Source organism: Rhinoderma darwinii, chromosome 8, assembly GCF_050947455.1.
Source record: "Rhinoderma darwinii isolate aRhiDar2 chromosome 8, aRhiDar2.hap1, whole genome shotgun sequence".
NCBI lineage: Eukaryota > Metazoa > Chordata > Amphibia > Anura > Rhinodermatidae > Rhinoderma > Rhinoderma darwinii.
The window spans coordinates 91,974,015-92,118,193 of record NC_134694.1 but is presented as its reverse complement, the minus strand read 5'-3'; positions in this window follow the sequence as shown (position 1 = coordinate 92,118,193).

Genomic DNA, 144,179 nt, shown 5'->3' with positions numbered 1-144,179 from the left:
AGCTATAGAAATGAAGCTCAGCTCAATTTTTCATTGAGACCGGTGGGGGCCATGGTTCCTAGGGTTATAATCCTCTGGGATAATAATTTTATTACATCACCGCCTCTGATACTGCACTGTATCCTATCACTCCCCCATGCCCTGAATGTTTTTGGGTCACATCCATGATGTATTTTAAAATGTTTAGGGATTGTTTTAAAAAGAGTGGTGTCATCAATTTCTTTAGCAGCAATGATATCTCTTACATGTTCCCTAATTCTGATGCACAATTGTCTCGAGGTTAATCCCACATAGACTTTTGAGCAACCAGAAACTGCATAATATATAACAGATGCGGTACTGCAGGATATGTAGTGCTGAATTTGGAACTGTCGTCCATCTCGCATAGAGTCAAATACCTTTGTGCATATGATGTTCGCACAGGCCATGCTGTCCGCGCGGATAGCAGCCCCAATTTGGGCCTTTGCTTATTGGATGGATTATGCAGTTTGGCGATGTAATGGCTTTTTACCAACATGTCTTTCAAGTTTCTGCCTCTATTGGCTGTCATTGAGGGGGACTGAGGAAGAACAGTACTTAGTGTGGGTTCAGTCTGGAGTATAGGCCAATATTGATTTAACACAGATCTCATGTGTTGCCATTGATTATTAAACGTGAAAATAAAACGTATGTTATTATCTGTGATTTTTTTTATTATTATCCTTGATATTTCCTGGGGTATGTAATAAGGTTTTACGCTCTGTGATTTAAGCGCGTCAATATCCCTGTTTGATACAACACTTACTGTAGCCTCTCTCTAGGAATCTTTCCCTCAAATGCCTAGACTGTTCCTCAAAAGAAGTATCGGATGAGCAAATTTGTCTCATCCTGAGGAACTGACCAACTGGGACAGCCTTAATTGTTGAAAATGTATGTGCCGAATTGGCATGTAGGAGGGAATTAACCAATGTTTTCTTTCAAAAAACATTTGTTTATAAGTATCTCTCCTCATCCACAAAAATAGAAATATCCAAAAAATCAATCTTAGATGTGTCCACCGTATAGGTAAAGTTAATATTTAGGTCGTTGATGTTAAGCTGTCGCATAAATTGTAACAGATCCACCTGACTACCCTGCCAAATAATGAATAAGTCATCAATGTATCTTAGCCAGCACTGCACATGATCGACGGTGCGGGCGCCGTTGCCATGAAGATCCTGTCTCTCCCAAGAACCAAGAAACAGGTTTGCATACAACGGCGTGCACGCCGCCCCCATGGCAGTGCCTTGTTTTTGTAGGTAGAACACATCTTTGAACACAAAAAGGTTATGACTCAGTATATATTGTAATAATTCTAGTATGAGTCCGCATACTTGGCTGTCCCAGTTGCTCATCCCCAGGAAGAGACGAACCGCGTTGATACCATCCTCATGCCTAATACTGGTGTAATGGAATTCAACATCCGCCGTAACGTGAATCATGTCAGGATCAAGAGAGATACCTTCAATTCTTCTTAACACGTCTGTCGTGTCTTTGACAAAAGTAGGGAGGCTTTCCAACATTGGTTTTAAATAAACTTGCAGACTGGGTCACATAATCCTCCAATTCCCGATACTATGGGGCGCCCTGGAGTCTCTACTGGATTTTTGTGGACTTTAGGTAAGAAGTATAATGTTAGAATTTTTGGGTACTTAACCATGAGACCTTCAAGAATTTTTTGGGGGATTAAACCCTTGTCATATGCCAAATTCTGAATTTTACCTAATTCACCTGAAAACGTATTTATGGGATTGTATGACAATTTAGCATATGTTTGTTTATCCCTTAATTGACGGAAGGCTTCTTTTTCGTATTTCTCGATTGGCCAGATCACGACATTCCCACCCTTGTCCGCAGCTTTGTAAACGACATTGTCATACGATTGTAGTTTTCTCAAAGCCACACGTTGGGCTGATATTACATTATCAGAATGTTTATTAGTTGGAATCTGTCTGAAATCATTCACCACCATCTTTGTAAAAATCTCTACCTGTCTGCATATAGACAAGGGGGGAAAGTCGTTGATCTGGGTATTACTGTTGTAGGGAACCTACCTTGCTCAATGGAAACCTGTTCTTGTTGTAAGTCTTCTAAGGCCTTTAACGCTTCTTTTTCGGTCTCACTATTAAGTCCTATATCTATGGCACTCATGTTGTGTAACTTTTTAAAAATCAGTTTACGAGAAAAAAGGTAGAGATCTTTCATTGCTGTAAAAAAGTTGAAGGGGTTACTCAGAGAGAAGGTAATTCCCTTACTCAATAAGTCTCGCTGCATATCAGAGAGGGAAAGTGAGGAAAGATTAATTACCTCTAGATTGTTTTTATTTATTTTTCCTTGTTGATGGGGAGGTGTGATTCTGCGCTTAGCCGATTGTCTCTCCCTGTTTCTACGGGGATAGGCAGATTCTGTATTATTTGAACCACTATCGCCTGAATGACTTCCTCTCCGATTTTCCTCATTGGAAGTAGTAGATGAAACAGAGCTTGAGTTAGAACGAGCTGTCGACTGTGACCGCGGTGTGCGCCATTTGTACACGCGATCTTGCTACAAGTCGTTAATATTTCTCTGAAATTTTGGGTTTTTTGTAGAGCATATTTCTTGTTCCCATTTTTTAAAATCATTATCTAGATCAATATTTAATTTCTCCAGTGTTTCACTAGTTAGTTCTTTTTTAAATCTTGCTCTGTATTTCATCAATCTCACTTTCTATAGTACTCAAACTTATTTGATTAGATTGAGTCAAGAGGTGCATAAATCCCCTTGAACATTCGTTAGATAATTCTTCCCATTTAGTTTTAAAGTTTTCATCTTCAATTAAGAAGCATGGGAAGACCTGAACTCTCAACCCCCTAGGTATTAAGCCATTAGCCAAATATTGATCCAAAAAGACTTCATTCCACCAAATCTTGGTCCTTTTCTTTAGTTCTTTGAGCCTGCTAATCAGTTCTCTACTATCTCTGCCATTCATATTTAAAACCATATGTGAATCTTCCTTAAAGACCAAAATGCAGCAAGCTTGATTGGATATCTCTTCACAGTACAGATGGACAATGACCCAAAACATACTGCAAAAGCAACCCAGGAGTTTTTTTAAGGCAAAGAAGTGTAATATTTTGCAATGGCCAAGTCAATCACCAGATCTCAACCCGATCGAGCATGCATTTCACTTGCTTAAGACAAAACTTAAGGCAGAAAGACCCACAAACAAGCAACAACTGAAGACAGCGGCAGTAAAGGCCTGGCAAAGAATCACAAAGGAGGAAACCCAGCGTTTGGTGATGTCCATGGGTTCCAGAGTTCAGGCAGTCATTGCCTGCAAACGATTCTTTACAAAGTATTAAAAAAAGATATATTATTATTTATGGAAATGTTAATTTGTCCAAATACTTTTGAGCCCCTGAAATGAGGAGGCTGTGTAGAAAAATGGTTGCAATTCCTAAACTTTTTGCAGGATATTTTTGTTCAACCCCTTCAATTAAACCTGAAAGTCTACACTTCAATTGCATCTCAGTTGTTTCATTTCAAATCCAATGTGGTGGCAGCAGAGCCCAAACCATGAAGATTGTGTCACTGTCCAAATCATTCTGGACCTAACTGTATGTGTCATATAGTGTGGAGGTATATTTTACAACTACCTCCCTGTTCCTACTTCATCTCTCCATGAAGGACTGGAGTTTTTACCCAAACCCATTTTCAATACTTGAAACTCAATGACATATTAGCCTTTTAAACAAATATATCTACAGAAACAAAACAAAAACATATATTATACATAATAATAGATTTATGTCTTCACACAGATTTTCTCTAAATGCCCTTTTTCCTTATAAATAATTTACTAATTTTAATTGTTCTCACATAACAATAACAAAGAAACAGATTTATTCCCTAATATATAATTATTGAAGTAATGTTATTACACACATTTAGAAAAAAATAATCATTTGAATATATGAGTCAAAAACTCACTACAGTAATTATTATTTTCCCCTGTAAGACATTTTTATCTCAAGAAATCAAGCTTAATCCTATTTAAACATCTCATGGTAAGGTGCATCTACAGGGTATCTGCATGAGGAGTTCTTTATTTTGTATTTTTATATTAAAACCAACAATTTTTTATTTTACCTTTTACAGAAGATAAAGCGTTTTCTAGTAGAATGGCACATCAGACAACCTGTTTTGATAAAATAATCCCCTAAGCCCTATTTTTTATTGCCATTTTTAAGCCATTATGTTAAATTATTTTTATGTGGCTTTAAAGTCGATTTACCTTAACTTTTCTTTTTAACTTGTGTTACAAAAGCATGCTATTATTATTATCATTATTATTATTATTATGTGCTAAAAGTCTACTTTATAGCTTTGCTAAGTTTAAAATGGAAAAGCTTCACTAACTATAGAAAATACTTGTATTCCTACTGTGTTCACCTCCGCCAGATTGTTGTTTTGTTGGAAGGTATTAATCTTCACTATTAGCTGCACTCAACCTTTGTGAACCCATAATAACTATCCATCTGCTCATCTGTATTTGTTAGCATGATTTTTGTGACATATAGCCTTCAAAAATGGCATTGTCTGGCTGATGATATTGTTTCATGAAGGATGGATAACATATACATAAGATATACCAAAATCTAGAAATATTTAAACTTGTTTATATCTGTAAAACCTACAATGATTAGCAGGTTGTAAAACAAACTTAATCTTTATTATTCATCATATATAACAAAATGTATAATTGAAAAAAAATGTGGACCTATTTATGATAAAAAATATACTGCTACACAAGGTAGAAACTCCAAATTCATAGAATGATGCAATTAAAGGCTATGTATACCTTTGAAATAGTTTTTTTAATGTGATTGGTGCAACTTTAATAATAGTTTTAATTAAAAATTATTTAAAATTTTTGAGATACTGCTGCTTTGTATGCTGTATACAGAGCAGCTGTATCGTGTGCTTAGACCTGAATCCGTCAGGTTAGCGGTATGGACGGGTTCAGTGTCAGCAGGTCCTGTGTCTCTGATACGCAGGATCCACCTGTTATCGATCACATCTAAGTTATAAACTTAGATGTGATTGGTAACAGCTCGATCCTGCTGTTTGAGAGACACAGGACCTGCTGACACTGAACCCGTCAGTCTGACAGATATAGGTTTCAGTGCTAGATACAGCTGCTCTGTATACAGGATACAAAGCAGCTGTATTTCAAAAAGTCAAAATAATTTTTAATAAAAAATATTTTGAAAGTTGCACCAATCACACCCATAAAACATTTTTTTGGGAAGGTTTACATAGGTTTACATAGCCATTAATAACTAGTGAGTAACAAAGTTATATGCAAAGGGAAACAGAACATGCCAGTGCAAATAAATAGTACATATTTATTAAATAGACACCTACATATTCAAGTATGTTGCAAGTGCAGCAATAATGTGTCTAATGCCATTAACTCTTCAGTTAAAGTGCAATTGCAAACAAAGATGAAAATACAGATGTAACTACTAGGAAAACTGCTATAGTAGCAACATACTAAGTTTTTATATTTAACACAGAATGGGGCAGTTTTACTACTCTGTCTAGAATGTGGCAAAAAATGCAACAAGTTTTGATGCAATTTGGCGCAATTTTGATGTATGCACCTCTCTAGACACTTTTTTAAAAGTGTTGTGAAAAGGGGGTGTGGTTTACTGGAAGGGGCATCGCTTAAAATGCACCAAAGTACGTTAAAAATTTGCCAAAATATTGGCATAAAACTCTGCCACAAAAAAGTCAAATCAAAAATGGTATAAGGAAAAGGGTCTAACATGTCTTGCAAGATGTGCCAAATTTATCACAAAACATACAGCACTGTGATAAATTTAGCGCATTTTTTGACTGCCGTGTCTTAGTTTCTTACTGTTAGACAGCATTAGTAAATGAGTATTTAAAGGTTCTTTGGATGGTTGGCACCATATAGGGCATAGGTTTCTTGGTTGGGATTAATACAGTTATAAGGCAGAGTAAAGGCAAGCTGCCTGTTATGGCAGAAAGGAGGTGAAGGGAACAAGTGAGCCCTAATCTACCCACCGCCCTGTCCCTGCCTACTTGCAACGACGCGCCCTAGGCGACGGGGTACAACTTGGCGGCAGTCCCTACGCTGACTAAGTGCAAGGGGATACAAACAGGGAACAAGCAAGGGAAGGGGCAGTATCCCACGGAACACCGTGAGGAAACGGAGTGGTGAACGAGCCAGTCAGGATCAGGATGTAGTGGAGTATACAAACGCAGAGCACGGGGCAGGAAGCAAGCCAGGGGCAGAGCGAAGCTGGATAAGCGGGAACTGAAGCAAGGCAGAAGCACGGCAGAAGCAGGCTGGAGCAAGGCAGCAGTGGGGCCAGGAATCCAAGAAGAATAACAAGCAATGAGGAAGAGAAAACGGCAGGTATAAATGGACAGGGGGCGGAGCTAACTCCGACTGACCAGGCAGCGATAGGCTCTCCCATTCCTGAGCCTGCCACCCTGATTGGTGGGAGCCGGTGTCAGTCTAAGAGGTCTGGCCTCAGGTGTCGACTGATTAATCCTGGGAGTATCCACAGACGTAGTGCCTGGCAGATCCTTTACACTGCCAATATTATCCGATCATCCTCTCTTCATTTTTCACGCACAGCCCTGTGATGTATGATTAGACCTTAGCGATGTTACGTCCAGGTGGCGGGGTGACATTTGACGCAATTGTCGTCAGCCTTTTTTGGTGTCTCTTAATAGTGAAACATGGCGGCCCAGCATTACAGTAAATTCTGGTAGCTGTATGCAAGTATTATCAGTTCATGAATGGTCAGTAAGACTTTCAAAATAATGAGAGAATAAAAAGCTATTACACCTGACGAAGGGATTTGAAATGCGCATCAGGATTTACTGCACGTGGGAGGTATACTTACCCATCTTCTATAACGGTTTTCCTGGTAGTTGCATCTGATTTTATTTTCATCTTAGTTTGCACTTTATTTAAATAGGTAATGGCAATAGACACATCATAACTACTCTTGCACTTTATGTCTATCTGGCAAATTGTAGGTAACATAGATACTTGAATATGCAAGGGTCTATGTAATGAATTGATACTATTTATTTTCACTAGCACATTATGTTTGCCTTGAAATTGAATTGTCTCATTCTATGAATTTAAAGTGTATTTCCTCCCCTGTGTAGCAGCATATTTTATCATGAATTAGTCCACATTTTTTATCAATTGCAAGAGCCATGAGTGGTGGAACAGTCTGGCTCCGTTTTTATAATAAACAGCAGATCAATTAGATATGCAGATGCTTTTTTAGTAACAACATACCATAAAGGGTTACTTATGGTTATAGAAATACAGAGTGATACTTGAATGATGATCTGATCTTTTCAGCACTAAGGATTAGGAGGAATTGCCATCGACTTTGGGGCAAATTGACCCATGCTGTGCAATTTTTTTTTTACTTTTTCAGGATTAATGATGTTTAACTTTAAGTAGTAGTTTCCATCTTTCTTGTGTTTTCAATTGTTTTGTTTTTTTTCTATTTAAACCTTGATTCATTCCATTCTGATACATTTATACAATTATTTGTCTGTGGTGTCGCTGACTGGACCCCAACAAGCTTTTCTATCAGACAGCGTAATAAAACAAATTAATTTAGATTGAACATCTCAATAAAGAGTGTCTGTCATTACAGCTATACAGTACATGTGTATAAAATGTATTGGTGTCAGAAATTTGGGTATTTTTCTTCCCTCGCTATTATTTCTGGTGTGATGTGCTGTTTCATCTGACCAATCTAAATCTCTCCCCTGCTGCTCCCTCTCTCCTCTCACAGCATACATTCACACACAAACACGCACGCACGCACGCACGCACGCACGCACGCACACACACAGGTTGAGGCAGACAGCCTGTATCTGTATTCTACTTCTTATCTTCAAGATAAACTTTTTAGTGAGTAAGAGGGTTTGTGACCATTTACAGAGGTACAGGGAAAAGAGAACTACAGACGTCTTGAAGGTGAGGAAATTTCCCCTTCCCCCTAATAAGAATATATATATTTACATTTATATACTTTTAATTTATAAAACAAAAATATAAAGATAGCTATGCTTTAACATTTATTCCGTGTCCCAGCAAGTGCTACTGATTTATAGAGCTGAAATACAAAGACAGGTACGCTCTAACATTTCTTCAGTGTCCCAGCAAAGTGTTAAAAAGCTTTGCATACGATGAACTAGTTGATTATTGCTAACATTAGAAAAACCTTACTCTGCAGTTTCTCTAGTTATTTAAATACAGGAGAAAGCAAGGAATGCACTTTTTCTATTACAAAACTTACCATATGGGAACATACTTTGCCAAGTTTTATAAGCAGTATTTTGTTATTTCCCAAGTTACAGTCTGCCATTAGTTATCTGACAATCTAATGAAGTAAATTGCCTAGAGTAAGACAACGAATGTGACGGCATTAATTTGTCATACAGCATAAAAACGCCTTTAAAATATGTCTACATAATCAATTTAACTTCTACTTGGTCATTCCCGTAACTTCACGTCAAAACCAAATATTTATTCTGTACAATAATAAAACAAAAAAAACGGCATTAATTCATTATTTTCATGTAACTGTATCATTTATATAATGAAGTAATAAAAAAAAAATTCCATATGTTACTAAAATTGGTCTCAATTATATGAGAAGGTCCATGATCAGCCTCAAGCAACAGACAGACACAATCTTAACAGTTGCATAGAACAGTAAGAAGAGGAACATCCTTTGCAATGGTTATTGTGGCACACAAACAGCTGTTAGATAAAAATGCAATTATATCAGTAAAGAATGAATCAGGCAACTGACAAAACACCGATCCATGAAAACTAAATGAGCGCAGATGAAAGAACTTTCAACATTAGACAGAAGGTCTAGATGCAGTCAGTTCTCAAGTGATAATTACAAGATGAAAATACTAATTACCTACAGGTATCATGGAGCTTTTCAGATAAATATACATTAAAAGGAATATGTAATATTATGCCTGTAGTGCGGTCTCTGAGCAGCTGAGGTCTGGTTGCTGTCTCATGTTTACAGTTACAGACCTTTTAAATTCACCACAAATCAATGGAATGGACTAATCAGTCTATAACATGCTAATATTACAATAAAGGACTCACACGTTGGACAAGGACATTATATTATACTGTCTATCAATCAGCATTTATAAGAAGCTGTAAGACGTATTCAATAGCACAAAGTGTTAGGTATAGACGTTTATGAGTTTTGCAACAGTATGAAAGAGCATTGTAAAGCATTTACATTGAACTCTTGTATTTAAACATTTGACTAATGAAAAAAGTTACTGACAAAACAATGCACTAAGGTTCAGTTCAAACAGGGATGATGAGTGTGACTGTCAAAAACAGTAACCATGTTATCTCCATTTGCATTTTTACCATTTACTGAAAACAATAGTGGTTGAATAAAAATGCAGTGGCAGGCTGTTTTTCCTTATACTTGGGACAGGAGGCTGTGGTCCCCACATCAGTCGTTTTGCTGGAAGCAATAGCGTAGGTCGACTATGTTATTGCTTCCGGCAAAACGACGGGTCCATTGCACAAAAGAGGCAAAGGGAAACCATGGACATCGGCTCCATCACCATTGAAATCAATGGTGATGGAGACGGAAACCTCTGGTTTTCGTCGGTGTCAGTTTGTGTCTGCTCGGGGTCCAGTTCTGACGGAAACCTCCGAGGGAACGCCATAACGGGACCCCAACGCAGATGTGAATGTAGCCTTATTCTTGGAACCAAAATTAAATATATGTCAATGCAGTGTAGACATAAACCTGTGTGTCCATTGCATGAATAGAATACTTGATGTAAGTAAAGACGTATTCTGCTGATGCAGAGTACAGAGAAATCCTGATGAATTTGTAGTTCTCTGCAGTCCCTTAAAGTTATGATTAGAACATTCCTGGTTATTAACCCCTTAGTACCGAATGTATTTTAAGCCTTAATGACTGAGCAATTTTTTACATTTTTCCATCGTCGCATTCAAAGATCTATAACTTTTTTATTTTTGCGTCGACATAGCTGTATAAGGACTTTTTTTTCTGGGACAAGTTGTATTTTATAATAGCACCATTTTGGGGTACATATAATTTATTGATTAACTTTTTAATACGTTTTTTAGTGGGGTACTGCAAAAAAACCTGAAATTTCGGCATTTGTTTTTTTGAGTCTTAATTTTACGCCTTTTACTGTGTGGTATAAATAACATAATAACTTTATTCAGCGGGTCGTTACAATTGCGGCGATACCAAATTTATATGGATTTTTTTATGTTTTCCTAATTTTACACAGTAAAAACAATTTTTTTTCAAAATTATTTGCTTTTGTGTCGCCATATTTTAAGAGCCATAACTTTTTAATTTTTTGACCGATGCAGCTGTATGAGGGCTTTTTTTTTTTTTTGCAGGACGACTTGTAGTTTTTATTGGTACCATTTTGGAGTAGATGCGACGGTTTCATCACTTTTTATCAAATTCTTTTGAAGGCAGGATGAACAGAAAACAGCAATTCTGGCGTTGCTTTTTATTATATTTTTTACGGCGTTCACCGTGCGGGTTAAATAATGTAATCGTTTTATAGTTGGGTTCGTTACGGATACCAAATATGAGTAACTTTTTACTTGTTTTCATAATAAAGAATTTTGTAAGGGGAAAAAGTGGGGGATTTTATTTATTTTTTTACTTGGGACATTTATTTATTTATTTCAAACTTTATTTAACTTTTTTCTTTTTTTTTAAGTCCCACTAGAGGACTTTACTGTGAAAACTTTTGATCGCTATTATAATACACTGCAATACTTCTGTATTTCAGTGTATTATTGCCGGTCAGTGTAAAACTGACAGGCACCTGTTAGGTCATGCCTCTGGCATGGCCTAACAGGCAATTACTAAAGGCAGACCTGGGGGCCTTTGTTAGGCCCCCAGGCTGCCATAGAACCCATCGGCACCCCGCAATGCACCCGGGGATGCCAGTGGGATGAGAGAGGGAACCCCCTCCCTCTAAAATCACTCTATTGAGCACCGCATCTGAGGGGTTAAATATGATCGGAGACAACTGCTAGTGGTCTCCGATCATTGCCCTGAAGCCCGAGGCTGTTACTAACAGTCCGGGCTTCAGCAGCACCCCGCACGACACGGGGAAAGTTCTTCTGAAGTGCCGACGTGAAAAGGTGGCGCTTCAGAAGCACTACCCTGAACGGCTGACGTAAAAACACTATACACCGGTCATTAAGGAGTTAAAGTAATAATTTGAATAATAATATTATTAGATTATAGACCGCACTAAGACAGACTCAATTTTTCTTCTAAGGTTCCCGTAATTGTCTACTGGTATGGGTGTTCACCGGGCTGCTTTTCTGGTGTATTTACTTAGTTGCTCGATGCTGTTTTTTCACTTCTTGCCTTGTTGCATTATGTTGGCCTGCGTGCCGATGTGTGTGTACTTCCTCATGTATGCACTTTATTATCTTGTGCTTAATGATTAAAAGGAAAATAAAATAATTTATGAAAAACAAAGACACTTAATTATTTTCAAACATACCTAATAATACATAACACACGTTTAATGGTTAAAACAAACTAAAAGAAAATATCTTTCAGACTTTATTACCATGATAAATAAAAGTGAATATAAGCCGAAAAAAACCAAGTTCATCAATTTTGCTCAAGGTCCTATCAACTGTCAAAACCAGACCGTACCCTATGACTGGGTGTCAATCCCCACAAATAGGAGCCAGCAACTAAAAAAAAGAGACAGGTTGGTGGATGATTCACTCATGTAGCTAAGGGGAAATCGGCTACTGAATGGCGGACTACTCTTGTGTAACTTGTGCGTGGCTCTGTGTAGTGCCGATGACTGTAGACAGTCGGCATCTCCCTCTTCCCGACGGCCGCGGCACATACCGTCTGTACATACTTACTGCCGGTGTCCCTTCCTCCTTCCCTGGGACGCCGGCGCGCTCTGCCCCCTGCCTCTGGTACTCGTAGGGTGCGCATACTCTGGCCGTTTCGGAGTGAACATCTAGCACTATTTAAGGAACTCCTAATCTCAAAATTCCCAATTCATCCTGAAACCTGTGTTCCTCAACCGTTACAGTGAGTCCCCTAATTTTACTACCGCTCCTAGATCCTGGATTTCTAGAAGGTTGGAGGGAGGACCTTTTATCTTGTTGACTGGAAAGGTTTTGGTCCTGAGGAGAGATCCTGGGAACCTGAAAAGAACATTGATGCTACTGCTCTCATAAAAGAAATCCCTCTTACATTCTGGACCTAAGAAGAGGGGGTGTAAGGGGGGTACTGTAGCGCCGACGGCCGCAGACCGTCGGCATCTACCCCCGCCTGGCAGCCATGGCCAGTAGTCTGTACATAATTGCCGCCGGCGTCCCATTCTCCCTTCCCTGGCATGCCAGTGTACTATGCCTCTGGGACCCATAGGGTGCGCACACTTAGGCTGTTTATTAAAGGGCCAGGGTGCGAACCAGGTATAGTGCCCCAAGCCTATCCCTGAACATCTAGCACTTTTTAAGGAACTATGCCCACTATCCCAGTGCCTGAGCAATTTTGTACTATCCTAGTGTTAGCCTGCGAAGGTCCTGTATCCTGTGTCGTTACCAGTCAGCATCCTGTATCCTGTGTCTTTTATCTAGTGTCCATGACCAGTCGGTATCCTGCATCCTGTGTCCGTGACCAGTCAGAATCCTGTATCCTGTGCCCTGTATCATGTGTCCGTGACACACTTCTTCAAGATTGCATCAGCCATTGAACTTTAAATGTACTTTCAGTCTTTGACACACTGTCAGTATAAGTGGGCAGCCATGGATCATTGAATGGGTGCATGTCATTATATTAGGGATATGCTAGTTAAATAATTCTATAACAAAATCATTACAATGGCACTAGATCAGTTGTGTAGCTTTAGGGGGAGCAGAGATGGCTATGACACATGGTAGATGAAGGACCCTTATATAATTATTGATTTGGGGCCCAATAACTTCAAGTTACATATCTACTAATATGATTTCTGATCTTACAGTAGAATAATACATACCTCCAAGTTCCAGTCCTCCAATTTTCTTTTATATAGCAACAACAAATCTTTAGAACTAAGTCACTAAACAACAGCTTGATGTCAACCATCACATACTTGTAACTAGAGAATGGGAGCCCAACTAAATTTTATCCTTCTCTTCTATGTGGAAGAGCATTTTATATGCTAATACCTCCTCACACACAGCAGAGAGGGAGAGATTGCCTGCCTGAACCAGTGTCCATGCTGCAGTAATAAAAGGTCTTTGTTAGTAGCAGATACATAGATAGCTTGTCGTTCCCTCTTTGGGTAAGATATTCAAGTTATTTTAGATCTCTCCTTATCTCTATTTATCAATCTGTATCCTGCTTCCGACATCACTGAGGAAGTGGAGGGCTTCAATAATTCAAGTCTCTTCCTATTCTTCCTCATATTGAAATAAATGGAGTGTGAAGCAAGTGGATGTAACTAAGATAAAAAAAAAAAAAATTTAATTCTAGAAACTTGAATTTACACACTGAGGTGCAGATATATATTTTTTAGAGCCCAGGAGATTGAAGTTATGCCTTTGTATCAGAATGCATGAGCTTCACTTTAAAACAGTGTTCTAAATTCGAAAACCATGAAACCAACTCACATATTAATTCAGTGGAAATAAATATTTAACCCAAAAAATAAAGTCAGGAAAGCAACATAAAGCGATTAGAGGAGGACACTTAAGATTAACTGCCTCACAAAAATTGTCATTCTAGGTTTTTTCTTTATTAGTTATATTTTAGAAACCGGAGTAAGGAAAATATGTGGACACATAATAATGAGGTTATACATATGCTGATTAAGTTAGTGTTCCAGAGCAGATATTACATAGACTACAAACTCCAGAGGGAACACTACTTTGATAGCAACCTATTTTTCAAACAAAACCAGAAATAAACTATATTCCTATTGAGTTTTTGAAACCGACCCAGTACATTGTGTTTTAATGTCATGCCAAAAATCAAGCCAGAAAAATAAAACATTCAAATGAGTTGCTGACTATTCTTCTCTAATGAATTTACACTACACACTCATCAATCTACATACAGAACTAAAGTTTGAATTAGTATGGGTTTTATGTTCTATGAGTTGAAGCAAAGTCTGATCTACAAATAGAATGGTAATTCACATCATTATTATTCTATTTGTGGATAAGAACTGGTTTCATCCCTGACGTCCAAAGCTCTGTGAAAGTAACATCTCGGATTATGCTGTTCAGTGTGACACATGCATAGTTATTTGGAGTTTTCAGGTTCAGTTAACACAGAACTAACAGTTTCGCAAAGTTTCTTGCTGGAAGTGGGAATTCCATATTTAAGGGCAAATTATTTCTGCTTCAGGGCTTCCGGAATCGTCTGGTGCCAATCAAAGGGAACACTGTGTAAGGATCTGCAGGTGTGAGTTCCTAGATAATTCAGATTCCAGTCTTCATATAAATAAGCATCAGTGTATCAGAGTTTTACTTTGATAAGAATATCATTACTGTAACAATTATATCTTTACAATGATGAGGCAAAACTTCTACAGGAAAATTCAGATAAAAGTTGTTGTGATAACTGTCAGCGTTAGAAAGTTTAACATTTCTAATATTTTCAAGGGGCTCTTAAAGGAACAGTGTCACCACAAAAAAAAATTTCATGTCAGTTTAATGTTAGTGTTTTATTAAAAACGTTTTTATTTATTTGTGTGTTTGTGTGTTACTTTTTTCTATTTTTTCACTTTTTCTTCCCTATGGGGGCTGCCATTTTTTTTTCCATTTCTGTATGTGTCGATTAACGACACATACAGACATGGAATATGGCAGCCACAGTCCCATAGGGACTGCGAACGGGTCCCGTCCCATCCACTTCTGTGTACGCCGTCTGTGTGGGAACTGCGCATGCGCCGCTCCCACACAGTCCAATTTGAAATGCGCGCCGTCCGGCGCCATTTTCCTGTCTACCGGAAGTCGCGGCCGTACAGTAAGATTACTACTTCTGGTCGCGGCTTCCGGACTTGTGCACTTGGACCAGCGGCAGCAGACGGAGTGGACGGGCCGGAGGGAGCCGCGGCGGCAGGAGCAGGTAAGAGATTTCTATGTATGTTCGTGTTTGTGTGTGTTTACTACTGTATGTAAACCTACTACACTGTGTGTTAGCTCAAAAAATGGCGACACACAGTGTAGGAGGTTAGACCGTTCAAACCCCTCGTTTATCCCGGCACTAGCCAGGATAAAGGAGGGGGGGATTCTCAGAGCTCACTAGAGCGAGTGCTTTTTTCCCAATTTTGCAGCAAAAAGCAATGTGGTTGCTTTACCACATGCAATGCTGCAATTTTGGGAATAGCTCCATCTAGTGACCAGCAATGGGAAATATTATAAATTAGAATCTAATTTATAATATTTCCTGACTCGTGAAAAAAATAAAAAAAATTTGAACAATGTTTAATCACCTACACACTAAATGTTTAATTAAAAAAAAAAAAACATGTTTTGCTGGCAACACATTCCCTTTAATAAAATATGTACATTAAGTTAGTATTTAAATAAACGGGGGGAGGAAACCTCCAGCTCACCAGTCCAGCGTCTGACACTCCAGCTTCGCTCGGATCTCCGCGATGGTCCACGGTGAGTAGCAATGGAAAATGAGGACAGTTGATCCAGCGCTGTTGTAGTGTTTAAAAAGGAATCATGTTACTATATTTATTAGGTATGAAAATTTTAAAATGGAACGTACAAACAGACGTGGTAGCAAGGCAGTTTCAGGTAGGTATTCTGTGCCTACGCGTTTCGAACACTTGCGGTGTTCTTAGCCATTTTCCATTAGTATTTAAAGCATGCACTAGGGTATCACAGACAACAGTGTGCCTTAATGTGTCACCTGCTGTCTAATTTCAGCCTGTCTTATAAGGCTCATCTATATTACTATAGCTCAGCAAAAGTTGACCACAAACACATACAAAAATATGATTTTTTTTCTGTAGCCCTGATCACATCACCAACATTTGTTGCAATTGACAATAGCGAAGATACAGAATCCATTTTTGGAATCTTTAAAGCTACACTATATGGACAAAAGTATGTGGGAATCAGACTATCACACCAGTTTGAACTTGTACATCCTAATATATAATTAGCAATTGACGTTTCAATTCATACCAAAGGTGATTCATAGGGTTGAGATCAGAGTTGTGTGCAAACCACTCAAGTTCCTATAGAATTCACTTTGAGCACAGGGACACAGTCATGTAATACGGGGCCTAGTCGAAACTTTGAAAACCAGCTTCAAATCATTATCCCTTCTCAAATTATCATTATCCCTTCTAGGCACTATGAATTTCGGTAGGTAGCATTTCCTTTGCATCTATCCAACCCAGGTTTGTTCACCAGACTGTCAATTATTAAAATGTGATTCATTTCCACTGCTCTAGAGTCCAGTGGCGGAATGCTTTACATCACTCAAGCCAACTCTTCGCATTGAGCATATTGAAGCTTGTGTGCAGCTGCTCGACTATGGAAACCCATTTCATGAAACTCCTAACACACAGTTTTTGTTTTGATATCACTACTTCTAGAGGTATTCTAGAACTAGCAAATGATGCAACAAACAGAGGATAAGCAATTTTTAGGGGGCGGTCTCGTTTTGTAAGTTTGCACGGTCTAGCGCTTCGTGGTTGAACTGTTGTTGCTCCTAGACACTTCCACTTCACAATAATATAACTTACAGTTGAGCAGGAAATATCTAGCAGATCAGACATTTCTCTAACTGACTGACATTCTAAGACAGTACCACTTTTATAGTCAATGAGCTCTTCACTATGATCCCTACTACTGCCAATGTTTTATCTATAGAAACTGCATGCTTGTGTGCTTAAATGTATGCACCTGTTTGCTATGAGTGTTGCTGAAACACTTTAACTACTTTCTTTAAGCTTTTCCCCCTTCTTGACCCGGCCCATTTTCACGTTTTAGCCATGTGCCATTTTAAAAGCTAATGGTTGTTCTGTTACTCGTCTAACCTACATGTATTTGGTCCTTTTGGACTTCCATATTGTGTAAAAAAAGAATACATATATTTTACTTTATTTAAAATATGAAAGGAAAAATGGAAAAAAAAATAAAAGAAAATGAGAATATGTGATTTTAGGTGATGTTTTTTGACATCTGGCGCATGCCACTGGGTAAACACACCTGAATATATATTTGGCAACTTCTCTTCTGCCAACTTCAGCGATACCCTATATGTGTGCATTTCTTACACGCTGGGCGCAAGGTGGAGCTTACAATTAATGGTTTGAAAACTGGCATTTGGAGAGCAACTTCCCAATCTGCTGCAGACTTGACCTGCGCAAATCTGCAAATGAAATCTTGCAATTGTCATGGTGTGGCAGATTGTGCATCGCAACACAACCACATTGGCTTTATTACTTGCAATGTAGGCTATGGAACATAGCGATCTTTGGTTGGGCGACATGTGCCGTGGCCAAAGTCGCCAGGTAGCAGAGAGATAGATGAACAGAGAGATAAATATCTTTATTAAATAAAAAATAACGTGTGTTTTGTTTTTTTTTTTACATTCAATTTTTCTTCTTCCTTTCTGTCAGCCTGCCAGAGAGGTAGAAGATACAACTGGTAATTGCTGTGACAGGCTGTCACAGCAATCACATGACCAGAGACCACACTGAGTGGTCTCTGGATGAAACTCTGTGATACAGCTATCTCTACATAGCTTTATCATGGAGCGACTTACTGTCAGTGCGCAAGCACCACTTGAAGAAGCAATGTGATTACTGTGACAGGGTGATATAGTGATCACATGACCGGAGACCGGTTCTACCGGTAAAAGCTCAGGGATATCAGGTGTCTCTAGACAGCTGCATCATGAAGCTCTTGACAGATGGCATGTAAGCATCGCTGTTAGGAGCAGTGTGATCGTTGTGATAGGTTGTCACAACGATCACTTGACCGTAGAACACGCTAAGTGGTCTCCGGGGGAAAGCCCCATGACACAGCTGTTTCTAGACAGGTAGCAGATAGGACATTCTGTAACGTCCTTGCAGAGTTAATGCAGAGGCAAGAATAGCACAACATTCAGTGCTATTCTTTCTAGTAAGAATTACAGATACCACGATGGAACCCCAAGGGAACACATTGTAAGTTAATGGAGCCAATCTAATGAACAATGTTATACAGTACTCAAATAATACTGCTATAATAATTGTACCATGCAATGGCCATATAAGAGTGCTATACGTCCACCCATGTATAGCCTCTATGTATGTGTACACACAAGTCCACCATCCAGCAGCACCAGTGTTTTAAAATATGTAAGGGTGCACACCTCAGGGATTCAACCAAAGTTACCTATCCAATATCCAAAAACAGCTATGCTGTTTTCTTCTTCATGGCTGGAAATCATATGCTTCAGCCGGATCACAGAGAGGTAGAAAGGGTTTTTAAGGGGCCCCCGTTATAGAGATAGGTGTGGGACCCGCATCTATCTGACATTTATGACATATCCTGTGGATATGGCATAAATGTCCCTGATGGGAATTCCCCTTTAACTAAGAACTGTATGGGGAGAGTGATTGAATAATGTTGTACTTGAAACAGGGGTTACTCGCCTTAGAAACTGAAAAACACTAGCTTATAATTTAAGAAGTTGCTTGGGCTGGGTAAACAAGTTATACTACGTTGAATCATGTGGATAAAACATTTTGGGATTCTCAAAAACACAGAATAGTAAATTTAGAATGTTTAAATTCATGTATTGCAGTTGGGGTATACCTTTTTAGGCAGACTAGAGATCCTGTATTAAATATTTTAATCCCACTGCTGAATGACTACCATAGTGCTGAATACAACCATTAGTCAACCATAAATAAATATAAACAAATGTTATCACATCATGCGTTTGTGGAGGGCTCTATATCAGGAGTTTTCCTTCTATGGGATCAATAAACCACTTTGTATAAAATGGGTAACTGACAGGTATATTAAGTGCCTCGGGTGCATGTACCAAATACACCAATATATACACCAGCTTGTTTCATTGCACATACAGCGTGATCTCACAAGAAAACAGTTTATAGTACAGCGATTTCCAATATAAAATATTTCATAGATAAACTATATAGATTTTAGCAATGTAAAATAATGTTATGTCTGGAATTACTTGAAAACTCTTAAATTATTTATCTATGGCACCAGCATAAGATAAGATTTGCTATATAAAAAGCCCTATAATGCACACTAAAATTTTACTTCTATGAGTTATGATTGCTCACATTTACAGGCCCAAAGCCAAACTACGCACAGATTCTGTTCAGATGTAGTGAATTATGACTAGTCCCTTTACGAGAACTTAAACATAATTGCCGGAAAGGTATTAAAAGGTGTAATCTAATATGCTGCACATTATTTTACTAGTTCGATGTTGCACAGCAGTGTTATAAGATTATTATAGATTAACTAAATTGTATTATTATCTTTGAACTTTATGGTGCTATTCTTTGAGCACTGTATGGAACTATTACTTGGGTCTTACGTCTATATAAGATTCGGATTTGGAATGTCTTTTTACATAGATGAGTTTGGTCATCTCATATTAGTTTCATGATGTACCATATTTAAAATAGACATAAAATGGGGCAGACTTTTTTTACTCACTAACATTACAAATACTGAATCTGAGGTCTATTTTAGTGACAACCATATTTTTCTCCAAAAATCATGAGATTGGTAATAGCTGTTTAAATGAGTCTAAAAATATCATTAAAAGAATGATAGATTCATTGGGAATTTTCTTATTTTATTTTTTCTTAATGACAAATAGATTTGACTTAGCAAACTTGTCCATGCTACACTACTGATGCCCTCAAAGCAATGACCTCGGAGCAACATAGAGAGATCACTGTTTTGCAAACATTTATATTTTTGTGTTTTATCTTTAGTTCACTCCTTCAGTGAAAGTCAGAAAGTGAACCACAAATGACCTTCTTAAGCACCAAGCATTTTACATTCAGCTCTCGTGAGTTTCTTTGTGAATTCTTGTTGAACAGAATATTCTTCTCCAAAGTCACCTATGTTACTAAGATGAATCAGGGAGAATAAAATAGCCTTCCTTGAGTAGGAGTTGTACTTCACAATCTAAGTGTGGATAAGAAAAACATCCACTCTCATCCTGGAAATGGAAAATAAAACCCCTTCTACTTTTAGAAGTGTCTATGAAGAATTTGTACTACAAAATAGCAGCTATGTTGTATAAAAGTGAAAGTGCTGTATCGTGTCTCCTGGCGTCAACAGTTTATTGTATTAAAATATGTTTATTTTTTACTGCTGTTTATATATCTCCAACAATTTTAAAGCTCTGTACAGAGACCGTCATTAATCAAATCAGTCCCTGTCCCCTTTTAGGACAATCTAATTTCCCTATATCTCAGACACACACACTTTGGATGATTGCAAAGAGGCCAGTTACCCAATATGTTTTTGGAGTTTTAATGTACACTGACTCTCTAGACACCACAAATTTTGAAATACAGAATAAGTCAGTCATGACCCTGTGAACAGACCTACTGGTTATCCTCTGGAATGAATAAATGTGCACTAGCGCCTAAACATAATTAACATTATAAGTTTTTCTATATTAGCAAGTATCAAATATCTGGTGTATGCCATCAATGGCCATGCTATACATTTAAGGAATAATCAACATGTGGTAGAAAAACTCTGTAGTATTGCAGTATGTTTTATATACAATAAATGGGGTAAGAACTTTGTCGTAGTTGTGTTTTAACCTACTGGATTGTGATTGTATGATTAGTATTTTTATTGTTTTTAGGCTTATTTTAATTTGCATATTAATTGGCAATACAATGTAATGGTTAGCAAATACATATAGCAATCTAGAGAGCCGGTGTACATTGTTTTCTGCTATATATATATATATATATATATATATATATAGATATATATAGATATATATAGATAGATATATATAGATATATATATACACTACCATTCAAAAGTTTAGGGTCACTTAGAAATTTCCTTATTTTTGCAAGAAAAGCACAGTTTTTTTCAATGAAGATAACATTAAATTAATCAGAAATACACTCTATACATTGTTAATGTGCTAAATGACTATTCTAGCTGCAAACGTCTGGTTTTTAATGCAATATCTACATAGGTGTATAGAGGCCCATTTCCAGCAACCATCACTCCAGTGTTCTAATGGTACATTGTGTTTACTAACTGTGTTAGAAGGCTCATGGATGATTAGAAAACAGTTTTGCTGTTTAGAGGAGCTATAAAACTGACCTTCCTTTGAGCTAGTTGAGAATCTGGAGCATTACATTTGTGGGTTCGATTAAACTCTCAAAATGGCTAGAAAAAGAGAGCTTTCATGTGAAACTCGACAGTCTACTCTTGTTCTTAGAAATTAAGGCTATTCCATGCGGGAAATTGCCAAGAAACTGAAGATTTCCTACAACGGTGTGTACTACTCCCTTCAGAGGAAAGCACACACAGGCTCTAACCAGAGTAGAAAGAGAAGTGGGAGGCCCCGCTGCACAACTGAGCAACAAGACAAGTACATTAGAGTCTCTAGTTTGAGAAATAGATGCCTCACAGGTCCTCAACTGGCAGCTTCATTAAATAGTACCCGCAAAACGCCAGTGTCAACGTCTACAGCAGGGGTCTCAAACTCGGCAGAGTAAGTGGGCCGCATATAGAAAAAATAGGAAGTTGACGGGCCGCATTACTTTGAATTATTGTTAATAAATTACTTATTTGAACTACTATAACACTATATTACTAAAATAATAATAATACTACATTACTATAAAATGAATACTACATTACTATAATAATACCGCTAGGTTTAAAATTTGAGATATTTCTCCACGTGCTTATTTCAACAATCCAGTTTTCCAGTTTAAGTGTCGCTAAATGCAGTCCGGCGGCTCAGTTGGCAGCCTTTGTCAAGATTGGGCAGCCCCTTTTTAGATAGTGTCGCAGTGCCCTCTGAGGATGCTGCCGCAGTGCCCTCTGTGGATGCTGCCGCTGTGCCCTCTGTGGATGCTGCCACTGTGACGTCTGTGGATGCTGCCGCTGTGCCCTTTGGATGCTGCCACTGTGCCCTCTGTGGATGCTTCCGCTGTGCCCTCTGTGGATGCTGCCGCTGTGCCCTCTGTAGATGCTGCCCAGTGCCCTCTGTAGATGCTGCCACAGTGCCCTCTGTAGTTGCTGCCACAGTTCCCTCTGTAGATGCTGCCACAGTGCCCTCTGTAGATGCTGCCACAGTGCCCTCTGTAGATGCTGCCACAGTGCCCTCTGTAGATGCTGCCACAGTGCCCTCTGTAGATGCTGCCACAGTGCCTTCTGTAGATGCTGCCACGGTGCCCTCCGTAGATGCTGCCACATTGCCCTCCGTAGAAGCTGCCACAGTGCCCTCCGTAGAAGCTGCCACAGTGCCCTCCGTAGATGCTGCCACAGTGCCCTCCGCTGATGCTGCCACAATGCCCTCCGCAGATGCTGCCACAGTGATGTCAGGGGCTGGCCCAGAGCTAGAGTCCCGGAGCAGAGCCGCTTCTAGCACTCTGCCTGGGATTCCAGCTCTCCTCCTGACATCTCTGTCCATATATGGACAGAGATATCAGGGGCAACCCCAGAGCTGGAGTCCCGGCAGAGCGCTAGTAGGCTCTTCCTGGGACTCCAGCTGTGGTCCTGACATCACTGGGACTCCTGCTCTGGGGAATTTCACAGAGTCCCGGAGCAGAGCCGATACTAGCACTCTGCTCGGGACTCCACTCTGGGAAAGACCCTGACACACTGTCCATATATGGACAGCGATGTCAGGGAATTCCAAAGAGTCCCGGAGCAGAGCCTGTACTAGCGCTCTGCTCGGGAGTCCGCTCTGGGGAAGACCCTGACACACTGTCCATATATGGACAGCGATGTCACAGAATTCCACAGAGTCCCGGAGCAGAGCCGATACTAGCGCTCTGCACGGGACTCCGCTCTGGGGAAGACCCTGACACACTGTCCATATATGGACAGCGATGTCAGGGCATTCCACAGAGTCCCGGAGCAGAGCCTGTACTAGCACTCTGCTCGGGACTCCGCTCTGGGGAAGACCCTGACACACTATCCATATATGGACAGCGATGTTAGGGAATTCCACAGAGTCCCGGAGCAGAGCCGATACTAGCGCTCTGCACGGGACTCCGGCTCTGGGGAAGCCCCAGACATCACTGTTCATATGTGGACAGTGATGTCAGGGAATTCCAGAGTCTAGTGGCTCTGTGTCCCGCGGGCCGCAGATGACAGCCCCAGGGGCCGCATGCGGCCCGCGGGCCTCATGCTTGGGTACCGTGGTCTACAGTGAAGAGGCGACACCGGGATGCTGGCCTTCAGGGCAGAGTGGCAAAGAAAAAGCCATATCTGAGACTGGCTAATAAAAGGAAAAGATTAATATGGGCAAAAGCACACAGACATTGGACAGAGAAAGATTGGAAATAAGTGTTATGGACAGACGAATCGAAGTTTGAGGTGTTTGGATCACACAGAAGAACATTTGTGAGACACAGAACAACTGAAAAGATGCTGGAAGAGTGCCTGACGCCATCTGTCAAGCATGGTGGAGGTAATGTGATGGTCTGGGGTTGCTTTGGTGCTGGTAAAGTGGGAGATTTGTACAAGGTAAAAGGGATTTTGAATAAGGAAGGCTATCACTCCATTTTGCAACCCCATGCCATACCCTGTGGACAGCGCTTGATTGGAGCCAATTTCATCCTACAACAGGACAATGACCCAAAGCACACCTCCAAATTATGCAAGAACTATTTAGGGAAGAAGCAGGCAGCTGGTATTCTATCTGTAATGGAGTGGCCAGCGCAGTCACCAGATCTCAACCCCGTAGAGCTGTTGTGGGAGCAGCTTGACCGCAAGGTACGCAAGAAGTGCCCATCAAGCCAATCCAACTTGTGGGAGGGCCTTCTGGAAGCATGGGGTGAAATTTCTCCCGACTACCTCAGCAAATGAACAGCTGAATGCCAAAGGTCTGCAATGCTGTAATTGCTGCAAATGGAGCATTCTTTGATGAAAGCAAAGTTTGAAGGAGAAAATTATAATTTGAAATAAAAATCATTATTTCTTTTTTATTTTTTTTAATTTATGTTTATTCAATACAATATAAAATTCCATACAAGTAAGGAATAAAGAAAATACAATTATACACATACATTTAAATTTTCCTCCTACTCCCACCCCCAACCCTCTCAAGACCGATCTTGGTTAAAGAAAAAAAAAAAAAAAAAGGACAAAAATTCTTACCACTCCCCCCAATAGGTTTTACAGTGTTTTTACAGTGTAAAAATCATTATTTCTAACCTTGTCAATGTCTTGAATTTATTTTCTAGTCATTTTGCAACTCATTTCATAAATATAAGTGTGAGTTTTCATGGAAGACACAAAATTGTCTGGGTGACCCAAAACTTTTGAACGATAGTGTATATATTAAGGTTTTGTGGGTATCAGAGGCAAACCAGTGCACTTGGTAATCTTAGTCATTGTGGTCTTCTATTGGTTAGCTATCTAACCCATTGTCAGTACTGTGTTTGGACTGTGTGAGTAAACTCAAGTACCTGGAGGAAGCCCATGCAAACACAGAAAGAACAAACTCCATGCACACAGACAGAACAAACTACATGCAGATTGTGTCCTTTATTAGATTTGATCTCAGGACCCCAGTGTGGCAAGGTAACAGCACTAACCACAGAGCCATGAGCAGCCCTTCTGCTTGTTGTATAATAAAGAAGCTGTAAATGGTGTCAGCATACAGCTTATGGCACCGGCAGTGAAGTCACAAGAAATGTAATTTCCTTATGGAACCTTTAAGAAAATTGATAGTGAAAAGCAATTTACTAAAGGACAAATGGATGACAAAATAATTTCCTAAAATATATCTTTCCTGATCTATTCTTTGGATTTTTGAAGCTACTGTTACCAGTGGTCATAATTTAAAAAAGCTGCCACAGAAAAAGAAACTGTGTGGACAAATCACATGCACATTGTATGGTAGAACCTCAGTAAAATATGTAAAAGAAGGGATTATTTTTTATTTGAACTTTTATGACAGATTTTCGGATGCACTTCTTTTGGTCCATCAGGATATCTATTAAAAAAATATATATATACAGAGAGATACATAAATAAAATACATTCTGTGATCAAAGCCTCATGATTATTGAGTGGTTCATCTCTTCACAAAAAGAGAGGAACAATTCATTCTGGAAAAGCATCAACTATATATATATTGTAACTAATAGGGTAGGACAAGGTGTTTTATATTGTATACTGATCTTGTTTACGCTTTATTAAAATAAACAGATCAAAACGTAAAAAGTTTTCACTATAATAGACATACTTAATTAAGAACATCAGCAGAAACCCTAAGGGTATGTTCACATGGAGAATTTTGGCACTGTTTATGACGCGAAAACCTGGCATTACAATTACATTACACTATACATTATTATACATTAATCATTATATAAATTATTGCATTACAATGACAGGTAATACCTTTATATAGATAACACAGGATCCACCATTGACAATAGGTGATGTACACAGCTCCCTCCTATCCCTTCCTGCACAATGACCTCTGCACAGTTCGCTGAGCATGCCTCGAAAACTCTCCCATACAAGTCAATGGGTCCTCTCCTGTTCTCATGTTCCTGTGGTCCATACGGCTGCTGTGAAACATATCTCTAAGGCTCCATGCACATGATCGTAATTTTCATCAGTAATTACAGACTGTAAGTACGAACCTATTCATTTATATTGGCCACGGACACCTTTCAGTATTTTTACTGATGGTGTTCATACCGAAAAAATCATAGAACCTGTCCTATTCCTGTCAGTAATTACGGCACGGACTATCCCATAGAAGTCTATATGAGCTTCCGTAAATACGGTGCGGCTACAGATTTGCATTTCTTAAGCCGTCCATATTTACGGAAGCGTTGCTAGGCAACATGTTGATGACATCATTTGCAGCCTCCCTCTTCTTTTACAGATCAGTATATACAGATCAAATACGGATGCAATACGGACTGTATTTACGGCCCACTTCCGTAAATACAGATGAATTACGGATCCGTTTACTGAAAATATTTGCTGATAGATGAAAATACGGTCATGTGCATGGAGCCTAAATGCTGTTAACAGCAGCTCAGGCTCCTTTTATAATCATGTACCGAAAATAGAATTAAAAACATCTACAATCAAAAAATGAAAACAGATTAAGTATACACACATCTATTGGAAAATTGCATACCTTTTCCCTATATCACAGCTACGCTTCATTTACATAAAAAAGAAAACCCTTTAAGTAAACACATGAATGTATAGCTTACAGTTTGAGCTTGACAATGAAAATGCATAACGTTGTGCACATATCATAATTGCTTACTGCCTCGTAAGCCTGATCTCATCTAAATGAAAACCATAAATAACACATATATATATAAAAACATAGTCCATACCATTAGTTAAAAAAAAAACGCCTACTAAGCTCAAAATACAATACATCAGTGAAAAAGTGAAAAGGATTGAATATGACCTTTGTTGGTTCTCCTTTTTTGCTGCATTAGAGGGAGCTGGAACATAATTGCAATACCAACTATTACTGATGGGTCACGAATAAGTTCAGATTTGTTGGGCAGCACTGAATACAAAGTATCATTGCGGTAAACATAATACTCGGGTGGAAAAACCTTGTATAGCCTTTCATTTTTCACTCTATAGCTTGTGAAATCAACTGTTACCTTTATAGTGTCTGAGTTGTATGTAGGGAATATATTAGACATTCATCAAGTCAACTGTTACCTTTATAGTGTCTGAGTTTTATATGGGGAATATATTAGACATTCATCATCAAGAAAAATAAATAAATGCCCTCAATGTAAGGGTGAAACGTTGCACTTAGATGTGGTGGTGATATTTTTGGAGTGCTGCTTCCTCGTCCATTTCTTCTTAGACATTTATTAAATACTTTGGCATAAAAGCTTACACTGTATCACAGATGTCTAGTAAGTGTATACTATTACATGTTCAATGCATTTTCAATGTAGTGACAGGTACTTAATTTTGTTTGGCTTTGATACCTGTGGTTTTTCCCAGATCCAGTATATGCTGTTCTCATGTTACTAGAATGCAGTATCTAATTCTTATACAGATTACAACATACAATACTTTTATAGTGTCAGTGGAGTATAGCCATGCACTGCCACCAATGTTTGCAATTGCTTCCTCTAAGTCGAGCACTGTGCCTACTGATGTCACCCATGAGTTGCAGTAAAATTGTGGAATTACCATGACACAACTTCAATGTTTCCATATAGAAAACAAATTTAAAATGACCTTGCAACCGTCTAATTTTTTTTTTACTATATCCCTAACCTAAAGGAAACAATTTAGTATTTATATAGGCTCCTATTATTACTCACATTGGTGTAACTATAGCAATAGCCATCATAGCAGCTGCTATAAGGCCCAGAAGCTAAGGGTGCTAACTATGGAGCAATAATTTTGTTCCTTTTTGTTGAGAAAGATCTGCTATAACGCTACTATCCATTGATGGCTGTCTCAGGTTTGATACAAAGAGGCATACATTATTATGGTTCTCGGCATGTGTGCCAAGGACTCGATCAGACCCTGGGGGGAGGGATTTATTTATTTACCCCTGCTATATTCTATATATAAATGCTTTCTTAGTGTGATAGCGATCACTAGTAGTTATAGTTGGTACTTGTTTCAACTATAAACCATTAAAAAAAAACTATAAAGAAGTTCAGCTTTAACTTGGAATTGCATTGTAACTCTAAACAATCAATACCACAAAAAGTTCAGATTGTGCAGTATCTACTATAAGGGATATCCTGTAGATTCTTATCTACAGCCCAGGCTGTAAAGGGAAGTGTCCCACTTCAATGGAGATGGAGGGGGGTATGTTTAGTATGTGTATATATAATATGTAAATATTGATGTTCCAGGAGCCAGGTCTGTAGAAACACAGACCTGCTCGTGGGAATTTGCTTAAAAGATGACAATTAGTCATTGTCCTGATTTGATTAGCAGAGAGTGAGACAGGAGATACTGCCTTTGATCTCCTGTCTCCATACTCTGCAGGGGACCAGAGAGCTAATTGGGGATGTATCATGCAATGCACTCGTGTACCACAGGACATCCCCACTGATTAACTTACCTCCCTCCCCCCTCGAGATTCTGGGGGGAGCAAAAGATTTCCACTGCTTGCTCTCCCCCCTTCGCCAGGTAATGAGAATCCATGGGGGAGCCATAAACAGTCCCATGTCCCCCCTTGCACGTGCATGTGATGTCACACAGATGTGCACGGACAAGGTATAAGAGGGGGCTATGGGCATGCTGCTCTCTCTCTTGCTCCTGCCTCCTGCCCACCAGACACCTACAGCTCTCTGTTTCTGACTCACCAAACTAGGACCACATGTGCTAAGTATCCTCTTCCTCTCTCTCCCCTCTCCTACCCTTCTCCCCATAACCCTACTTTCCCTGGTAACACTTTTCCTTCCCTGGTCTACAGATTTCCCCTGGTATTTAACCCCTTGAGTGTATAGGGAAAGTTAGTGCCAGGTGGGGGTGGGTCACAGAAGCAAGCATGAGTGAGTGCACTGTAACTTGTATGTTTGTTCGTTAAGTGGGTGTTTTTTAGTATAGTATTGTAATATATTGTACTGGTACTATGGCACGTGTAGTTATTATAAGCATTGAGGTATACTGATGCTATATCGTGAATTATGTAAGGTAAGTGGGTGGTGGTATAGATTAGTGTTTGTAATACCTTGTTTATACTGTACCACGTGTAGTGTCAGTGTATTCAATACATATTAAGTTGTTATGTGTATTGGGATACACTGATACTATACTGTAATTATTTACTGTGTTTTGTGTATTTTATATGTAAGAGGGATTACTGTTTGTATTAATAAATATTACCTTTATTTACTTACAATCTTATTCCCTTACTAAGTAGCAAAGCAAGTAGACTAACGATAATAAAGGAAAAAGGTAGGGGAACTAGGCATAACCTAGATAAAAAAGTAGTGGTGGGCGACACAAGTCGGTGAATCCCGCTATTAAACCAGACGTTTTACTCAGGCTATGGTTGTCTTTTGGTTTTCTGGTCAAAACTATGGCAGCAGCTTTGGGTATAAACTTCGGATGCCTATTTGAATCGTCATCGAGAAAGAAAGGCTACTTCATGAGAAAGTATCACTGAGACAACATCATGAAGTTAACTACAATAGTGATGCTCTCCTTGGACAATGCCCAGTAATGGGGCTACAAGGCAAAATAGTTCTGTTTAGATTTTAGTGCTGCTGGACCTCCTATAGACTCAACCCAAACACGGTCACAACTTGGATCCTTCAGGTCAGAGTAATTTCACAAAAACATTTAAAAAAAGAAAAGAGTGGCTACCTCAATGAGATGTAAGGATCCATACTGTATGTTCACCGTAACTGGTTGTGCTGACCAAACACTGTGAAAATAGTTTACTGAATAGGTGATTTGGATCTCAACGATAAATAAATGTAATTCACAGGTAACAAAAGAGCCGATAGTAAATAAAATATTTATTTTTTGGGGGGAAACATGTTTCAAGACTGTACCTCTATCCCTGACATGAACACATAGATAAAAAGGCTAGAAACAGCAAGTACTAAGCATGTCTGATATCCCTTTATATCACTGTTGACCAGCAAGCGGCGCTGTATCAAAATGACAACGGTGCTTGCTGTATCTGCGCGCTCCCGAGACTGCTATGATACACCATTCATAGCGACTACTTTTTCCACATAGGGCCAGGTATGGCTAAATTGCATTTTTTTCTTCAATGACTGAAATTATCAGTTAAAAACAGCATTTTGTGTTCACTTGGGTTATCTTTGACTAATATTAAAAGTAGTTTGTTGATCTGAAAAATTGTGGCAAATATGCAAAAATAGAAGAAATTCTGAATGCTTTTTCGCAGGACTGTATACATGGATTAAATAGTTCTGTAAATATATGCACACTCACCCCTGTACATTTTTCTTTTTTTGACATATACAATAATGAAGCCTCTAGATCAGTGCTGTTCAAGATTTTATGAGACACTGGAGTCTGCAATACCTTACAATTATAAATTAAACACACGTTCTCATATGACAGGTTATATAAATGATATCATGTAATGAAATCCATAATGTTCTCTGGAAAGCTCAAGAATTCACATTGATTTCAATAGGTGAACAGTCATCTTGATGACCTATTGCATGTGAAAGACAAAGGTAATATTTCAGTTCTTTAATTTTCAAGGATGTTGTTTATTGTCTTAATTATATAGGAGCTTTTGTGCTTTCTGTAAGATAATAAACCAAATGCTGTACATTAACTTATTGTATGTTGCTTGTACATACGCCTGTTTTCTTGCATGTACGTCACCTGCGGCTGTTAGTTTCCGCAGAATCCCGATCACACTGACACAGGAGCTGTACCCGCCAGAGCCCAGCTGTGACTGACAACAGGGCTCCCGCTGTAACAGCCGTGATAAGAGATAACTCTGATGACGGCTCTTTAACCCCCTTAAATATAGCTGTCAATAGCGACCATGGCATGGAATACTTCATTTGAATGGTCAGCAGGGGACATCAGCCAGACCTTCAGCAATCAGATGATCACCAGGCCAGCTGCAATACAACAAGGGGTTGACTTCTTAAGACAACCTATTTAAAATTCAACATATAAACAGTATATAACAAGTTTCTAGTCTTCCACAAGGGATGGCTATAGGTAGCCATAGCAGTTTCTTTTAATCCTATATCAATGCCCCCTGCAGAGTCCTTTATAAAAAAAAATAGAGTTTTGTCGCTATATTAAGAAAATAATCGGAACATAAATTTGAACCTAAAAACTACATAATGGAATTGCAGAATTGAAACCAGATGCACATTTTTGTCTAAGATCTGCTAAGTACCTTTCTGAAGCAGGCTTTCTTTTCACATTTTAAAGCAAAATGCTCACTACTACCAAGGATCGATTCAAGGACAACCCTGCACATACCAGGTCTATCCACAGCCAAGGAAATATTGATAAATACATTAAAAAGGCTAATGCAATGTCATGCTACCCGTAGAGGTAGTGACTGTCAAGGAGCCTACAGACAATGGTGTGGGCCCACTGGGTTGCCAACAGAATTGGTGTGGGGCTAAACTAGGTAGTGGGACAGTTAGGTGTTCACCTTTTAACCTCCGTATGGAGATTTGGAATTGACCGCTAGTTTCCCGAGGTCGCTACCCCTAGAGTAGTCCCTGTTGGCAACAGCTGGTGTAGACAGGTGAGGTACAATAACAGCAGACTAGACGTAGAGTCTGGTATTAGCATAGGTAAGGGCAGGCGGAAAATGTTTACTCACGGTTATCAAACCCAGAGGTCAGGGCTGGCGGCAAACAACCATCACAGCCAACAGGCAAATGGTCAGGGCAGGCAGAGCCAGCAACTGACAGTCTCAGAAGAATACAAATAGCAAACTATAGTATTGGAACCTAATTGCTCAGGCATGGACATATGCGGGATGTACCTTTTTATACCCAGGTAAGTTAGGTAGAAATTGGCACACGCTGGCCTTTCAAGAGGAGATATGCTGGCACACTAGAGACAGCAGTAGGAGAACAGCAGCAGCACCGTATTCCAACAACATGGGAAGAAGAAGAGATGTGATTCTGGCCGGGAGCCATAAGACGCCACGGTCAGGAAAGTACACGGCCCTGAAGGAAGACAAGTTGGCGCCCCAAGAGATCTAAAGATTTTCCCACCATTGATCCTGAGAATTTAGACAGAGAGGGAGATACTGACCTTGAGGATCCAGCGGCGTTCAAAGACTTGCTGGTATTGCAGACTTTTTCTCACTGAAAAATTAGATCCTCTGCTGCAGGATATGTTTGAGATCAAACAACACATGAGACAGATGAGTCCCGAGTAGAGGCACTGAAATCACACCAGGCCATAATAATAGATCATAATACTGCCCACAACCTGGAACATTCACAAGCATATAACTTTGTTCTGTAATAAATCAGGATAATCATAGAAGACGCAATACCTTATGTCTCAAAGGCATACTGGCATTGATAGCCCCTGACACCTTAACTTCAGCCTAAGAGCCAGGGGGGACGCTGAGGTAGCAGTTACACACGGAGCCTGGAACCTGAGGATGTCCAAAAGCCCCTCAGCCGTAAAAAAAAGCCGCTAGTATTATAAATTATATATGGTAGGTGGGGGCTCTGTTATAGATTTTGCATTGTGGCCCAGGAGCTTAAAGTTACACCTCTGCTAAGAGCTTTTTGCATCTATGCTTGGCCCAGATGTGTCAGATAATAGTACCTTAGATCGAGCCCACAGACTTTACCCAGGCCCTCTGAGCTGCCTCAGGATGTAATATGCTGTTTGGCAAACTTCCAAACCTAGTTAGCCAAACAGTAGTCTTAAGATAGCCCCGAGAATCCTCATCTCTTGTTTTTGAAGGTGCAACCAAAAGATTCAAATTTTTTAACTGGTATGATAATGTCGATCACCCTAACCCCCACCTTCCTAATCACTGCAATTTACATTTTTGCAAAAATGGTTACTGCAACAAAACAGAAAAATGACAATATCTCTACAGGTATATCTTTTGATTTTCTATATGGTCATGTTTACATTTGAGGGCTCCACAGCAATATTGGGGACCTGTGAATTTGAAATAAAAAAAATGCAACATTACCATGATTATTGTTTTCCAATGGGGGAAAATGTTTCAAGGAATTATGCAACCATGGTGAGATCTCTTTAGGTCACTTACAACTTTTTCCCATAGGAAAACATTGGAGTTATGAGTAAGTCATGGTAATGGAGACCTAACCCAATAGTGGTATATAAGGATCCCATATTCTTTGATAGTAATGTAAGGCTTTGGTGCACCACAATTTTAAAGTAACACTGATATTGTTACCCAACGGTTTAGTACAGGGCTGTAGGGGCAGAATATGACAGGCAATGACGCTGGTGTTCTTTAAATCCGTGTTATGCACCCCTCCACACTTACACACTAGACATAGCAGGATCAGTTTTGTTTGAAGTATTCCTTTAATGTAATAATGAGCACTATATGAATCAAGTGGTGATGAAGGTTGTTGACAATACCAGATTATATATAAAAAAATGATGATTGGATATTCCCGTCGAAAATCCTTTCCCTTTTGACTTCTGGAATACCTCCTCTGATTTATTTGAAAAAATAAACTGACAGAAATATCCACAGGATATGTCATAAATGTCAGATAGATGCGGGTTCCGCTTCTGGGACCTGCACCTATCTTTCGAACGGAGCCCCCAGATCCCTGCTCTACTGTTCTGTGTTGTGGCTGAATCCTGTGATTTCCAACCATGAATTACAGAAACAGCGTAGCTCGCTGAGCTACGCTGTTTCTGTAAGTCCCATAGTATTGAATGGTAGTTACAGAAACAGCGTAGCTCGCATGCTAAGCTGCTTTGGTAACTGCCATTCGCTACTGTGGGAGTTATGGAAACAGAGTAGCCCAGCGAGCTACGCTGTTTACGTAATTCATGGTCGGGAATCACACGCTTTAGCCACAACATAGAGCAGTAGAACGGATTTTAGGGGGCCCCGTTCTAGAGATAGATGCGGGTACCAGAGGTGAGACCGGCATCTATCTGACATTTATGACATATCCTGTGGATATCCAAAAAAGTAGTAGGACAACAGCACACGTCTTCAAATCATCAAAGTGGTTTTATTGTCGAGACATCCACAAACGACAGGCAACGTTTCGACCCATAGTGAGTGAGGGGTCTTTGTCAAGCTTGACAAAGACCCCTCACTCACTATGGGTCGAAACGTTGCCTGTCGTTTGTGGATGTCTCGACAATAAAACCACTTTGATGATTTGAAGACGTGTGCTGTTGTCCTACTACTTTTTTGAATTTACATCGTGCCGGAGTGGGTTTGCCTGGCTTGACAGCGTGCACCGCATCATACTCGGGATTAGTGCTGCTTCAAAAATCCTTTTTTTCTTGATATCCTGTGGATATGTCATAAATGTCTCTGATGGGAAAACCCCTTTAAGAAGGCCCTTTAGAGTATATTAAAAAGTGCTCAAAGTTACAGGTCCAAAGCATGAGGCTGCACTGCTAAGATTATAACAACACGTCCCCTTCTGATTTCTGAATAGTCAAGGGTAGAGATGAGCGAACCGGGACAACCGAACCCGGTTTCGGTCCGAACTTCCGGTAAAGTTCAGTTCGCAGCGAATCCGAACTTCACCGGGTTCGGCCGAACCCGTTTTGACCGAACCCGGTCAAAAACATTATACAAATCGGCAGCCACTTATCTCTATCAATCACTGATAGAGAAAAGAGGCTGCTGATTAAAAATAAAATAAAAAGCATTTCATACGTACCCGGTCGTTGTCTTAGTGACGAGTCCCTCTTCTTCCTCCAGTCCGACCTTTTCTGACGCGGCAGCCTGTGATTGGCTGCAGAGGCCTCTGCAGCCTGTGATTGGCTGCAGAGGCCGCGGCAGCCTGTGATTGGCTGCAGCGCTCACATGGGCTGCATCGTCATCAAGGAATGTCGGGCCGGATGTCGAGAGGGACGCGTCACCAAGGCAACGGCCAGGAGACCGGACTGGAGGAAGCAGGGAGTTCCCGGTAAGTATGAACGTCTTTTTTTTTACAGGTACTGTGATCGGTAGTCACTGTCCAGGGTACTGAAACAGTTACTGCCGATCAGTTAACTCTTTCAACACCCTGGACAGTGACTGTTTAGGGTATGTGCACACACACTAATTACGTCCGTAAATGACGGACGTATTTCGGCCGCAAGTACCGGACCGAACACAGTGCAGGGAGCCGGGCTCCTAGCATCATAGTTATGTACGATGCTAGGAGTCCCTGCCTCTCTGCAGGACAACTGTCCCGTACTGTAATCATGTTTTCAGTACTGGACAGTAGTTCCACGGAGAGGCAGGGACTCCTAGCATCGTACATAAATATGATGCTAGGAGCCCGGCTCCCTGCAGGGTGTTCGGTCCGGTACTTGCGGCCGAAATACGTCCGTCAATTACGGACGTAATTAGTGTGTGTGCACATACCCTTACTGACGTCGCCTAGCAACGCTGCCGTAATGACGGGTGCACACATGTAGCCACCCGTCATTACGGGGCCTCATGCACACGACCATAAAAACACCCGTTATCACGGGTCGTAATTACGACCCGAAATAGCGGGCCCATAGACTTCTGTTAGCCACGGGTACCTTCCCGTTTTCTCACGGGAAGGTGCCCGTGCCGTTAAAAAGATAGAACATGTTCTATTTTTCTATTTTATGGGCCGTGCTCGTAATTACGACTCGTAACTACGAGCACGGCCGGCCGGCCACGGGCAGCCGGCCGCTTTTGCGAACCGTGCTGTCATTATAATTATAGCAGCACGGCCCGTAAAATAGAAAAATAGAACATGTTCTATTTTTTTAACGGCACGGGCACCTTCCCGTGAGAATACGGAAAGGTACCCGTGGGTAACAGAAGTCTATGAGCCCGTTATTGCGGGTCGTAATTACGACCCGCAATAACGGGTGTTTTTACGGTCGTGTGCATGATGGGAGCACGGCTCGGAAAAACGAACGGCTGCCCGTGCTCATCTCCTGAAATAATCTGTGCTGCCTTAAACTCTGTGGACAGGTCAGGATCCTGTTTCTTTTAAATCCTGCTAGGGAACCCGCTCGATCCACTATATAAGGCTACGCTACAGTGCAGCATTTAAAAGAAACAGGATCCTGACCTGTCCACAGAATTTAAGGCAGCACAGAGTATTTCAGGAGATGAGCGTGCAGATTCAGTGCTGCTGTGAACTCTGCTCTTACCATTACGTAGCTCTCAGTCTGTTATCTCTCCTCCACTCCTGTCCTCAAGAACACCTTCACATGATTGGCAAGTCACCACGTAATGGTAAGAGCAGAGTTCACAGCAGCACAGAGTATTTCAGGAGATGAGCGTGCGGATCTTGTGCGTGGTGGTGACTTGCCAATCATGTGAACGTGTTATAGAGGACAGGAGTGGAGGAGATGTAACAGACTGAGCTACGTAATGGTAAGAACAGAGTTCACAGCAGCACAGAGTATTTCAGGAGAGGAGCGTGCAGATTCAGTGCTGCTGTGAACTCTGCTCTTACCATTACGTAGCTCAGTCTGTTACCTCTCCTCCACTCCTGTCCTCAATAACACCTTCACATGATTGGCAAGTCACCACCCCGCACAAGATCCGCACGCTCATCTCCTGAAATACTCTGTGCTGCTGTGAACTCTGCTCTTACCATTACGTGGTGACTTGCCAATCATGTGAAGGTGTTCTGGAGGACAGGAGTGGAGGAGAGGTAACAGACTGAGAGCTACGTAATGGTAAGAGCAGAGTTCGCAGCAGCACTGAATCTGCACGCTCATCTCCTGAAATACTCTGTGCTGCCTTAAACTCTATGGACAGGTCAGGATCCTGTTTCTTTTAAATGCTGCACTGTAGTGCAGCCTTATATAGTGGATCGAGCGGGTTCCCCAGCAGCATTTAAAAGAAACCGTGTTTGTGTATGTGTGTGTTTGTGTATATATGTGTGTTTGGGTATGTGACTTTGTCTGTTTTTGTTTTTATATGTGTGTTTGTGTATATGTGTGTGTATATATGGGTGTGTTTGTGTATATGTGTTTTGTGTATATGTTTGTGTATATATGGGTGTATTTGTGTATATGTTTGTGTGTAGATGTTTGTGTGTGTTTTTGTATATGTGTGTATATGGGTGTGTGTTTGTGTGTATATATGGGTGTGTTTGTGTATATGTGTTTGTGTATATGTGTGTTTGGGTATGTGTGTTTTTGTTTGTATATGTGTTTGTGTATATGTGTTCGTGTATGTGTGTATAACTGTGTGTGTGTGTGTTTGGATATGTGTGTTTTTGTTTGTATATGTGTGAGTTCGTGTATATGTGTGTTTGTCTGTTTATGTGTGTATATCTTGTTGTGTTTGTGTATATATGTGTGTGTCTGTGTATGGTTGTTTGTTTGTGTGTGCGTGTATATATGTGTGTGTAGGTGAGTAGAAGTATTGTTATTGTTCACATTGATAACTGTTTTTTTATGTTGTTGCAGATTTTGATGTACCGATTGGACTACATCTTCGATTCGTTGGACTACTGCGTAGATCTGCGTTTTTTCAAATTTTAATAAAATGGTTAACGAGGGTTTTGTTGGGGATTTCTTATTTCAATAAAAAAGAATTGTCTTTGTGTTTTTTTTTCAAACTTTATTAGTGCCTAGATAATGGCAGTTGGCTGATTGACAGCGTCCATTATTAAGGCGGTACTTAGTGTTAGCCGGTGCAGAGGCTAGCACTAACCACCCATTATTACCCCGGTACCCACCACCACCAGGGGTGCCGGGAAGAGCTTGGTACGATCCAGTACCCGACCATCTGTTGTGATGGTCGGGTACTGGGGCGGCCGTAGGCTGGTATTATGAGGCTGGGAAGGGCCAAAATCAGTGGACCTTCCCACCCTTGTAATGCTAGGCTGCTGCTGCTGTGTTGTATCGGGCTGGTTATAAAAATGGGGGGGACCCCCACGTCGTTTTTTTTTTTTTGAATTTAACAAATTTAGCAATAGACGGGTCCCCCACATTTTTAATAACCAGCCATATACAAGGCCGCAGCAGTCTGGCATTACATGGGTGGGAAGGGCCACTGGTTTTGTCCATTCCCAGGCTAATAACACTGTGTTGTATGTGGCTGGTTATGATAAATTGGGTGGAACCCCATGTCTTTTTTAAAAAAAAAATGTAAATAAATAAATAATTTAAAAAAATGACGTGGGGTCCCCCCCACTTTTATAACCAGCCAGATACAACACAGCAGCAGCAGCCTAGCATTACAAGGGTGGGAAGGTCCACTGTTTTTGGCCCTTCCCAGCCTCATAATACCAGCCTGCGGCCGCCCCAGGGCCCGACCATCACAACAGATGGTCGGGTACTGGATCGTACCTGGCTCTTCCCGGCACCCCTTGTGGTTTTGGGTACCGGGGTAATAATGGTGGTTAGTGTTAGCCTCTGCACCGGCTAACACTAAGCCTCGCCTTAGTAATGGATGTTGTCACTCAGACAGCGGCCATTACTAAAGTGGTAATAATAAAATTTGAAAAGAAAAAGACAAAGATATAGATAAAATATTTTATTGAAATAAAGCACCCCCAACACAACCCTCATTAACCATTTTATTGTAGAAAAAAAAACGTCATCTAAGTAGTCCTCGAAACCGACGTAGTCCAAACACCAAACCTGTAAAAAAAAAAAAAAATGAAATAAAACATGTCGTAGGCTTAGATTCAGTTTAATGTGTGATACTGACTGTTATACCATGTATAGAAGCCTGCCGTGAAGTTGACTTAGATACAGGGCGCCAGCAGACAGTATCATACATGGCCATACATACATATATACAAATATACATACATACATATATACAAACATACATACATATATACAAGCATGCACATATATACATGCAAATATACATACATGCAAACATACACACATATATACATGCAAACTATCATACATACATGCATACACACACACATGAAAACATACATACAAACAAACATGCAAAGATACATACATACATATATACAAGCATGCACAAATATACATGCAAACATAAATACATGCAAACATAATTACATACATGCACATATATATAAACATACATGCAAACATACATGCAAAAATAAAAACATGCAAACATACATACATGCACATATATACATACATACATGACAACATACATACAAACATACATGACAACATACATACATGCAAACATACATACATGCAAACATACATACACACATGCAAACATATATACATGCAAATATACATACAAACATGCACATGTATACATACATGCCAACATACATGCAAACATACATGCACATATATACATACATACATGACAACATACATACATGCAAATATACATACATACACACATGCACATATATACATACATGCCAACATACATACATACATACATACATACATACATATATATATATATATATACACACATGCAAATATACATACAAACATGCATACATACATGCAAACATACATTCATGCAAACACACATACATGCAAACATACATACATACATACATACATACAAATATACATACACACATGCACATATATACATACATGACAACATACATACATACATGACAACATACATGCAAAAATACATACATGCAAACATACATACATACATGCAAATATATACATGCAAATATACATACAAACATGCACATATATACATACATGCCAACATACATGCACAGATATACATACATACATACATGACAACATACATACATGACAACATACATACATACATACATACATACATACATACATACATGCCAACATACATACATGCCAAAAAATAATAATAATACGTTCATACTTACTTTCCTCCTGTCCGGCCTCCAGCGATGACGTTTCATTCATGTCGCCGCTGCAGCCTGTGATTGGCTGCAGAGGCGGTCACGTGGGATGAAGCGTCATCCTGACGTGCGTGACCGCCACTACAGCCTGTGATTGGCTGCAGCGGCGAAAGGGATGAAACGTCATCGCTGGAGGCCGGACAGGAGGAAAGTAAGTACGAACGTATCATTTTTATTTTTTTATTACATTTAAATAGTGTTTTCCGCGCGCCGAGCATGTACTGTGAAGGTTGCTGAAAGAGTTAGTGCAGCCCATTAACTCTATCAGCACCCTGGACAGTAGCATGATCGGCGCACGTAAGTGACAGGTTCGGTCAGAACTAGTTCGGTCCGAACCGAACTTTTTTGTGAAATTCGGCGAACTAGCCGACCCGAACTTTTGATAAGTTCGCTCATCTCTAGTCAAGGGCAAACACATTATTGTTCTCCATAAACACATAGGCACCAGTATTTAAGCCAAATAGGATGTAGAAAGTGAAATATTTGGAATTACTCAAGGTCTCCATCACACCACTGCAGAATCTGAAGGGGACGTTGTCTCACAATCTCCATAATGCAACATTAGGCTTCGGGCCTGTAGCTGCTCAGACCTCAGCAGTAGTAGAAGTACAGTAGTAAAGTGTTAAAACGTTCTTATTCTAGGTCACTTTTAAGAAATAACTGTAAGTAAAATGCACAATCCACCAGTACCAATAACCCCCATACTTTGCAGAATAATTTGGTAGCCTCTTTACATTAACACAATGTGGCAAATTTTCTTATACTGTCTAAGATTTAGACAGCACAAACTAAGACAAGGCAGTTATAAGATGCACCAAATTTATTATAGTGGTGCATGCTGTATGAAAATGTGTTGCATCTTGCTAGACACGCTAGACACTTTTCTCTTCCTTGGCTTGGTTTAAGGGCCAGATGCGTGCTGCATAACTTCCGACCTAATTTTTTGTGCATAAATTTTGCAGCATTTACAGTAGCACTAAAGTAAATGAGATTTTATCAAATCTCATCCAAATGCTGTGGAAACATTGCGCACAGAATGTTGTAGAAAGCTGTGCCTTTGTTGCGGACCCTCCTCATTAAGTTAAATGGCGAAGTCAAATTCTTCTACAAATTCCAATAGTTGCACAATTTGCTGTAATTACATTGTGTATTTGCAGCAAATGTCGCAAATTGAAAAAAAAAACACTTTACTCACTTTTCCTGGCGCCTCCTTTGATCACATTTCATTACATGTGACCCTTTGCAGCCAATCACAGGTACAGTGATACATGACAATGGACAGAATTTTATTTGCCATAAGTGAAACATTTTCCTACTGAACAACAGCAAGCAGAGATGTATTTGCGGTATATTTCCCGAAACCAGAACGTTCGGCTTTTAAACATTATGTTGTGCCCTGTGGTTTGTGTATTTGCTATGAAGTAAAAAGCTGTTGTATTTGTTTCACTACGACAACCATATTCTACACAGAACATGCAAAAGTCATCAATGTAAAGCAAAGTTTTCATATATCTCAATATAAGACAAGTATCATTGCAATTGTAACAAACTATGGAAGCTTAAACCAACCAAACTGTTAAACCTTAATACTTGATAGAAAATAAAAAAAAGTCATTCCTACTACCTATGTGTCCACATAAAATATGGAAGATCAATATATGTGCAATGTGCGCTGTTAAAACATCAGAGCAGTAATTTGGGCCATAACTTTTTAGAAATGAGGGATGCAGCAAAAATTTGCTTTAGCAGCATTTTGCAAATGGGAAAATTCCCTATAACAGAGCCATATTTCTTTTGTATAAGGAAACTGAGGCTGAAATAGGGAGTTGCATTCACGTATTTCAGCCTCCATTGTCTTATATTGTAATTAATAGCCTCCTAATGCAACAGTAGTACTGGGCTAGGTAATGTCCCAATGGAACAACCTCCCTTGTATAATGCAAAGGTAGCTCTATATTAAATATATACATACAATCAAGAACCCAGAGTCTAAAGCCAGATATATATCAAAATGTATCACAATTGTATTAAATACACAGACTGCCAGGTCACCAGAGATCAGTGATGGGTAAGATTATCTGAATCACTAATGATAGGTTTAGTTCTGTTGTAGTAATTATCTACTATACATTTGATGTTCCTAACTATAATTAGTCTACATACAGATTAACTAATGCTATTTATGATTATATACGTCTCCTTTCAGATGCCCCTAATATAGGGATTATTATATAACCTAAACCTGGTCTACTTGGTTTCCCTGTGTTTACAATATAGAGAGTCTCTCCATCCATGTACCTTTTTAATATGTTTGTTCTATGGGTATTTAATAAAATTGTGATACATTTTGATATATATCTGGCTTTAGACTCTGTGTTCTTGATTGTATATATCCATTGTCTTATATGTAGAAATATAACTCTGAAAGGAAATTGTCTTATGAACAAATTTACAAAGTTTCTCTCATCTAGTGGTTCTCTTAAGGTGTAAGGTTTTATGTTTTTTTTTTTTTTGCAAAGTATGGAAGCATGTCAATAGCAAGCAGTAAGGATAGGGTGATTTTTATTTCCTTAGGCTGGACTCTCACATGTAGTTTTTGCAGCCATTTTTTTTAACCAGCAGTGGATCCAAATAGGAAAGACTGATAGATCTTCTCTTTTGTACACACTCCATTTTTGGCTAAAAAATAACTGCCACATAAATGGTACGTGAGAGTCCATCCTACAGAAAAACAAATCACCCTCTCCTTATAGTTTTCTATTGTCATGCTTCCATACTTTCCTAGGCCCGGATCACGCATGCAGTTTTAGCGGTAGTTTTTGGCTAAATTTTTTGAGCAGAAGCCATTATGCTATTCCTACAAAGGGTAGGAGAAGTATAATGGAAAGACTGATGCATTTCCTTTCTTTTGTGTCCACTTGTGTTTGGCTCAGAAAACTGAGCCAAAAACTGCCACATAGACTGCATCCAAATTGTGTGTGTGATCCTGGCCTTAAAGTGACTGTCCTCTTTTTAACGCAATGCTTGGTAAGGATCAGGTATTAATATTACAGATAAATACAGTACCTAAATGGGTTGGGCCCCCAGCAAGGGAAAATACAATAAATTATATATTATATGCGTAGTATGTCGTTTGCAGAATTCAGCCTTAAAACTAATTTAAAACTTTTATTTATAAGCCTATGTCCACAACTTTTTTTTAAAAATTATTATTGTTGTCCCAAATAATACAAAATGTACGAAAAAAAAGCTATTTCTTCAATAGTTTGTAGTTACAGCGCCTATGCAGACCTATGCATCTCCATGGTAAGTAACTTTACATGTGGTCTGATCCTGCAGTCATTCTCCTATTTTCTCCCTACTTCATGCAAACATACAATTTGGTAGATTTTAAAAAAGCAGGGGATAGTCTGAAAAGTGTATGAATGCAATTCAGACACTTGTATCAATAGTATTTGTTATACATGGAGCATAGTGAAGATCTAACTATGTATATATATATATATATATATATATATATATATATATGTATATATACATATACACATATACTACCGTTCAAAAGTTTGGGGTGACCTGGACAATTTTGTGTTTTCCATGAAAACTCACACTTATATTTATCAAATGAGTTGCAAAGTGACTAGAAAATATAATCAAAACATTGACAAGGTTAGAAATAATGATTTTTATTTGAAATAATAATTTTCTCCTTCAAACTTTGCTTTCGTCAAAGAATGCTCCATTTGCAGCAATTACAGCATTGCAGACCTTTGGCATTCTAGCTGTTAATTTGCTGAGGTAATTGGGGGAAATTTCACCCCATGCTTCCAGAAGGCCCTCTTACAAGTTGGATTGGCTTGATGGACATTTCTTGCGTACCATACGGTCAAGCTGCTCCCACAACAGCTCTATGGGGTTGAGATCTGGTGACTGCGCTGGCCACTCCATTACAGATAGAATACCAGCTGCCTGCTTCTTCCCTAAATAGTTCTTGCATAATTTGGAGGTGTGCTTTGGGTCATTGTCCTGTTGTAGGATGAAATTGGCTCCAATCAAGCGCTGTCCACAGGGTATGGCATGGCGTTGCAAAATGGAGTGATAGCCTTCCTTATTCAAAATCCCTTTTACCTTGTACAAATCTCCCACTTTATCAGCACCAAAGCAACCCCAGACCATCACATTACCTCCACCATGCTTGACAGTTGGCGTCAGGCACTCTTCCAGCATCTTTTCAGTAGTTCTGTGTCTGACAAATGTTCTTCTGTGTGATCCAAACGCCTCAAACTTCGATTCGTTTGTCCATAACACTTTTTTCCAATCTTCCTCTGTCCAATGTCTGTGTGCTTTTCCCCATATTAATCTTTTCCTTTTATTAGCCAGTCTCAGATATGGCTTTTTCTTTGCCACTCTGCCCTGAAGGCTAGCATCCCGGAGTCGCCTCTTCACTGTAGACGTTGACACTGGCGTTTTGCGGGTACTATTTAATGAAGCTGCCAGTTGAGGACCTGTGACCTGTGACCTTCAGTTTCTTTGCAATTTCTCGCAGGTAATAGCCTTCATTTCTAAGAACAAGAATAGACTGTCGAGTTTCACATGAAAGCTCTCTTTTTCTAGCCATTTTGAGAGTTTAATCAAACCCACAAATGTAATGCTCCAGATTCTCAACTAGCTCAAAGGAAGGTCAGTTTTATAGCTCCTCTAAAGAGCAAAACTGTTTACAGCGGTGCTAACATAATTGCACAAGACTTTTCAAGTGTTTTCTAATCATCCATTAGCCTTCTAACACAGTTAGCAAACACAATGTACCATTAGAACACTGGAGTGATGGTTGCTGGAAATGGGCCTCTATACACCTATGTAGATATAAAAACCAGACGTTTGCAGCTAGAATATTCATTTAGCACATTAACAATGTATAGAGTGTATTTCTGATTAATTTAATGTTATCTTCATTGAAAAAAAACTGTGCTTTTCTTGCAAAAATAAGGAAATTTCTAAGTGACCCTAAACTTTTGAATGGTAGTGTATATATATATATATATATATATATATATTTATATATATACACAGTAGATATATATATACAGTCAATATAAAACGTTTACACACCCCTGTTATCATGCCAAGTTTTTGTCAGGTCAAAAAATCTTTACAAGATTAATCATTTCACAACTTTTTCCACCTTTAATGTGACGCATAATCTGTATAATTCCATTGAAAAACAAACTGAAATCATTTAGAGGGGAAAAATAAAAATAACAAATCTACAATAATGTGGTTGCATAAGTGTGAACTCCTCTTATAATTGGGGATGTGGTTGTGTTCAGAATTAGTCAATCACATTTAAATGTATGCTAAATAGCAGTCAGTACACAGCTGCCATTATTTAAAGTGATTTTGAGTAACCCCATATAAAGTTCAGCTGTTCTATTAGGATTTTCCTGCCATTTTCTTTGGTGCATATGACAGCATTAGTCATGGTCCGTAAAGAGCTTACAACACATCAAAGGGATCTGATTGTTGAAAGGCATCAGTCAGGAGAAGGGTACCAAAGAATTCCCAAGGCATTAGATATACCATGGAACACAGTGAAGACGGTCATCAAAAAGTGGATTACATTTGGCACAACAGTGACTTTACCAAGAACTGGACATCCCTCAAAACTTGCTGAAAAGACAAGACGAAAATTGGGACGGGAGGCTACCAAGAGGCCAATAGCAACATTACAGGAGCTGCCGGACTTTCTGGCAGGTTTTGGTTGTGTAGTGCATGTGACAACAATCTCCCGTATTCTACATATGTCTGGGCTGTGGTGTAGTGTGGCAAGATGGAAGCCTTTTCTAACAAAGAAAAACATCCAAGCCTGGTTATGTTTTGCAAAGACCTACGTCAAGTCTGCCCAAGAATGTGGGAAAACATGTTATGGTCTGATGAGACCAAGGTTGAACTTTTTGGCCATAGTTCCAAAAGATATGTTTGGCGCAAAGGCAACACTGCACATCACCAAAATAACTCCATACCCACAGTCAAGCATGGTGGAGGCAGCATTATGCTTTGGGGCTATTTTTCTGCAGCTAGAACTCAGGCTTTAGTCAAGGTGGAGGGAATTCTACACAAAAATAATGAATGCTGTCATAAAGTCAAAGTGTAATACAACAAACTATTTTAATAGTGTGCATATTTATGTGCATATTTATGAAACCACATTATTTTTGTTCTTTATTTCTATTTTTCCACCCTAAAAGATTTCAGTTTGTTTTTCAATACAATTGTACAGATCATTGGTGACATTAAAGGTGGAAAAAGTTCTGAAATGTTTCATTTTAGACTGATTTTGTATCATGACAAAAACCTGGCATTTTAACAGGGGTGCGTAGACTTTTTATATTCACTGTATGTGTATATATGTATATATATATATATATATATATATTTATTCCTGTGCGTGTTTCGCTTAAAATGTAGAAATAGACTTCTACTATATATAGAGATAGATAGATAGGTAGATAGATAGATAGATAGATAGATAGATAGATAGATAGATAGATAGATAGATAGATAAATATATAGATAGATAGATAGATAGATAGATAGATAGATAGATAGATAGATAGATAGATAGATAATATTCAAAAAATAGGCAGCACTCCGCAGTAAATGTGAAAATAGGGTACTTTTATTGCCCCCTGTGCACAGGGGGCAATAAAAGTACCCTATTTTCACATTTACTGCGGAGTGCTGCCTATTTTTTGAATATTATCAAGTTTGGAGCGTGGTCTGTTCCTGAGGATTTGCACCCACCATACACCGGTGCTGCTAGATATATTTGTTTATCCATCTAGATAGATAGATAGATAGATAGATAGATAGATAGATAGATAGATAGATAGATAGATAGATAGATAGATAGATAGATAGATAAATATATAGATAAATATGTTAGGGATGCTTTGGGATGCAAAGGTGAGCATCAAACCAAAGATGACTCTTGGCTGTGTATTATTTTTCAGACCTTTGATGTTGATGTTACAAAGCTTTTTATCCAAAGCTCTTTTCAAACAATCTTTTTAATTGTCACCAAAATATTTCTCTCTAAGAACATCACAGTATGTGACAGATGGACAGCAGGGAAATGAGAATTACATGAGCAGTATATCTTGTTTGAGCATGTAAATGAAACGGCTGATACATAGTGTGATGTTATAAACCTAATGGTCTATTAACTTTAGTACATACTAATGCCAGATTTATAGCACTATTATTTTATACTTTATCATGTTTATAGGTATGCTATCAGAAATAAAAAGCATTGCTATCATTATTAGGTCCATTTAAGAATGTTTGTTGGTCATGTCGTTCTCATCAATGAGAAGAATATATCTTAATATAAATAAAAATATAGGCTGAAATATACTCTTTTATAAAAAAAAAGTATTTCAATTTCTTTACATTATTATGTGGGGAGCCATCTTGCTTCAGTTGCTGTAATAGCAGCTGTAGAGATTTGCTTTAACCCCTTAACGACCAAGGACGAAAATGAACGTCATGGTCGGCTGCTAGTTCCCGCACCATGACGTTCATTTTCGTCCGCATTTCAAACTGTCACTCTGTGTAAACACAGAGTGACAGACGCGCGCTGACAGTTGTCCCCGACAGCTGAGACATCAGTCTTGCCGGACAGCGGACCATCGCCGCTGATTTCGGCAGTTAACCCCTTAAGTGCGGCGACGGATTGCCGTCGCCGCATTTAAGTGGTTTGAAGCACATCAGCAGCCCCCACGAAGTGATCGTGGGGGCTACCGATGCTTGTCACGGCAATCGGAGGTCAGATAATGACCTCCGGGTTGCCATGCACGGAAGCCTCGGAGGAACAGCCTCCGGTCGTTCCTCCTCTGCTTCCTGTCAGTGTTAGGGCGGGTTCACACGTGGCGGAATTTCACTTAAATTCCGCTGCGGACACTCCGCAGCGTTAATCCGCAGCGGTGCCGTTTGTCCATTGACTTACACTTTAATTTAGCAGTGTTCGTTTAGACGAGGCGTAAAATTCCGCTGCGGAGCATAGGCTGCGGAGCGGAATTTGGTGTCCGCAGCATGCTCTGTCTGTTGCGGAGCAGTGGCGGACTCATGGCGGAATTTCTCCATTGACTTCAATGGAGAGTCAAAATTCCGCAATGAAGTCCAAAGATCTTATGTGTGCTGCGGAGCGTATTGTTTTTACTACCATGACATTTCTTCATTCTGGCTGGACCTATGTATTTCTAGGTCTACAGCCAGACTGAGGAAGTCAATGGGGCTCCCGTAATGACGGGAGCGTTGCTAGGAGACGTCTGTAAATAGTCACTGTCCAGGGTGCTGAAAGAGTTAAGCGATCGGCAGTAACTGTTTCTGCACCCGGGACAGTGACTACCGATCTCAATATACATGTATCTGTAAAAAACATATAAGTTCATACTTACCGAGAACTCCCTGCGTCTGTCTCCAGTCCGGCCTCCCAGGATGACGTTTCAGTCTAAGTGACGGCTGCAGCCAATCACAGGCCAAGCACAGGCTGCAGCGGTCACATGGACTGGTGCGTCATCCAGGGAGGTCGGGCTGGATGCCGAAAGAGGGACGCGTCACCAAGACAACGGCCGGTAAGTATGAAATTCTTTTACTTTCCCTAGGGAAAGTGCTGTCCCTTCTCTCTATCCTGCACTGATAGGGAGAAGGGAAGCACTTTTCCCGCAGTCCGCAGCAGCTAGTCCGCATCAATTTTCTGCACATTTTGTGCAGATCCGCAGCAGAATCTGCAACGCAGATTCTGTGCGGCATTGATGCGGACAGTTGCGGAGGAAATCCGCCACGTGTGGTCATGCCCTTACAGTCACGTCACAATGGCAGTTAGAGTACATCACACTACGTGTGTAGTGTAATGTACTCTAGCAGCGATCAAAGCTGCAAGACTAAGTGTCCCCTAGTGGGACAAGTTAAAAAAGTAAAAAAAAGTAATAAAAATGTTTTAAAAAAAGTGTAAAAATAAAAGTTATAAGTTCTATAAACACTAAATGCTTTTTTTCCTATAATAAGACTTTTATTATAGAAAAAAATGAACACGTTAAAAAAGTACAAATATTTGGTATCACCGCGTTCGTAACGAACCCAACTATAAAACTATAATGTTATTTTTCCCGCACGATGAACACCCCAAAAAAAATCAATAAAAAACTACGACAGAATCGCAATTTTTTGGGTCACCACCGCTCCCTAAATAAAGAATAAAAAGTGATCAAAAAGTCGCATGTACCCGAAAATAGTACCAATAAAAACTTCTATCCGTCCCGCAAAAAACAAGCCCTTACACAGCTTTTTTGACTAAAAAATTAAAAAATTATGGCTCTCAGAATATGATGACACAGAATTTTTTTTTTTTATAAATAAGTCATTTTATTGCGCAAACGCTAAAAAAAAGGACCAAACCTATATACATCTGGTATCGCCGTAATCGTACCAACCCGCAGAATAAAGTAAAAATGTCACCTGTAGCGTACGGTGAGCGCCGCAAAAAGAAAACCTAAAAAACGGTGTCAGTATTCCTGTTTTTTGCTCAGGATTGCAAAAAAATTGAATAAAAAGTGATCAAAAAAAATCGCATGTACCCCAAAATGGTACCAATGAAAACGACAGATTGTCCCGCAACAAATAAGCCTTCACACCACTCTATTGATGGAAAAATAAAAAAGTTATGGCTCTTGGAAAGCGGGGAGTGAAAATCTATAATATGAAAGCAAAAAATGGATCAGTCCTGAAAGGGTTAATTCATTTCTAATGAAAAAACGTATGACAACATGTGGGGTATTTCCATACTCGGGACAAATTGCTTTATAAAAAAATGGTTGTTTTTTTCCTCCTTTATCCCTTGTGAAAATGAGAAAATGCAACATTTTAGTGGAAAAAATGTTGATATTAATTTTCGCGCCCTAATTCTAATAAACTCTGCAAAAGACCCGTGGGGGGTAAATGCTCACTATACCCCTAGAAAAATTCCTTGAAGGTTTTTCCAAAATGGGGTCACTTTTGGGGGGTTTCCACTGTTTTGGTCCCTCCAGTGCATTGCAAATGCGACATGGCACCGAAAACCATTCCAGCAAAATCATAAATCCAAATGGCGCTCCTTCCCTTCTGAGCCCTGCTGTGGGACCAAACAGCAGTTTATTACAACATATGGGGTATTGTCGTAATCGGGAGACATTGCTTTACAAATGTTGGGGTGCATTTTTTTCGTTAGTCCTTGTAAATAATAAAAATTTCTATGTTTCAGAAAAAAAGTACATTTTAATTCTTACAGACTAATTTCAATATATTTAGCGAAAAACCTGTGTGGTCAAAATGCTAACTATACCCCTAGATAAATACCTTAAGGGGTCTAGTTTTCGAAATGGGGTCGTTTATGGGGAGTTTCTATCATTCTGGCAGCTCAAAGCTTCTCGAAATGTACATTGGGGCCTAAAACATTTTCAAGCAAAATATGAGTCCTGAAAGCCTCCGGGTGTTCCCTTCCTTTGGGGCCCTGCCGTGTGTCTAAACAACGCATTAGGGCCACAATGTGGGTATTTTTGAAAACAGGAGAAAGAGGGTGATAGATTTTGGGGTGTGTTTCTTCATTCTGATGGTCGCTTTACAAAGAAATCGGTCTTCAAACAAATACTTTTATGAAAAAAGTGAAATTATTATTTTTTTCACCTGCTATGTATTAAATTTAGCAAAGAACTGTGGGGTCAAAATAATAACTATACCCTTAGGTAAATACCTTATGGGGTCTAGTTTTCTAAATGGGGTCGTTTATGGGGAGTTTCTATCGTTCTGGCAGCTCAAAGCCTCTCCAAATGTACAGTGGGGTCTAAAACATTTTCAAGCAAAATATGAGTCCTGAAAGCCTCCGGGTGCTCCCTTCCTTTTGGGTCCTGCCGTGTGTCCAGGCAGCGCATTAGGGCCGAAATGTTGGTATTTTTGAAAACAGGAGAAACAGGGTGATAGATTTTGTGGTGTGTTTCTTCATTCTCATGGTCGCTTTACAAAGAAATTGGTCTTCAAACTGATACTTTTATGAAAAAAAGTGAAATTATTTTTTTTTTCACCTGCTATGTATTAAATTTAGCAAAAAACTGTGGGGTCAAAATACTTACTATACCCTTAGGTAAATACCTTAAGGGGTCTAGTTTTCTAAATGGGGTCATTTGTGGGTGTTTCCACCATTCTGACACCTATGAGCCTCTGAAAACCTGGCTTGGTGCAGGAAAACAAAATGTACTTCAAAATTTATAAAATTATTATTCAATTTGTAAGTCTTCTAAATTGCTGAAAATTTATTTTATTTTTTCAAAAGTGCTGCCAAAATGGAGTAAAGAGATAGAAATATATATTTAATTAAAAAAATTGTACAGTATGTGTGTACATATGTGACATATTGCAGTTAAAAATAGGGGAAAATGGTAATTTTTACAAAATTTCTTCCATTTTTCTATTTTTTTATTAATTTCCGCAAATCGTATCAGTCTACTTTTACCACTAAAATAAAGTACAACATGTGACGAAAAAACAATGTCAGAATTACTTGGATATTCAAAACTTTCACAGAGTTATTCTCTGATAAAGTCACACATACCAGATTTGACAAATCTGGCTTGGTCATTAAGGTACAAACATGCCCGATCATTAAGGGGTTAACTGGTTCCCGACTGCGCACAGTAATTATACAGCAGGTGTTCTGGGTCCTTATAAAGCACTCGCCATAGTTTGTTTATAGCGCAGGCTTTAGCTAGCTGCCCGAGCTAAAAGTTGGGTGCCCGGAAGTCAGTGACTGTTGGGTACACTGGAGAGAAGTGAAACAAATGCAAAACAAACCAACCAAAAATAAGGTGTCAAATTTACTGTAGTCAAAAATTCATATAACAAAACAGGATTCAAAAATGACACACAAGACCACAGCACAACAAATAACAACATCCAGAGGTATACAGGAGTAAACAACAAATGGTAATGGGTAACAGACACAATGGACATAAATAGTTTGAAGAAATGCCTAAATGGGAAGGCAACATGTAAATGGTAAAATACAATGCAGTATATGATCCAGGAAATAAAGTGCCAAGTGCTACAAAGAGGATCAAGATGATAAAGAAAATAAATAGCCACATAAGTGAACAGTTAACAAACCCATGATAGTCTGCACCACGGATGACGTCCACCCCGAAGACAAGATGGAAGCTGTTTTCACCGCTTCTGTCTTCTCTGATCTTTTATACACAGGGCTCAATGGGCACTGTGTATAGAATATGCCTCTATTGGTCCCTGTGATAATGTGACTGGTCACATGATTGCCAGGATGCCGTTAGTGCAAGCCTGCTGCTGCATCTAACTAGACCCAGCACAGCCCTATCAGTAACAATAGTCACTATAAGGCTAAGTTTACATGGGGCTGATAAGCTGCGTAAAGGTACACAACATATCTGTCCCAGGGGGCGTAGGGAACTCCGGGGCGAAAAACCGCACCAAATTGTGTTGCAGTTTTTCGACCAGAATGTTTCTTTCCAGGAAAACACTGCAGCCTATGATTGGCTGCAGCGCCGGTCACACGGGATGAAACTTCATCACAGGATGCCGGCCCTCTGACGTCATCCAGGCTGCCCTCCTGGGATGACGATTCATCCCATGTGACCGCCACTACAGCCTGTGATTGGCTGCAGCGGTTACATGGGATGAAAGGTCATCCCAGGAGGCCTTCCAGCAGATCGTTAGAGGAAAGTAAAGTGTTTTATTTATCACGTACCCAGCGTGTGGATGAGATTTCGTGAAATCTCATCCACTCCTCTGCTACTGTATTATGCTGCAGATTTTCCGCAACAAAATATGTTGCGGAAAATCCGCAGTATTTACGCCATGTGTGGACTAGCCCTAACAGGGCTGATCTCTCCTGTAACTGGGACTGCTTTGCAGTGCCAGTTACAGTAGAAAAACATGGCTTAATTTTTTTTTTTTAAATAAAATGAAAGTCCTCCAAAGAGCTTTTCTGACGTTTTTTTTAATTTATTTTTTTACTTTGGGTTGACATTTTGGAGTCTTCAGAAGCAATTACAAGTTATCCACAGCATTATGGTCTCAAGTTACAATATTTTCAAGCTACAATGGTCGCCCAAGATCTAATTAATATTGTAACTTGAGGGAGCACTGTATTCTGGAAATACACTATCTACATTTTAACAATACAGCATAACATAGAGGTTTTTTTAACATGAATTATTTTAAGCAAAGTTATTTGTCAAGCAAAATGTCTACCACCATTAGGCAAACATTTTAATTTTTAAGCACATTGTTCAGTGGAAATGGTCAGCTGAGGACCAACACATTATTCATAGACAACTAAGATTAATACATTTTTAACTGAATGTCCCTTTTGACTAGTCATATTTTTGCATATGCAAAATGTGGCAATACCATTTAATTAACTTTTTCTAAGTAGTTTCATACACTGGTCCGAAGATAAACAAGTCATTTATATATTTTAGTGAGTTGATAATTTGTTGGCATGCTTTGTTTTATACTAATGACTTAAATATCATTCTTTATTTCCAATGAGTGAATGTATAGTGTCCCAGAGGCTTTCTCCGAATTATGAACATGATAGTTAACATATAGCAGCATAAAAGCAAAGTTTAATTGAAAATGAGTGGCCAAGAAGCAGCAAAGAGCGAGAGGGAAAAAAATATGTGTTTTATATGGAGATTTCATTTGTACTGCAGAACATCCGTCTTCATTTTCTGCTAATTGTATGTCAAAGGATTAATTTACATAGACCAATAAATGACATTTGCCACAAGCAAAGAGATTATTTCAAATGGCATATCCCCTTGCAATTTAAATGACAACCATCTAAATGACAAGTTGTAAACGGTGACACAAAATTCGATATTTCCTCCTCTGCGCCGTGAACTTTTCTCTTTGTTTTTTTGCTTTCTTGTCAAGTCTAGAGAATGAATCTAAAATGAAAAACAAAAAATGACAAATGGCGCCTCAAAGGGGAATATCCTCAGTTTGATTAGATAGGTGGTACATAAATAGGTAAGGGGCTCACCTTAGGTGGTTGTGCTATGACAGGTACAACCGTGATAATGGCATAAGGTAATAGCTGCTGCCCTTCCCTTGGGGCTGCGGGTGAGGACTTGTCACCACCGCTGGATAAATGTTTTTAGGAATGAGATATGGGGGCTGCTGGAATGAAAATCGTTCGGATTTCTGTTCCAGAAGCACCTATATCGTCATTGTTTTTAACACTTAAAGAAAAGAGGCTCTGTCACCAGTTTATAACTTCCCTATCTCCTACCTAATCTAATAGGCACTTATGAACATATTTTGGTTTATGCAAATTTTTGATAAATTCCCAACTGGCCACTTTTTTTTCTATTCACCAAGTGGGCGTCGTATAGAAAAGTGTATTACGCTGACCAATCAGCGTCATACACTTCTCTTCATTCCAGCCCAGCTTGATTCACAGCACAGCGTGCTCTCGCGAGATTACGCTGTGACCTGACTTCCTTCCGCAGGTCCTTCACCGGAGTGACGGAAGACTGGACAGACATCGCCTCCAGCCGCTGCAGATTCGGATAAACATCCTGGCACGGCTGGAGGCGATGTCTGTTCAGTCTTCCGATATCTTAACGAATAGAAAATAGGCTCCTGACTAACAGTTACATTCCAGAGTTTTTGCAGCCTTCAGAGCAGACATCAGGGAATCCTTAAAAATTCTCATCTCCCAAAAATCTGCAAATCTCGAATGTATTGAATCCATTCAACCTCCTCTACTTAAGAGCATTCTGAAATCTGTTGATTAAGTTGCCTTTTCCCAATAGTCAAGATTGACCTGTACTCTATGTGGCATTCTTTCCTTCCTAAATATGTAATTTGATTACACATACTCCCCAGGCCCTATGCTGAAATATTTTGGTAGGTCTTATATCTTACACTTATGAGGAGTAACAAGGCTATAACACACTTCTGCCTGATCCCGTGCTGCGCTGCTCTTCCGTTTGCAGCCAGATAATCCCTACACACAGCCCCCGGTTGCATCGAGTTCCCATGTCACTCAGTCTGCTCTGATGTTGTCAGACCTGGTGGCAAATTTAAGGGGGGTTTCTGCCATGGACCACTACCTGTACATTAAGGTACATTTACTTTACTACTAGCCTGTGTCTGTTTTGCATTTTGACTCTGATCTTGATCTTTAACTCTCCTCTGGATTTTTGCTATCGTCTTGCTCCCTTGTTGGTCCAGTCACATGGTACTTATTTTCACGAGCAAGGAGGAAACAAAAGACACGGCACTCACCAGATCCAGGTTTTCTTCACTTTCTTCATTTTCTTATTTCCATTCAATAAAAATCACATGGGTACAGGGATACAAACACAGTACTCCCAGAAAAGACCAGCACAACAGCCATTTCACATCATATGATGCTTCATCTTGGTGCCTCAGATGGTATGTATAACATGTGTGTTTATAACGATCACATGACCGCAACATAGTATGACATGTGGTGTATAAAAAGCATAACATCAAACAACATACAAAACATACTGAATGTAACAAATATGGGTCCCTGTAACCGCAAAGACACCTAAGAGACGCCTATGAGAATTTTACTGGCAGCGAATCATAAACATTGCAAAATTTTATGGAATTGATGGGTATAGATATTACAGATAAAGTAGTGGAATTTAAGTGTTTTAAAGGAGGGGCTAAACACTCCAATTCCACTACTTTATCTGTAATTTCTCTACCCATCAATTCCACAAAATTTTGCAATGTTTCTGATTCGCTGACAGTAAAATTCTCATTAAGACTAAAACCTAGGTGGCCCAACTATGCAGGTACATTGCCCTTCAGGGATGTTTTGATTTTCATCTTTTCTGGAAAGTGCATTTGGGGTGTAATGTTTAGGTCATGATAGGCAGGAAAAGCTGATGAAATTAGAATCATTGTGGATTGTACGCTTCGATGCGCTGGGACCTATAAGGTTAAATGATCATAATGATTGGAACACAATGCTGACATAACTAAGGGTTAAGATACAAAATATAAGTTATCATTGCCTTTTTAGGCATCTGTGCTGTCACAAGGAACCATATTTGTTACATTCTGTATGTTTTGTATGTTGTACTTATTGCTCGTCCCCATGGTTCTTGATCCCTTAATCATCCCCTTGTTACTTTCCCTCTTCTCCTTCTGCTTTGTTACAGCATTGTCCACTCTCCCGGTTTTACATTTTGGCTCTGTTTCTGACTTAGGTTCTGCTCCACACGTTCCTATAAGCCCAGCTTCCACCAATCAGTGTCTACTCTAGAGACCTTAACCTGGGAATCCAACCTGAAAAAAACAAAACAAGAATGGACAGATTACTTAGACTTTGCTTCTTAGTTTGCGCCAAACTAATTTCAGCAGAAAAATGTACTTCTCTGGTGAGAGTTAAACAGTTGTATACACATTAAAATAACCTGTATATGTGATATACACAATTTGTTTTTGGGATACTTGATAGAAGTGTTGGTATGTGAATACCTTATATTTTAGGGTGGCCATGCCTTCTTTGTTTATTTGCAGGGCATTGGAACACTTGTTGCCATCTTCCTTCACAGATTACAGTTGATCACTGGAGATCCCAACGAAAGTGTGATGCCCGGCTGAATGCCAGCTTTTTCCTCCTACCGACAGCAGCGACCGCAGGACTGTGAATATCTGCCAGCGCTCTCTGCCTCCTCCTCCTTACTGTGCCTGTAGGGCGCACATGCGCTGGTACATGTCCTTAAAGGGCCAGCGCGCACACCAGTAAAAGGACACCCTGGACTATTTAAGGGACCATGTCCACTAGCCCAGTGCCTCAGCAATGTTGTTGCTAACCCAGTGTCTGCAAAGGTTCCATAACCTGCTCCTGAAACCTGTGTCTGTATCAAGTCCAGTGTCTGTGACAAGTCAAGTATCTGCGTCCAGTGTCCGTGTCAAGTCCAGTGTCCGTGACAAGTTCTTTATCTGTGTCCAGTGTCTGTGACAAGTCCATTATCTGCGTCCAGTATCTGTGTCAAGTTCAGTGTCTGTGACAAGTCCTGTATCTGCGTTCAATGTCTGTGACAAGTCCAGTATCTGTGTTCAGTGTCCGTGTCAAGTCCAGTGTCCATGACGACTTCAGTATGCGTGTCCATGATGACTTCAGTATCTGTGTCCAGTGTCCAGTGTCTGTGACAACTTCAGTATCCGTTTCCAGTTGTCTGAGACCAGTACAGCTTCCGATAGTCTTGCACAAGCCAGCTTCTGATAATCCAGCACAAGCCAGCTTTCAGCTATCCAGCACCAGCCTGCATCCAGGTACCATCGACCAGTGACTGTTCTATATTTGTTTGGCCAGCTGCTACTCCATTACAGCGCAGTGGCCCAGTGGGTCCACAACTCCGGTGGACATTACGGTTTTCTCAGGCCATGGATCCCGCTTGCAAATTCTGTCTCAGCCTATCTGGACTCTGGAGCGGCCGGGAACTTCATACACAAGGCCTTAGTAGGCCGCCTCCACTTAACCACGACTCCCATAAAGATACCTCTAGCGGTGGCTACCGTGAATGGTCATCCGTTGGCTGACTCATTTCTGTTCATCACTGAGCCATTGAAGTTACAAGTGGGTGCCCTACAGTCTTAACAAATAACCTTCTACATTTTACCCGCGGCTATTAATCCAATTCTGTTCGGACTACCCTGGCTTCGCAAGCAAGCTCCAGTGCTTGATTGGAATTCTGGAGATATTTTTCAGTGGGGACCTCGCTGTCACCTGAACTGTCTGCCTGTGGTTCGTCCTGCCCAACCTCCAGTTCCTCGATTGCTCCTTGGTCTTCCTCCGCAATATGCCTGCTATACAGACGTGTTCAACAAGAAGGAGACAAGGACTCTGTCAGGAGAGGGGGCCTATGAGAGTCAATGGCCATTGCAAGGAGAGGGGGCAATCTAACAGGGTCCAAGGGCTTTGTGGGGAGAAGGGCAAAGAAAAAACTGTACATAAAAATACTTATTGACAGATGCTGCTGGTACAATTTCTTACCAGACAAGCAGCTTCAGAAGCTCCACTCCCCTTTACTTATCTTCCGCACCGCAGGTAAATTTCTGAGCTTTTCTTCCGCTTATCATTTATGCATATGTGGATGAGATTTGTTCAAATCTCATCCACTCTGCTGCTACTGTATTATGCTGCATACTTTCTGTAAGGAAATACATTGCGGAAAATCCGCAGTATTTACTCTACCCCCAAAAATTAACGAATTTCCCAAAATTTGTTTCGGGTCTGGTTCGATTTAATCGGCCATCATATTGGATCCATATAAATGCGTTGCTAATTGAGTGACATGATTGCCCAGAAAAGTCATGTATGGCACTCTGAGGTCTTCTAAAACTGTATCCAACCCCTTTCAATGTCTTTTACTGACCACCATGATAACTTCTCCCTGACCACCATGACGACTTCTCCTGCCCGCAAATCATCACTGCAGGGTTCTCTGCACAGGCATATTTTACTGCTCACTTTGAGGCACATCCCTACTTTGTATACAAACTCCCTATCCTGCTGCCCACCTTAAAGTGACTCTCCAATAAAAAATAAATAAAAAAAATGCAAATTATACCTACCTGGTAGCTTTGTTCCAGTCCCTGTTGTCCGGGATTCAAGATGGAGACACACAAAAAATGCAGACAAAACATATAAGGCCTTGTTCACACCTGTGTTTCTGTTGTTCTGCTCCATTTGTGACTAATACCCCATAGAGTGACTGGTTAACACCACCATAATGTAACCAGTCCTAAGGCAAAACTTACACGGAAATTTGGTGGAAATGCTGCAGACTTTACTAGCAGATTTGCGTAGGTAAAATCCAGAGCAAAATACAGTAACAGGCAATTGGGAGAGCTTTTACAAATATCAGTCACATGCTGTGGATTTTTTGGAAAAATGTACATGGGGTGCAGATTTTACAATCCGTTGCCTTTCCATTTCTGTTGCTGAATTTCACAGCGGATTTCATTCCTTTCAATGTAGCAGGGATAAAATCAGCAGTGATCCCACAGCAAAATTTGCATTTTACACATTGTTGAGCGGTTTCACAGTGAAATCTGTAGTGGGAAAATCCACTGCGCCTGGACCTATTCTAAGGCTGGAATCACAGATTGCAGTCAAAATGCGCTTTAACTGCGAATTGCGCCAAAATCGCTACACTTTGCTGCAATTTTGCACAAAATTGCAGCAAAATGACAGATTTTTACAGCGATTCGTGGCAAAAAGCTAATTTTGACTGCGACATGTGAACCCAGCCTAACTGCTTCTGATCTGTGCCAATTGGTAAAGCCCCATTCCCCCTCCTTTGATGAGAATTAGGAAACAGATCATAGTCAGTAATTAGAGGGGGGGTTCTCTTTTCACTTTGCGTAGCGTTCACACACACTGCAGTCGTGGAGAGTTTTTTTCCCGTGACTACTGTGAGATCACAGCAAAACAAATTTTTTGCAAATTTTGCCACTATTTTTCGTTAATCGCAAGAAAAAAGCACCAAAACTGGAGATTGAGAACCCAACCTGGGAGAACACAGTCTATGGGTTTTCTGTTTTAGTCAAGAGATGCATTTTGACATCGACGTGTGAACCCACATTTATGGAACAGGGAAAATGAGGGGTGCATATTCATATGGCCAGGTTCACACTTCACAGTCAAAATGCATTTTTGACACAACCACGGCAATGCCGTGACTTTATGCCGCAATTTTCAGAAAATTGTGGCGAAATGGTGCGATTTTGCCACGAATCTGGTCAAAAAACATGTTTTAACTGTGGGGTGTGAACCCACCGTAAAACAGCACATAGGTTCCAGGGGGAAAATATTTTTCACTCCTCTTATCACCTGCCACAGCACATTGAATATAAGCAGACATTGTCCCCACCCACCCTATTCTTAGTTTTAGTAGTAAGTTGCAGCCTGGCTCTCTTACTCTTCCCTGTAACTTGCACGCATGAATTTGCAGTGCCTCCCTAATGTCATGGCTCCACCCACAATCACTCCATTGGTTCTCCCAGAGCTCCGAGAGGAACTGCTGATTGGATGAATGCCTAGGGTAACCAACAGGCTCTCTTCCAATCTGCAATTCCAAGTGGCACAGAGTGTATTTTGTGCAGGTACGGGTACCCGGTAGGTTATATTACCAATCCGCCCTGCCTTCTAATCTCCCCCTCTCCTCACTGCTGTCAGTATAGGAAGGGGAACGGAATAGCATAGCTTAGATGCCAGGGCCCAGCTATCATGAATATTGCGGTAGCGGTAGTGTTAGCGGCGGTGGGCCTCCCTTTTTGACATTTTGCCCAGGCCCATGACGGCAGTACCAGGAGTACTACCCTGATGGCGGCCCTGGTCTGCTTCACTAGTCACACCCTATCTGAGAAATATTGTAGCAACCTAGAGTTATCCAGCAAAGATTCCTGTATGCACCTGAATCTTTCTGAAATTGTTACCAGTTATCGGCCTGTATCCAGTTGTCCGTTACCGGCCTGTTTCCTGTCTGCTATTGCTATGAGTTTTCAGCCTGCATCCAACAATCTTGTACCAGTCTGCCTCTTGTAATCCACTACTAGCCTGCATCTAGTAATCAACTTGCACTAGCCTGCATCCAGTAATCCGCTACCAGCCTGCATCCAGTAATTCTCTACAAGCCTGCGTCCAGTAATCCACTACTAACCTGTATCCAGTTACCTGCTGTCCACCAGTCTAGCTACCTGCTACATGCCTGTGTCTAGCTAAATGCTACCTGCCAGTGTCCTGTTATCTTCTGCAAGCCGCTAATCTCACAGGTGGTGTAGCCCAGTGGGTACACAAACCCACTAGTCGTTACAAGCTTATATCAGTAACCTGACTTGTTACAGTATTTTATTAAGTTAAAAATAATTTCATATGGGCTCCCTGGAAATACACTGTAGAACAAGAAAAAATAATTGTATTGCCTCTTAATTGCCTTTGTAATATAACATTCCTGAGACAAGCCCATTGAAATAGAGCTGGTGTTAAGATTCATTTCTCTACTGAATTGTATCTTGCATTCTGAGTGGCAGCCCATACAGGGAGCACTGTATTATTTAACCATAATCTCAGATGGTCCTATGTACAAAATTCATAAACAAATATGAATGTTAATAATTCAAAGCGCTGGTATGTTCTTTGAAGGTGAGTGATCAAATCATTTCTTGTAGTGATATTTACTGACATCAGATGACTTAAAAAAAAAGGGCAATATACTGCTTGTCAGTAATAATAACGATATGACATATTAAAGGCTTTGCTGTTCAGGAGACACTAAGGATAGGATGAAAGCAACTCAGGAGTAAAGATTAAGAATGTCTTGGCACAAACAAATAAAATATGTCCTTTTCAAGTATAAATAATTTAAGAATTCTTTGTTCCTTAACCTTCACATTATTAACCTTTTCACACTGGAAATGGAACATGCTCTTTCCTTTATATTAGATTTTTGCCGTTATTTCATTTTTTTTTTACTTTTTGTTAATGATTTAGTTGAATCACTGTAATATTATAAACAGAAACCAAATATGAGAATATTCAAAAATAATGATTTTTTGTTAAACTAAAACTACATTAGTCTGACATTCACAGGATAAAGGGGATTTCTAGACCATTGGGCACTTAATTAAATGCAAATACAATAAGAGCAACAGGTAAAAGTGTTAACTAACAGTTCAATATCATGCAAATACAAATGTTCTTACATGTAACCATAATGCAAAAACATTGGGCAAGGGCACAATAATGTGCAACATTACATTTTGTAATAACAACCTGTAAAAATGTTTTGACAATACATAAGGGGGATACATAAGGAGGGAATGAAGGAAAGGGAAATACAGGAACTAAGATGTAGTATTCGTATAAATATAAGTAACGCACTACGTGCATTTATAATACACATGTCCCAAGGGTCCCAGGTGGTTTGGAATGAGTCCAGAGTATTGTTATTGGATGCTATTAAGTATTTTAATGATTAAATGTCTTCAAAGGGGTTATCCGGGAAGCAAAAATTGCATCGCATTAATATTTTTATGTAAAAGAAGTGACTTACTAATGTACTTTAATTTAAAATTCGGTACTAAATCATGCCGTTCAAACCCAGTGAACTGTTCCCGGAAGTCCTGCAGCTTTTCTAATATTGATGGTGCGCCGACACGGCCTCACGTGACTGAGGGCTTGCTTCCGGTGCTGTTCGTGTGGTTGTATTATCAATGGCATGACCACAAGGGGCTGTCACATTGCCTATTGCTGGAGTCCCCGAGCAGAGCGTCAGCTAGCACTGATTGTAAAATGTAAAATGATAGCCATTCTTTCAATTGAAAGAATGTTACAATAACCTGCATTGTTATTGTATTATATGTTTAATATTTACATTTCAGTTTCTGGCTTTAAAATGTAATTTCTTTTTTTAAGGTAGACTACTTATTAAGCCGTGCACTTAAATCTGCTAAAGAAAAGCATACCATTTAATTTAAACTTTCTAACAAGTGTCTAAACCACCTACAAAAGCAAGCCTGCTAAAATGTTCTATTCATCTTTAAGGAAAGCAGCAATGCTGTGGCACAAGTATTGTATTATGACAGGTCTTTCATATCTGCAGACAAATTTACAATTACTAAATGCAGAAAATGCATTCATTTAAAACACAAAATACTATAAAAGTTTCAGTAAAAAATTAAATAATGTCCTTATGGATATTCCTTCAGACAGAACTGAAAGAGCTTGCTGACTCATCATCATAAGGCATATTTTGATAATGGATGTATAAACTTAATATTTGTTCCTATTCAGTACTTCCAAATTGGATTTAACAATATTTTTCTCAGTAGGAGCACACAGAGCTCTATAAATAATTTGTGAAAAAATTTAGAATTAAATTTAATAATAAGAAATAAATTTGCAATTCATTTTAAAGGGACAATGTAGAAATTTGGGATAGAGCTTTGCATTTGTATTCCATTAAATTACAGTAGGTTTTTAAAAAAGTACCTAGCTGTGTTCATCCTCTACAATCCAGATGTAATGGACTGTGCCTCACACACACACACACACACACACACACACGCACGCACGCACGCACGCACGCACGCACGCACACACGCACACACACACACACACACACACACTCACACTCACCAGGTTGAATTTAGAATGGAACAAAATAATACTTCATGGCCATTGCCAATGTCTATAATGGATATTAAAATATATTTTTTACTCCACCAAAAAATAAAAAGCTTCACATGATTTTGTATTCAAGTTTAGGATGGATAGGAAATAGCAGTTTGTTAAGCATTCGCTTTTTAAATGAATCAAAAATAATAAGAAAACTGATGCAATATATCCATAGTTTTTATTTCTATTTTTTTTTAGTAAGTCAATGAGAAAAAAAGAAAATGGATGTATAACCTAATAAAAAATATTTCTCCGACTATGTAAGACTCTCTCTGCTTTAGCAAATTATGGCAAGTGAATAGCAATAACTGCCAGTTTGGTAGGGGCTGTCAGATACTCACAAGTACAAGACAAAGTCATATTAAACATTAAAATAATAAAAAAAAACATGAATTATTGAATGGTGGGAAAGGCAATATTATTTTAGGTCATGCCAATGTACTTTCCAAAAAGTTTTACTCATCTTAAAGGCCCTAGGTTTTTAGGACTTAAATATTTATGGCCTATCCTTAGTGGCTTGGTATTCATTTGTCATGAATGGGACTAAGCTTCAGTACCAGGCACAGTGCTATGGCTTGTAATACCACACACAATAGTTACTAATTAGCATTTCCCATATGTCCACTTTATGTTGGCATCGTTTTTTGAACATCCTTTTATTTTTCTAGGACGATACAAGGCTTAGAACTTTAGCAGCAATTTCTCAAATTTTCAAGAAAATTTCCAAAACCTATTTTTCTGGGTAACAATTCAATTCTGAAGTGGCTTTGATGGCCTTATCTATAAGAAACCCCCATAAGTCACCCAATTTTAAAAACTGCACCCATCAAAGTATTCAATGCAGCATTTAGAAAATGTCTTAACCCTTTAGGTGTTTCACAGGTATTAAAGCAATGTAGAGGGGATATTTACAAATTTCTTTTTTTTATCGGAAAATCCATTTTAATCCAGTTTTTTCTGTAACACAAAAGGTTTTACCAGAGAAACTCAACTCAATATTTATTGCCCAGATTCTGCAGTTTTTAAAAATAATCCCACATGTGGCCCTAGTGTGCTAATGGACTGAAGCACCGGCCCCAGAAGCAAAGGCGCACCTAGAGGATTTTGGGGCCTCCTTTTTATTAAAATATATTTTAGGCACAATGTCAGGTTTGAAGAGGTCTTGTAGTGCCAAAACAGTGGAAACACCCCCACAAAGACACCATTTGGCAAACTACACCCCTCAAGGAATTCATCAAGGGGTATAGTGAACATTTTAACATTCAGTTTTTTGCTGAATTTAGTGTAATAAGTCCGTAAAAATGAAAATCTAAATTTTTTCCAATAAAACTTAGGAATCATCAATTTTTACAAGGGATAAAGAAGAAAAAGCACCCCAAGATTTGTAAAGCAATTTCTCCTGATTTTGGCAATACCCCATATGTGGTAATAAACGTCAGTTTGGATAAACAGCAGGGCTCAGAAGGGAAGGGGCGCTATTTGGCTTTTGGAGCTCAAGTTTACACAATTGGTTTTCGGGTGTCATATCGCATTTGCAAAGAAAGCCCCTGAGGGACCAAAACAGTGGACACCCCCCAGAAGTGACCCCATTTGGGAAGCTACAGCCCTAAAAATAATTTGTTTAGGGGTATAGTGAGCATTTTGATCCCATAGGTTTTTTGCTGAATATAGTGTAATTAGGCTATCAAAACTTCTATTGTTTTTTATTGTTTTTTTTACGGCGTTCACCGTGGGCTATAAATGACATATTAATTTATACCATATGTATATAGGTTTTTTATGTTTTACGGTGTTTGCACGATAAAATCACGGTTTTAAAAAAATTATTTTGTTTTTGTGACGCCATATTCTAAGAGCCACAACGTTTTTATTTTTCTATCAGGAAAGCTATGTGAGGGCTTGTTTTTTTCGGAACAAACTGTAGTTTTTATTGGTACAATTTTTGGGTACATGCAACTTTTTGATCCCTATTTATGCAATTTTTTGGGAGCTGAAGTGACTAAAAATAGCGATTCCGGTATCGTTTTTTTTAATTTTTTATGGCGGTCACCGTGCAGGATAAATTACATTATATTTTTATAGTTCAGGCCATTACGGATGCGACGATACCAATTATGCATAGTTTATTTATTTTTTTCTAATAATAAAGGAATTTATAAGGGAAAAAGGGCGATATTTTATTATTCTGACATCTTACTTTTGTAAAAAATTTTGTGACTTTGTGTAACTTTTTTTTTTAGTCCTACTAGGGACTTGAAGATCCATTTGTTGGATCATTGTTATAATACCCTGCAATACTTATGTATTGCAGGGTATTATACCTGTCAGTTTCACACTGACAGGACCTAATTGCCTTCCATAGATAGCAGACCGGAAGCATTTGTTAGGCTTCTGGTTGCCATAGCAATCACCCCGCAACAATCAGCCCCCACAATCGCGTAGCAGGGTGCCGATGTTGCTATAACAACTTAAATGCGGTGGTCACTATTGACTACCACATTTAAGGGGTTAATTGGTTCAGATCACTGCTGTGATCCGACCCAATGTTTTCCCCCAGTACTATGGCTGCTAGTAGCAGCCTGTACTGGGAGATGCCGGGCTACGGGAACCGCCTGTGTGCTCTGTTAGGAGCTTACGTAGGTTAACGGGCTGCAGGCACAAGGAAAAGTGCTGCAGCCCGTTAATCTACGTGGGGTGGTCGGGATGGGGTTAATTGACATTTTCAAAAGGAAATGCAACAGATAATCAATGAAACAGTAAAACATGTAATTAACAATAATAGAGGTAAAGATAGGCCGTACATCATGAAAAATAATTGAGTTGCAGAGGGGATCAGCTATACTAACAGGTAGTAGTATACAGTGTCGGACTGTAGTACCTTGTATCTACCAGAGGACATAATTATTGGGGCCCACCCGTCAGCTATATTGAAATAATTCGACCACCCTTAATTGTGTAGTAAATAGTGTGTAGTAAACTAAAGTAAAAAAGATTAATATTACCACCACATAGTGACCATATAATGGTAGACACCAGTCCTACACAAGCGCTCTACAGACCATATAATTTAACCCCTTCCCGACATTTAACGTATGGGTAGCCGGGTAGGGGAAGTATGGAATGGGCTCACAGAGTGAACCCGCTCCATACACTGTCGGCTGTATGTTACAGCTGACACTTCACAGTAACGAGTGGGATCACGCTCTAGCGCAATTCCGCTGGTTTAACTTGTTAAGTGCCACGGTCAATAGCGACTGCGTAATTGAATCGTTAGAAAGAGGGCGACCACCTCTAGCAGCTCATGTCCGTGTTTCATGTATCAATTACATTGAAAAAAAAAGTGTTTGCAAGTGCGTGAAAAACACATGCCACACGCAAAGCACACTGATGCAAAACGCAACGCACATGACCAGATTTACGTACGCTCATGTGAATGTAGCCTTAGATAAGGGGCTCCAGTTGTAAGTATCCTTGTACTAACCCTCAGGGGAAAATTTGGCATTTCTGGGGCACCAAGCAAAGTTATGCATCGGGGCCCTAATCAAAGACACCTGTAGAGCGTTCCCCACACAATGCCCCCTGTATATAGTGTCAAAACCCCCTGTATGGTTCCACACACAGTCCCCCTGCCATACATCCCCCTTGTAGAACGTGCCATGCAGTCCCCTGTAGGTAGTCCCACATACCCACCTTGTCTCAGCAGAGAATATCATACATGATAGGCTTAGATACATGGCCCAGTGGACAGTATCACACATGATAAACTTAGATACAGTGTGTCCACCCCCCCCCCAAAAAAAATATGTGTGTGCGTGTATGTATATGTATGTGTGTGTGTATATATATGAGACAGCATATCTGTAGCCCTCTGACCCTATAGCTATGGATTGGATTAGATACAGTGGCTCAGCATACAGTATCACACATGATAGGATTAGATACATTGTCTCAGCAGACAGTATCACACATTATAGGATTAGATATAGGGCCCAGCCTGCTGACCTTGCGGCTCCAGCGCTGGACCCAGGAAAGGTAAAATAATAATGGTTTTGCTTTTATTTGTGTTACTAATTTTCTTGTGTGTTTGTGTTTTTTTACAGGTTTGGTTGTTTGATTACGTTGGATTCGAGGACTACTTCGATGATGGCTTTTTTAATTCTCAATAAAATCGTTAATTAGGGTTGTGTGTTTTTTTTTTATTTCAATAAAATATTTTTTTATGTCCTTGTATTTTTTTAAACTTTATTACTACCGCCTTATTAGTAGCTGCTGGCTGATTGACAGCGTCCATTACTAAGGGCTTAGTAAAACAGTGGGAACAATGGGGGGTGGGCCATGTAGTTTTTTCCAATTATTTATTTTAAAAATAAATGAATAAAAAAACAATTACGTGTGGTCCCCCCTATTTTTCATAACCAGCCAGATACAACATAGCAGCAGCAGGCTAGCATTACCAGGTTGGGAAGGGCCACGGTTTTGGGCTTTCCCAGCCTAATAATACCATACTGCGGCCGCCCCAGTGCCCGACCATCACTACAGCTCGGCTCTTCCCGGTACCCCTGGTGGAGGTGGGTACCGGGGTAATAATGGGGTTAGTGTTAGCCTCTGCACCGGCTTACACTAAACCCTGCCTTAGTAATGGACGCCGTCAATCAGCCAGCAACCATTACTAAGGCGGTAGTAATAAAGTTTAAAAGAAAATACAAAGACATAAAAATAAATATTTTATTGAAATATAACCCCCCCCCCACACACACAACCCTCATTAACAATTTTATTGAAAATAAAAAAACGCCGTCATCGAAGAAGTCCTCGAATCCGACGTAGTCCAACAACCAAACCTGTAAAAAACAAACAAAAACCCCCCTCGCCTTTAGTAACACATGTGGTAGGCTTAAATACAGGGCACATGTGTGATACTGTCTGTTAGACTATGTATCTAAGCCCACCACAAGGTGGGCTTAGATACAGGGTCCCAGCAGACAGTAATCTTATACTGTATAGGATTACGGTCTGCTGGGGCCCTGTATCTAAGCCTAATATGTGGTAAGCTTAGATACAGGGCCCATCAGACAGGATCAGACATGGGCCATGTATCTAAGAATACCATGTGGTAGGCTTAGATACAGGGTTCATGTGTAACACGGTCTGTTAGACCCTGTATCTAAGCTTACCACAAGGTAGGCTTAGATACAGGACCACAGCAGACAGTAGTCTTATACTGTATAAGATTACTGTCTGCTGGGGCCCTGTATCTAAACCTAACGAGGAAGGCTTAGATAAAGGGTCCATGTGTGATAATGTCTGTTAGACCCTCTATCTAAGCCTACCACAAGGCAGGCTTAGATACAGGATCCCAGCAGGCAGTACTGTTACACTTACCCTCCTCTTCGGTTCCGGGTACAGCGGATGTCCCAACACCATCTAGCGCCGTGACATCATCTGCGGCGCATAGCGTTCTGACGTCATGACGTGAGAAGACATCAGGACTTCCGCTGCGCTCGGGAAGCAAGATGGGTAAGTATGTGTTGTTACTATAGTCACAGGGGCCTGTGTAGTTTATTACATGGGCCCGAGTTACTATAGTAACTTTTAAAGATCCGGTGCGGGCGGCTGCGGCCAGGTCACAATTGCGACCGCAGTCGCCAGGCACCGTACCAATGAAACTTGGGCCCTGAGGCCCAGTGCTATCGAGGCACCTGCTAAGCAGCGGGGCAGGGAGACGATGTCAATCTGCTCCGCTGCCGGATAAAAGCATCTCACAGCCTGGCCCACCGGAGGATCCTTTGGTCCTCTGGTGGGCCAGTCCAACGCTGGTAGTACAGGTGTAGTGAGAGTGTCCAGTAGGAGAATGTATGCTTAAGGCTATGAAGACAGAGTAGTCTGATTAGACATAGAACATAGCAGGGTGTAGAGGTGATTAGACCATTATATGGGCCATTGGTTTTTTTTCTTAAGAAAAACATTGTAAAACAAATTGAAGATATATAAGGGCAGAAGATAGAGGGCATGTAGGGGATAAAAGAAGGACTATATCCATGTATTTGGCAAGAGCACTAATGTGTAACTACCTAAGGGGTTATAGATTTTGGTAGAGAGAGCGTTGGGGAACTTATGGGTTAGGTAAAGTTCAGATGTAATTGTGTATATGTTTGACATCAAGTCATCAATAGTATTCTAAAGAGCTTAAGAGGCTCAAGTTAAGGTGCTAATCGAAGTCAGAATAACATCAGTTTCACAAAACTTGGTCCACGTGTTCCATGTTTGTTGGAATAAGAAGTGCGACCCATTTTCCTAGGTGGAAATTCCTCCATATAAAATATGTGGTTGCCCTTTTGGGATTTGGGTTCCAGTTCAAGGAATTAAAACTTTGGCAGCAGCAGAAAGCTGTAAAACTAATTTTCTTTGGTCTTCGGTGATGTCATACAGTCAAGGGTTGAGAATGATCATAATGGGGGTGGGAGTTCAGGTTAAAGAGCAAATATGTTGGGGGGCGTGGCCGGATGTCTGCCTGAGTAGACGTGCTTCACAGTGCTCCTGAGCTCCCTGACTCCTTATCCTGCTGATATCCTTGCCATCCTGCGTTTTAAATTGCCCAAACGGGCAGGACAAGTGCATCTCTCACCCCTGTACCCTTACCGGTCGGTAGTTTTGGGATCTGGTGCCGTGGAGCCCTCCTGGAGAGAGAAGCTGATCAGTCGGCAGTACTTCCTGTGGAGCACGAGGCGGGCGGAAGTGAAAGGCTGACTGCAGGAATCTGGCTCTGTGTCGGTTGCTGCTGCTGGAGGCTGGTGTTGTGGATTACTGACGGCGGGACTGTGGATCGACTGGGAAGCAGAGCTGTGCAGCGGTGTGTGGTGGTTGTCCCGTTGCAGGCAGGAGGATCCGTCTGAGGAGCACTTCCCAGGTATTTTACTGGACTGAGCTAGCCATTCAGGCCCACTACTCACCCTGCACTGGGCCTGACACTCGGTCCCCGGTATACCTCACACCCTTAGCTTGTGGACTTGCTCCGTTTGGTGTATCAGACACCCTGCCAGCTCCTACATACCCTGCATCCCCACATTTACATCATGGGAGGCAGTAAAGCTGGAAAGAAGGGGAAAACGAGGTCCACGCAAGGCAGTTATATTCCCCCATCAGATGAGGAATCCCTAGATGAGATGGAGGATGGAGTCTCTGGCTCGGCCCTGGCCAAAATCAAGGCTAATGCAGTAAAGAGGCTGGAGCAATTTGCTAGGCCTGAACACCCCCCCGCTTCTCCGGACCCAACTTTATCCCTGTTTGAGAGCTCGCTGAGTCCTCCAAGACCAATTTCACCACAGGACCTGCCTGTTTCTTCCTCTCATGTGGATACGAAATTTGCTGAGTTAATGTCTGAAATTACCTCCTGTCAATCCTTGTTGGTTACTAAGGTTGATGAACTCCGTCTGGACTTTGTTATCCTGAGGCATGATGTGCAAAAAGTGAGGGAACGCACTACAGAGGCAGAACGCAGAATATCGGAGGTGGAGGATATTCTACACCCTATTCCAGCTCAGATTGCTGATTTGAGGAGACAGATGGAGACCTCGGTCGAACGGGCTGATGATTTTGAGAACAGATTACGCCGGAACAACATCCGCATAGTCGGGCTGCCAGAAAAGTCAGAGGGTACAGATGCTGTTTCTTTCTTGGAAAAATGGCTGAAGGACACCTTTGATGACACTGTATTTTCAGCATTCTTCACAATTGAACGGGCTCATTGGGTCCCTGCTAGGCCCGGGCCGCCGGGAGTGCCCCCTCGGCCTATGTTGGCGCGACTGCTGCATTTCAGGGATAGAGATGCTATTCTTCAGGCGGCAAGACGTAAAGGCTCAATTTTACATGGCTCTCAGCGGATCTCCATTTACCCTGATTTTTCGGTCACAATCCGGAAGCAGCGTGTGCGTTTTACAGAGGTCAGGAAGAAGCTCCAAGAAAAGGGGTACAAATATGCGATGTTATAACCTGCTAAACTGCGGGTGGTGCATGGGCCGACTGCAAGATTTTTCCTTTCCCCTAATGAAGTCTTGGACTGGGTGGCTGCCGCTCCCCGAGCCCCAGGAATGAACCTCCCCCCATGATTGCTGCGATCCCCTGCTGGGGTAGCCCTCCCGGATGTTTAATGTGTTGAAATTGTCTCTCTCTCTCTCTCGTTGAAAAGTATTTACTGCACTGATTTGGTTGCTGATTACATGCTGTACTTACAATGTTACTTAGGAGAGATGATGTGATCTGACTGTGATATACTGCTTAACCATTTTGTCACTTGTCTTTCACTGTTTACTTTGTATTTCTTTTGTTCCTTTTCCCCTCTTAGTGGGGTCAGGTCTCAGGGCTGTGCTGCTGTTGTAGCTGTTAGCTTAGACAGGGACCACTGTTCTCAGTTGTAGTTCAGTTAGTGGGTACAGGTCTGCACTAGAAGTCTGGTGCTTGACAGGGACGGTTGGGGTTTGTTTTACTGTATTTTAATGTACTGGTATGTGTTATATGTGGTGTGTCATGAGTGTGTGTGTGTGAATGTGTATGTATTCTTCTCCTCTCCATTCCCATCATATACTAGCTCTGGGTCTCATGCTGTTTTCTGCTCTTCAGGCGTACCATGGCTGTATTTAAGGTCTTGAGCTGGAATGTCCGTGGGCTCAATTCAAAATTTAAACGGTCTCTTGTGTTTAACTTCCTGAAGAAACACTCGCCTCATGTTATATGCTTACAAGAGACGCATTTAACTGGACAAAAAATTCTGGCCCTTAAACGGGCCTGGGTAGCTAGAGGATGTCATTCCTCATACTCCTCTTATTCTAGGGGGGTGTCTGTTCTGATAGCCAAGAGTGTGCGCCTGGAGGTGTTGAAGGTAGCATGTGACCATTTTGGGCGCTATGTCATTGTACACTGCTCATCCCCTGGGTCCTGTTTTACCTTAGTAAATGTATATGTTCCCCCGCCCCTAGATCCCACACTATTGGACTTGATAGCCCAGAAACTCTCAGAGTTCCCCGCTGGCCCAGTGTTGTGTATGGGTGACTTCAATGCAGTCCCTGATATATCCTTGGATCGTACTGGAGTTTCGGATCAGTCCTCTGTTCACCTCAACTCCTGGTCCTCAATGCTTCATCTGACTGATGTGTGGCGCTGGAAATACCCGCAAGGAAAAAAATACTCCTATTACTCCTCTGCCCATAAAACCTTTTCTAGAATTGACCTTGCTCTGGTGTTACAGGACCTTTTGCCCGCAGTAACTGCGATAGATATCACTCCACGAGGCATCTCAGATCACTCGGCTCTCATTTTGTCATTTACGGTTGGTCCCCCAGTTGACTCCAAAATATGGAGACTACATCCGGCCTGGCTGTCCTCTCCTGAGGTTCGGTCAGAGGTGGCGGCCTCTCATGACTCATATTGGGATCATAATTCCTCATTTCCAGACCCCTTGGTAGTGTGGGATGCATATAAAGCCACTCTTAGGGGTGCGTTTATGGCAGGGCTTGCAAGGTGTAGAGCAGTGTCCAGAGAGAAGGAGAGGTCGCTGATAGAAGAGTGTCGGAGAGCTGAGAGAGACTATATTGCAGATCCTTCTCCAGGTGCGAAGAGACGGTGGGCTGGGGTCCAGAGGGAACTAAACCATATACAGGTCGAACAAACTAAAAAGCAGGTGCTGCATACGGAGGCAAGGGTGTTTGAGTTTGGTGACAAAAATGGCAAGCTTCTTGCATATTTGGCTAGGTCGGGACGCCCATGTGCCTCTGTTCCATCTATTCTTTCTTCTGAAGGTACTCTCTGTACTGCCCCTAAAGATTTAAATAAAGTATTTAGTGATTTTTATGCTGACTTATATAGTTCAAGATGCAGTGGGCCTCCGGAGGATATAGAACGCTTTTTGGATGACCTCCCCCTATGGCGTTTGACTGATGCTCAGGCAGGGGAACTAGACGGCCCGCTTACAGAGGACGATATCACTGATGCGATTCGGTTGTTGCCATCTGGTAAGACCCCCGGACTTGACGGCCTGGGGGCTGATTGGTATAAGGATAGCTGTGAGGTTGTGGTGCCCAGGCTTAGGGAAGTCTATTCTGCTGCTCTGGAGATGGGGGTTCTGCCGGCATCTATGAGAGAGGCCCTAATTGTGGTGCTGTTGAAGCCTGGGAAAGGTCCGACTCTCCCGGATTCCTACCGGCCCATCTCGTTGATTAACTGAGATGCAAAGATACTTGCCAAAATATTAGCTACCAGATTAAACAAAGTTATATTGTCCCTCATCCATCCTGACAAAACAGGCTTTATGCCTGGGAAGGGTACGGATATTAACGTACACAGGTTGTTTCTTAATATTGATGCGGCACAAGCCTTTGATTCGGTTGAATGGAGGTATCTCTGGATACTGCTTTCCCGTCTAAACTTTGGTCCCAGATTTCTGGCCCTCGTCCGTCTGTTATATGAGCAGCCTGTCGCTAGGGTGAGAACAAATCTGGATGTCTCTAAGCCCTTCTCTTTAGGTCGGGGTACGCGCCAGGGCTGTCCACTTTCCCCTTTGTTGTTTGCTCTTGCAATTGAGCCTCTGGCGCTGGCAGTTAGGCGTTCTTCCTCCATTATTGGTATCCCTCTAGGCTCGCTAGTTGAGAAAATATCCCTGTATGCAGATGATACTTTGGTGTACCTAGCGGATGATGGTCCTTCGTTGTCTTCACTCTTGCAGCTGATTGTTACTTTTGGGGCGTTCTCGGGGTTATCGGTTAATTGGTCTAAGTCGGTTATGTTCCCTCTATGTGCAGAATATCGCTCCCGGCAGGGGCTCCCTGTCCCATTGCAGGTCGTGTCTCAAATTACGTATCTTGGGGTGCGGATTTCCCTTAATTTGTTACGCTTTCATGAACTTAATCTGTGTCCCTTAGTGGCCTCTACTGAAAAGCAGCTAAACTCTTGGAGGAACCTCCCCCTCTCATTATATGGTAGGATAAACCTTTTTAAAATGATATATCTGCCTAAATTCCTTTACCTCCTACATATTTGTCCGATTATCTTGCCCAAACAATTTTTTGGCCACCTGGATGAGATCCTACGTGGGTTTTACTGGCAAGGCGGCATACCCAGGTTTAGTCTCAGTCTTCTGCAGGCCCCAAGGAGTGTGGGGGGGATGGCGGCGCCCAACCTTTACTTATATTATCTGGCTTCGCAGCTGGTACTGGCTCACTGGTGGATTGACATTGACTTAAGTAATGCGGCCACGGCGCTGGCTGGAGCACTCATGACTTCCTCTGAGAGTCTTACCAACCTCTTATATAGGTTTAAAACTTCGTGTCAGGCGCCCTTACCGTTAAAAACTATTGCAAATGCCTGGAAGAAGGCACAACTCTTACTAAAAGATACTACGGATTCTTCTGTTTCCCCCAGGACTCCGTTATGGAATAATCCATGGCTGCCTCACCTGGTGTCCCTGCCAGGAGCGATGATGTGGGCTGGGATAGGGGTTCGATTTTTAGGCCAAATATACTCTGTAGACAGCGAGTTTGTCTCCTTTTCTGAGCTAGAGGAGAGATTTGGGGTCTCGAGAAAGGTTTTTTATCATTATCTCCAGTTGAGACATGCCTGCTCGGCTCAGTTTGGTTCTGTTATGCCAGCTTTGGGGTTTTCCGGATTGGAGGACCTACTCGGCACCCCAGACCTTCCTAAGACCCTCACTCAGACGTATGCCCTGTTGCTGTCCTCTGTAAAACGTCCATTTGATAGGGCGTACCTGGGGTGGAAGAGAGATATCCCTGATCTGTCGGAGGAGGAGTGGAGGGAGGTGGAGCTTTCCTTTTTTGATTCCGTAGTTAGTGCTCGAGATTTTTTGATACAATCACGGTTTCTACACAGAATTTACTATACTCCGGTTAGACTTCAGAGAATTGGGGCCTCCGGGTCGGACAGCTGTTTTAGGTGTCAGTCGGATATTGGCACGTACATCCACTGTGTCTGGTCCTGCCCTAGGATTTCACTATTTTGGTCAAGGGTTGTAGAGTTTCTGCATGACAACTTTGAGTTTCCCAGGGTTCTCTCCCCTCAGGTGTGCCTCTTGGGCATTATGAATGAGTTAGTACAAGGCTATTATGACAAAATCTTTTTCCGATTTGTTTTGTTCTGTGCACGGAAGGTTATAATTATGGAATGGAAGGCCACGGTGTGTCCTAGTATAGAACATTGGTTACAACTGGTAAATAAGTATATACCACTATATCAGAAATTATACATTAGCAGAGGGTGTCCTGACAAATTCGGGAAGATATGGGCTAGATGGATGGAGATTTCGGACACATTTGTCTGATAGGTAGGAGTGAGTGACGTGTGACTGGTTGTCTGTTTTTGGTAATAATGGCGGTCAAATGTTGATCCTATTTTCTTCATAATACACTTATATGCACCTGCAATCCGTTAAGTTTTCATGTGGGCTTTTGCACTGCAATTGTGTTTTTCTATATGAGGATTGTCATTTTTTTTTAAAAAAAGAGCAAATATGTTGAATTAGGGCTAGTACAGTATCTCAGACCAGAACTTGCATATTACAGAATAATTCCATTATGCATGTATATATGTTCCGGATTCTCTCGAGCATGTCCAGCATGTGTCCAGACTGAGATATCTCATTTGTTTGAGTCTAACTATTTTGAGATACTACCTTATGCAATGTTAAATACTTGTGTGTCAAAAAAGAAAAAAATACTGCAGGTATGATACCTTTATTGGTTAACCATAAAAGTTCTATATGCGGCTTTCAGAGCACACGGGCTCCTTCGTCAAGCAAGTTTACAAATGAATGACTTAGAAAAAAGCACAACATTTAAGATGTGTCTGATTGTGTCTGTGTAGATTCATCCTGGTTTGTAGTTTTAGTATTGTTTCTCCAATGTAGATTCCTTTATTGATGCCCCTTGTACGCAGTATCATGTACACTACATTGGAGGATGTACAGACACCAGATACATCAGATACTACCTTGAAATTCGTTAATAGAAGTTATCTTGTAGCTTGATACAGCGTGACGGACTCTGTGATTGTCTATATAAATGTTTTTTCTCATGTTTAGATAGTGAGATGTCTAAGTTATCTACTATTGGTAAATGAATGTGGATTGGTGATGTCGTTTAATATAGGAGAGTGCCACGGTGTGGAATTTAGTTTCTATTTGAGTGATCGCAGTGGGATCGGTGAATGATATTCTTCTAGTACTAGCCATAGTTTAACTGTGTCAGGCCATACCCAGTTCAGTATTCGAGTGATATGGACTGCCTCATAATACAAATGCCACTCAGAGAGGCCAATTCCACTGCACCATTTATGTTGCGTCAGTGTTTTGTAGATTATACAAGCTTTTCTCTCTTGCCAGAGTAAGTTGAATGGAATTTTGCAAAGTTCAAGGAAGAACATGGTAGGGATTGAGATTGGGATTGTTTGGAGGATATATAGAATTTTAGGTAGGTCAATGGCTTTAATAAGGTTCTTTTTCTTTCCATCCATGATATAAAAGGGATGGACCATGAGTCAATATAAAACATTTTTCTTTGTGGAGGAGTTGTTTTTAGTTCAAGAGGTATAGTTATTTGCAAGTTGTGATGATTTTAATGCCTAGATATGTGCAGTATAATGTTTCCCACTGGAATGGGAAGTTAAGGTGCGGTCAGTTTGTGATATAATAATGCCTACGTCTATATTTTGACTGGTTCATTTTAAAATTAGATAGCTCTCCATATGAGAAGAATGTCTTATAGTTTCGAAAGGTCTTCGCTAAAAACCTTGGATCTCTGGGTCTTCCCTGATTGTTTGGAGTAGAGGTTCAAGGGCAAGTACAAAAAGGATGGGGGACAGCCGGCTTCCCTGCTTAGTGCCATTGAGAATTTGAAAGATTTGAAAGAGAGAGATGTTAATATGTAGTTTTGCAGAGGAGGTGGAGTGCATTAAAAAGATTGCATGCACAAATGGATGAGGGTAATTGTATCTATATAAAGCTTATTTTACGAAAGTCCTGTCCACCCTGTCAAAGGCCTTTTCTACATCTGTGCCTAGAAATATTAATGGCTTTTTATAAGGCTTGGCAAACTGAAGTAGGTGTAAGAGACATGAGGTATTCTCTTTCCCTTCTAACCCTGCCACAAATCCTACTTGTTCAGGGTTTTTGAGTGTAGGAGTGAAGTCTCATAGTCTTGCGCTAGCAATCCAGCATACATTTTAAGATATACTTTGAGGAGGGAGATCGGACAATAGCTAGCACAATGAGTTGGGTTTTTTCCTTCTTTGTATATCAGTTAAATGTGTGCTCTAAGGCTTAGCAGGGAAAGGTATTTTTTGATAGAAGGGAGTTGCAGGATTGTAAAAAGTGTGGGAAGAGGTTGGTGGAGAATGTTATGTAATAAGAATTAGGAGTCCATGACGGCCTGGAGCTTTGGCAGGATAGACTGGACCTCTTCCCCAGTGAAGGAGCCTAATAACTTTTTTGTGCTGTTGATATCAATTAAGGGAGTTTAATCTTGGTCAGGAAGTCTTTAATGTGTTGTGTTCTTATGTGTCGGTCTGGGTAAGATTTGAGGATTCTCAGCTGGTAAGTATAAGGAGGTGTAGAAAGTTATGAATGTCTGTTCAATATCATTATTATTAAGGAGATCATTGATGTAGAGGCTTTGTCTCCATGTGCATAAAAATAATGTTTAGTGAACATGTACAGTACATTTTGTTGAGGGCATGTTTTAATTGCATTCTGATTAGAGTTAATTGATGGAGGTGTTGGGAGGCTAGGGCTTGCTTATGTAGTAACTCCAATCTGTTAATCTCTGTTGAGAAGGGAACAGATGTTTTCATCCCTTTACTTTTTCTCTTATGTGTTGATCTAGATTAAATTCTCTTCTTATGACTGATTTATGGGTTTCCCATATGAGAGGTGAGGTGACCTTTGATTTAATTGAAAATAGGAGCAAATTGAGGTTGAAATATGTTCTTTCACCATGGATATATTCAGCTGTGTTTAATTGAGTCTCCAAAGGGGTCTGCTTGTTAAATGAGGGAAATGTCCAATGTTATGTCTACTGGTGAGCACCAGAACAAATTCAAAAGCTGATGTGCATGGTTTCAGATGTGAGAAATAGAAGTTTGTGATATCAAGAACATAGTCAAGCCTATGGTAGGAATTATGTGGTGCAGATTAGTGTGTAAAGTCCTTATATGCTTTGCCATGAGTCCACAAGAGTGAGGGATTGAAGTGATTTTGCCAGTAGAGGAGTCAATCAGAAGTTCTAGTGCTACATTGAGATCACTAGCTCTGATTTCCGGTAGGTATCTAAGGTGGACAAAGTCTCTCAGATCCACTCGTGCTGGCCTCAAACCATTAACTTTCCCCTTTACAAAAATAAATCTTTAATCTTCATCTATTTGAGTTGCAATATGTTGAAAGGATAAATGTTTATCTAGGAGTACTTCTATGCCTTTAGAGCCAGAGACTGAGATGAATGAGTGAAACCAAGAACTGTAGAAATGTTTGGAGAGGTTTGAAACTTTTATCTTGAGAAAAAGTGTGTCCTGAAGGAAAAGAATGTCAGTAGGATTTTTTTTTTGTGGTGAAGGGGTTGACTGCGTTTTATAGCTGACATCAAACCTCTAGCATTGTAGGAGGTGATTTGGAGCATGGTCATGTTGGAAAATATCAGGGATGTGTCTTATGCTGAAGTGGTGCCAGGTGCAGCTTAATTAGGATAGGTAGGCCCGTTAGTGTGGCCAGTATATAGCTGCATACATTGCATGTAAAGATTTTGTTAGTGATTCTAATGGTGGCATGAGAGGCCGAAAAGGGGTGTGTAGGCATTAGGATGGTGGAATGGTATCAGTTTTATGAAGAGTTAAGCAACTGAAGGTGTGTGCGCTTACAGCCTGACTCGTATGCAGGGTTTTTATAGAAGATTGAAAAAACAACATCTAAACATCCACGTAAGTGTAGAAGCAATACATACGGTGTAACTATCCAACATAAATAACAGAATTAACAAGTATTAGAGGACAGAATGACAAGAGAGAACACAGCTATTATGGTCATATATCATGGGATATCCATCCTCCTGATTTTCCATGGTATATGACTGTGTTGTAATATGATTAGCGGTGAGCTACTATAGTTTATGATATCCTTGGTAACAAATGACTGATAGGAGAATGAGTAGAGAGTTACCGTGGTCACATGTACTGGATAATAGTTAATCAGTAGCGCAAGACTATCAATTAATTAGAGTGTTCATGCTTTTTCCAATGGGTACATTTGTTTTCATTCACCTGGACAGCAGGCTGGGATATTGTAAAAGTTGGATTTGAGCATGCATGGTCGCTTTGTTTACAATGAAACAGCCATATTGGACATTGATGTTGATTGCCCGATACACAGTCCACATCCTTGCTCAAGATACTTTGAAATGATAATTTCTGGACACAAAATTAACTTTTTTATATGTCATATGTTTATATTTAGGATGTTTCCTGATATTTTGATTATATCTCTCTATGAAGTAACGTAATTGATTAATTAATTATTGGGTGGTTGTTATGATAGGCTGTACCGTTATATAAAATGGGGATCTTCACTATGTAAAATTAGGCTTGAGAAAAGCCCCCTGTATGGGGCCAAAACACCACTCGTTACTGTATGCACAAGTTTGGCATGAATAAATAACCCTTTTGCAAGGAAGATAATGTCGCCTACTTTGTGAATTGACCTTGTGATTGGGAGTGAACATCCAGACTTTGCATGAAGGAATGTTTGCTGTTACTGGTCTCTCTTTACAATATAAGGGACTGGGGAACAGTCAGCCCTGGGTACCTAGAAAGCAGCACAGGACTGTCCATAGACATAGTCTGTTTTTGGGTCATACAAGGTGTTACCCTATAAACAACTTGTGTCATAATGAAGTAAGTTAATACAATATTAATTTAAAATTAAAAAGTAAAATGTTAATCCCATAATAGGAGTATTTAAAAAAAAAAAAAAATGGGAAAAAAAGTGCATTATGAAAAAAACAATTAAGAAATCACTGTTTTCTGTATCCACTCAAAAAAAAAGTATATTAATTACACACTAATGTATTTGTACCCCCCAATGGTGGTAGAAAAAGGTACAATTCCTCCCACATAAATCAAGTTTGCTGCATCATTAAGCACTTAAGAACATTTTCATAATTCAGCACCTACTGTATCAGGATGCATTCATTTTTTTTGCATAAATGGGAATTTTGCTTCCCTTTGATTTGCATTATTTTCTCAGCCAATTATATTCTCTGAAGTCAAAGTACCAAGGGAGTTGTTTACTGTGTAATTAAGTCTAGATGTTTCCTTTTGATATATGTATCTGGAAGGTCTTGGATAATAACATACAGATGTGCAATTTTTATTCATCATAAACTCCATACATTGACATAAATTTATAATTCATTCAAGATAATTTCCAGGTCTTTTTTGTTGTTACTTTAGATAGACTTAAATGTTTCATTATTACAGATGATCAGGGTAATAAGTCGAGAGCCATAATAATTAACCATGGGGCCGCTTAGTAAAACCTTTAAAGGCCTCTCTTCACCATAACCACCTCTTGAGTTTTAGAAAAGTAAAAGCCTATAATTATTTTGGTCTTCATTTTACCTTTTCATCTTTTTATGTCATCATGTGTTTTCTGTAAAAAAGGATTTATACATTTTCATTTTACATTTTTGAACCTGATTACAGCATAATATTGTTTCTTCAGACAGGGATAATATAACATAGTGTAGATTATTATTCACAAAAGACATCTCCCTTACTAAGGGCATGCCAGAAACTAATGGGTATTTTTCAGATCACTGACAGGCATTGATAGACAGCAAATAATGGTAGGGGGCATATTGGGTAATTTGTAGTAAATTCCACAATACAAAATGAGCAGACAAGTGTTATCATAAGAAAATCCAGGGAAAAATGGATACATGTCATAGTCACAGCAAGGAATTCTCTGATACATTGAAATAATTAGTCACATAAACTAGCCAGGTGGTATGTCATTTGTGCACCATTTAACACCCTTCCCAGCCACGGCATCAACATAACTTTATAGATATATTTGACAGTAGAATAAATGTCGTGGCACTCACCGATTTTGCAAAAAGGTTATTTTATTAAACGATCATGGTCAGCAGGATGTGGAATAGACTGGCCTATGGCTGTTTCATTTGATCCCTTGACAAAGGCCTTGCAAAGCATGGGACAGAGCGAAACGGCCGTAGGCCAGCCTTTTCCACATCCTATTGACAATGATCATTGTAGAAAAAGCTTTTTTGCAAAATCGGTGAGTGTTGCGACAATTATTCTACTGTTAAAGATATCTATACTCCTTTGTGCTGTTCTGGTCACTGAGCACCCCGTTGGCAAATATTTTCTGTCTACCCACAAATAAGTTTATAGTGAGCAATTAAGTTTTTTTTATTTACTCATCTTGGTTAGATATTAATTCCTACCACTTCAAATGTATGGTTCATTATAGGATACAAAGCAAAGTTGGAACATCATTGTATATTGTCATAATAAATACTACAATGGTATATGTCTTGATTGGTATCACTAAATGTGTAAAATATTTACTAGGAGCACACTGCTGACATCTTCGGGGATTACAGCTTTTCTTTAAGAAGACATGTTAAATATTAATATACAAATAAATTGGAAACTTTGTAGTAAACAAACCTTTTAACTTGTGCTCTCTCTATACAGTTTAATTAATTTGTCAGTAGAAAGCATTGCTGAATAGCAAAGGATTTATAATGTTTCTATTTTGGTCTTTGTAATTACTACTTACTCATAAGTATTTTGCTTTCAATCTTCTTCCAGGTAGAAAATTATAATGCTGATGCTTTACTTCCAAACAATCAAGAAATAATAGTTCTGCAAGAAAAGAGGCGTATTATAGAGAACACAGAGAACAAAAAAGAATCTGTGAACAATAACCTACAATAACAGCAAATGATTTTATTTATATCCGCAACTTGGCATAATATTTCAACAATGCACTTTTAACACATTTCTTAAAGTAACAAGTAAATCTATTAGGGAACATTTTTTTATAGAGTATTTTATATTTCCCATAATATTTTTTGTTCACATCATATTTTACCCAATTATGTTTATTTCGATTTGAGTAAATTGTTGTAATAAATATATGATTGATGAAAAGTTGCAATTAAAGCTGCCACCACAACTGGGTCTCTGCTATCGTTACAATCTCTACTCCCAATGACTTCATTGGACAGTGAAATGCTTATTTTTCCTTCCTCTACCACCAGAGTTGTCATGGCAGCCAGCATGACCAGATGACACCAATGACATCTTCTCATAACCTGACCAAGCCATGCAGCCCTCACCTTCCCTTGGTTCATCAGCGGATCTGGCTCTATTACCCAAGCATAAGACAGCAAGTTTTTTAGTCAACTCACAAAAGACACATTTATTCCACAGGAAATGCCATAAATGTCTGATAGGTTATTCTTCCCCCCACCTGGGTTGCCAAACAGTATATGGGACCCTCACTTATTTAACATAAATGGTACATTTTGTGCATATGCCATGAATGTCTTAAAAGGTAATTTCAGTAAGAAACTAAAAATTCTGCTTTTGGTCATAGTCACGGAGCTCTACAAATCCAAAAAGTATAATTTTACCTGAATGGTGCTATTACAGAAATCACATATATTCTCAAATATGTAATACCATCATTGACTGAATTATTCCCATGCAGAAATATAAAATTTCTTCCTACTTTTTTTCAGGTCTGTCAACAATATTTAAACCATCAGCCTGTGTTCTGCTTACTATTTCTCAGGTCATCCGCAACGAATTTTAAACACTAAATTTTTAGATGTTCCATTTTTGAATTATGCCCACTAGTAGAGGAAGCAATCACATGAATAACCATCTATTAGAAAATTACTAATAATAAAATTGTGTCATATTTTATTTTGAATCACTCCAAACCAAATTATCATCCCTTATATAACTTTATTACATGGATTCAAACTTTCACACATGCCCTTGACTTTGGTTATTTTCTTTTTTCTTTTCTTTAATTTAACTTGCATTAACCAGTAATGTTTTATTTTTTATTTTTAGTCATCTTTCTTTTTAAGATATTAACCTTATTTTTATAACTTCATCGCCCATGTTGTTATTGAAGCAAAAGTGATTGATTTACAAGGATGTGCCTTTGTAGAATACAAACGGATTCATTGTGTGATTAGCATCAAATTCCTATTTGCCAAACCCCTAGCCAAACCCCTTGAGAAGCAGATGAGAAATGATTGTGTCAGTATTTATTAAAAAAACAATGATTTACAATTTCATCTGTACAATCACATTTACATCTTTACAAACATCTGCATCATGAAGGCCATTTAAGAATTTGTGGACAAATAACTTGTTTTTTAATGGCATTTCCAAAAATAAACATTGTGACAAATACATTTTGACTCTTTTGGTTTTGTTATAGTTGTCAGTATATTTTCAGAGATTTGAGCCAACTTTGTTCAGGGCATGTGTCTTAGAGTGTCCTATAAAACGAAAATAACCCAATGAAAAAAAAAACTTTTATGCAAAACTAAACTTTTGTTACAAAATATCAGTCATGAATTTTATCAGCATATACTGTAACCTTATCGTAAAGACATTAATACGGTTTGATATTTTAAGCATTTTCTCAAGGCAAAGAGTCAAATTACATCATACTAATCATAGTCTAATGGTGAAAGTGTGAGAAACTTAGACTAAACCCTAAAATATGCTCTGGAAGAAAATAGGGATGACTGCCCAAAATAGCGCAACCCCAAGCTAGAACCTTACGTTAAGCAAACTACTCCATTACTACACATTTCTCCACCCCACAGATCAACACTACAAATATGGTTGAATTAGTAAAAGAACTTAAAGGGAATGTGTTGCCAGAAAAACATGTTTTTTTTTTTTTTAATTAAACATTTAGTGTGTAGGTGATTAAACATTGTTCAAATTTTTTTTATTTTTTTCACGAGTCAGGAAATATTATAAATTAGATTCTAATTTATAATAATTCCCATTGCTGGTCACTAGATGGAGCTATTCCCAAAATTGCAGCATTGCAAAATTGGGTAAAAAGCCCTCGCTCTAGTGAGCTCTCAGCATCCCCCCCTCCTTTATCCTGGCTAGTGCCGGGATAAACGAGGGGTTTGAACGGTCTAACCTCCTACACTGTGTGTCGCCATTTTTTGAGCTAACACAAAGTGTAGTAGGTTTACATACAGTAGTAAACGTACACAAACACGAACATACATTGAAATCTCTTACCTGCTCCTGCCGGCGCGGCTCCCTCCGGCCCCTCCGCTCCGTCTGCTGCCGCTGGTCCAAGTGCACAAGTCCGGAAGCCGCGACCGGAAGTAGTAATCTTACTGTCCGGCCGCGACTTCCGGTCCACAGGAAAATGGCGCCGGACGGTGCCAATTTCAAATTTGACTGTGTGGGAGCGGCGCATGCGCAGTTCCCACACAGACGGCGTACACAGAAGTGGATGGGACGGGAGCCGTTCACAGTCCCTATGGGACTGTGGCTGCCGTATTCCATGTCTGTATGTGTCGTTAATCGACACATACAGAAATGGAACAAAAAATGGCAGCCCCCATAGGGAAGAAAAAGTGTAAAAATAAGAAAAAGTAAAACACAAACACACAAATAAATATAAACGTTTTTAATAAAGCACTAACATTTTTAACATATGAAAAAAAAATTTGTGATGAAACTGTTCCTTTAATGTGTGAGACATATTGTTATCCCACTGCTGGTAAAACAACTAAACACATGTATCCACTCATGGGTCTGGCTTGTATGGCTAGGTAATGTATACAGTTTGCTAGTACTGATAGGTGGTGATTGGCTGAGATTGACCACCTACTCAGTTTGAACCAATTATTGCCCAAAAAAATCAGCCATAATATAGTATTTTGAAATAAGCTATGCTCCCTTGATGAGTGCAAGGCATACTAACACATATAAACAATGGCCCAGAGGGCTCAATAACCGCTCTGCTCAAATACCCCAAAAAACTGCTAATAAAATATAACCTTTATTAGTAAATATTTAAGAATGAATATTTATTTCCACGATGTTACAATAACTATTTAAGAACTGTGTGAGATTCCTCAGGCGCATGCACTTGAACTTAGCTCTGGAACTTAGCTTTCTACGTGGTACTTAGTTTTATTTAGAGCTGAAAGGTTACAGAACCCACAACATGCGCACAATCCAGGACCTAGCTACATTTTATATTTAAATTGGAGTCCTGCAATACTAGAATGACATGAGTTTTTCAGTGACTTATTCCTTAATTATGTGTCTCTAACCACAGATATCTCATTAAACATATAGATCGATTTCCCTCCTCTATGTAGTAAAAAAAAATCACAGTGCATGATTAAACTAAACCATACGAAGGTCGCACATTATTCAATGTTAATTGGTAAATTTGAGCAAAGGGGGTTATTGTGCCCTCTGGACAATTGTGTGTATATCATATAGTATATTGTCACCATATACTATAGTTGATAGTTACTGTATATTCTTTATTGAATTTTAATGTATTATTACAATGATAATGATCTGATAAATTAACAAAAGCTGAATTTAAAAAGTTATAATCTTTCTTTAGCCTCATTTAGTACAGTATTTTCAATTATGCAGTAGAGAAGAAGAATAAAGTGTGTTTCTAACTTGTTGCCAAAGCCACCAGAAGTAATACGTTATAAGTCAGTGATAACAGAGAGCGGTAATTACACACTCATGATATTTATGTATTGACATGGATGATTTAAATAATGAAGCAAACCAGGCAATTTATTTATATTTATTAAGACAAGGTAGAATGAACTTTTGTCTCAGACTGTTCTGAAAATCAGAACGCAAAAAAACAAATACTTTTTTTAAACAGTATATTGCCATAATTCAAGTGTAAGTTAAAAATGTTCAATATTCTTACATGATCTTGTGGAAATGGGGAAGGAGGACTTTCAGATTGCTGATTTACAAGTCTTGCAGTGGGGCAAGAAGATACAGTGCTCCAAAGAAGACAGTGAAAGTTTACATGTTCTAAATATGGGAATCAGGGTCAGACTATCCAACCAGATTGCCAAAGGTTCTGACACAATGCCAAAGGGCAAGCAGAAAAAAAAGTTATTTTATTTAAAGTTGATTAAGAGCTTGCTGGTCAGCATAATTTTTAATTATTTGTATTAACAAATATATATTTTTTAATGCTTTGACCTGTGTGACCAATGATATCCACATGATTTAGGATATAATTAAAAATGGACACATGTTCTGTATATATTGAATGTAGTGTTGCTTCCTCTTGACGGCCATGAACCAGTCCAACTTTGCTTGCATTACTATTCTAAAAGTTCCCTGTTTTAAAATCATATGTTTCTAATTAAGAGTTATCAAGCAGGGAAAAAAAAGACAGAATATATATATATTATTTTCATGTCTTCGATGGAAATTCTCAAAGCTAAGAAAAAAATTCTTATCAACTTTTAAAAATATAAAAATGTATCAACTTTTTGAAAAGTTGCAAACGGCTCAAAAGTTGCAAAACATAGGACTTTTAAGACGTTTCTGACAATTATGTCTCTTTTCTAAAAGTAGGTGACGCTTAGCAGAAGGGGTGGGGCTAAACACAGCCCGATGCATTTACTATCATTTTACTCAATGGCACATGGACCACCAAAGATGTGAAAAAAAAAATTAAGATGGTGTGCGCCTCTTAGTAAATATGTTGCATCTTACTCCAGCTTGTTTGCTATTAAGCCTGGCATGTAAAACACCAGTCTTAATAAATTCCCCCCTCTGTCTTCAATGACCGCAAGAAAATCAAGACAAACAGATTTATCATGCGGACAGACATTATGTGGTTTTGTTGTCTTACAAACTAGGTAACCTTTTAATAAATTAGTAAAATAAATCAGTTTGGCACCAAGAGTTGTGCATTCGGACAAGTTAGTTGGAGGACCAGCTTTGTATTCGACTGCAATTTGCTTGACTGTGTACCGCCTATCCATCAGAACGATTCTTGACATCCTTCTGTCGATGAGTTGTTGATGTTCACAGGATCCCAGTTTGCTGGATCTTTTTTCTCGATCACATCATTCTCGGTTTCCTTTCTACATTAGTGCTTAAAAAAACCCCACAAGGTTGGTAGTTTTTGAAAGACTGTCCCCGGCTAGTCTAGCATCGATGACCATGTTTCGTTCAATGACGCTCAGATCACTTGATTTTCCTATTATAATGTGATTTTACATTGAAACTGATCCACGGAAAACTTGATCACTTGATTTTATGCTGCACTCCAGGGTCAAGTATCTAATTTCCATACAGGGAAACTCCAATCGTGAAAGGGCAGGTGTCTCTAATAAGTGGCCATTTAGTATATTTACTCAAGGAAATTCACCAAAATATGCTAGCTTTATTATATTGTTACTAAACAAAAACACCAAAAAATGTAATAACATATGAACAATGACAGAACATCTGAACATCTAATTGATTGTGAATAACCAGGAAGGTATTGCACGAAATTGCTTCAAATAAATAATAATTTGGATTTTACGGTTACGTATGTTGCAATAGCCAAAGAACAATTCAATATGATTTGTGTCCAGCTCTAAAGAGACCGCAATCGGAAAAAAAGTTCTATTATGATCCACAGTAAAAACTAATTTAGTCTCTGATAATCTGTAATCTTACTGGCTGGAAAATCTCATTACCTTATTATGTTTCAATCCTAATGAAAATGCTAATTCACTTTGCACATAAATGAATAATTGCTAATGATCCACAGTTATCTTTACTTTTCCTAGTAACATTAGTCATTTCTGTTTCCCTTGGATGTGGTGCTAACATTCAGTCAAAGTTGTTATTGCTGTAGAAAAATATAGGCATTAACATAAATGTTCTATCAAATTACATCAAAATGTTATGATTTTACCAGAAATGAGCTGAGCTCTACTGCTTTTTTAATACTATAAAGTCATTAAAGACAACATCATTTTCATTCCATTAGAGACCATTTTAAAATCATCATACTTGTCATATTTATTTAAAATATGGATGGAATATAAGTTCTATCTATCTATCTATCTATCTATCTATCTATCTATCTATCTATCTATCTATCTATCTATCTATCTATCTATCTATCTATCTATCTATCTATCTATCTATCTTCTTTCCTGTAATAGTCATTTCATCTTGGTTATAGTCTTGAAGTCTCCTGATCTACCTAAAACATTTATCTCTAACATTTTTTCCCAGGTATCTTGTAAGCGATTAGAGAGTTCCAGCCAGGGTAAACAGGATTCCATGTGTTTAGTTGAGCTCATAGTGATTTAAAATATGTAGAAGTAATAAAGTAAATTTTCATGAATTTTTAACTATTTATTCATTAGTGTATTCAAGAGTTAATGTTTCCTCAAGCGTTGCATGATGTATCTAATGAGGAGTTGCCTATTTAAAGAGGTACTCCCAAAATCATAAATCCACAGGATAGGTGATAATTGTCTAACAGCTGGGAACCCACCGTTGGGACCCCTACCGATTGTGAGAACGGGAGTCCCGAACCCACCGATCATCCTCACTTCTTGACCCCAGTAAGGAGGAAATTAAATGGAGCAGCGGTCAAGCTTGCGCACTGTCGCTCCATTCAATGTCTATGGGAATGAGGAAAACAGCCGAATACAGTGCTCGGCTGTTTCCCTCATTCTCATAGACAGTAAACACTGATAGCAACACCACAGAAGAAATGCTAGCACAGGCTTCCAGTATCCGTAGTTTCAGTTGCTGCACATCTCGTATCTTCACAGCATAGACAATTGCCTTCAGATGACCCCAAAGATAAAAATCTAAGGGGGTCAGATCGGGAGGCATTTCTTCTGCGGTGTTGCTATCAGTGTTTGAAGAGTGGGAGAAGAGGGTTGCATTGACAATCCAACACAATGGGCAGCACTTTGAACACATTTTATAAGTAGTCAGAAACTTGTAAATAACTCATGAAAGAATAAAGTAACGTTAAAACCAAGCACACCATTGTTTTTCTTGTGAAATTCTCGATAAGTTGATGTGTCACATGGCCCTCTTCCTATTGAAAAAACTAAAGTTGGATACGAAATGGCCGACTTCAAAATGGCCACCATGGTCAACACCCAGCTTGAAAAGTTTCCCCCCTCCCATATACTAATGTGCCACAAACAGGAAGTTAATATCACCAACCATTCCCATTTTATTTAGGTGTATCCATATAAATGGCCCACCCTGTATATTTGATTCATATGTATAAGTCAATTTGATACCTTGGAATATTCCAGTATTGTTAACAAATATGCATTTCAATGATTTTGATGGGACATTCTTTGTACCTATACAGTGAATTCTGTCTGCCCAGCACCTCAAAACATCAAAACATTTGTTGTCACCAGAACTCTTGATTCCCACTGGCTGGCAATGCCTGTCTTCCCTAGACTGGGAGCATTGTATGAATAGATCACGCCTTTTTTAAAGGGAACCTGTCATCAGCATTTCACCTTTTGAACTCTACTCGCCTCTCGCTGGCCGCTGCTGTCAAAAGTTAATTGCTGTTATCCCCTCTCCTAAACTCCTCCTCTGACTGTAAATAACGGTCTGCAAACATTTTGCGCCTTTTATGGTAATAATCCGGCAGTTTTTTTTTCATTTCTCTTCTTATGCACACCCACTTTCAAAAACTGGCCCACCCTCAATGCCGAAATCTCATCTGAGATAGTGTGCATGCGCCCGTCATGTATAGTCTGACACCCTTCCCTACTTCGACTAGGCCTTAAATCCAATTTTAGCGCATGCGCCGCTATGGTGTCCAATTGTGCGCACGCACCTGAACAGGACATTGATGTGTGTGTGTGTGTGTGTGTGTGTGTGTTGTGGGGAGGCAAGAAGTTGTCAATCAAAAGTAATGAGATGGGGTTAACTCGAAAAGGCTTGAGGAATGAAGATATGACTCTTTTCAAATTAAGATATGACTCTTTTATGTTCATTAGCATACGGCACAGGAACACTAAAAAACTGAATACTAAAGGTACAGATCCGACTTAGAAGATAATTATAAGTTACATAAAAATGATTTTTCACCCACATCCACCTGGTATTGGTGGTATAATAGGTGAAATGCTGGTGACAGGTTCCCTTTAAAGGAGCTCTTACAGCTGGCAGCTAATGAGACTCATAAGTGAGCCCAAATCCTGGACTGTAGTGAAGACGGAGTGGGACTTTTCTCTTCTCTTACACCCAGCAACTCATCCCTTTTTCCAGGTTTTTCACATACTAAATGAAGAGAAAGGACAATTTCTCTAGAATAATACCTTATCATTATCACACTCTGTGGCTAAATCCTGCCTCTTAGCAGCTGCATTGCTACACTGGTCTTTTACTTTATCTAAATGACATTAACCCCACAAATACTGCCAGAGAACAAGGGTCAGGGGAGTAACCCATTACTACCTTACTGCAGAGGAGATCCTGCTGCCTAGCACGCTGAGCCACGAAGCTCTGAGTGGATTAACTAGACCTCGCACTCCCTCCCACAGCGGGATGACATCATCAAACTGTGAATGACTCAACTAGGCACAGGCACGCGTGGAGGAGCAGGGCCTATCAGGAACGCAATAGTGGTGCCAACAGAGCTGTAAGGCGGCAAGTTCAGAATAGCCTCCAGCCCTGAGTGACCCAGTAACTTCTGGACAGTGCTCCAGGCATAATGATGGCGAACACTTAGTAAAGGAGAATGGAGGAAATGGCTCCTTGACGCAGGACAAGCAGCATTCACACCCAAACCGCAAAATTACACCTGCACACACCAACTGACACTCAGGTGGTATAGAGCTTCCAAATATAAATGATTAAGACCTAAAGAAAATAAATTAAAACTTGCTGTCAGTAGTCTAGACTACCTGTCTCAAGGTAGGACATAAAAAAAAATCACACTGAAAGTACTAGTGGTGTGTTCCTTATAGTATGCTGGTGATGGTGATGTTTAACCTTTTACTTTCTGTTTTTGTATTTTCTGTCCTAGGGTATTAGAGAATGTATTACCCTGGGTGCTGTCAAGGATGATGAGGAATTATAAGTATATTTTCAGATTATTTTCCAAAAGCTGCAGAATATTTATCTTCTGACTTTATCCGGACAGATGGTTTATATTTCAATTCCAACAATACTTTCCTGAGACTTTAATTATTATTATCATAATTGACATTATTTGCATTTTTATTTTACTCGCTAATCCTAACTTTGCTTTAGCTTTAAATTACTATGGCATATACTTAACTTTGATAGCAGGAATAGACACACACTGAGTTTTTACAAGTTTCAGAATATTTTTGTTGTTATCCTCAAAGATATTTCTAAATAAAAGTAATTTAATAAAAAATGATACTAAAATAGAATGAAACATAATGTACCTTTTTTTAAGTATTTTGTCATTCATAGTGCTTGTACCAGATTGTACACTCCATTGTCTTTGACTGCTGATCCCTGCAATGATAGACTTTATGCTCTTTAAAGAATATGTTTTATTATTAAAAATACCTTAGTATCATTATTACCCATAGTGCTGCTGTTAAATTAATCGGATCTAGATAAAAATAGTACATAGTTGAATGCATCTAAAATGTCTTGCAGAGTTTGGTAGGAAAAGTGTTCAAAGTAATTCAGGCAAAATACAAAGCGTTTCAAAGTACTGTGTGTGCGCACCACTTCTAATATTTGCTTTGGCCATTTTACCGACACCAACAGGTACATCAAATCAGACATACAGACATACAATCCCCATTGAAGAACAGAAGCTTAGAAGAATATGGCAAGTAGATCAGCAAAGTGACTTTTAATATGGCATTGTCAAAAGGAGTCACCTTTCCATAAAGACATTCATCACATTTCTGCCCAGCTAGAGCTGCCCAAGTCAATTATTTTTTCTGTTGTTCTGTTGAAGTCTTGAAAGTTCAGCCATGAAGCAGAAGACCATGCAAGCTCACAAATTGTGTTGAGTGATGAAGCATTTAGTGCTTCATCAGTTATTAGTTTCCAAACTATGTCTGCAAGCAATGTCAGCACAAAAACTGTTTATTAAGACTAAGAGCTTCATAGATTGGCTTTTCATGGTTAGGCCACCGCACACAAACCTGTAATCACCATGAACTTGGCAAAAAATGACTGTTGCAATGTTAAGGGACACTCTCGGCAAAGATAATACACTGTGTTATGCCTAGTACAGCGTCTAAAAAAGTTGAGAATGCTTCAGGAATTCTCACCTTGAGTCTTTCACCACCCTCTCAGCCGTGCAATAGACATAACACAGTAATTCAGTTTAATTTTTTAATGGGTAGGGTGAGGGAGGTTGGTTTAGTCGAGGTAAGAAGGTGGGAATCTAGTAAGGGTAAAGTGAGCACTGAAGGATAAGTAGAAAATTGGCGAGAAAATGGAATAAGGAATATTACTATACTTTTACAAACTTTTATTTTTTATTTTAAACTTTGAGGAAGACCTTAGATTTCTGATGTTAAAGAGGCTCTGCCACCACATTATAAGTGCCCTATATTGTACATGATGTGATCGGCGCTGTAATGTAGATTACAGCAGTGTTTTTTATTTAGAAAAATTATCATTTTTGACGGAGTTATGAGCTATTTTAGCTTTATGCTAATGAGTTTCTCAATGGACAACTGGGCGTGTTTTACTTTTTGGCCAAGTGGGTGTTGTACAGAGGAGTGTATGACGGTGACCAATCAGTGACCAGTCAGCGTCATACACTTCTCTCCATTCATTTACACAGCAGATAGCGATATAGCTATATCGCTATGTGCAGCCACATAAACACACTACAACGTTACTGCAGTGTCCTGACAATGAATAGACATTACCCCCAGCCAGGACATGATGTGTATTCAGAATCCTGACACTTCGCTAACACAATCCCGACACTACAGAACAGCAAGCGTAATCTCGTTTGAAATGACAGTTTACAGTGTAATCTCGCGACCATAAAGTCAGGAAGTGGCCATGAGTCAGCGATAGCAGACAAAGCTAGAATGGGCTTTAGGGTGGCCCGTTCTAGAGATAGGTGCGGGTCCCAGAGGTGGGACCCGCATCTATCTGACATTTATGAAATATCCTGTGGATATGTCAAAATTGTCCCTCGTGGGTAAACCCCTTTAAGGCAGACGGCTGTGACCTACCCATAACTTTCAGGCGCATCGCTGGGTCTCTTAAGTGACCCATTGATGCAGAATTATGTAGAAGCCAGGGGCGTTGCTAGATTACGGGCACAAACCCCAAGACATATGATTTATACCGTCCCCCCATACCTCTAAATAATGCAGTCACTAAGTATTGGTCAGATACCAGTTATACACAGTGAAAAGTATACAAAATACAGCTACAGGTGACGTTTCCTCTTTCCATTCTCTTCTCGACTTCTTCCTATTTCCAGCCATGACTCGACTCTGCAAACAAACGTTCTATTCTGCTGCTACCCCTAGTGCCCTTATGTCCGAGGTGCACCCGTGTGGGACGCATTGCCATGGATCACCCATAGACTAGAGTCTATGGAGGGATTCGTGACATGCAGTAAAATAGAACATGTCCTATTTTTTCACACGCTCCGTTGTAACAATAGTCGTGTGAATGGCCCCATTGAAATACGTAAGTCCGTGTGATGGCCGTTGTTTTAACGGCCATCACACGGATGTGTTACACGCTTATCTGAATGAGTACTAAGAGTTTTATTTTTTATCACTTTCCCTGGCAAGGGCAAAGAAGATAAGACAAGATAGCAGGATGCTTGCAGAAGATGGAGCAGTCCTACACTTATCTAATGCTAATCAGCAGCTCAGCTCAGGGTACAGCATACTGAAAGTCTATGCAGGCCCCTCTGGCTTAGGGGCCCGGTCACAAGTGTGACCTCTATGATCCCTATAGCTACGCCACTGCCTGTGGGAAAAGTCACAGGGCTTGCAGGGGATAGTGTGAACCCACTATATCACAAAGGGATTTAGGGCTAAACAGAGAATCAGAGTCTAAGAGAACCCCAGGTATTCAACCTCTATACAGGAATCTGGACTTTACTGCTGGGGAACCCCCAGGCGCTACCCCCAGAGTAGTCTTCCTTGGTAATGGCCAACAAAAACAGGCGAAGAATAAAACCAGTAGACAATTTGTAGGGTCTGGTATAGCATATGTCAGGGCACGCAACAAACAGGCACTCATGGTTGGTCGAGCAAAAGGTCAGGGCAGGCAGTAGGGGATCGTCACTGGTCACAATCAAGAGGTTTTCGCAGGCGGCAGGCAAGATAGCCAAGGTGCAAGCAGGGTTTAATTACAGGGAAATCCAACAAAGTATAATATAGGGAATCACTAGACTAACTATTGCTCAGACAATGTGTCCAGGAAAGGAAGGTTCCTTTATACCCATGAAAAGCTGGGTGGATAATTTGGCATGATGGCCACTTAAGGCAGGGAGAGTAAGCGCGCGCAATGGGAATCACAGAAGCCAGTTCAGCAGGTGAGCATTGGCGACGTGGGACACCCACAGCAACAGAGATTGGAGTAGAGGAGCAGCTCCGTCGAGGAGCCAGAAGACGCTGAGATCCAGTAAGTATACAGTCGCGGTGGGAAGTTTCAATATATTGCATGTAGCTGGATTTAACTTTGGTGTCACATAGTGTGATATTTCATGACTAGCCTGTGCTATGTGAAGAGACAAATTAAAAGGTGCCTGCTTGGCTGTTTACTTTAGTCACACAGATTTGAATGACAAGAGCTGCATATATGTGCGGCTACCTCTCCTCACCTTGTGGAACCGTTTCAGGGAACCTCTGTTCTCCCAATAATTGGGGGTTCCAACATTGGGATCCCCACCAGCAGTATCAGATATTTATGTTATGCATATGCCATAGACAAAGATGAACAAAAACCCTTTAATAAACACTCAATGGAGTTTTGTGTATAAATGTTTTTACTCCATAATTAGCATATTTATCAAAAATTGGTGTTCAGAAAAAGTACCAGCTTTATTAACATCCCACATTATTTCTTGGACACCTGCTGAAGCTTTGTTGTTTTATATGTTCTTGATTCCAGGGGAGTGGTCACAATTACAAGGGAATCAGAGCTGAGTTTTTGTTTCTTTTCTGTGTACTCTGTGTTATGACAATATAGCAGTATGGAAACACACAAAAAGCACACATTAGGCCTCATTCACATCTGCGTTGGAGGCTCCGCAGTTCCGGCTGAGATTACCCGAGGTTACCGGAGACAATAGCGCAGCATGCTGAGCTATTGTCTCTGGTAAAATCACGGACACCGTGACGGAAAGCCGACGGAACTGATTAAAGTCAATAGGCTCCGTCGGCCACCGGCGGTGTCCGTTGTGCAACGGAACCGTTACTTTCATTATTCCCTTGTTCTGCTCCTATGACAGAGCAGGACAATGGAACACAATGACGCACGTGTGAACTTAGCCTTAGTTCTGCCAAATGGCGAACACATCTCTGCTACATCTTAATGCAACCTATTAATAAAGCACATGTGAATGACAAGCTCGACCTATAGTAGTTCTCTAAGAGTTCTCTACTTATTAAGCTGCATTTTGAGGAGTGTGACAACATGGACCAATTTTGTTGTGATTGTTTGTTCTGACTGAATAGCCCAGATAGGGCATGTGGTTAGGAGATGTCTTGCATAGCAATTTCTGTCTGTTTTTCAATAAATATTTACTGCATTATAAAAGTCAGATGAAAGTGTAAAGTGATTAGTATTAGCAATATAAAATGGGGTCAGAGAGAAACAAGCTACTAGCCCAGAAATCCCTACCTACATGTACTACATTTTAGTCTGTTGGCATGGAAACAAAGGGGGGGGGCTTTACTTGTGACTAATTTTGTTCTCTCTTTTATTTGGAGCAAGAAGAGTAATTGAGAAGTTGCAGACAGGAAAAACAAATGATAGTAATGATGAGGCACGGAGTCCCTTGTGACCCAAATAAGCAACCCAGGTGATCCATTTTCTCAAATTACAAAGCTATCATTGACCCCAAACAAAGAGAACCTGCTGACAAACTCCCCACAAGGAACCTTTTCATTATGAATTCCATGGACTGAAAAATCTATATAAACATAATACTTTTCTTTCTATATTGCTGTTAGGGGTAAAACAATAAGAAGTGTAGTATAAATTCTCTGTGCGCACATTGTATTTTTATAAGAGCTGTATTTGCCGAAAATCAAAAAATACTTTAGCAAAGACAAAACATATCTTCAAAAAGTAAATAAAAACAAAGGCTTAAACTAGAAAGAAACTGATCTGCAGAGACTAAGGAAATATATATCAAAAGGTACATAGGTTTAGATGAAATGTGTATGTGGTGTAGCAATCCTGTTATATTTAAAGAAAATATAAAAAAAAAACAGGTCATATAAACTGGAATACTTGTAAGTTTTTAATTTATTTTGGTTGAAAAAACCTGCGACATAGAGACATGATTTCCATATCTTTATGAAGGCTAACAAGCCTGAAACAACGCTATATTAACTGGAGTAAATTTCTATTGGTTCTAATTACATCGTAAGCTAGAAAGAGGAAGAGGAACAATTTACATGACTCCACTTATTATCCAAAATGGGATAAAATAATAACAAGCTCTTATTTTATTCTATGATAGCAATTCAGTACTCCATGAAATGGAGCTATTGTGATAAAAAAATTTGTGTAATTCTCCAGCGGTTGTTTTTTACATTTGTTTCAATACATTTTTAGGAAAGTTAGTTCAGACGTTGCGGAAAACTCCGCTGCGGACCATAGGCTGCGGTGCAGAATTTTCCCTACACATCATGCACTGTCTGTTGCGGAGAAGAAGCGGAATTTCACTGCGTATTTCAGCCTTTGCAATGCAAAAACTGAAATCTGTGGCAAGTCCGCTGTCTTTTCTGCAATGTCTGAATTACCTGTCAAATTTGCAAATGTTTGTGCAGATTCGTTGCGTAATTGCCCCAAATCTGCATCAACATTTGCAGCGGAAAATCTCTGCCACGTGTGAACATGCCCTAACAGTATACGGCACAGTATAACAGATCCATAGAACATGCATCTGTAATACAGCAATATGCAAGAGCCCCTTAGGGTCACAGCCTGAAGCAGGTTTTTCTATATATCATTTTAGAATATGAGTCTGACCATAAATCTACTTTCTTTTTAACTAATGCTGGAAAAACACATTTAAACGTTTTACATTATATTGTAGAGCTCTTTACACTGTAGCTTGTGAATTATCAGTAAAATGAGCTGAGAAAGATGTTTCATTAAAGTAGAATTCCAGAGTATATTTGGGTTTTCCAAAAATGAAACATTTGGTTACCAATACCAGATCATGTTCAACACTCTAAGGCCTTATTCAGACGAACATGTCCGTTTTGCGCGCTTAAAACACACCATTTTTCATGCGTTGCAGTTCCATCTGCCTCTATGGTCATGTTCAGATAGCACCGGTATTTTTGGGTGCTCGAGGTAGGGTCCCAACCCGGATGTAGGTTAAGAATTGTAGTCTGCACACCTTGATTGTGTTTCAAAAATTATATTTATTTGTTTCTCAGGATAAATGCCAGAGGCTATGAGCGCCCATGAAGAGCGGAAAGCCGCCGAATACAATTCATAGCAGCGCTATCACACATCACACATTCAGATCGATCAAGTCCCCAGTACGGCTCAGTGCCCGACGAAGGTCTTACGACCGAAACGTTGACGTTGCACATATAGCCTCTGGCATTTATCCTGAGAAACAAATAAATATAATTTTTGAAACACAATCAAGGTGTGCAGACCGCAGTTCCATGTGCCATCAGTGTTTGTCCCGTGTGGCATCAGTTTTTTATGTCAGTCTTGGTGTACATTTTTTATTTATTTATTTTCTCAGCCTTTCTTTAGCAACTGATGACGTCCGTGTGCTGTCCGTGATTTTCACGCACCCATAGACTTCAATGGGCGCGTGGTCCGCAAACTGCACTAGAATAGGACATTCAGTGAGTTTCACGCAGCGAAACACGATGCGTGAATGATCACGCATGTCTGAATAGCCCCATTGAATTGCAAAAGTCCATGTGCTCTCCCTTGTTTTAACAGACAACACACGGACGTATACAGCATTCCTCTGAATGAGGCCTAAAGGCATAGATTCTATGAAATATGTTTCTACCAGTGAAAGTGGTCGGAAGGGACAGGTACATATGCATAAATAATAGGGCTCCACAGTAAAACTTGGAATGGGCCCCAACCCCACAGAGAGGGCTAACAAATCGACCTCTTTTTTATTAAGTTAATCCCTATAATTTCATAACAGATCCTTATAGAGTTTGGCGCTCAGGATCACAGACACAAGGGGAGCTCTGTTAATACTGAGGCGTCATACATGTGGTGCGTCTCTTCCGTGCAACAGATTTATCAACAGGGCATTTTAGGTTAAGAATTCCAGTTTCCGACACTGTTCTGTTAATTTTAATAAACAAGTTGAACTTGTGATGGCAAGCCTCGTCCACTTTCCCATGGGATGGGAGCTTTGCAAATATTGGGCTAAGTCTAACCCATTGACGCCGCAGACATACATAACCGTATAAGTATTTGTTTTGCTTTGAGTTGTCGTTTTCAACGTGACAATTTACAGTACCATATACTGTACCAGGAAACTGGAAAAATAATCTTTGTGCACTTCAACCTCTATGGGACTTATGGAGAAAGCCGGACACGGTACTTGACTATTTTTAGCAATTCTATAGACAGTGAATGTGCACACCTGACTACCACTACATTCAGATGGGGGACATGGAGCAGTCATTCTGGGGAGTGCTGGGGGTCCCAGCAGTCACTCCCTAAGCGATCGTACATTTATAGCTGATCCTGTGGATCAGGGATAAATGTTTTTGTGGGATGATACCTATTAGTGAGCAATGAAAAAGAGGACAGAGTATCGCATAAATATGAGCCATATACGTTCTTCACAGATCACTTTTGCTCCATCAATATACAGTAGTCAAAGTGCTTGTTTTCAGATAATATCCCATCTTGTTAGACTCTTTTCTTAACTTGACACATGCAAATAAGTACCACAATTCCAAGTTGAAAACCTAGTTCAAATTAATTGGCCCAATGTTTGCATATTCCTATAAAAAAAATCCATCACTAGAAACATACTTTAAATCTTAGTAGTTTAAAGCTCTTAGAAGTTATAGTAACAATGAATCATTGAGTTATGAATCATTTGCCTATTACTCACTACTTATAGAGAAAAATATTCTCAATTTTAACATAATAAATAAGGATGATTTATATATATATATATATATATATATATATATATATATATATATATATATATATATAGTTAATTATTCATGCTGTATAACCTGAACTTTTCATTTAACAAATTACTCCAACATTTCAATTTATTTCTTGCCATGTTCTCCATCAGGCGTTCAAATATCATCATGACATGTTTCTCAGCTGAACAGCTGAACCTAAAGTAATTTTATTATCTAGCTTTAAATGAACAACAATTCTCTGGAGCTGGTTGTGCTTTCAGGTAATATCCATTCACACCAGCAATGTTATCTCACACCGAAAGGAGTTCAACTCCCTGAATGTCTTTTGCAACATTGTAACATTCTTTGAAATACTGAAGCTTCAGGTATTGATCTTTCTCTTTTGAAATGATGTAGATGCTGCTATTTCCCCAAACGCCAGAGAAGGAGTTGTTACAATGAGGTTTTTCTACATTAACTCCTTGATTCCTGAATGGTCACTGTTGTTCATATTAAACCCATCATACAGTAAATGCTCATATTACTCTATATGTCATAATTTAAAAATAATATGTATGAGTTCACCAGGACTGATGCTTTTCATGTAGTTTACTCGCAGTATATTTACTTTGGGCTATTTGCTTTTGAAGCCCTCAAGTGGGTGAGGTTAGTATACTATATGAGGGGCGGGTGATGTGACCACGGGGGAAAAGGGAAGCCTTAATATGACCCCTGATGATAGGAGGGAAGGAAACCTTCCTGGGACCATTAGTAAAAGGTTGTCATCCTGTCATAACCACTGGGGAAACAGTGTGGAATAGTAAGGGCACATTCACACGTGCTGCATATTTTGCTGCAAATTCGTGGCAATTAAGCAATGAATATGGAAAAATTTGCATATTTGACAGTTTATTCAGACGTGGCGGATTTTGCAGCGGACTTGCTGCAAATTTCAGTCTTTGCATTGCAAAATCTGCTGCTTCTCCGCAACAGACTGTACATGTTGCGGGATGTATATTCCGAACCATAAGCTAGTTTCCGCACTGTTATTTTCCGCAATGTCTGCACTAACTTACCTAAAAAGCAATAGACTCCAATGATAAAAATGTCTGCTGTGGATTTCCACTGCTGCCTGTCCGCAGCAAATCCTCCACATCTGAACTTGCCCTAACTCTGCTTTGACCACGATACCGCAGGAAAAGAGGGGGATTACATTGCTGTAATTACTGAAGTGACATTGTGGACAAAGTGGTGACAACTATTGGGTGTATACGCCACTAATTGCTCGTGGAATAACTGCCTTGACTACTGGAAATGAGAAAAGGAATGTGACTTCTGAAATGGAAGAAGCGGAATTCCTTATTCATTTATTGAGGAAGGAGCTGATAATGCTGGCACCATAGAGAGCGGTTAGCTGCCATATTCTATCATAGCAGCGCCAACAGAATCGCTAAATCAGTCCCCAGTACGGCTCAGTGCCCGACGAAGGTCTCACGACTGAAACGTTGCACATGTAGCCACTGGCATATACTCAAAAAATAAATAAATCTTCGTTAAATACTACAAATGTGTGCCGAATACAATTATTTTGACTGCTGTGAGCACTGTTTGGAGGGTACAGCTATACCAAGTTATAATTGCCGGCTGAGCTTTGTTGTCTCCAATTTAGGTCAGGCTCACAAATCTCACTGCAGTGCAACCATTCTTTTGCTATAGAGTTCTGACTTGTAAATCTCATACTGTATAGAAACTATTTAGAAAATAAATAAAAAGCTTCCAGACCTATTCTATAGCTGATAGATTAAATAACTGCATACAATGTCAAATGGCTGCTTCTGAGGCTATGTTCAGACAGAGTTTTTTGACGAGTTTTTTGACGCGGAAACCGCGCCGCAATACTCGTCAAAAACGGTCCGAAAATGCCTCCCATTGATTTCAAAGGGAGGCGTAGGCGTCTTTTTCCCGCGAGCTGTAAAACCGTCTCGTGGAAGAAAGAAGGGACATGCCCTATCTTCGGGTGTTTACGCCTCTGACCTCCCATTGACATCAATGGGAGGTAGAGAAAGCGTATTTCGCTTAATTTTATGCCCGCGGCACTCAATGGCCGCAGACGAAAAACGCAGCGAAAATCGGCGTGCAGGGAAAGGAAAATCTACCTCAAACTTCCAAACTGAATTTTGAGGCAGAAATTCTGCTTGCAAAAAACTCCATTGTGGATTTTATGAACACTGATTTATCACAGAAATTATTTTGTACACTACGAAAAAAAATCTACGTCTGGCCCCAGCTTTACCCGCTGAGCATTACACATTATTTCTAATTGATTAAAGTTCAAAAATGGTCAAAATTGTACTACAAGGCCTTGTTCACACAGTGCAGATTTGCTGTCGATTTAGCGTGCATTTTTTTTTTTTTAAACATCATTTTTTATTAACAGTTTTCACATTTTCTTATAAACATTTCACGCAAAGGTTGCGTCATAAGTGCACAGCACTCAACTGTCATTAAATTAACATTGAATTAAACACAACATAACATAACATACAAACATGGCATAAGTGTCGATCTTCATATAAACAGAAAACATGACTTCCCCCATCCCCGACACGACTTAGGTCATCAATGAGTAGCTACGTTTCATTTATCCCCTGACTAGATCAAAGTTGCAGACCCCCTAAAGTGCCTGCCAAGAGCTGCGTATAATACAACGCTGTGTGCCGGAAAGGCGTAACAATTTCCACTACCTCGGCTGCTGTGCACTGCGATTCTATGAATATTTGCCATTTAGCGAATAGCTTCTTGGTTCCCGGCGTGCATTTTTTAAGCCCAAAAAAAACCAAAACATTCAAAATCTGCAGCAAATCTGCACTGTGTGAACAAGGCCAAAGGTCGTAGTCACACGCGGCAGATTTTATTGCCGATATTTTCTGCGACTGAAAATCAGGTCCATTCATCTGAATATGGTTGTTTTTGCAGCAAGGTGTATGGATTTCTGCAAGTTTCATTCAGATAAATGGAACTGATTTTAAGTCGCAGAAAATTGCTGCAACAAAATCTGCTGGGTGTGACCTTACCGTAAGTCTGGGTTCCCAAGCGTCGGATACGCTGCGTAAAAATCCTGCAATGTGTCTGACCTGGTTGCGAATGAAAGCGCTCATACTTACCCCCGACCACCTTTAACGTCTGCTCCGGCTTCCTAAGATGACGTTGCATACCATGTGATGCTGCAGCCTGTGATTGGCTACAGCAGTCCCATGGGATGAAACGTCATCCAAGGAGGCCGGACTACAGGAAGAAGGAGGGCAATCTGGGTAAGCATGATTTTTTTTCATTTTCCGTGGTTGCGATTTTTGCAACGTTATCGCTGCGATTAGGCCGCTAAAGACGCAACACTTGGCTTTCTGTTGTGGGTTTTGCTCCCCATTGAATGCAATGAGGAAAACCCGTAACAGAAAATCATCAAAAATGCAGCATTAATTGACATGCTGTGGAATTAAATTCTGCACCGCAGGTCAATTTATTAACGTTTACAATGCGTTTTTTCCCCGCAGAGTGGGAATAATATTTTCTAAATCTACTCCACTTTGCTGCTACTGTAAATGCTGTGGAATTTCCGCACACAAATCCGTTGTGGAAATTCTGCAGAGTTTGAACCCAGCCCAAAACTGTTCCCTAGCAGATTGGTTTGCTAATCAAATGTAATGTTAGTTGCTCTGTATTTTAAACCTGGTAAGATTTTTGTTGCTATTCCAGCCAATGAGCAGTTCAGTCTTTTAGATTGACAATATTCTTTAACCCCTTCAGGACTGAGTCTGTTTTGGCCTTGTGGACACAGTCGATTTTTTCAAATCTGACATGAGTTACTTTATGTGGTAAAAACGTTAGAATGCTTTTACCTATCCAAGCGATTCTGAGTTTGTTTTCTTGTTTGTTTTCTTGTTTTCTTGTGACATATTGTACCAAAATGTTAAGAAAATTTTCATTTTTCGAAATTTAAATGTATCTGCTTGTAAAACAGATAATAATACCACACAAAATAGTTACTAGTTAATATTTCCCATATGAGGACATTACAAGGCTTAGAACTTTAGCAGAGATTTCTCACATTTTCAAATCAATTTCAAAAGGCTATTTTTTCAGGCACCAGTTCAGTTCTGAAGTGGCTTTGAGGGCCCTATATATTAGAAATACCCGAAAAATCACCCTATTTTAAAAATTGCACTTCTCAAAGAATTCAAAACAGCATTCAGAAAGTCTCTTAACCCTTTAGGGGTTTCACAGGAATTAATGTAAAGTAAAGGTGAAATGTACAAATTTCATTTTTTTTGCCGAAATTAATTGGTTATCATTTTTTTTCTGTAACACTGAGGGTTTTACTAGAGAAACGCAACTCAATATTTATTGCCCAGATTCTGCAGTTTTTAGAAATATCCCACATGTGGCCGTAGTGTGCTAATGGACTGAAGCACACGCTTCAGAAGCAAAGGAACACCTAGTGGATTTTGAGGCCTTCTTTTTTTTAGAATATATTTTCGTTTTAAATTTTCTTTATTAAGAATTTCGATGTCACATCATATACAAACATTTCAGATTCATCTTGTATAGTTACATCAGTTTTTGGACATCTTTCAAAGAAACAGACAAAACATAATATAACAAACATACATAATATTAACAAAGATTAAATCATTGTGGAAATAATGCATCACCTTTGAAATTAGCATTTTGAGTCCATGCCTTCCAACTAGCCGAAAAAGAATCAACCGCATTTGCACCATATGCGATGATCTTCTCATACATATATGTGGTATTTAATAGCGATATCACCTCCTCAATGCCTGGAACCCTCGAGCTCCTCCAATGTCGGGTTATAACTAATTTAGCAAGAAGCAGAATTTTGCAGGTCAAAACTCTACATTGTGCCGGTATACTCTGGGTACCTATAAACAGTAATGCCAATTGAGGCAGGGCGTTAAGATTGCATTTTAATACATCAAATAATAATTGGAAGATATCCTCCCAATAAGGCTTCAATATAGGACAACTCCACAAGGTATGGTATAAGGACCCTCTGCCTCCACAGTTTCTCCAACAAGTAGACGGCGTATTCGGATACATAATGTGTAATCGGTCAGGTGTAAAATACCATCTCAGCATAGTTTTCATAGCTGCCTCGAGGTGCGAACTACATCTAAATGATTTATGTATTAAAGTTAATGCATCTGTCCATTCTTTCTCAGTGAAAGTAGCGCCTATCTCTCGTTCCCACACTCTAAAAGGATATGCTTTCTGAAAATTATGATGATCATGTAATAAACTATAGATCGGCTTTAGGCCTTTAGTGCCTTTCTGAAATATATTAAATATTTGAGGATTATATCTAATTAGATCAATATTGGTGCTAGACAAAAAATGTCTTATTTGTAAATATTTATAGAACTCACCTCGATGCAAAGAAAACTCAGCCGATAATTCCGTAAAATACTTGAGGAGATTATGGTCGTATAAATCTGCTAATGAACAAATACCTTGTTTCACCCATAAATGAATATTTAACTCTCTTATAGCAGCACTCATCATTTCCAAAGGTACATATGATTTTGACATCCCTATGTTTACATCCGAGTTCCTATGGAAATAAGCCCAACATATTAGCGATGCCCTCGTGAAAGGGGAAATCTGAGTAGGTTCTCTAATATTCCATAGGTTAGACATCAATAGCGCTTTCAAATTGGTAGGAGAAGACAAAACATTTTCAATATGTACCCAGTGTTTAGCAGTTTCCAGTTGCCACCAATATTTCAATTGCGAAACCTGAGATGCAATAAAATAATCGTATATATCGGGTACCCCCAAGCCACCTTTCTTCTTATCTTTAGTGAGTAATTTATATGAAATTTGTGGCTTGCGGTTAGCCCATATGAACGAAGAAACAACCCGAGGTATGGAAGTAAAGAAGGATCCAGGGACCTCAATTGGGAGTGTCCTGAATAAGTAAAGAAGTCTTGGCAACAGAAGCATTTTAAAAGCTGCTATTCTACCAATCCACGAAACGTCAAATGCTGAAAGTCGACATGCTTCATTGGAGATAGCTTCTAGGAGTGGCAGATAGTTAGCCTTATAGAGTTTTTGGTGTGAGACAGTTAACGTGAGGCCCAAGTATTGTATACCCTCTGATTGCCAATCTAGAGGGAATCTCTGTTTCAAAATAGATAGACGATCAGGGGTAATGTGGAAAGGAAGTATCTGCGATTTCTGCGCGTTCAGTTTATATCCTGAGATATTACCAAATACTTTAATGATATCAAGAGTTCTTTTTAACAATATTTCCGGGTCCTTCATAGTGAGTATAACATCATCAGCATATAACGATATAACATGCGTACGATCTCCAATTCTTATACCTTTTATACAGCTATCTTCCCGTATAACCTGTACCAGGGGTTCAATTGATAAAACAAAAATGAGAGGGGATAAAGGGCATCCCTGCCTGGTACCATTAGTAATAAGGAAATCTTCTGATATGGAGCCATTTGTAAATACCCTGGCCGAAGGATCTGAGTATAGAGCTTGAATTGCGGATAAAATTTGTCCCGAAAAACCCATTCGCTTCAACACGGAAAAGGCATATATCCAATTGATGCGGTCAAAAGCCTTTTCGGCATCGAGCGAAAGTAGAATAGCAGGTATCTCTCGTGTAGCTAGATAATTAGTGATATTTAATACCCTTCTAGTGTTGTCAGTAGCTTGCCTACCTTTTATAAATCCCACTTGGTCTTCATTAATCAGATTTGGTAATAGTGGAGCCAATCTAGACGCTAGCAATTTAGCATATATCTTCAAATCAGTATTTAACAGCGAAATAGGCCGAAAGTTTTGAGGAACATCCGGGCTCTTTCCTGGTTTAGGAAGGGTGACTATCAATGCGGATTGATTCTCTTTGGGGAATCTACCATATATACTCGCATCCTGGTATGTCTGCCTAAGATGTTCAATAAGGATACTTTGGAAGGTTCTATAATATTCATTTGTTAACCCATCGGGTCCTGGTGATTTCCCCAAGGGGAGTTTTTTAATTACAGTTAAAATCTCCGCGTCTGTAATGGGACAGTTAAGGGTGGTCAGTTGTTCTACATTCAAAGTAGGGATATTCATAGATTTTAAGAATTTCTGAATATTCTCTTCCGTCACCTGGAGAGATTCAGAACCCTCCTTTAGATTGTAAAGCGACGCATAATAAGTCTTAAATTTGTTAGCAATTTCCCTCGGGTCATATATCTTTCCATTTGCTCCCTCTGTTAATAGAAATGGAATTCTGGCTTTTATATACTGCCGTTTAAGTCTAGAAGTCAATAATTTACCCGCTTTATTGTTTTGAGAGTAATAGTGGGAATTAGTCTTCCTAACCTTCTTCTCATATTTTTGTAGCAAACACTCTCTTAATTGATGTCTGAGATCTATCAGTTTCTTAGCGTGATCTGGAGTTTGTTGGGTTTTGTTTAGCATTTCTAGCTGTTTGATGTTATCTATAAGATTCATCTTCCGTTTCGCCAGTTCCTTCCTATCCCTATGTCCGAGTTTAATGAACGTTCCCCTAATATATGCCTTGTGAGCATTCCATAAAATATCTGATTTAGTAACTGAAGGGGCATTCAACCTAAAAAATTCCTTAAGGTCCCTCTCTATCGTGGCTTTATGTACAGGATTAGAGATCAAGTATGGATTACAGCGCCAGAGATATGTGTCTGGAGCTTTATGTTTTTCTTCTATATGGAGTGTGATGGCCGCATGGTCAGACCATGTGATAGTTTCAATGGTAGAAGCTTTAGACCTGAACAATAATGCTCTGTCCACCAAAAACATGTCCAGCCTAGAATAACTATTATGGACCGCAGAAAAATAAGGGTAGTCCCTCTCCGTGCTATGTAAAACACGCCAGGCATCGTATAATTCCGTTTTCCATAAACTCTCACCCAGTGAGTTGGGTTGTCTCCTCACACTAGAGGTAGTGTCTAAGCTCGTATCTGTTATTGTGTTGAAATCACCACATATGAGGATATTTCCTTGTCTTATTTTAGATATGAGACGTATTACCTTATTAAAGAATCGAATTTGTCCCTTGTTTGGAGCATAAACCAACACTACTGTATATATGACATTATTAAGAGAGCATACCAAAATAATATATCGTCCCGCAGTATCTATTTTCTCCTGGATAATTTGGAACGCAATGGTATTTTTTACCGCTATGAGAACCCCTCTGGATTTAGAGGAGTAGTGCGACTGGTATATTACTGGGAAGTTAGGATGTTTGATCCTATCCGCATCTTTCTGGATAATGTGCGTTTCTTGAGCGCAAAAAACATCACATGACAAATCACGGGCCTCTGCCCACATATATGCTCTCTTTTGCGGACTATTAAGACCTTTCACATTAAGAGATGCAAATCGTAACACCATTGGAATATGTCAATAAATGCATAGTAAAATTTTGATATTCACATTTATGCCTATGTTACCTGGTAACCGACTACTTCCATCCTCACTATACCACATTACATTCTCAGCCATGAATAAGAAATTTGTTGATGCATCATTCCACAAAATAACTAACAAGGAAAAATAAACAAACATATAGAAACAAGCTGATATACCAGCAATAAAACAAAATTTTGTTAGACCGTAACAGCATTATAGCCGTCTTATAAGAAAGGGGGTTAGAACAGTCAGTGAGTTTCCTCAAGACTCAGGAGAACCATCCCGAGGAAGCACCTGTAATATAACGAAAGTACCTCAACGGTGTGGGTGTTTCGAAGAGCCCACAGTGCGCCAACCATCTATGATACGTTTAGGAGATGTTGGTGGATGAGTACTCTTTGATGAAAGCGGAATCTTCCATTGGTGTAGTAGGGCCGAGCCCTCTTCCAGCGTTCTAATGATGTGCAAAATATTATTTCGGGTGATGAGCAGGCGAACCGGGAAACCCCATTTATACAATATTTTCTGATTTCTCAACGCAGAAGTGATGGGAGATAATTGGCGTCGAAGTTGCAATGTTGCAGCCGATAGATCAATGTAGAGAGTGACCATCTGATAAGGCTCCGGGAGGCGATTAATCTTTCTAGCCGCGTACATCAGGTTTTCCTTAGTTTGGAAAAAATGGACAAGAACCAATACATCTCTCGGGATATGTTCGCCTAAATGTTTAGGCCGTGGCACCCGGTGTGCTCTGTCGATGATCAAGTCTTGCGAAGTGCAGTCAGGCAGTAGGCATTTTGCCAGAGACTGTATATACAGGATCAAATTTTGTGGCATGACCGACTCTGGGATACCTCGGAACTTCACGTTGTTACGCCTTGATCTATCCTCCAAGTCGGCGACTTTAGCGCGCAACTGTTGTACTTCCGTTTCAAGGCCATAATGAGCGTCTATCAGATCATTGTGTGAAGTAGCAAACGACCCCATTTTAGTTTCCACGTGATCGACTCGCGTCTCCACTTCTTGCAAAGAAGTGGAAATAGGGTGTATAAGATTAGCAAACCCTGTTTGCAAAGATTGGCGCAAGGCCTGTAACATATGTTTCATAGTAGCTTCTGTGACCGCCATATTAGAAGCCGGTAAATCATCAAACCCGTCAGGGAGCTCATTTGCCATAGATATCGGCGGTGAGGGTGTATCTCTCACCTGTGTCAGAAGGGTGTCCTGTAACTGCATCCTCGGTCTCCGTGCTTCAGGGCTGCACGGCCGAGGAGATGATGATGTTGATGAGTTCCCATCTTGTGGTCGGCGTCTGCCAGCGCCCTGTTGTTCAGAGGTGAGTTCCTCCTCGCCGGATGAATGTCGTTCTGTCCTACCTTTGACACAGGGAGGCAAAACTGAAGTACTCGGTCTAGGAGGTAAGGATGTACTCCTCCTACCATGCACCTCGTCCTCATCTTCTATCCATTCTGCATGTTCCAACGCAGGCTCTGAAGTCATGGATTCCGCTCTGGAGTCTTCTCCGGCGCCATTTTGGATTCTGCCCGAAGTCGCGGGAAAGAAGAAATCTAGGAGTTTCTCCGTTTTCTTCAGTGTTCTTTTTCTCCTAGGCATCTTGAGAAAGTATTAAGCCGGGTGTATGTAGAAAAGGAGAAAGCTTAATACCGTTGAGAGTCGCTTTAGTTGCTTAGTGGTGCAGGAGCTAAGCACTCACACAGCCAGACCGTTCAGCAGTCAGGCCACGCCCCCTTTAGAATATATTTTAGGCACCATGTCAGGTTTGAAAATGTCTTGTGGTGCCAAAAGAGTGGAAACCCCACAGCAGGGTTCAGAAGGGAAGGAGCGCCATTCGGATTTTGAAACGCAGATTTTGCTGGAATGGTTTTCGATGCCAAGTCGTGTTTGCAATGCCCTGGAGGGACCAAAAAAGTGGAAACTACCAAAAGTGATCTCATGTTCCTCAAGGAATTTTTATAGGGGTATAGATAGCATTTTGACACCCACAGGCTTTTTGCAGAATTTAGTAGAATTAGGCCGTGAAAATGAAAATCTACTTTTTTTCTGAAAAATCTTATTTTCAAGGAATAAAGGAGAAAAAGAGCCTCAACATTTGTAAAGCAATTTTTTTCCGGTTTGGCTTTTGGAGCTCAAATTTAGCTAGAATGGTTTGCGGTGACATGTCACATTTGCAAAGCCCCTGAAGGACCTAAAAAGTGGAACCTCCCCAAGTGACCCCATTTGGGAAACTACACCCCTTAATTAATCTATCTAGGGGTATAGTGAGCATTTAGACCCTACATGTCATTTTCGGAAATTATTAGAATTAGGCCGTGATAATGAAAAAGAGAAAAACCACCCTAACATTTGTAAAGCAATTTCTCTCAGGTACGGCAATACTCGACAATGTGGTCTTACATGTTTATTCATTAGAAGTTAATTAACCCTTTCAGGACTTTCATTTTCGTTTTTCACTCCCTGCCATAATTCTTTTTTCCGTCAATAGAGCGGTGTGAGGGCTTATTTTTTGTGGGAGGTGTTGTAGTTTCTATTGACACAATTTAAAGTACCATATAATGTACGGGTATCCTTGAAAAAAACGGGGACAGGAAAAAGGCAAGTGGATTGGGAAAGGAAAAAAAGAGAACATGCGCTCCTCTAAGGTAATATTGTTTTTGTCAGTTGTTATACAATATTAAAAAGCTCTTAGACATGTGAGTCCAACATATGGAATGTTACTGACCCCCTTGGGTTGTGCGGACTCATCGGCACAACTCAACTTTAAAACTTTGTATCGAACAGTATGCAAGCCTCTCGAGTGGACACTGGTGGCAGGTAGATACCAATTCCTCTGGTGAAAAATAATATCCAATGGATTATGCAGAACAAATTCACTCCTCCTCATGGCGCTCCTGTTTTTATTGTATGTGGTTCTTAATTTCCCTTCTGTTCGGTAAGGAATAATACACGATCTTTCCGTTTTGCAACGTTTCAAAGTTATTGGATAACAAGATAAAACAAATAAAATAATTCTATCATTGTTCCCAGTTTGTGCCAGTGAAGACAAATACCTCATAACATGTTAAGCTGGACATAAACTGCTGTTTGGGCACGCTGTAAGGCTCAGAAGCCAGGGAGCGCCATTTGGCTTTTGGACCGCAGACTTAGCTTGGCAGTTGTTCTGTTTGGGCTTTCACTGGTATTTCAGTTTATAATGTGGGGCATATGTAAGCTGTGCAGAGTACATCAGGGCATAATAACAGGATAATGCGGTAAATAAATAATAATTCATAGATATGTGGCCAGTTTCGCACTGATAAATGGCGCCCGATTTTATCCGCTTTGGGAACGCTCTGCACAATTTGTGTTGCTATATTCTGAGAGCCAAATCTTTTCTATTTTTTCCCCACCGGAGCTGTGTGAGGTCTAATTTGTTGCGGGGCAATCTGTCATTTTCATTGCTACCATTTTGGGGTACGTGCAATTTTTCGATCTCTTTTTATTCCATTTTTTGGCAAGCAAGGTGACTAAAAACCTGCAATTCTGACAATGTTTTTTATTCTTTTTTTTTTTTACAGTTTTCACTGAGCGACTACGGTGATACCATATGTATATAGTTTTTTTATGTTTTGCAGCGTTTAAACAAAAATCACTTTTTTTGTAATAAGAATTTATTTTGTGTGTCACCATATTCTGAGAGGCGCCATAACATTGTACTTTTTTAGTCAAAAAAGCTGTGTAAGGGCTTGTTTTTTGCGGGACGGTTTGTAGTTCTTTTTGGTTCTACTTTTGGATACATGTGACTTTTTGATCGCTTTTTATTTTATATTTTGAGAGGGGTGGTGACCAAAAATTATTATAAAGCATTGGTTTATTTTTTTATTTTTTGTGGTGTTTATCGTGCAGCAAAAATAAATTATAGTTTTGGCCATTACGAACGCGGTGATGCTAAATACGTGTACTTTTTTTAACTTTTTCCATTTTTTTTCCATAATGAAAGGCTTACTGTATTATTGGAAAAAAAAAGCAGTTTTTGTTTTTTTAACTTATAACTTTTATTTTTACACTTTTCTAAAACATTTTTTATTAACTTTTTGTAACTTTTTTTTGTCCCACTAGGGGACTTAAAGACCTGCAGCACTGATCACTGCTATAATACATTAAACTACCTACAAACTTCCCGCCAGGATGCACAGTTGCGTCCTATGGGGTTAAGGAGTACTAGGGCATATTTAGACGTGGTAGAAATGTTCCGCTGCCGATTTTGCTGCAATTTTGTGGCAATTATGCAATGAATCTGCAGCAAAATTTGCATATTTGACAGTTAATTCAGACGTAACTGATATCACAGGAGACTTGCCGAAGATTTCAGCCAATGCATTGTAAAAGCTGAAATCCTCAGTGAAAATCCGCTGCTTCTCCGCAACAGACTGTGCAAGCTGCTGAGCATAAATTCTGCACTGCAGCCTAAACTCGCATCTGTCTTACATTTATGACATATCCTGTGGATATGTCATAAACGTCTCTGATGGGAAAACCCCTTTAAGGGGTTAATTATGTTTCTTTGCATTTGTGGCTTTTAAATATGGAGAGGAGTTGAATGTGTGATTTTCATGCATTCATTATTGATTTAACACTTAGATATGACTAGTCATGAGTTGAATGAGGTTAAATATAATAACTGTCCTTTCATTTAAATACAAATATAACATTTCATTCAACAGAAGGTCTTAAGGATTGAAAATGGTATAGAAAATGAATTGAGGCATGTGCTCCTCATTTAGCAGATTGCTAGAAATCCCTTTTGAAAGCATCTCCTATACATTAAAGAACGTCCGGGATGATTGTTTTACATTAGGTTCTAATTTCAGTATTGTACAGTAACTGGGCATTATAAAGACAGGAACATTTATAATAGAATTGACCTAATGGTAGTAAATTAAAATGTGACACATGGTGTTTTGGCCAGTCTAATGTCAACTTACTCTAAGATTAAATGCTAAAAGGCTATAAAGGGCAGTATTTTAGGAGAAAAAGAAAAAAGTGCAGTCTATGTTATTAGCTCGTATGAATCTGATGTTTTGACTTTAATGACCTTTTCCTTTTTACCAAAATGTGCATTCCAAGCAGAAGTGACAATTTCACAAATTCATACATAAGTGTGAAAGCATTTCCAAAAGTAAATGGTCAAATCCACAGACAGATGATTAAACGTTTATAGAAAATAAACTGCAAAAAGCTTTAGGGCACATTCAGACGTGGCGGAATTGCTGTTGAATTCTGAGGCGGACAGTCCACAGTGGAATTCTGCAGCAGCCGTTTTTTACATTTGTTTCTACACATTTTTGGGAAACTTAGGTCAGACGTTTCAGAAAATAACTGTGCGGAAATTAAGCTGCGGTGCAGAATTTTCCCTCCGCAGCATGCTCATTACATTGCGGAGAAGAGTGGAATTTCACTGTGGATTTCAGCCTTTGCAATGCAAAAACTGAAATATGTGCCAAGTCCGCTGTGATATCTGCAACGTCTAAATTACCTGTCAAATATGCAAATGTTGGTGCAGATTCGTTGCGTAAGGGCACATTAGGAAGGGGCGGAATTGCTGTGGAATTCCGCTGCGGACAATACGCAGTGAAATTCTCCAGCGGCCGTTTTTTACATTTGTTTCAATACATTTTTAGGCAAGTTAGTTCAGACGTTGCGGAAAACTCCGCTACGGACCATAGGCTGCGGTGCAGAATTTTCAGTCCGCAGCATGCACTGTCTGTTGCAGAGAAGAATCGGAATTTCACTGCGGATTTCAACCTTTGCAATGCATGTTCTATTGACTTCATGCAGAGGTCTTTCGTATTTGGTAGTGAAGATACATGATAAGCCCTGATCAGTACTTAACAATTAGGACTGGGAGGCTTTTTAAACCATAAATAAAAAAAAGAACAGGTTTAGTGTAAGCTTAGCAAAAAGTTATTTTTTAAAACAAACTTGCACTTTTATACAGACTGCTGAACTTCATGAAACATACATAAAGTACACAGACACAATGATCACTCAGTTTGTCTTATCTGTATTCATTATATTGTCATATACATCCTCTAGTCTAGGGTTAATATTCCAAATATACAGTACATACAAAATAAACTTTTAGAAGTGTTAATTAGGCTTCTGACACTGATTAAAGGGGGTTGTGACATTACAGACAGGGTATGCCATAAATATCTGATAGATGCAAATCCCACCTCTGGGACCTGAACCTCTCTCCTGAATGGGGATTCCCCAACCCCTTTGCTTAAAGTGATTGGCCTCTTACCTATAAATAAAGCTAATGGGCCCTGACGATAATAATACCTGCTGTTTAATTTAACTTCATTATGCTGAAGTCTGGGTAGCAATGTGGGTGGGGGCCATAACAGCACTAGAATGAAGGTGCAATAATAGTCACAGGATATCGTTTTCATTGTTAGTTCATATACATTGACATAGCTGCATATACATGGCATGAAATTGTTAGGCGTACAAAACAACACCTGTATCGATAATTTGCTGTTTTTTATGTTCATAATTTACCTCTATTTCTTTCATTTAAAGGAAATGAAAGTTCAGTTTATTGTGTTTAATTAAATAAAACTTACTGAAAGAAGTGATGTTTCATATGGACTCATTCTAATCAGCTGTGCCTCCTAAATTCATGGTGAATAATTCTGATCAGGAATTACCGTATTTTTCAGACTATATTCCTGGGTAATATTGAGACAATAGGGTACCACAGTGCCCCAATACAATGCCTGCCACCGTGCCCCGTAACAATGCCAGCCACAGTGCGCCATAACAATGCCAGACACAGTGCCTCAATACAATGCCAGTCAGTGCCCCTTAACAATGCCAGTCAGTGCCCCAATACAATTCCAGCCACAGTGCCCCAAGACAATGCCTGTCAGTGCCCCTTAACAATGCTAGTCAGTGCCCTAATACAATGCTAGCCACAGTGCTCCAATGCCAGCCACAGTGCCTCAATACAATGCCAGTCACAGTGCCCCATAACAATGTCAGACACAAAAATACAAGATATTAGCAGCTATAGTGCTCTTGCCCTCCCCAGAACTCACCAGACATCAGAGATGTGGAGAGGCAGGGGTTAATGGTGTTGAATCTGCTCTTCTTGCGGCTCTGTACATAGGAGTTGGCATGGCTCGAAGGTCCTTGCAGATCAGTACCTGCACAGATTTACTTGGCCGTATGAGCGCTCATTCTCTCGATCATCGGCCAGTTAAAAGGGCATCCTGTTGTATAATTAAATAATTGTAATGCATGTAGATCACTTTTAAAGCTTCTTTACACTTTGAAGAGTCTTCGTCTGTTGATCAGTGTCAAAAAGCCTAATGAAATTCATTGTGATTCACTGTTGCTACACAAAGCATAATGTCCAGGTTGCTGAAAAGCTTTTTATAGGCACGGGGTCTTGTGAATACCAGCTGTCCACTTGTATCATTTTTAAAACTGAAATCCAGAATTACAGAGGAAATGGATGCTTAAATTAAAGCTATTGATTCAAAGACTATTTTGCGCATTTACAAAAAAGATCAATAAACGTGTAGCTCTAAAATCTGAATGCATATTTGCAGTTCATTATACTCATATGAGATTTGTTTTTCTCCATGGAGCTGAACTTAAAGTCATGTCTTGATCTTCTACTCTCTAAATATAAAAGCAAAACCTCAAATTTTTTTGTGGCCAGTTTCTGAAATTAATAAGTTTATTTTTCTTCTTCATGTGATATGAGAAGATATGAAATTAATAAATGAAATAAAATAAAATATTGTCTTTTATGGCATTTATCCTTGTCCCTTTTGAAGCTTATGAAGGGGATTATTTTAGTCTTGTATTCATACACATCTTGTAGAATAAAGGGTCCATTTTGCAAATACGGTGAAGCCTCTTTGAGACGACCAACCAAAATTGCTTTGAAATTTAGTCTTCTAGAGAAGTGGTCCTCTCAAGGAAGATGGCCAATATGCATAATATATTATAGAACTGAGAAATCTTTCACAGAAAATCTGGTCTAGATAAAGGGGTGATCTTCTCAAAGCTCATAGTCATATTTCTAATCAAGAGTTGTCTTCTTCTCCTTAACCGATTCCCGACCGCTCACTGTAAATTCACGTTGGAGCTTGCCTGGGTTCTGTGCAGCATCAACGTGAATTCATGGTGAGTGTTATCAGAGTGATTGGGTGTCTTAGAGTAGCGCTGACAACTGGATCTTGCTGTTAACACCTGCCTCTGGTTCAGGTCCCGATCATGTGACATCACAAAGAAAGTTTGTTGTAGCAACAAACTGGTGCAACAAACTTTCCCTGGGACTGATTGCAGTTGTTAGCATTGGTTGTCATGACAACCAGAGACCATACAATGGCCTTCGGGTCTGCCATGCACGGAAGCCTATGAGGACCAGCCAGATGCTGTTCCTCAAAGGCTTCCTGTCAGTGTGACTCTCAGAATCACACTGACAGTTTATAATGCATTACACTACATAGGTAGTGTAATGTATTATAGCAGCGATCAGTGCTGCAGGTCTTCAAGTCCCCTAGTGGGACCAAAAAAAAGTAAAAAAAATAAAAATATTTTATAAAGTGTAAAAATAAAAGTTAGAAGTTACCTTGCTTGCCAAAATAATTGAATAAAAAGTGATTAAAAAAACGCATGTACCCCAAAATTGTACCAATGAAAACTACAGATTGTCCCGCAACAAATAAGCCCTCACACAGCTTTGTTGGGGAAAAAATAAAAAAGTTCTGGCTCTCAGAATATGATGACACAAATTGTGCAGAACGTTCCCAAAGCGGGTAAGATCGGGCACCATTTATCAGTGCGACACTTGCCACATATCTATGAATTATTATTTATTTACTGCATTACTATACCCTCTTATTATGCCCTGATGTACTCCGCACAGCTTACATATGCCCCCACATTATGTGTAAAACACTGCCTCTTATGTACAAATGTAGCAAAGCTACAATCAAGATGAGATGATAAAACAACAACTCTTAATACCCTTTGTAAACCATTTTACCTATTAAACCAACAATACCTGGTGGTAGTGGGTGAAAAATCATTTCTATATAACCTATAATTGTCTTCTTATTCGGCACTGTAGCTTTAGTATTCAGCTTTTTAGTGTTCCCACAGCGTATGCTAATGAGCATAAAAGAGTCAGATCTTGATTTGAAAGGAGTCATATCTTCATTCCTGAAGTCTTTTCGAGTTTACCCCGCCTCCTTACTTTTGATTGACAGCTCCTCGCCTTCCGCCAGCACACAATATCCTGCACTTTTGCATTGATGTTCTCTTCAGGTGTGTGCGCACAAAGGGACACCGGATTATTACGATAAAAGGCGCAAAATGTTTGGGGACCGTTATTTACAGTCGGAGGAGGAGTTTAGGAAAGGGGGTAACGGCAATGAACTTTTGATAGCAGAAGCCAGTGAGGGATAAGTAAAGTTCAGTAGGTGAAATGCTGGTGATAGGTTCCCTATGGCATCTTGGAGAATGCTGCAGTAATATATGCATGTTTTTATATGGAATTCTATGTAGTAATATAGAATATTCTAAGCATGACTTGCATGAGTTTCTAAAATAAAGATGTGTATTGGAAATGCTTGTAGGCGGGAACGTAAGAAGGTTATGACTAGGGAGGAATGCTGTAAATCTTTAGTAGAATGCTTTGTATCATTTTGTTATTGTGTTTGTAATTACACTTGCAGTTTTATTGAACAATGCAATGACTTTCTATCTCTTTAGAACAAGTGGGCGACCATAAATCTTTTAATCAGACAGTTAATTTTACTATGTAAACTGCAGAAAATAGTGGAGGATTAGAAAGTGCTGGCACTATGTGAATTTAATATCCTTAATTTACATATTTTTTTTAAAATAAGCAACATGTATATGGAAATATGATATTTTAAATACAAGCTGAGCTGGCAATTCAAGGACAACATACATTTTATAAAATTAGTGTGTGATACTGTAGGTTTTGAAGTTCACCCAAAGTATTTGAAAATTAAGCACATTTGATTTGCAAGAATACATGTCATGTAGGGCCCTCATAGGATATATTAACATGCGGCAGATTAGTTACTGAAAAATGAATTCCATACATCTTAATGGGCTTGATTCTACAGCACGTGCAATGATTTCTGCAAGTCCCAGTTCTTTTTGTTGCCGTTATTCTTTTTAGAAATGTCAACTGTACCAATAAAAAAGTAAACATTTTTTGTCTTATTAGGGTTATTTTACTTTTCATTTTTTTTAACTTATAATTTCCTGGTATTTCTCTTAATATTAGAAAATTTTTCTGTGAAAAACATTATTAATAATAATAATAATAATAATAATAAGGCATTTAAGCGGAGAGAATACACAAATTGTAGACAGTGGCTCAGTGCTAGTGTTTCTGCCTTCCTTATAGCAGATCCTGAGTTTGAGTCCCAGCAGAGACGAAGTAAAAAGGGAGCTTAAAAATGAATTTAATATATAAATAATACCTCTGAGATTCAGAAGTGCTGAGGCCCCCTCCCCAATATCAGAGAAGTTCTGCACTTGAAGGGGTATTCTAATCGTAGGCATTTATGGCATATCCACAGGATATGTCCTAAATGTCTGATAGATGTGGGTCCCCCGGCCCAGTCCCCACTTGGTAAGGTGGCTGCTGGCCACTGTATTCAGGTGGAGACGTAGTGGATAAAGGGCTAGGATTACGGAAACAGCCAAGTTCGCTGTGCTCTGCTGTTTCTGTAATCCCTGCCACCTCAGAACTAAGTCTCAAACTGGATGCGGTGGCCAGCGGCCACCTCACCACGTGGGGATAGGGTCGGGGAACCGCCATTCTCGAGATATGTGCAGGTCCCAGAACAGGGACACGCATCTATCAGATATTTATTGCCTACCCTGTGGATATGCCACAAGATATCTAAGATGGGAATACACCTTAAACAACACGGCAGTTAAATGTAGATAGGAGTTGGGCCCCCAGGTCTCTGTCGGTACTTGCCAAATGCTGACACCGGCCCTGATTAAGGCAGTGATAGATGTTAGACATCCTGTTAAATCTGGTGGGATTGACCAACAATGTAATGACTGTGGGGAAGGAAAAGAATGACTTAACCGGGCCCCTGTCCAAAAGCTATACATTTCCCTTCCCTAACTCATTATGATATCATGCACTGCAATATGCTCTACTGTACTGCAGATATAATAAATGTAAAGTGAGGCTAGATTTTTATAAGGGGGAATCATTTCATCTAGCAATAACACAAGCCCCCTTCTCAAAGAGTACTCACCCTAAATTGTACTGATGCAATCATGCATATGCATTTGGATATTGAGCATATTGTCCCTGGTGAGCAGTGGTACAACAATCATTAGTATATCGAATCGTAAACAACAACAAATTACATAGTAGGCCTTATGTCATTAGATTTTCATTATATATCCTTCCTGGTACTGCTAATGGTTCCCAACCCTTGTTACATTTAAAAGCTCATCGGTTTTCACTGCAGCTGAGGTACAATCACCAATAAGTTAATTTTTCCATTCAGCCTTAAGGCAAGGGTCCTCTAAGTTTCTTTGATATAGGTTTCCTTTGTTATATAAAATAATAATAATAATAATAATGTGTTTACTATAGCTTGGCCACACTTCTTTATGGGCAGCAAGACTCTTATCTGGTATGTTATTTTGGAGGAAATATTGATCAGGATGTTTTTTTCCTTGCCTAATCCTCTTTTTTTCCAGCAAGATTAGCATTAAAAAACGTGTTCATTTCCCTCTCCCTAATGGTATTCGCCAGCATATTTGGACAGGTTGAATGTGGTATTCCTGCTTTGTTAAACGGATGGCAAATAGTTAAGAGATATTATCACTTTATGATGAGTGGGGATCCAACCTCTTGTACCCCATGATCCGGAGATCAGAGCCGCCATAAGAGCCTACATAAGATGTTAATAAACATTAAGCATATCAGTGATTACTGACGATTTTATTTGCTGGCTGAAAAATCTTTATTTTTGCCATTATTTTATATCTATGACTGGCTGTAGGTCAAGTGATAAGCAAAAGGGCAGTTGATTTGCTTGAAGATGCATTAACCCATTAGTGACCACCCAATAGTGTTTTTACGGCGGCCACTAATGGGCTTTATTCCGATGCAATAGCCTTTTTACGGCGCTGCATCGGAATAAATAAATAGAACAGGGATCCGTTACATATCCCTGCTCTCAGCTACCAGAGGTAGCTGAAGGCTGGGGGCATCCCTGCTCGAACGGGTGAGATCGATATTAGTATCGATCTCACCCGTTTAACCCCTCAGATGCAGCGCTCAATAGCGAGTGCCGCATCTGAGTGGTTTTGGAGAGAGGGAGTGAGCTCCTTCTCATCCCACTGACACCCGGCAATAAGATCGCCGATTGTCTGTCTCCGATGGCCGCCAGGGGCCTAATAAAGGCCCCCAGGTCTGCCTGTAGTAAATGCCTGCTAGGTCATGCCTCTGGCTGTGTCCAAAAGAAGCAAATATAAGTAAGAATGAAAAATACCTGGGGTACAATAAGTTCCAGTTACTGATTTAGGGACTTGCAAGTCTGGGGATCCTTGTCGTGGATTGCGAGCTTGTGTCCTTTTGGCCAAAATGATTACTAATACCCCAGGTATTTTTCATTCTTACTTATATTTGCTTCTTTTGGACACAGCTGGGTCTTTGATTCTGGGAGAGTATGGTGTGCTGTTGTTTGGCATAGTAAGCAGGGTAGCCCGCTCTATGAATTATCAAGGCGTCACAAATAGGCTTCTACCTGGCTATACACGCTGCGCCTCATGTTTCACACACCTGCACCCCATTATTCATTTATTTTTATTTAGGCACTTTACTCATTACTGCCCCCTATATTTCACTTATATTATTATCACTTGCACATACACTATTCATTTATTATTTTTTACTACACATCACATGCACTACACGCCACTCCCCTCAAGACTAGTGGGAGTGGCTATTATTATTTAATGCACCTGCTCTCTCTCCTTCATCAGTGTTTCTGACCTGTCTGTGTCCATGTGTTTTATTTTAACCTTAAAGTGGTGCCAAGCTTTTTATAACAGTCTAACCCGCTTTTGAATTTCTTAAATTACTTCTTAAATTAGTGTACATAGTTATTTGTCAGGATCTTAAACAATGTCATGTTAGGGATTTTAGTATCATGATCATTGTTGTAAAAACTCTGTAATTATCTGATAATTGTTACAGTTTTTGCATTACTTATGTTACAAATCTCACCGGAGATGTGGGTCCCCTAAGCCGCAATCGGTTTGGCGCTGGCTAAACTGGGGAGCAGAGTCTAAAGAATCTCCTAAGAAAGGAGGTATGGACTTTCCTGGTGGGATTCCCATGTACTGGTCCCCAAAGAGTCACCAATTGGCGGCAAGTTACGGTAAAAAAACTGTACCATAGCCAGCAAAGGAGCTAATAGTCTTCATCAGGGAAGACATCAGGATACGACAAGGCAGAGAATGAGACAGGAATCATAGTCAACCGAGGGTCAGAATCAGGAGTAGGACAACAGGTACGAAGTGACAAACCAAGCAGGAAGACAGAAACAAAATCCAAAACAAAGGTCAAAGTCAGGGTTAGAATCAGAAACAAAGGGTACAACAAGGATATGCTTTAATCTGCAGGTGAGATGTTGAAGCCAGAGGTAAGCTGGAGAAGAGCTGTAGTCTGGAGGAGCAGGTCCGCAGCTACCAGCAGAGGGCATCGCTGAAGCAAGCAAAGGAAAGTCGGGTTGCCTAGCAACCTGATCCAGCCAATAGCGGAAGCCACACCCTCCAGCGACAACACACCCCTGGAACAGGGAGAAGTCAGTAACAACTTATTTAGTAGTGATAATGAGTTACTGCCTCTATTATAGTACAGAGCTGCATTAAAAATCTGCAGGCTTCAGGGCTGAAATCCTCCAGTATTCTGCTAGTCCACTGTTTGCACAGAGCTTGCTCTAGTGATTTGCATTCAAGGACGTATAGCCATTACATCAGACCCTGTACACTAAATTGATTTAGGAAAACCTTAATGACTTACTAAATTAAAGGAACTTAGCTAAGCTATTAGTAATATGTTTGTTGACAAGCCAGTTTACTGTTTCCAGTGACAACCAGCAGCTCTGGACTTTAATACAGACTGTAAATCACAACAGTGTCACATCTGGCTGCCAAAAAGTAGAAGGGGAATAAAAGTGAGATTAAATACACCCTTCGGTTAATTTAAAATGGCCCGTATGTGATTTTTTTTTAGCTACTGTATTAGTGTTTTGTGAGTAAGTAGAACGTAGATCCCCATAGAGTTCAGGCAAACTGAGGGGTCCTGATTTTGCAATGCAATATGGAAGCTAAATTGCGCCCATATTACAACCATGTAGAAAAGGTCTTAGCCTTAGACACTTCTTGTAAGTAGATATCTGCCACCAATGTGGCAACAAGTCAACTAATGCTTTATATACCATTTTTTTGCAGTTCTCTTTGATGGAGTATTATAGCTATTAAAAAGGCTACAAGATGTTCATTTCAGTTATCTCTGCAGAACAAGAAAGGGGATTTCTGGGGTTGAACAGTTCCACTGAGATAAGGATCAGACGTGAAGTTTGTGTCATAAATTATATAATCTAGTTATTAAGAGGGGATAATTAATTGAAATCCTCTTTTTGCATGTTAATGCGGATTTATGGGTATCACCAGTGGCGTAACTACCGCTATAGAAGCCGTAGCGGCTGCTACGGGGCCCGCGGCATGAGGGGGCCCGTGTCGCCCGCCATGGCTGCTAAAGCGGGACGCCACTGAACACGACTACGGCAGAGCAGGGAGGTATCTCCCCGCTCTGCCATTAAACAAAAGACATGTATCCTCTATCCACAGGATAGGGGATACATGTATGATCGCTGGCATTGATGGGGAGAACGGGGGACTGAAAGTCCCCTGAAGTTCTCCATCACAAACCTCAGACTTCCGGGGTCTGTGTCGGCAGCTCTGTAGAAATGAATGGAGCGCCGGTCGCGCTTGTGCGCATGCGTGACCAGCGCTCCTTTCATTTTTATTGAGCTGCGCAGACGCCGGAAGTCAGAGGTTAGTCATGGAGAACTTCAGGGGACTTTCGGTCCCCCGTTCTCCCTATCGCTGCCAGCGATCACACATGTATCCGCTCTCCTGTGGATAGGGGATACATGTCTTTTGTCTTTTCACACTGTAGGTCGCATTTTTTTGGGGGGTTGGGGATGCTGTATGGCGTTCCCTACAGGGGGTCTGTATAGCGTTCCCTACGGGGGGGCTGTATGGCGTTCCCTACAGGGGGGGCTGTATAGTGTTCCCTACAACGGGGGGCTGTATAGCGTTCCCTACAGGGGGAGGCTGTATGGAGTTCCCTACAGGGGGGGCTGTATAGCGTTCCCTACAGGGGGGCTATATGGCATTCGCTACAGGGGGGGCTGTATGGCTTTCCATACAGGGGGGGGCTGTATGGTGTTCCCTACAGGGGGGGCTGTATGGCGTTCCCTACAGGGGTGGGCTGTATGGCGTTCCCTACAGACCCCCCCTGTAGGGAACGCCATACAGACCCCCTGTAGATAACGCCATACAGACCCCCTGTAGATAACGCCATACAGTCCCCCCTGTAGATAACGCCATACAGCCCCCTCTGTAGAGAACGCCATACAGCCCCCCTGTAGATAGCGCCATACAGCCCCCTCTGTAGATAACGCCATACAGCCCCCTCTGTAGATAGCGCCATACAGCCCCCCTGTAGATAGCACCATACAGCCCCCTCTCTAGATAATGCCATACAGCCCCCTCTGTAGGGAACGCCATACAGCCCCCTTTGTAGATATCTACAGAGGGGGCTGTATGGCGTTATCTACAGGGGGGACTGTATGGCGCTATCTACAGAGGGGGCTGTATGGCGTTATCTACAGGGGGGACTGTATGGCGTTATCTACAGAGGGGGCTGTATGGCGTTATCTACAGAGGGGGCTGTAAAAAAGGCACTATCTACAAGGGGGGGTGGTTGTGTGACACCCAGGGGAGGGGGGGGGGCCCAGTCAAAAGTTTGTTATGGGGCCCAGTCTTTCTTAGTTACGCCCCTGGGTATCACTATGCTATTTCCCCAACACTCATTTATTCACACCCTGTTAAAGCTATCCTTTCATACAGTAGACAATATTACATTTGCACAAATCAAATTGAGTTCTACCCAATCTGTCCTTAGTACAAAAAAAATGTCTTGCTTTCATTCCTTTCTTCATTTAGTTGCTTTAACTAAACCTGCGAATATACAGAATTTTTGTAACCCTCTAAGACCTGAAATATACTTCTTTTGATGACAGTAAGTTTGAAGCTGAAAGTTTCTGCAATCTTTTAACGATTTACATTATTCTGTTTATGGAAGTAAATGAGAACAGTACTCCAATCTAAAGGTTAAGTGGCATTACATTTAGGTTTTCCTGAAAAAAAATCTATCATTCTGCTTAATTTCATCTGAAAACTGTGCCGTTCTATCCAACTGAAAATAACATGTGAATGTTTTATAGCTATTGAGTTTGTTCCGAGCAATCTTTGTTTAATTTGCAAAAACAATTGTGGTTACGTCATTTGTTTTCCTGTTCTAATTACTGTATCAGATCATGGCTACATGTATATATGGATAAACAATAATATATGCTACAATTAGAGATACCAAAAAGTCAAAATTATTAGCGAAACCGAGCTGATGCTTTAGGTAAAGTAGAATATTTTTAAATTTGCCTTTGACAAATCACAAAGAGAGCCATTTATGATTTCTGTGCCACATGATACAACCCCATTATAAAAGTCAGATAAGTGTTATTTGGCACCATTTTCAGCATGCAGAGGGTCAGTCCCCCGCCCTAAGAGTTCATCCGGTTAGTCCTATTGTGCCAATCAGACTTATTTCTTAGCCTTGCTTCACACCAGCAATCGGCTTTCCGTTGTCCCGCTTCATCAGAGGAGCAGAACATCGGAAATACTGGAAATGCCGGACACCACCTTCGGTCGATGGATCCCATGGACTTTAATGGGTTCCATCGTATTTCCATCGGGTGTCAGTGGCTTTACTGGAAACAATAGCGTAGCACTATTGTTTGCAGTATTTTTGGCTGGATCTGCGACAGAAGCCCCTAATGGAACATCCAACGCAGATGTGAACAAGGCCTTACTTTTACCATTCTTCTTGGAAGTATTTTGCTGTAGTTTTTATCTCATTGCTAGTGGGCATTTTACAAAGGATTAGATATATGCAATATTTTTCACAAAATTAACAGATTCATTAGAGGGGTTGTCCAGGATTTGAAAAAAATGTCTGCTTTCTTCCAAAAACAGTGCCACACCTGTCCATGGGTTGTGTTTGGTATTGCAGCTCAGCACTGTTGAAGTGAATAAAGCTGAGCTGCAATATCACACACAAACTGTAGACAGGTGTGGCACTGTTTTTGAAAGACAGCAGCCATATTTTTCTTATCACGGACAACCCCTTTAACCCCTTAGTGACCAGCCCATTTTAGGCCCTAATGACCAAGCTATTTTATTCGTTTTTCTATAGTCGCATTCAAAGAGCTATAGCTTTTTTATTTTTTCGTCTACATAGCTGTATGAGGACTTGTTTTTTGCGGGATTAGTTGTACTTTTTAATGGCACCATTTTTGGGTACATATAATTTTTATATTAACTTTTATTAACCTTTTTTGGGGGATTATAAAAAAAAACTGAAATTCCGCCATTGTTCTATGCGTTTTTAAATTGACGCCGTTCACTATGCGACGTAAATAACATGTTACCTTTATTCTATGGGTCGGTACGATTATGGCGATACCACATATGTAGAGGTTTTTTTATGTTTTATGACTTTTGCACAATAAAAACACTTTTGAACTAAAATTATTTGCTTTTGCATCGTCGCTTTCCAAGAGCCGTAATTTTTTTATTTTTCCATCAATGTAGTGATTTTTTGGGCTTGTTTTCTGCGGGACAAGACGTAGTTTTGAATGGTACTGTTTTGGGGTGCATGGGACTTATTGATTCATTTTTATTATGACTTTTTTGGGGGGCAATGGAAAAAAATTGCAATTTCGCCATGGTTTTTTGCGTTTTTTTTTTACGGTGTTCACTTTGCGGTTTAAATTACCTATTAACTTTATTAATACGGTCGCGGCGATACTACATATGTGTACTTTTTTTTTTTTTTTTACACTTTTTTATGGAAAAAAATGGTTTTATTTATTTTTTTACTGTACTTTTTATTAATAATCTTTATTTCACTTTGATGACTTATTTTATTAGTCCCACTAGGGGACTTTACTGTGTGATATTCCGATCGCTGCTATAATGCTCTGGTATACTTTGTATACCAGAGCATTATTGCCTGTCAGTGTAAATCTGACAGGCAATCTGTTAGGACGTGCCTCCGCCGCGTCCTAACAGGAATATGTCCAGGGCAGACCTGGGGGCTTTTATCAAGCCCCTGGCTGCCATGACACCCCATCGGAGACCCGCAATTTCATTCGCGGGCCGCCGATGGGTGACAGAGGGAGCGCACTCCCTCTGTAAACAAAGTTAAATGCCGCGGTTGCTATTGACGGCGGCATTTAACGGGTTAAACGGCCGCGATCGAAGTAAACTTCGATCGCAGGCGTTGGAGCAGGAGCTCAGCTGTCATCAGACAGCAGAGCCCCGGCTCCTGCCTGCACGGGAGACCCGTGCAGGACTTAGACTAGGCTGACGTGAAAAGGCGTCAGCCTAGCCTAAAGCCCATTAGTGAATCACGTGAAAAGGTGTATTGGTGGTCACTAAGGGGTTAAGTTCACTGATTTGCTGTTTATCCAGTCCATACAATACATTGGGAGATGTAAAAGTGTTGGATAGGATTAGAAAAAACATCGCAGCTTGCTTTCACAAATAGCGCCACACCTGTCCATGGGTTGTCTCTGGACATTATCGCTATCTAGGTTAGTAATAGAGAAATATTGTTCTGTGTTAGCTATTTGTAAAGACAACAATTGTAGTTGTATGACACATTTTTTATTGACTTATTTATTGACTAACTGAGTAGATTACGAATGTAATCTTTCGAGACACTTTAGGTGTATACCTCAGGCACTGGTCTCTTTGGTCCCTTTCTTAGGCATATCTAGGAGGCCTAAGTTATTTTGAAAGCTTGCATCGCTAATCGACATGGTTAACCAATAAAGGAGTTATCATACAACTATAATTCTTGTATCTAGGTTAATATCAACACATTTGTAATATATTACAATTTGCATAAATAAAAGAGCACATATTTTATTATCATCATTACATTCTATATTGTATGCTTTGTATACATTGGAACTTTAATAAAAAACGAACGTCTTAAAAAAAATGGAACAAAGCAAAAAAAAGAAAAGTTAAAATTCAGTTTTTATTAGGCAATAAGTTGTAATAGGATTATAATAGAAATACTTGAGTTCACTTGATTTGAACTGGTCAGCAAATTATACTCATGACATTTAGCGTTTATCCAGAATCTAACAGTGTTAATATTCTATATCCATTGTGTTACAGTTCACTCCTGAATGTAATAGCCTCTCAGTCTAAAGATTTGGAGATTTCATTGTTGATTTGTATTCGTTGTGCTTGTACACACAAAATGATCTGTTTGTTGTTTTAATGATCAATAATGGCACATTATAGATGGATGAACATGTACAGTCTTAGCATAGGGGACATAGCGTTTGCCTTTGGCCGCATTAACCAATTATCTTCATTTCCAATCCCACAGTTCTACATATGTCTTTATCTCCTTTACTACAAAGAAACAAACATTACTATCATAATTTATTACATTAAATGAATAATTGTCATCATTAACTGACATGAAAATCCTAAACCTTTTGAGTATTTAAGACAGTTCCTCACATACAATTACCTTCAGTGTTTGACCCATTTTGCAACAAATTTCCTTCTGTCGGTATACAGTGGTATTTTTATGAGCACATCTTTATGTCTATCACTTTTGTTGTCACAGTAAACTTTCTTGTGATTAATAACATCTATTGACTATAATGGAATAAGTAATTAATTTTTCATTTAGTGGATTCTGGGCAAAAAAAATTTCACTAGATAAAATAAAAAATAAATATTTTTTAATTGTATAATTTTTCTTGGGGATGGAGCTATTTAAAATGTAGGGTTCATCTTTGTTGACTTGAAGGTTAACCTATGCTTTAAAAGTATATTATAAAATTAAAACACAGCAGTAATAGCTAAAAATTAGCTTTTACCAATTTAAAGATGGTGAATTCAAGTCTAAATGATTGGTTAAATAAACGGTCAGAGAGATAAGAAGAAAACCAAGAGAGAGCAGTGTTCTTAAAGGGGTTTTCCCATTTTGGACATTTATGGCATATCCTGTGGATATGCCATAAATGTCAGATAGGTGTGGGTCCCCCTAAACCCAGTTCTATCTTTCTCTCTTCCCGCTGTGACTTGTAATTTCTGACCATGTAAGTAGAAAACACTATAACTCGCTGAGCTACGCTGTTTCCGTAACTCCCATAGAAGTGAATAGCAGTTACGTAAGCAGCGTAGCTCGTGTGCTACGCGGCTTCCGTAACTGCCATTTACTTCTATAGGAGTTACGTAAACAGCTTAACTCAGCAAGCTATGATGTTTTCTACTTACATGGTTGCAAATTACAAGTCACAGCGGGAACAGAGAAAGATAGAACAGGGTTTAGGGGGCCCTGTTCAAGAGATAGATGCAGGTCTCAGAGGTGGACCCGCATCTATCTGATATTTATGACATATCCTGTGGATATGCCATAAATGTCCCTGATGGGAAAACTCCTTTAAGGCCAATAGTGTGGAGCATATTGAGTAGGAGTTGGTGGTCTACAGTGTCAAAGGCTGCAGAGAGATCAAGAAGAATCAATAGAGAGTAGTTGCCATTACATTTAGCCATCAGGAGATCATTTAAGACTTTAGTATGGCAGTTTCTGTAGAGTGTAGAGTGCAGGAACCAAGACAGTTAGCAGAGAGATAGCGGATTAGGCGAGAGTAGTTTAGAGATTAAATGAATATAACAGACAAGTCGATAGCAGCACTGGACAAGTCAAGAGATATTTTTTTTTCTCTTAGTAATGGGGTTATAATGGCATGTTTAAAAGAGGAGGGAAAGATTCCTGAAGAAAGAGAGAGATTAAAGTTTAGCTAAACATTTGATAATGTCAGAACATTTGAACATGTCAGAAGTTTGGATTGGTGAGGGTCCGAGCACTGAGACCCCCACCAATCGCTAGAACGAAGCAGCTGTAGCGCTCATGTGTTTTTCTGGAAATAAATGTATCGGTGTACGGACTCAATAGAAAGTCTTTGAGCCCGTACTCCGATACATCGGCTTTATGGAAAAAGCCGAACAAACTCGAAGTGGCTGTCACACGAGCGCTTCAGCTGCTTCGTTCTAGCAATTGGTGGGGGTCTCAGTGCTCGGACCCCCACCAATCCAAACTTCTGACATGTCACTATGAAATATCAGAAGTTTGTCAAACGTTTAGCTACACTTTAAATATTTTATTTAGACAACTAGTGACGGGGAGAGAAACTTGACAATGTGTGAGGGGATAGGATCACTAAAGCAGGTAGTGGGACGAGAAAAAGAAAAGCGCCTAGAGACTCCTACTTCTGTTATTGGGTCAAATGCTGAAAGTGAAGAAGAGGGAGTGTGGGATGGAAGTGGATGGATGTTACTTGGGTACTGGGAGATAATATCATGTTGGATGTTGTCAATTTTAACTTTAAAATAAGTGGCCAGGTCTTCAGCATTGAGATCTGTGAACGGCACCTGCCCTTTAGGACTAAGGAGGGAGACTCGTTTTGGATTATTAGATGTGGAGATGAGAGAGGAGAAATAGTCTTGTTTGGCATGGTGGAGGGCAAAGTTGTAAGTGTTGAGCATGAATTTGTAATGGAAGAAATCTGCTGACATATTTTCTCCACTGATGTGCCAAGGGAGGCAGATGAGAAGATTAGGTTATCAATGGGGATGTTAAAGTCACCCATAATGAGAGGTGATGTTTTAGAGGCTATGAAATGTGTAAGCCAGGCAGCAAAATGATCCAGGAACTATGCCTTATTATGTAGGCATTCTCCTTTAGAACCATTGTTCTAGGGGAAATATATGACCACAAAACAGGCCCATAAGGGCATGACCACACATGGCGGAATTCCTCCGCAACTGTCCGCATCAATGCCGCACAGAATCTGCGTTGCAGATTCTGCAGCGGATCTGCACAAAATGTGCAGAAAATTGATGCGGACTGGCCGCTGCGGACTGCAGGAAAAGTGCTTCTCTTCTCCCTATTCAGTGCAGGATAGAGAGAAGGGACAGCACTTTCCCTAGTGAAAGTCAAAGAAATTCATACTTACCGCCCGTTGTCTTGGTGACGCGTCCCTCTTTCGGCATCCGGCCCGACCTCCCTGGATGACGCTCCAGTCCATGTGACCGCTGCAGCCTGTGCTTGGCCTGTGATTGGCTGCAGCCGTCACTTACACTGAAACGTCATCCTGGGAGGCCGGACTGGAGACAGACGCAGGGAGTTCTCGGTAAGTATGAACTTATATTTTTTTTTACAGATACATGTATATTGAGATCGGTAGTCACTGTCCCGGGTGCAGAAACAGTTACTGCCGATCGCGTAACTCTTTCAGCACCCTGGACAGTGACTATTTACAGACGTCTCCTAGCAACGCTCCCGTCATTACGGGAGCCCCATTGACTTCCTCAGTCTGGCTGTAGACCTAGAAATACATAGGTCCAGCCAGAATGAAGAAATGTCATGGTAGTAAAAACAATACGCTCCGCAGCACACATAAGATCTGCGGACTTCATTGCGGAATTTTGACTCTCCATTGAAGTCAATGGAGAAATTCCGCCATGAGTCCGCAACCAGTCCGCCACTGCTCCGCAACAGACAGAGCATGCTGCGGACACCAAATTCCGCTCCGCAGCCTATGCTCCGCAGCGGAATTGTACGCATCGTGTAAACGAACACTGCTAAATTAAAGTGAAAGTCAATGGAGAAACGGCTCCGCTGCGGATTAACGCTGCGGAGTGTCCGCAGCGGAATTTAAGTGAAATTCCGCTATGTGTGAACCCGCCCTAAAGATCCGGCGCATTCAGGCTTGTGTGGGCGCGATCCCATATTGTGTGCTTATAGTACAAATAAAAATACATGAAAAACATGAAAAAGGACTTACATTATTTAAGGTCAACATAGTCATGGTTTTCATATAAATTAATATCTATAATAAAAATATGTGTCCATATCTGTCTTGATATATACATGTTCCAAGCTGCACTTGTTCTAACACATGAAATATCTTCACTTTGAGCGATGCAGTGACTGCCAGTTTTTCATCCATAATTCTCTTTACTTCAGTAGATAAGAAAGTTAATAACCAGGACTTAAGACTTTATTTATATTCATCCCTTTTCCTATATTTCCAGGCTCTGTATTAATGCACCTTTTTGTAATATCCCTGAGATCAAATCAATTGCAGCCATTAATAAGATATTGGGTCTAAGTGTTGATTACTCCATGTAAATTCAGGTCTAATCAAAAGCAAAAGACATAGGAATGCAAATTTATCAGAATAATATCAAGAGGCATTAATTAACAAATGACAGATTAATATTAATTGTATGAATTTGCAGAAGTATTACTATGATTTAATATGGCAGGTAATAGTGTAGTACATTTCATTCTTTAAAATAACAATGTCTTAAATAATGAAACATTTACTTATGCAAAATAGAATTATGTTCAACACAATACAACATGCACTCTTAGGGTAGGAACACACACGGCATAAACACTGCAGATTTTCCGCAACTGATTAATTGCGGAAAATCAGCAGCGTATTACAGTAGCAGCAGTGTGGGTGAGATTTCAACAAATCTCGTCCCCACACTGCGGATAAAAGACGCCGAAAAAAACGCACATAAATTGACCTGCGGTGCGGTTTCCTCAACCGCGGCATGTCAATTAATGCTGCAGAATCGCAGCTCTTCTGTTGCGGGTTTTCCCCATTGAATTCAATGTGGTGCTTAAACTTGTAACAAAGTGGTGTGTGTTGCGTCATTTGCGATGGAATCACAGCAATTCAACCATAAAAAAAAGTAATAAAAAAAAAGCTATACTTACCCAGAGTTCCCTTTTTCTTCTCCAGGCCGGCCTCCTGATGTTTCATCCCATGTTTCATCCCATGTGAACGCTGAAGCCAATCACAGGGTGCAGCAGTCACATGACCTGCAACGTCATCCCAGGAGGCCGGACTACGCGCAGAGAAGAGGGAGGGGGTAAATATAAACATTTGTTTCTTATTTTCCGGCACTGCTTTATGCAGAGGAAATTCTGCCGAAAAAACGCACCACAATGTGTTGTGATTTTTCTGACGCCATTCACTGCGGTATTCAGGGTGGATATGCTGCGCAGCTTCACGCAGCGTATCCGCCCTGAACACGCAATGTGTGTATCTACCCCAAAAACGGTTATCAAGTAGTATAACATATATGAAGCATTTTTTCTGGCATACTATAGACTTCATGATAACAATAAAACAAATGTGTTTAAAGTATAAATTACTTATGATATACTAATCCCTGCTCCTAATATTTACAATGCAAGCTGCTAAATGTGAGTTGGATTTCATCAGTATTGACCTTGCAAGATTGAATTTGTTTTAAAGAGGTATACACAACAGGTTAAAATGAGAGTGTTATTCCCACCAGAAAAAGTGATAACATATAACTACGACATGCCATAATTTTTTGATCATGGTGGTCTGACTGCCGGAACCTCACGCCAATTCTGAGAATGAAGGGGCCATAGCACTGGTTTAGTACTGCAGACCCTTCACTGTTTTTCCCTCCACCGTCGTACTCCCGTTCCCGTCATGTTGAGCAGAAGTAAATATAGTATTCTTATTTTAAATATTTTTTCCCTTTATTTATTGTTTTCATGTGTGTAGGAACAATTTGTCTGTAATCTGTAATCTGTGTGTGTACACGGCGGCAGTCAGTCATTGGTAAGAGCGGTAGGGGGGGCCGGAAGATCGATCCCATCATGAATACATTGTACTCATAACTATGAATTCTGTATTACGCAATTTTTTTTGTGCTGTTTGGACTAATAGTACAGCGGACCTATCACTTTAATATGCCGCCTTTAAACAGGGCAATATATTCAGGTGACAGATCTGCTTTAAATCTAACTTTCACTCTGGGAAAAGTCATGAGTGACATTGATAAATATCGTCTAAAGGTACCTGTCCATTTTTAGACTGAAAAGATTAAAGTGTGATGGGAAAATGAATTTCTCGTTTAAAGTTAACTTTTAATTAATCTATTTTTAACCTCTGTATAGGAAGATAATTAAATCCTTAGAACCTTATGCTCTTTTATAACAAACTGTAGATTTGTTCTTGTTCCTGTTAAATCGAAGTGGTAAGATTACAATCAAACACAGGTAGACTCTAGAAAATGGAACTCATTTAAATGAATGTTTAAACAAGAACGTGTATACTGACACTGATTGGAAAGTATTGTCATCTAATAAAATTAACTGAGCCTTAAGGCCTTTCACATAAAGATTTTTCAGCATTTTAAAACGCATGTAAAAAAAACTCCATATATTTCAAGTGTTTTTAATGGCATTGCATTTAGCTGCCATTTTTATTCTTTTGGGACATGCGTTTTTCCTGGCATTTTTTTAAATCCTATAGAGAAGCCTATAAAAAACACCAAAAAGTTTCGTGCTTTTTAAAAAAAACAACAAAAAAAACCACTAGGTAGTGTAACATATTCCAACTGTCAGTGTGACATCACAGTCACTCTAACAGTAAGTCTACAAGGACCAGCCAGAGTCCTCATGGGCTTCCATACATGGCAGACCCGGAGGCCGTAGTCTGGCATCCGGGTGCCATCACAAGCATCAGCAGCCCCCACAATTGCAATATATATTTAGGTTTTGGATGCTTCCCACTCTACCCTTTTCACCATCATAAACCTGTGATCTAAAGGTCTAAGCCCAAAGCCCTATTCTCAAGTAACAAAAATTGTTAGGGGTTTATTCATTTTTGGATCTTTATGAAATTTTTCCATAGCGTAATAATACGCTGCACAAATCTTTACAATTTAATTCTATTGAGAAAAATTTCCTCAACTCAGATTTCTCAATTTCTTGGGTTGCAATTAAATAGTAAAGTTTTTCTGCAGCGTTTTTGTATGCTGCGGAAATACAAGGCAAGTACGCCGTGTGTACCTGCACTCTTATAATCAGGGTGAGGTGTTCTATCCTAGGTGAATATCTAAGTGACCTTTGGGAGTTTGAATTGAGAATAGCCTTTTTTTACTTTGCATAGCTTAATTAAGGAAAACCAATTCACCAAAGAATATGCTCCAAAAAAGACAATTATCTGCAAGACTACATATTCAGTTTTTAATATTGTTAATATTTACCATAACCAAAAGTGTAAAACTAAGAAAGTTGTTTTGTTACCAAAATAATAGGTCTGCCTGATCCTTAGATATTGAAATCGGAGAAAAAACACAGCAAAACATGTTTTAAATCTATTGGAACCCTATGTCAACTTGTATAACTGTAAATTAACCGCTCCATGTCAGATACAGTGAATGACACTGTTAGATGTCCACAGAAACATTGTGTCTCATCCACTGACAGAGTCCATTGCTACATAGTTTATCTTTAAACTCTTATGATCCTGGTGAATTGCTGCTCAACGGAAACAAATGTGCGTGGTGATATCTAGACACTCTTTTTTCTATGCACAAATACATAAATGAATGAATTTATATGCTAAAATGATTCCATTGCTAATCCACTGAAATAATCTGTCAAATGCCCTCATTGACTGGTAAGGTCTGTACCCCATACATAGATATATTCCTTGTCATAGGATAGGTGGTAGTTTTCTGGTCACCGTGGGCCCCACCGCTGGGACCGCCACTGATCATGAAAATGGAGGTCCCAAACCCCCTGTTCCTCTTCATTATTTGATTGCAGTAAAAAGGACATTGAATGGAGAGGCGGTCGAGCATGCGTGCTTTTGCTCCATTCAAAGTCTTTGGGAATTATTTAAATAGCTAAGTATAGTGCTCGGCTCTCTCCGTAATTCCCATAGACATTGAATTGAGCGGCAAGCACATGCTCAACAATCGCTCCATTCAAGTTCCTTCTTACTGCGGGGCTGCAGTAAGGAGGATATAGGGGTTAGGATCCCCTCACGATCGGTGGGGGTCATATCAGTAGGGCACCCTGCGATTAGAAAATGATCACCTATCCTGTGGAAAGGTGATTATTTTATGATTCTGGGAAAACTCCTTTAACTGTATTGTAAACTTAGTTGCTGTCATTGCACACACATGAAATGTTATTAATCAATTCTAGTAGATTATTTGTGAATCTACCCATAAGAAGTAGACTCTAGTGACAAATGATTGGCTCCAAAGTCAACTCTAAAAGGAGTTGTCTTCTGCTGGACCTTTGAGGCCCATGATTGTGTCAGAGCTTGGGCCCATTGGAGAAACGTCCGGTACTAAATGTGAAATTCCCCTTTAATGTTCTTGTGAAGTTCTTAACACTGAATATTTTTCTGGAAACTGAAATCTTTTTAGAGTCTATATAGAACATTTTAGCATATAAAGTAAATTCAGAAAACATGTACTTTATCTTATGTGCATTCATCTAACAGCTCATGTTTATTGTTTCCCTCAATGTAAAATGCAGAACAGATATCAGAAGTGGGGAAAATAATTATTCGGTTTTCATTTTTCTCTGTCTGCCATTCATGTATTAAGTACTGTAAGAGAATGGGCTTGTTTTATACTGTATTATATGTATTCACCAGACAAAAATGGATAAAGGATAAAATAGACTTATCCAATGTATTTGTGACAAGCACAATAAGGACATAACAAGAAATGATATTCTGTGCAGAATAATGCCTCCATACTAACAATGCATCTATATGCAAATTGTTTCATGCAATAATCAACACAGCAGGGAAAAGCTTACAGAGCACTTGCTTATTTTGTTCCTTTTTAGGGCATGACCACACATGGCGGAATTCCTCCGCAACTGTCCGCATCAATGCCGCACCTAATCCGGGTTGCGGATTACGGCTGCGGATCTGCACAAAATGTGCAGAAAATGGATGCGGACTAGCTGCTGCGGACTGCGGGAAAAGTGCTTCCCTTCTCCCTATCAGTGCAGGATAGAGAGAAGGGACAGCACTTTCCCTAGTGAAAGTAAAAGAAATTCATACTTACCGCCCGTTGTCTTTATGACGCGTCCCTCCTTCGGCATCCAGCCCGACCTCCCTGGATGACGCGCCAGTCCATGTGACCGCTGCAGCCTGTGCTTGGCCTGTGATTGGCTGCAGCCGTCACTTACACTGAAACGTCATCCTGGGAGGCCGGACTGGAGACAGAAACAGGGAGTTCTCGGTAAGTACGAACTTCATTTTTTTTTACAGATACATGTATATTGGGATCGGTAGTCACTGTCCCGGGTGCAGAAACAGTTACTGCCGATCGCTTAACTCTTTCAGCACCCTGGACAGTGACTATTTACTGACGTCTCCTAGCAACGCTCCCGTCATTACGGGAGCCCCATTGACTTCCTCAGTCTGGCTGTAGACCTAGAAATACATAGGTCCAGCCAGAATGAAGAAATGTCAAGTAAAAAAAGCAAGACGCATCCGCAGCACACATGACATGTGCATGACAGCTGCGGACTTCATTGCGGAACTTTGAATCTCCATTGAAGTCAATGGAGAAATTCCGCCATGAGTCCGCCACTGCTCCGCAACAGACAGAGCATGCTGCGGACACCAAATTCCGCTCCGCAGCCTATGCTCCGCAGCGGAATTGTACGCATCGTGTAAACGAACACTGCTAAATTAAAGTGAAAGTCAATGTAGAAACGGCTCCGCTGCGGATTAACGCTGCGGAGTGTCCGCAGCGGAATTTAAGTGCAATTCCGCCATGTGTGAACCCGCCCTTAGCGTTATCTTTCTCAAAGACCGACCTTGGTGATGTTTCATCCAGTTTACCATTATCAGCACAGTTACTTTTCACACAAACAGGCTCAAACTACAAGTAACCCCTTACACTACTTTTCAGCCATGCTAAACTTTAGTGGATTATATAATGAGAAAAAAAATATATTTTTGTAATAATCTGATCCTTTCTCATAACTGAGTAGTAGTCAGACGTCTTCTTTATATTAAATTTATTCTAATAAGCCATTCAACCCATTTGAATGAGAAAATATTCTCAAAACTGTCCTGTTTTATTCACATAGGGTTAACAGTAATGTGTCCTTATAAATTTAAGGGTGGGTCTTACCTCTATGGCCTCATTCGCATGACCGTAGCCATGGGCACGGCCGTGATTTTCGGGTCGGCCAGCAGCGGAATGTCAAATCGCGGGCCGTGCACATGGCCTCGTCCATTTTTTCTATGAGCCTGGACCGCAGAACACGGCCGTAATAAGACATGTCCGTTCTTTCTGCGGTCCAGGCTCCATGAAAACCACGGTCGTGTGCATAGGCCCATGAAAATTAATGGGGCCGCAATTCTCCTGTGGATTTTCGGGGGAATTGCGGCCACAAAAGCACATTTGTGTGTATGGGTCCCATATCTTCTTAAAGCCTATGTACACTTTTGAAATTGTTTTGTTTTTGTTTTTTTAATAAAAAGTGTGATTGGTGCAACTTTCAGAATTATTTTTATTAAAAATAATTTTTACTTTTTGAGATACAGCTGCTTTGTATTTTGTATACAGAGCAGCTGTATCTAGCGCTGAGACCTGGATCCATCAGGTCAGCGGCACTGACGGGTTCAGTGTCAGCGGGTCCTGATTTTCTCTGACATGCAGGATCCACCTGTAATCTACCACATTTAAGTTATGAATTTAGGGCTTATTCTCACGAACGTTGTATACGTCAATGTGATGGCTGTTAAAACAAGGCCCGTATTACGGACGCATGTATTTCAATGGGGCCGTTCACATGGCCGTTGTTTTATCGGACCATGTGAAGGGTCTGTTGAAAAACAGGACGTGTCCAATTTTCTTCAGATTTCACGGATCCCTCGATAGTCTCAAGTCTATGAGGGATCTGTGAAAGCGGATCCCACACAGGTGCAACTCGAACTTGGAAAAACGGCTGTTTTTCACTTCCAAGTATGCACTAGTTCATGTGAATAAGCCCTTAGGTGTGATCGATAACAGCTCGATCCTGTGTGTCAGAGACACGCAGGACCCGCTGACGCTGAACCCGTCAGTGCCGCGGACCTGACAGATACAGGTTTCAGCTCTAGATACAGCTGCTCTGTATACAGGATACAAAGCAGCTGTATCTCAAAAAGTAAAAATAATTTTTAATAAAAAGTAATTTGAAAGTTGCAACAATCACACTGACATTTTGATTTAAAAAAAAAACTATTTCAAAGGTGTACATAGAGGAATCACCTTTAAATTTATAAGGACACATTACTGTTAACCCCATGTGAATAAAACAGGACAGGTTTGAGAACATGTATCTCAAAAAGTAACAATTATTTTTAATAAAAACTATTTAAAAGATGCACCAATCACACTGTTGTCCAAGATGTCCACTGCCACTATTGATTTATCTCTGTTGCTTATATATAACATATTCCGCAGCACTGTACAGAACTGGCTCACAATCTAAATTCCCTATCTGTAAGTGTGGGAGGAAAATGGAGTATCCGAAACAAGGGGGGAATATACAAATTCCATGAAGATGCTGTCCTTGGATGGATGTTACCCAAGGACCCCAGTGCTAACCACTGAGCCACCGTGTTGTATCTTGTAGCCAAAAGCTCCCTGATGAGTCAATTTATCATGAAACACATCAGGGGATGTGTATTTTAATAAATATTATAATTGGGCAACAAATAAACAGTGATACTCCTTCTTTAACCATTCTGCGGGCCTACAATCCATAACATATTATTGGACTGTGTGTCATCTTAGAATAGAGGGCACAATAATTATGCACAAAATACAGAAAGAGTCACACCTGTGCATTATATTGTGGTAGTATTGGCACATGTGGCCTTTGCACATTTTGCATATGGACATGCATTAATCCGTCCTGAGAGCAGTTTTTTTAATTTTATATACTGGATATATAGAAATACCCATTATTTTTTCTTGACTTCTGAGTACACAACTGCCAGGTCAGTAAAGGAGAGGTAGTTTTGACACGGTGTCTAGATAGAGGCAGCAAAAAAACATGTATTATACATACAACATGTTTATGGAACTTAAATTTGGAGGAAGAGTGATGAGATTTCTATAGACATCGATTTTGACCCCACAATCACATTCAGTCAGAGTTTACATTTTCATTTTTGGTTTATTAACCTATTAATCAATAAGAAAAAACGTGACGGGTAAAAAGAGGAAGATAAGAGCAGAAATGGAGAAGATTCTAAATCCTGTACTTTGAGTAGAAAAAACATTGAAAGAACTCGCATTGCCTTTCCTATTTATAACATGCACAGATCAAACTCTGCAGAGACATAGAACTGGCAGAATTAAATAAATAGATCAAAGCAGAGCGGAAAGCTAAAAATCATGACATTGCAATAGACAATGATTAAAGCAGTAAAATCTTTTTTACTTGAAACTTAAATAGCTGTCTTCAGTATGGTCCTTCTCTGTAATCAAAAATCATTATGCCGAAAGCAGGTTCACATGGAAGGAGACTAAACCTTTGCAACTCATGGATACAATGAGTTCTGGGATTTCAAATGGCTGTTGTGGATAAGGTAAATACAAAGCTAAATAAGTGAAAGCTCTTTTGATAGCTCCAGTTTTAGACGGTTAAATGAAAAGAAAGAAAGCTCTTTTGCAAGAGTAAATTGGGTTATTTATGTTTATTTTATTTTCCGGTGAAGTGAATGTCTGAACTTGTGAAATGTTGCACGATCTATACGTTTTCTGAATTTATAATCAGGATTTCATTTAATTTATAAATTATGTTTGGCATTTTTGTATGTGATTTATTTTCTTCAGCAAAACCGGAAATTGATCCAAAAGAGTAACTGCCGTTTGATAAAACTTTTGGCATGTCATAGTGACATTTCAGAAGTATTGATCATTGGGGATCTGGGTACTGAGACCCCAATAGATCGCTGAAATGAAGCGGCAGATGCACTCAGCCGAGCGAAGTGCCCCTTCAGACGTAATGGGATAACTATTTCTCTTTTCGGCTCTTTTAGAAGAGACAGAGTTAGCTAAAGACAGGCTCATAAACTTCTATGAGTCCATTTCAGTTAACACTGCCTCTCTGGGAAGAACCTAGGAGAGCATTACAGCTGAAGTGGTACTGCGCTCGGCTGTGTACATCTACCCCTTCGTTTCAGCGATTAGTGGGGGTCTCAGCACCCAGGCCCCAATGATCAAAACTTCTGACATATCACTATGATATATCACAAGTTTTATGAAAGGACAGTTATTTTTTAAGGCCTTAGGGAGCCTTTATGATGGCACATGGAATTTCCATGGTTCTGCACTATGGAGCTGTAGGCAGTGCCAAGGTATGATGCCTCCATATGGTACCGTATTGCAAAGATATTCAACCTCATAATAGGGAATTCAATGGATAATATAGCCCCATTGAGAGCTTAGGGAGCCGTATTATGACTGTGTTCAATGCAGATGTTGTACAGAGCTGTAATATACTCATGTGCACGTGGAATTATATTTTTTTCCTGTTTATGATCCACTTCTAGTTTTGCCTTAAAAATTGCATGCAAAAACTAGTAGTGTGTAAACAAAGCCTTGCAGACTATCTTAGAATTCATATTTTCCTAACTTATAGGAGTTATCTGTTGACAATTCTTCTTTTACTTTTATACATTTATAACCTGTTAAATAGACTGATTTCTGGGAACAACAATATTACTCAGACCTAAGGGCCCCAATGTTCATTTTAATGTCCAGAAATGTAGACAGCTTTGTACAAGCTCTGAGTTGTGCAGGGCAACAATATGACACTTATAGAATCCAACAGAAGAAAATTTGGCCATATTGCATAGGATTCCACATTAAGACAATATTTTGCCCTAGAAGTATTGCCTCTAAGGAGAATGCCTCTGCAATAATATGCTGTATAGAGGCAACATTCGCGGGGCTCTAGTGTATGAGCGCCTTGTGCATAGGCCCCTAAAGGGAGGTGAAGTATAACTTAAGGTAATTATCTTCTCTTTATATCCATTGCCACTTTGGCTACAAAAAATTGCATTCTTAATGCTAAGTTTGAATACAGCCACTAGACACCTTTTATTTACAAAACCTATGACTGAGCTCTTCCACAAGTTACCTAAAGCAAAAGTTTAAATTTGCCTTTTAATAAAAGTTTTCCTTCCACCAGGTTAATTTTTTATAGATTTTTTTGTAATTATTTCTTTTTTTAATATGCATAATTTCTAAACTCAATCCCTACTATAGAAAACCACAGCGTGTATTTTAATTACAAGCTCTTATGTTATTCGACTTAATGAATTCTATGCAATTGAACGTTGTATGAAATACCTTACAATACCTTGGTAGATAATTTGGTTGGTTTTGTAATTATATCAGGAAGTTTCAGGCTATAATGTTTGTTTGACAGTCTCTTGTAATAGTACAGATCCACTGACCAATTGCCTACAATAAACTAAAAGGGTATGTTCACTTTTGAACATCACTTTACAGTTTATATGGAAATATTATTAACCTAAAAAGTTAAGTACAGTAAATTGCATTACTTAATTGAAACTGATCCTATGTTACAGCCGTATTATATTCCAGGGCTGTATTCACACTCCCATACCTCTTAACAGTACTGTTTTTGCAGGATTGTTCCATGAACGAGACATAAAATGGATTGGGCATAGGCAGAGTTGCATAAAAATGGATATGCCCGTGTTCCTTTGTGGGCATTCCCATGTGGATCGAGGGGATGCATAACAATTTACCACGAATGGGGAAGAAAATGTTTGGAGTTTGGCCAACACTCCCACTGGTTAGTATTAGAAACAGTTGACAACTTTGTTGTCAGCCAATCTAAGCCTCCTACAATGGAGTTGGACATTTAGTTTTTCTTACATCAGCTTGTTGTACAGTGCCTGGTAACAGCACTTCCCAGAACACCAATGGCGGATTATCATATGGGCGATTCGGGCGGCCGCCCGGGGCCCAAAGCTCCCAGGGGCCCCATGGCAGCCCGAACCGTACATTATCTTACAAACCTATTCAGCGCGCTAGCGCTGCTAACTGCCGAAGATGAGGAGGGGAGGAGCAGGGAATTGGCCGGGAAAGGGGTAGGACACGCCTCCCTGACAAGTGCGGGCGCCGCCATGAGTAACAGAACAGCAACGGACGGCTGTTCTGTTGCTCCAAAGCTGCAAGAGAAGACCCGGGCGGGCGGTCACCGGCGCTGAGGTTAGTTGGCTTATCCTCCTGCCCAACTGGTTCCCGACCGCTGGCTGTATTTTTACGGCCAGCGGTCAGGGACGGGTCCTTAAAACCCGAGCCATAGACTTTTTACCCGAGCCATAGACGGGTTTTAACTTGCTGCCCGCGCGATCGGGCAGCTGAATGTCGGGCAGCTGAATGTCTGCCGCGTGATGGGGCAGCTGAATGTCGGGCAGCTGAATGTTGGGTCTCCGGCTGTCAGTGACTGCCGGGGACCCTGAGGAGAAGACAGAAGCAGCTTTCGCTGCTTCTGTCTTCTCCGATGTCTTCTTACACAGCGTTCATTGAACGCTGTGTATAGGAATAGAGACAGCAGCAGCGGCGCTGTCTCTATTCCTCCCGGTGATCGTGTGACTGGTCACATGATCGCCGGGTGCCGTTAGTGACAGACTGTTGCTGGGTCTAACTAGACCCAGCACAGCCCTATTAGTGACAATCGTCACTATGAGAGGGCTTATTTCCCCTGTAACTGGGGCTGCTGTGCAGCTCCAGTTACAGTGGAAAAAACATGGTGTAAAAGAAAGAAAAAATATATATAAAGTTCCCCAAAGGTCTTTTTTGACCTTTGAGGAACAGACCATAGTAATAAAAAAATAATAAAGTAAAGTGCAAAAAAAAATTAAATAATAAATACACATAAAATACCCACCCCAAAAAAAACGTTCCCCCCGCCAATGATTGTTGTAACGCTAGCGCTGACCCAATTACCCTAATATAGACATGTAATATATTAAAATTTACGGTAAACAATGACGATTACAAATAAAAGGTCTATTTTAGGGTAAAACTATGTTATTACCAAAAAAAATAGCTGAAACGTAAAAAAGCTTATTTTTTTACTATTATTTTCAAACTTTATGAATAAAAATTCTAAAATAGCAAAAAAGGTGTGCATAAAAACGATAAAAAACGAAACCTGCATTGTCTACGGAAAAAACGTCGCAAAAATCACGTCGGTTTTTTTTATTTTTTATAAAAATGTGTGTTTGGTGCAACTTTGTAATTACGTTTTATTAAAAAATATTTTCACTTTTTGAGATACAGCTGCTTTGTATCCTGTATCCGTCAGGTCAGCAGGACTGACGGGATCAGTGAAACGGGCCCTGCGCTAAATTATAATCTTAGATGTGATAGATTTGAGGTGGATCCTGCGTGTCACTGATCCTGTCAGTCCTGCTGACCTGACGGATACAGGATACAAAGCAGCTGTATCTCAAAAAGTGAAAATATTTTTTAATAAAATCAATCAATCACACACATACTAATATATATATATATATATATATATATATATATATATATATATATATATATATATATATAAAATTATGATATAAAGTTTTTGAATGTGTACATAACCTTGTAGCACTATATACAAGGGGGAGCGCTGTGTGGCACTATATACAAGGGGGATATATACAAGGGGAGTGCTGTGTGGCACTATATACAAGGGGAGTGCTGTGTGACACTATATACAAGGGGGAGCGCTGTGTGACACTATATACAAGGGGGAGCGCTGTGTG